The 121,392-nt window shown below is 34.5% G+C and overlaps 8 protein-coding genes and 2 long non-coding RNA genes across 19 annotated transcripts; 8 read left to right on the plus strand and 2 right to left on the minus strand.

The window, feature by feature from the left end:
* Positions 1–12,350: 12,350 nt before the first annotated feature.
* LOC146903704 (inositol transporter 1-like) lies at positions 12,351–17,187 on the plus strand. Its single transcript, XM_085724230.1, has 6 exons — positions 12,351–12,657; positions 12,768–12,838; positions 13,860–14,195; positions 14,639–14,746; positions 14,850–15,035; positions 16,353–17,187. Exons 1-6 carry the CDS (start codon positions 12,504–12,506, stop codon positions 16,998–17,000), a joined length of 1,503 nt encoding a protein of 500 aa, XP_085580356.1. The 5' UTR covers positions 12,351–12,503; the 3' UTR covers positions 17,001–17,187.
* Positions 17,188–20,975: 3,788 nt separating this feature from the next.
* Positions 20,976–24,490, plus strand: LOC146903705 (protein NRT1/ PTR FAMILY 7.1-like). Of its 2 annotated transcripts, XM_085724228.1 has the most exons (6): positions 20,976–21,307; positions 21,790–21,852; positions 21,981–22,062; positions 22,150–22,367; positions 22,610–23,169; positions 23,457–24,490. In XM_085724228.1, exons 2-6 carry the CDS (start codon positions 21,790–21,792, stop codon positions 24,295–24,297), a joined length of 1,764 nt encoding a protein of 587 aa, XP_085580354.1. In that variant the 5' UTR covers positions 20,976–21,307; the 3' UTR covers positions 24,298–24,490. The 2 variants fall into 2 exon arrangements, with proteins under 2 accessions (XP_085580354.1, XP_085580355.1); XM_085724229.1 differs by lacking the exon at positions 20,976–21,307 and having other exon boundaries at positions 21,771–21,852; positions 23,457–24,429.
* A 167-nt stretch (positions 24,491–24,657) lies between these two features.
* LOC146903706 (putative E3 ubiquitin-protein ligase LIN-1) lies at positions 24,658–30,504 on the minus strand. Of its 4 annotated transcripts, none has more exons than XM_085724226.1 (9): positions 30,331–30,504; positions 28,452–29,785; positions 27,970–28,257; positions 27,603–27,789; positions 26,889–27,504; positions 26,369–26,513; positions 25,810–26,076; positions 25,376–25,685; positions 24,658–24,952 (listed from the first exon to the last, which is right to left on the minus strand). In XM_085724226.1, the coding sequence occupies exons 2-9, from the start codon at positions 29,739–29,741 to the stop codon at positions 24,942–24,944; spliced, it is 3,114 nt and encodes a 1,037-aa protein (XP_085580352.1). In that variant the 5' UTR covers positions 29,742–29,785; positions 30,331–30,504; the 3' UTR covers positions 24,658–24,941. The 4 variants fall into 4 exon arrangements, with proteins under 4 accessions (XP_085580352.1, XP_085580350.1, XP_085580351.1 ...); XM_085724224.1 differs by having other exon boundaries at positions 24,658–24,959; XM_085724225.1 differs by having other exon boundaries at positions 27,967–28,257.
* A 1,983-nt stretch (positions 30,505–32,487) lies between these two features.
* LOC146903707 (callose synthase 3-like) lies at positions 32,488–53,692 on the minus strand. 4 transcript variants are annotated; one of them, XR_015017998.1, is made up of 44 exons: positions 53,592–53,645; positions 53,260–53,475; positions 53,068–53,168; positions 51,420–51,544; positions 51,244–51,337; positions 50,981–51,091; positions 50,767–50,883; positions 50,499–50,591; positions 49,487–49,578; positions 49,188–49,314; positions 47,911–48,048; positions 47,709–47,785; positions 47,536–47,629; positions 45,730–45,852; positions 45,503–45,620; positions 44,345–44,679; positions 44,173–44,225; positions 44,018–44,078; positions 43,487–43,568; positions 43,356–43,405; positions 43,192–43,278; positions 40,765–40,902; positions 40,575–40,669; positions 40,388–40,472; positions 40,140–40,300; positions 39,775–39,898; positions 39,580–39,683; positions 39,355–39,493; positions 39,121–39,272; positions 38,493–38,602; positions 38,261–38,392; positions 38,004–38,072; positions 37,688–37,874; positions 37,423–37,573; positions 36,176–36,295; positions 35,973–36,091; positions 35,812–35,895; positions 35,478–35,590; positions 35,161–35,390; positions 34,110–34,910; positions 33,970–34,020; positions 33,598–33,783; positions 32,713–33,014; positions 32,488–32,546 (listed from the first exon to the last, which is right to left on the minus strand). XR_015017998.1 is itself a non-coding variant. In XM_085724222.1 (43 exons), exons 2-43 carry the CDS (start codon positions 53,456–53,458, stop codon positions 32,766–32,768), a joined length of 5,877 nt encoding a protein of 1,958 aa, XP_085580348.1. In that variant the 5' UTR covers positions 53,459–53,475; positions 53,592–53,692; the 3' UTR covers positions 32,633–32,765. The 4 variants fall into 4 exon arrangements, 2 of the variants coding, with proteins under 2 accessions (XP_085580348.1, XP_085580347.1); XR_015017997.1 differs by lacking the exon at positions 53,592–53,645 and having other exon boundaries at positions 53,260–53,532; XM_085724222.1 differs by lacking the exon at positions 32,488–32,546 and having other exon boundaries at positions 32,633–33,014; positions 53,592–53,692.
* Positions 53,693–55,970: 2,278 nt separating this feature from the next.
* On the plus strand, positions 55,971–58,669 carry LOC146903708 (uncharacterized). Of its 2 annotated transcripts, none has more exons than XR_015019480.1 (2): positions 55,971–58,115; positions 58,499–58,669. It is a non-coding gene; the product is annotated as an uncharacterized LOC146903708 (long non-coding RNA). The 2 variants fall into 2 exon arrangements; XR_015019481.1 differs by having other exon boundaries at positions 55,971–56,552.
* A 5,485-nt stretch (positions 58,670–64,154) lies between these two features.
* LOC146903709 (high mobility group B protein 15-like) lies at positions 64,155–68,697 on the plus strand. The gene is made up of 7 exons (XM_085726712.1): positions 64,155–64,310; positions 64,644–64,833; positions 65,021–65,099; positions 66,064–66,226; positions 66,319–66,444; positions 67,180–67,544; positions 68,163–68,697. Exons 2-7 carry the CDS (start codon positions 64,661–64,663, stop codon positions 68,568–68,570), a joined length of 1,314 nt encoding a protein of 437 aa, XP_085582838.1. The 5' UTR covers positions 64,155–64,310; positions 64,644–64,660; the 3' UTR covers positions 68,571–68,697.
* Positions 68,698–73,849: 5,152 nt separating this feature from the next.
* On the plus strand, positions 73,850–75,046 carry LOC146903710 (uncharacterized). The gene is made up of 2 exons (XR_015019454.1): positions 73,850–73,947; positions 74,457–75,046. It is a non-coding gene; the product is annotated as an uncharacterized LOC146903710 (long non-coding RNA).
* Positions 75,047–77,729: 2,683 nt separating this feature from the next.
* On the plus strand, positions 77,730–84,914 carry LOC146903711 (Protein kinase family protein). The gene is made up of 16 exons (XM_085727694.1): positions 77,730–78,196; positions 78,777–78,905; positions 78,993–79,066; positions 79,204–79,273; positions 79,365–79,420; positions 80,087–80,158; positions 80,260–80,354; positions 80,437–80,503; positions 80,576–80,705; positions 80,800–81,018; positions 81,135–81,265; positions 82,161–82,335; positions 82,431–82,521; positions 83,218–83,375; positions 84,198–84,386; positions 84,470–84,914. The coding sequence occupies exons 1-16, from the start codon at positions 78,113–78,115 to the stop codon at positions 84,527–84,529; spliced, it is 1,800 nt and encodes a 599-aa protein (XP_085583820.1). The 5' UTR covers positions 77,730–78,112; the 3' UTR covers positions 84,530–84,914.
* Positions 84,915–86,812: 1,898 nt separating this feature from the next.
* On the plus strand, positions 86,813–104,734 carry LOC146903712 (shewanella-like protein phosphatase 2). 2 transcript variants are annotated; one of them, XR_015019822.1, is made up of 3 exons: positions 86,813–87,244; positions 87,432–88,382; positions 104,329–104,734. XR_015019822.1 is itself a non-coding variant. In XM_085727696.1 (2 exons), the coding sequence occupies exons 1-2, from the start codon at positions 86,824–86,826 to the stop codon at positions 88,193–88,195; spliced, it is 1,185 nt and encodes a 394-aa protein (XP_085583822.1). In that variant the 5' UTR covers positions 86,813–86,823; the 3' UTR covers positions 88,196–88,575. The 2 variants fall into 2 exon arrangements, 1 of the variants encoding a protein (XP_085583822.1); XM_085727696.1 differs by lacking the exon at positions 104,329–104,734 and having other exon boundaries at positions 87,432–88,575.
* A 5,744-nt stretch (positions 104,735–110,478) lies between these two features.
* Positions 110,479–112,991, plus strand: LOC146903713 (uncharacterized). Its single transcript, XM_085725257.1, has 7 exons — positions 110,479–110,561; positions 111,062–111,330; positions 111,415–111,511; positions 111,621–111,861; positions 111,976–112,128; positions 112,234–112,311; positions 112,425–112,991. The coding sequence occupies exons 1-7, from the start codon at positions 110,479–110,481 to the stop codon at positions 112,569–112,571; spliced, it is 1,068 nt and encodes a 355-aa protein (XP_085581383.1). The 3' UTR covers positions 112,572–112,991.
* Positions 112,992–121,392: the final 8,401 nt, after the last annotated feature.

The following is a 121,392-nucleotide window of genomic DNA, read 5'->3' on the forward strand; positions in this document are numbered from 1 at the left end:
ATTGTCGAGAATCGACCTGCTAGGTACGAATGCAGATTGACTTTCAGAGATGCACTTATGGAGAATCTTCTTCAATCGATTGGCAAGGACTTTAGCAACAAGTTTATACAGCACGTTACACAATGCAATCGGCCTCCAATCCTTCATGGACCTTTGTTGTTGTCCCTTCGGGATAAGTGCAATATTAGTTGAATTCAAAGATGGGGGAAATTGATTGCCATTTAACCAGCGACAACACTCCTGGAATATATCAGAACTGCATGTGTTCCAAAAGTGATGGTAAAATCCGGGGCTGAACCCATCAGGTCCCGGACACTTATCCGGATGCATCGCGAACATGGCTTCTTTGAATTCAGCAAGTTAAAATGGTTCAGTAAGTTCCAGATTATCAACATCAGTAACAATTGGTTGTAACGCACTAATGACAGGAGAGTAGATACTCTGTTGCCCTTGGAACAACTCCTCAAAATATTCCCGAGCCAACTGGCACATACCTGATTCATCCGTAACTCGGGTTGCATCTGATGCTTCCAAAGCAGTAATACGATTCACCTTTTTACGGCTGTTGCGGAAGCATGAAAGAACTTTGTATTAAGATCACCATCTTGATACCAATGAACATTTGCACGTTGTCTCCAATATTTATCATCTTGTAGCAGCAACTGGTTCATTTGCCTTCTTAACGACGCCAACTGTTCGGGGTCACAAGCTTGATCTTGATTACGACAGTCAGTCAGCGCCTTGCGACATATTGCAATTTCAGCCTTAATCCTGTTACAGTTGTTGCGGCTCCAAATGGTTAAGTCATCTGCACAAGCCTCCAGTCTAGGTATCACTTGAAAAGGAGCATTTTCGTGCCAACTTTTGATCACAACATCTTTGAACCCAGGTTCCATTTGCCAAGCATTTTCATATTTAAATGTCCGTCGCGCGCCACTTCTCACTTGCGGTGATAATCTGATTAAAATAGGATAATGGTCAGACGAAGGAGCCGCCAAATTTTCTAACACCGCCGTGGGGAACATTGTGTGCCACCCATCAGTCGCCAAAGCACGGTCTAATCTCTCCTCTACTGCTCGCGTAGTACCCAGACTTTTGAACCATGTGAAAGGGTGATAAGTGCCAGGAAGTAGTACTTTTAATGTTTATTTATGGCACGTTTGTTACTTGTTTCACAAGTTATCCAGGGAAAAGCCGAGAGAAAAGTGAAATTTTGACCTTTTACGCTTTAGTCATCTTACTCTACCCATTTGTGCAGGAATTGAGTGTCCAAACATCAAGCAAGTGCAAAAACAACAAATTTGGGCAAAGGCCAGCTCGCCATGGCGAGCCAAAGGCGAGCTAAATGGCGAGGACTTCCAGAGAGCACCAGGCCACTTCGCCACTGAGATGGCCATGGCGAGAAATTTCGCCAGGCGAAGTTCTGGCGAGGTAAAAGGCGAAGAAAGGCGGTTTGATCTGATTTTTGGTGACGTGGCAGAATCCCATTGGTGAAGAAAACTGAGCTCGCCATGGCGAGTAATATTCTGCCAGGCGAAATTGGTTTTTGCAGATTTGTATAAAAGCTCATTTTCTCTCATTTCTAATTATTAAGTTAGTTTTTATCTTAGTTTTTCTCATAGTTTTCAGAGGTAGATATTTCTTAGGGAGAAATAAGGTAGATCATATAGAGTGAGAGTGATTTTGGAAGTTGGATCTTTATTTCTTTGTTGAGACATCACAAGTGTAATGAATCCTTCCTTTTCAATCCATCCTTGCAAGGCTTCCATGATGATGTGTAGCTAAATACCCTTTGTTGGGATGTGAGGTACTTGATCTTGCTAAACATGTAATCTTTTGATCTTGCAATATATGATTCTAGCAATTTATATTCAATATTGTTGTTATTCTTGTGTTAATGCTTTCAATAAGATTCAAGATGATTTGGACACAAACTCTTGAATCTAGAGCTAGGGTAGCAACATATCTTAGGTTAACTTCTTTGACAACTTTGTTAATCTTGTGATAATCACCTTAATCAAGAGTTTAATGCTTTCGGATGCTTAATCAGGCTGGACACGGTCGATTAAGTTATCCGATCGACTTTGTTATCGTTTAAGGGATTTGGACACGAATGTTTAAACGATAACTTAGAAATAATTATATCACTTTGGACACGAAGGATAGTTTAGAATTGATTGTGATAATGTTGTTTATAAAGCTAGAATTCGTATGGATCATTAGGTTACGTGTGACGCTTGGTTAAGGAACGCTACTCCTAACAAGTTTCAATCCTTATTTATCTCAACTTTTACTTTTTGCAATTAGTTTAGCTAGTTACATTTCAATTCAAACAAACAAGTACTCTTAATACTTTGAATGATAATCGATGTTAAACTGTCATTGATAACGCACTATTCCCTGTGGAGACGATACACAAATACTTATCTTGTTTGATGCAAAATAAACAACTTCATCAAAATGGCGCCGTTGCCGGGGAATGGTGTTTAGTTATCATAGATAGTACTATTGATTTATCGCTTTAAGTATTTGTATATAATCCGTAAATAGTTTTCTTTATTTGATAGTTGTTTGTACTTACCCCTTGTTGATAAACATAGAAAAGTTTCTTGTTAGTTGTTTCCGTTTTAGGATCACCACCTAGCCAAAATCATGGCTGATCATGGTTACTTCAACTTCTATACTCCACCCGAGTATGAATCCTATCCACAGTATCAGCAACAGTCTTATGAAGATGAAAGATATTCGGTGATTGAAAATACTTTGAACATCTTCATGCAACAATCCATGATAAACATGCAAGATACCAACCAAAGATTGAAGACTTTATCACTTCAAATTGGGTTGATTCAAGCACAAATCATGGATAACCAAGCCAACAATCAATCCACTCTTGGAGAACAAGAAAATAATCCAAACATGTTTGAGAGAGTCGGAGAGATTGTTGAAGAAGTTGTTGTTCAAAATGAGGTAGTTACAATTGTTGATATTGAAGAAGCAACGGTGGTTGAGAAAAAGGAACGGTTACTAATCAAGGAAGATTTAATGGTAACAAGAGGGAAGAAGATGAACAAGGTAGAAATCGATCGAGTCATTGATGAAATTAACGCCTTGTTCAAACCAAAGCTAGGGAGGTCATGGACTCCAAATCTTTTGTTTCTAAAGTTCATGGAATTCCTCCCAAAGCGTAGGGTTTCAAAGCATGATGTGCTATCCGTTTCATTTTGGCCACCCTAACGAAAAAGGCGTCGAGCTAACGACGTTAAACAAGCGCTAGTTGGGAGGCAACCCAATTTTGTAAGTCCATTTATTGTTTTATTGCATAAATAAGTTTAGAGTCATATGCATAACAAAGCTAATCCAAAGCAGAAGCAACTTAAAAATTTTGGTCTAAAAATGTCATTTTCGCCAGGCCAAGAATATTTCGCCTGGCGAAATTTACAGGTCATTTGACCTGCTTACCAGAAATCTCGCCATGGCGAGATCATCCTCCGCCTGGCGAAATTGCCAAAATGGCAGTTACGTTTTCCCATGCCACTAACTCACCATAACTCCTCCCAACCACCCATTAACCCTCATTATCTCAAAAATTTCGGTTTCTTTTTCCTCTCTCTCCACTAACCCATTTTCCTCTCTTCCAAACCCTAAACTTACAAAGAAATTGTCCACACAAATTCCATTCAAGTAATATCAAGTCAAGCTTTCAATTTTGCATCAAATCTGCATTTGATTTACTCTGAACAACAGGTTTGTGATTCATTTGTTTCATTGCTTATTGTAAATTGCATGTTCTAGAACAAACCCTAGGTTAGAAGACAAGAACAATGTTGATTCTCTCTTATTGTAGTTTTTAATCCTTAAGTAACAGAGATGAACGAAAATCAAAGTAATATCTGTGTTCATTTCATACTCAAATCACAACTTTGAATCTTTAACCCTAGTGTTGTAAATTTTCGCATAAAAAGGGTTGTTGTGACAAAACTTTGATTTAATTCATCTCTTAGTCATGATTAGGGTCGAAAATTGTTGATTTAAGTTAGAACAATCATGCAATAGGAAGAAACAAGGGAGAGCTGTTGATTTTTTTTGAGAAATAGGTTGAATTTCAAAATCTGGGTACGCTCGCCATTCATCTCGCCATGGCGAGGTGTTCTTAAAAAACCCAGAAAATTTTAACCAATTTCGCCATGGCGAGCTCAGCCTTCGCCTGGCGAAATTCACTGGACCCAGAATTTTTTTTATTCTGCTTTGACTGTAATTCTTTCTAATCTTTTGTTCTGTGAATTGTATGGGTTTCCTGGTTGTGTTTTCTTACAGGTATGGCTCCTAAAAATTCTCAAAAGGCATCATCTTCCGCTAAGGGAAAAAGGAAACAATCTGAAACTGTTGAAGCTTCAAGGCCATATGATGAGCACAGGTTCTTTAGTGCTGACCATCAGGAAAGGTTTCAGGAACTCTGCAGCCGAAAGATTTGGCATGACAAGCAGTTCCAAATCTCAGCTCAAGGGAAATACAAAGTGTTGGCTGCCATCATTCAGAGGAGAAAATGGGAGAAACTGGTTGCCCCACACCCTCAACTCAACACTGACATTGTGCGTGAGTTCTATGCAAACGCCATGCCTCTAGAAGGAGAGGGTTTTAGCTTTACAACCATGGTAAGGGGCATGGTGATCACCTTTGATCGCGAAGGTATCAATGATTACCTTGGGAAACCGTACAAACTTAAGACCCCAGATGAACTGTGTCCCTTCCACCTCCAACAAAACAAAGGGGATTGGGATCACTCAGCCATTCAAGAAACAATTCTACAACCGGGGAAGGGGTATGAGAAGAGTGTGACTGGGAGGGATACCGTAAAGAAGTGTAACATGACCCCCATTGCTCAAACCCTCTTGAAACTGATCTTGTTCAATGTCAAACCCAAAAGTCACCTCTCTACTTGCACCATAGATATCCCACCCCTCTTGTACTACATTCTCACCGATCAACCGGTCGACATTGCCCGCATCATTGCTGAAGAACTTAAAGATGTTGCTTTAAGCAACAAGGATAGGGTCCCTTTAGCCTTTCCTGGATTGATAATGGGGTTGATCATTAGCCTCCGCATTAAAATCCCTAGCCATGTCCATGAGGAGCTGCAGAATCCAATCACTGATGCTATCATTGCAAGGCACAGTGACAAAGAGAAAAAGGGTAAGAAAGGTACCGGAGCTTCCTCATCGCACCAACCTCAAGCTCCAACTTCAGCTGATGATTTCTCACACATGGACCCAGCTCAGAGGCAGTGTTTTACTTACACTTGGGACTACCTGGATGCAAACAAGCGGGCTATGACATCATTGCATGACTCTATGTACCGGATGCAGCTACATACCGGTTACCCACAGGTAGCAGACCATCAGGTTCCTTTTCCAGAGGCTTTTCAGGCTTATTGTGCTTGGCCTGGGGACATGCCATTTGTCTATGGAGGGGGTGGTTCTTCAGATATGCATATTGATGATCCAGCTGATGATGATCAGGGTGGGGCAGATTTACATGATCCGGATGCGGTGGTGAGTGCAACAAATTCTAGTGAAGACACTCAGAGTTACGAAGAGGAGGAGTTTTAGGGAGCAGAACTTGAAAGCACATCTGAATTGAGAACATTTGAAGATGCTTTCAGTCAATTCCTTATTTCTAGAACTCATCTTTTATTGCTTTTTGTTAATTACTCTTTGAACTATTTGCTTCTGTTGATGTTTACTTTGTTATGTATGACTTTAGTACTTTGGGATATTTTGAATTATGTATTGTTCCATACTATGGGATTATGTATTGTGTTATTGTTTTAGACAATGTGTTTAATTACGGGTTGTTAGTATTGTTTTAGTAACGTATTGTGTTATTTTATTTTTGTGAATGTATTTCATTTTGAGCTATTTTTAACAATTTGTGGAAGTTTATTTTGGTTATTACTATTGCTTGTTTGAAAGAAATTGAAAAAATGCTCAAAACTTCAAATTGCAATGTGCTTGAAAGATAGCCAAAGTGAGCATATCTCAGATGATTGATAATGATTCATTGTTGTGATTAAAGCGCATAGCCAAGGTACAAGTTTCCGGTTTTTCTAGATTTTTACTTGAATGTGAAACAGGTACTTTGCACAAATTTCACGTAATTTAGTTCTTTACAATAATTTATTTGTTTGTGAACCATGTAGTACTAGCCTAAAGTGAGGAAACCTCAAATGTTTGTACATATGCAAGGAGACCGGTTTTCATTGTTTAACTCGGTTGTTTTATGTTAAATCCAATAATTGTTTTAAATTGTGTGAAGGCATGGAAGTGATCAAGGCACATTTTTGTTATTGAGTGAAACGTACTTGACCACAAATAGCCAACCTTGTGAGAAGAGCGAGTACTTGCTAACCCATTTGAGCCAAATGAATCAGAGTCATCAATTATGAACTGTCAATTCATAAGCACAATGCTTGATGAAGTTGCCTTTAAATTTTTCAAAATTCAGTTCATCTTTGACGCACTTTAGGACTCTGATATGTTTTTAATTGTTGAACCCTAAAATTTCAATGTTATTTGTCCCTTTTGCCTTAGAGTAGAGGAACATTCAATTAGGGTATTTGTTGATTCAAGTTGGGGAGAGAAGGTAGATGTAAATCTTATGTCAAGTACTATGGTGTAAATTTATCTTTGATCAAGACAACATGTTGTTGTAAATACAAAAAGGAAAGAAAAGCAATGTGTACATGAAAAGAAAAAGAGAAAGAGAAAAAGAAAGAAAAATCCAAAAAGAAAATAAGTTGTCAAGATCAAAGTGCTTCATGTTTAAGCACCAAGGGTTTGTAATGATTGGTAGGAAAGATTGTGAATTTTAATGGTTGATACAAGGAATGTTCCTCTTTGATAGGCTTTTTGATTTCAATTGCCCCACATATGACATTTCTTTTGTAGCCAAGCCAAGTTATAACCCTCAAAGACCTTTTGATCCATGTTTTTATGCCTTTTGAAACGATTTTTGGATGGACACATAACCTGATTGGAATGTTAGCTTGATTGCCGGATGTGTGTTCATAACCCTCATTCACTTGATTTCAATTGTTTATCTACTTTCATAGAAGTGTGTTAGGAGTGGTTCGTAAATAAATATATTATTGTTTTGAACTATTTGACATGTACTTTGTGTTTAGAACTCATTTCACATTTGCAGTGGATTGCCAGATAAGTCGGAAGCTTCAGACTTGCCCGCGCATATTTGTCAAATCATTCACCTGTAAAAGCTTTCAAAGTCTTTCTTACTTGTGTCTTGGCGTAGCTTGTTATGTTTTTGATATTTTGTTTGAGGACAAACAAAGAGTTAAGTTGGGGAGAGTTTGATAAGTGCCAGGAAGTAGTACTTTTAATGTTTATTTATGGCACGTTTGTTACTTGTTTCACAAGTTATCCAGGGAAAAGCCGAGAGAAAAGTGAAATTTTGACCTTTTACGCTTTAGTCATCTTACTCTACCCATTTGTGCAGGAATTGAGTGTCCAAACATCAAGCAAGTGCAAAAACAACAAATTTGGGCAAAGGCCAGCTCGCCATGGCAAGCCAAAGGCGAGCTAAATGGCGAGGACTTCCAGAGAGCACCAGGCCACTTCGCCACTGAGATGGCCATGGCGAGAAATTTCGCCAGGCGAAGTTCTGGCGAGGTAAAAGGCGAAGAAAGGCGGTTTGATCTGATTTTTGGTGACGTGGCAGAATCCCATTGGTGAAGAAAACTGAGCTCGCCATGGCGAGTAATATTCTGCCAGGCGAAATTGGTTTTTGCAGATTTGTATAAAAGCTCATTTTCTCTCATTTCTAATTATTAAGTTAGTTTTTATCTTAGTTTTTCTCATAGTTTTCAGAGGTAGATATTTCTTAGGGAGAAATAAGGTAGATCATATAGAGTGAGAGTGATTTTGGAAGTTGGATCTTTATTTCTTTGTTGAGACATCACAAGTGTAATGAATCCTTCCTTTTCAATCCATCCTTGCAAGGCTTCCATGATGATGTGTAGCTAAATACCCTTTGTTGGGATGTGAGGTACTTGATCTTGCTAAACATGTAATCTTTTGATCTTGCAATATATGATTCTAGCAATTTATATTCAATATTGTTGTTATTCTTGTGTTAATGCTTTCAATAAGATTCAAGATGATTTGGACACAAACTCTTGAATCTAGAGCTAGGGTAGCGACATATCTTAGGTTAACTTCTTTGACAACTTTGTTAATCTTGTGATAATCACCTTAATCAAGAGTTTAATGCTTTCGGATGCTTAATCAGGCTGGACACGGTCGATTAAGTTATCCGATCGACTTTGTTATCGTTTAAGGGATTTGGACACGAATGTTTAAACGATAACTTAGAAATAATTATATCACTTTGGACACGAAGGATAGTTTAGAATTGATTGTGATAATGTTGTTTATAAAGCTAGAATTTGTATGGATCATTAGGTTACGTGTGACGCTTGGTTAAGGAACGCTACTCCTAACAAGTTTCAATCCTTATTTATCTCAACTTTTACTTTTTGCAATTAGTTTAGCTAGTTACATTTCAATTCAAACAAACAAGTACTCTTAATACTTTGAATGATAATCGATGTTAAACTGTCATTGATAACGCACTATTCCCTGTGGAGACGATACACAAATACTTATCTTGTTTGATGCAAAATAAACAACTTCATCAAAGGGTAACCCACCAATGGCACATCAAACAACCCAGAGTCTGTCACCGCTTGTCTGAACCCATTAATTAACCAGGCTGCTCTATCTACCGAACCAGATTTCTCATGCTCAAACAAGATGTCATTAAAATCCCCCCCGATACACCACGGTAGACTTGTATCCATTGCTAAACCTCGCAGGAAATCCCATGCATTCTGTCTTCGTCCCCCTTCCGGGAACCCATAATACCATGTAAATTGCCAGGCACGCTTTGCAGGATCATCAATGCGCACAAATATATGGTTGGTTGAATAATTAATGACAGTACAATTGAAAGAAGAGTTCCAGTAGAGGGTTAAACCACCGCTCCGACCAGTACTATTAACAGCAAGACAAGAATCAAAACCAAGCATATAACGGAAATCTTCACTTTTATTAGCGGAGACAAGAGTCTCAGAAAGAAATAAAACATCAGGCTTAAAATAACGCACTAGGTACTTCAATTTTGGAACTACACGCAGGTTACCTAATCCTCGGCAGTTCCAGCATACTAGACTCTTTTCTCTCGGTAGGCCTGACCAACAGGACCCGCCGTTACATCATTGTCAGCAAAAACAGGATTACTAATCACAGACATATTCTGGTTTCCCCCACTAACATCAGTAGTGCCTAAAAGCCCTTCCCCAATAGTCAAATGATTTCCCCCACTAACAACAGCAGTACCTAAAATTCCCTCCCCAGTATCCTTTAGTTCAGCAGAAGGAGCATCAGCTTCAGCAGTTGGAGGGCCATCCTTCTTGTTGCGCTTTCTCTTCTTCAGTTCAGTTGCATTGTCCTCAATGGAGTAACCAGCAGCATAAGCACCTTCAAACGCATGTACCTCACTCCCCTGCGGAAGCAATCCCAACACAAGTTGCCTCCCAGCAGATGGTTCAACGCCAACAAGTAGAGGAGGTCCACTATGTGCGCTCTGTCCAGCTCCATCCTTGTTCATCTAGTTGGCCCAGCCTTCGGGATCAGCCGCCTTAAGATGATTCTGGAGAACCTTAATTTCAGAGCGAACGCCAGTGATTCGTCCACCAAGTAGTAGCATCTCAGAAGACTTCTCAGCATTACTTCCAGCCCCTTCATTGGAGTTAGCAGCAGCATTTGTGGCAGGAGCACTTTGTTGTTCTGTAGCCAGCGGTTCAGACTTCACAGGGTCACGCAACCACCTGTTGTTTGCAGCAGTTCCTAGCTTACGCGATACTGGTTTCAGACTTGCATCCCAGCCTCTCACACCATCATCAGAGTCCTGTTCAAACAGCTTTTCACACGTACGATCCGTATGTCCCAACACACCACAAGCAAAGCAAAAAGTTCCAAGCCTTTCATACTTAAACACAACCGAGACCCATTCACCATTGCGAGCCCTCACCTTCCAGTCCTGTTTGAGTGGTCTTGTGACATCAATTCGGACCTTCAGCTTCATAAAGGAACTATGCAGTGTGTTTCTCTCATCATACTCTTTGAATTCACCAAGATATGGCGTGTGCAACACGAGGTTGAATGAAACCAAACGGCAAATTTTGAACCTGCACCCAAATGTCCAAGTGATTCAGTGCAACTTCAGTCGGAACCATACCAGGAGAAATACGATCCACCACTAGGTTGCAGTTATCATAAAGCCATGGCCCATCCTTCAGAACGTTAGCAGCATCGAATTGATGGTTAAATTGGAAGAGAAAACGCCCTTCAGCTGCAGGCAGAATCGTAACCCCTCTCACTGGTTGCCAGAGGTTGGCCAACCTTTCACTCAGATAAGCAAAACGCACCTCCTTGTCAGTGAGGACGCGTCCAATCAAACAGTGCTCGAGGATTGTGACGGTAGCATCAGTGTTCTCCAAGTTGAGAGTCATACCCTCTTCTTCCAAGGTAAGACCTTCAATGTTGAGATTCATGGGTGATTTTGGGTCGGTAGACATAGTGTTGATTGAATTGAAGGGGGATTGGAAATTGACAGTGATTTGGGGGAATTTAGCAATAAGGGTTTTTGGGAAATCAGGTGAGAAGAAGGTGAAAATTGTGACGAACAAGTGAGTATCTGGTGCCATATATAGTGACCAATCGTAACAAATCTCATCTAGACTGGGGGAACCCTAGCCAGAAGCAACATAAACCTCCCACAAGGGCGGCGGCAACCCACAACGATAGCTTGGATAAGAACAGAGCGTGGTTCGCAATCGCAATCGTAACCCTATTGTATATTATTTTGACAAATTTCTCCTCGTGCATTGTACGGGTTAACACACTAGTATAAAATAATTTACACCATCTATGCATACAAATTAAATTCATTTCATAAAGTTCTACCAGAAACAAAAATAGAACACGATTCAATAGTAATTATTAATTCTCTCAAAAAAATAGTAATTATTAATCATTTTTTTTACCAAAAAATAATAATTTTATGTACCAAAAAAATTGTACCTTTTCTTTTTGTGATAAAAGGGGCCCATCTCACTACCAAAAAAAAAATAGGGGCCTACCTTTTCCTTAACCCATGTGGCATGTGCTGAGTAGTGTTATGGAAATAATTTGGTGCGAATATCCTGGTTTCAGTTAAATCTCAGCCATGCAGCTGTATATTTCAGATTCGCAAAGCAACCCCGCTAGGCCCCCCCTGTCTATCTGTCACTACTACCATGTAACACAAAACTCCAAATACATTTGTTTGGTCCAAACACGTCACAGTCCTATTCAATTTTGAATGATTTATGAACCTCCTCAATCAACACAATGTTGTTTCATTTCTTATTAAAATAATTAAATTAATAAAGACCAGTTTATAGATTCTTAATACTTATCTTATCTTGAGTCAAAATTAAGAAATACCACTACTTATCTTATGTGGGAAAAATGGTAGTGTTTTGTCTGTGTCAACAAAACATAAATCTACACTTGACAATTGAGATGGGGTGACCCAAAAAAGACAGAAAAAGGATAGAAATTCTATAACCATCTTAAAGGAAACAAAATTAAAATTATCACTTTTTAAATCACATTTTTATGTATGAATTGATTAAGGTGTGTGTGTAATAAAATGAGAAAATGAAGATATATTTTATAATAATTAATGAGCTAAAGAATTAATTCATATAGAGAATGCTACGAGTTTAGTCTCACATCACAATATCTCTATGTATGCTTTATTCTAAATCTAGCTTTCACCTCAAGTAGAAATTAAACTTCATCTGTTTGTAAGTTAGAATTTACTGTCAATATTTAAATCTCATGTGTACTAGAATAGTAATAGTAATACAGCCAATAGAAAGAATAGAATAGAATAGATGAGAAATTAAAAATTAACCCAGAAATGTTGAACAAGAGAAATCGGAATAGTGTTATGGAAAATAAAAGAAAAAAAAAAATATGAATGAGTCGGAGAGAGAAGGAAAAGAGAAAAACATGCACGAGGATGAAGACGTGAGAATGAAAAAAAAGAAAGAAAGAAAGTCGTGGTGATAAGATGAGATGATCCAGTAAGTAAGTACTCAATTTGAAGACACGTCGGTAAGTGGTTGGACAACTGACAGCTGTCTCGTCTCATAAGTCATATCACTCTCGTGCTCAAATCAAATTTTGGAATGGAAAATAAATCATTGCCTCCCATAACCAGCCAACCATTTTTATTATGATGTTAAATAAATAATTAATAATTGATTCATGTCTGCTCAGTTTGCCATTTATTCTGTTTCTGTTTCAGTTTCAGTTGTGTGCGTTCAACTATAATCAATCAATCAATCATTTTGATTTATTGAGAATCAGAAGAAGATGACGGTTCCGATAGCTATGCAGTCGACACCGGGAAGTTCAGGTTACTTAGATATGCATCCTGATCGTAAGATGTCATTCTTTAAGAATCCTTACATTCTCGGCCTCGCCGCTGTCGCTGGTATCGGTGGTCTTCTTTTCGGCTACGACACTGGTTAGTTGCTTAATTCACTCACTATTATATTATTCATCTCATTTTATTATTTCATCCTAATAAATAATTCAAACATAACTTCAATTCTTCTTCTTCTTCTTCACTCACAGGTGTGATATCAGGAGCTCTTTTGTACATTAAAGATGATTTTCCCCAAGTTAGAAACAGTAATTTTCTGCAGGTACCTACCTCCATACTATACTATGCTCTAACTAACTTCACCTTATTATTATTATGTATAAGCCATCGGCCTTTTTTTTTTATTTTAAATTATCTACTCACATAACTTATGAAAATAGCTTATGACATTGTTCATAACTTGTTTTCTGCATATTTTCATTACTTCTTTCTTATCAAAACACCTAATACCCTATACAACAACCAATTTAACTTACTATTATCTTATATACTACAAATACCTTATACATAATAACTACTTCTTCTATAAGCTGCAAATAAATTGTTTATCCAAACAGTGAAGTGATAATTACAAAATCAAACTCTTTTCATGTACTATGCTATAAGCTGTTTTATTTATAAGCTACCTTTGAAAACTTATGAAAATAAGATAAAACAACTTTACTTATGGACGGACGGACATGTTATAAGCTCTCAGAAATGGTCTTAAACGTATGTGCTTAGTAGACAAGCTTAAATAAACCAATCCATAAACAACTTTTAATTAATAACCTATAACACAAACACCAATCATATAATTGCTTATGTACAAGTTATTTACGTAAAAAAATAAAGTCAAACTATTTTCATATAAGTTATAACTTGTTTTTATAAGCTATTATGGGCCTGTTGAATTCACTTATTATTTGAGCTTATCTACTATCATAAATTTTGTTAAACTGTTTAGACAAATTTATGAAAACAACTTATGACATTCTTCATAACCTGTTTTCACCTTAATTTCATAACTTCTTTAAGATAGCTTATATGAAAACAATTTAACTTTATTTTATCTTCTGTTAGTACAAATAACTTATACATTGTGCGGAAATAAGCTGTTTATTCAAACAGGGCCTAGGTAGAGCTTATGCAAATAAGTGTTAAAAGAGTTTGTGGACATTCCATAAGCTCACCAACTAGTCTCACAAGTACTTATGGAAGTAGATAGGCTCCAATAAGCTAATATAAATAGCCTCTACATCATTCCTTTTTCTGACACTCACTTTTGTGTCTCTCAATTTCAGGAAACAATTGTTAGCATGGCAATTGCTGGGGCAATTGTTGGTGCGGCATTTGGTGGTTGGCTTAATGACGCATATGGAAGAAAGAAGGCCACACTCTTAGCTGATGTTATCTTTATTCTCGGAGCAATTCTCATGGCTGCTGCACCTGATCCTTATGTTCTCATAGTAGGACGTCTTCTCGTTGGTTTGGGTGTTGGCATAGCTTCTGTTACTGCTCCTGTCTATATTGCAGAAGTTGCACCCTCGGAAATCAGAGGTTCATTGGTCAGCACTAATGTCCTCATGATCACCGGTGGACAGTTCGTTTCCTATCTTGTTAACCTTGTTTTCACCCAGGTTAGTGTGTTAGTCTTTCATGCTTTTCTTGTGTGTGGGATGGATGGATATGTGTGCTTTTTCTATCAACGTGTTTAATTTTGGATTTTGTTGCTTTTTGGTTTTGTTTCACTGATTGCATTTCATATTCTTAGGGGTGGTTTACTTCTGCTCTTTCTACTTCTACCGATAAAATAAAACATTAGATAAGACATTATGAAAGTTTTTAATATAGATTAAATATTTTTGGAAATTTCTGAAAAATTTCAAAACATTGTGTTTGGTTTGGTGTATCAAGAAATGCATTCTCTCTAGTTAGCTTCCATCTTCTCTATATCACAATTTTAAAAAAAAAAAAAAAAAATCAATAACCAAATGTCTTTTGATTTCAACCATCCACACACAAAGTAAAAGTTGGAAATTGAAAATGTTGTTAAAAAGTAAACGGGTCTTTACTTGAGCAGGTTCCCGGGACATGGCGATGGATGCTTGGTGTTTCAGGTGTGCCTGCACTTATCCAGTTCGTTTGCATGCTCTTCCTCCCCGAATCTCCAAGATGGCTATTTATAAAGGTACAAATTTGCTCTTCTCAACAATTGTGTCCCAGATGTACATGTACTGCAGAAGTAACTTGTTTATAATGCCATTTTAAAATTTTACTATCTTGGTGTGCAGAATAGGAAAAATGAAGCGGTCGATGTAATTTCTAAGATCTATGACTTGTCTCGCTTAGAGGATGAAATTGATTTCCTAACTGCCCAATCTGAACAAGAGCGCCAAAGAAGGAGTACCATCAAATTCTGGCATGTTTTCAGATCAAAAGAAACCAGACTGGCGTTCCTTGTTGGAGGAGGACTTCTGGTAATAAAATAAAATGTTTACAAAGAAACTCTTTTTGCAGAACATAACTTGATCGCAATTAAAGGATCTTTATGAATGCTCTTTGCTGTCAATAGGCTAACTAGAATATTCTATTTTATTAAAACATATGTATATATGTGAGTCATGCTAACTAGAATATTCTACTTTATTAAAACATATGTATATATGTGAGTCATTGCAGAGTCCGTATTCTATATTCCACTGGTGAGAAATCATAGGCTTGTTCTAGACATGTTGGATTGCTCTAAAACAGAAGAGTACAATTGAAATCACCAAGCTAAAGAAGAACGGCTCGATTACATCATTATAAATGATTGCATATATAATAAGCTCTATAAAATATACTTTAGGGTCTGTTTTATGTTATTGAGAATTTAGCACCGAGTCTAATGGTTATAGCTTTAAAATTGAAACCACAATGCTGGAAATATTTCATTTTAGGAGCTGAAATTGTTTTGATAGAAAATGTAGCATTTATTATGAAAAATAAGATATATTGAAGAAACAAGTTTCATTCGAAGGCTAATATAATATATGTTACTCCTATGTATATTTATTACCGTGCAGTTGTAAGACCTTGAATGCTATACGAGACAAAATGTTGGAAAACAATAAGAAAGAATATTCATAGTCATAAAGATGAGAATGTTAAAATTCATAAGTGATCATACAAGGAAGATTAAGATTAGTAATAAAACTATTGAAGAGAAACTAAGGGTAACTCTGTTTAAAGAATAAGATGGTAGAATATCATTTTAAGTGGTTTGAATATTTCCGGAAAAGACTCGGAGAAGTATCAGTGAAGAGAATCGATCAGATGGAGTATAGTTTAATAGCTAAAGGTAGAAGGAGACCAAGAAAAGTTGTTGGTCAAATCATTAAGCGAGATTTATAGATAAATGGTTTATCTTTAAAGTTGATGAATAGTAGGACTTTATGACACAATTAGATTCATGTAAGCGACTTCACCTTGTGAGATAAGACTTGGTTGTTATTGTTTGTTTCTCAATACTTTCGTTGATCTTTGACTTGGTGAAAGTTTTCACTACTTTTCATTTATTTTCATTTTGTCCTGTATTAAATAAACACCGTTAAATTAAAAATGTCATATATGTTTATATTTTAATTTCAGTTTTGAGTCGAGCTTCCAGGCTGGCCATTAGCTTTCTTGTTTGACCATACTTTATTTGTTACTGGCAGTTGAATGCATGTTGGAATTAGGCTCTTTATTTGAATATAAATGACTTCGGTTTATGTATGTGAAATGCATTCTTATTGCATCCATTGGCTGTGCAGGCTTTTCAGCAGTTTACAGGTATAAACACGGTTATGTACTACAGTCCAACCATTGTTCAAATGGCTGGCTTCCATGCCAATCAGTTGGCTCTTCTTCTGTCCCTCATAGTTGCTGGCATGAATGCCATCGGAACAATTCTTGGCATTTACCTTATTGACAACACAGGGCGGAAAAAATTAGCCCTTTCTAGTTTGGCAGGAGTAATCGCGTCCTTGATAATGTTGGCCGTAGCATTTTACAAACAGTCATCGTCTACAAATGAAGTGTATGGATGGCTTGCAGTTATCGGGTTAGGCCTTTATATTGGTTTCTTCTCGCCAGGAATGGGGCCGGTTCCGTGGACTATAAACTCAGAGATATATCCTGAAGAATATCGAGGTATATGCGGTGGCATGGCAGCTACTGTATGTTGGATTTCAAATTTGATCGTGTCCGAGAGCTTTCTTTCGATTGCTGATGCTATCGGGATTGCTTCAACTTTCTTGATTATTGCTGTTATAGCTGTGGTGGCATTTCTCTTTGTACTTCTGTATGTTCCAGAGACTCAAGGATTGACGTTTGATGAAGTGGAGTTAATATGGAAGGAGAGAGCATGGGGCAAGAATCCAAACACACAGAACCTTCTTGAGCAGGGAAGTCAATCATAAGTAATGGCATTGATTAGATGTGTATTGTATCATTTATTTAAATACTCAGCTTCATTCCAGACACACATCTTGGTACTTTATACTGTTATATGGATGTATTCGCACGTCGGATTTCATAAATATACAGAGTGAAAGTAAAACCAATATTTCTCATTTGAAAATGAGAAATGATTTTCTGACATCAAAACTTTGATATCAAGCACAATGATGTCTTTAGGTGTTTGTGTATTTTTGAAATACGTTTTAAGTTAAGAGAAAATAAAAAGTGAAAGATAAAGACTATATTTGTATTTTGATGTTCAAATAACATAATTATTTGAAAATTGTGGTGAGGAAAATGCATTGGGCATCTGGAACACAACAACTGGTCCAGTGCAGGAGTTGGCTAAAGTTGCAAAACCTAGCTCTTATGGTTATAACTACTCTTTCTTTTTTGTTGAAAACATAACTACACTTTTTCCTCACCAAAAGTTTGGTTTTTGTTTTTGATAAATTGGAGGCCGTTAAACCAGATTACAATTGAACACAACGACTAAAATAAATACCCGCCACATTCTGCCAGAGGAGGTGAACACAACCTTGTGGAGAAGACTCAGAGAGGTGAATACCATAGGTAAATTAAAAACTGACCCTGCTAACTAGTCAAGTACTTGATTAACCTGCCTATGAGTTACCGCGACTTACCAATCCCACATTCTAAGACGATTGATGTGGGCGACAATAGGAACACAAGTGTGAGATGAAGGACACCCTTTTAAAATGAGCTCCACAGCTACTGCCGAGTCCGACTCCAATGCTCCGCCATTAAAATTGAGCAGGCACCCAAATTACGAGAGAATCCTATTTGCCAGCTACCTGAATCATCATGAATTACTTCACTAAACACAGCTTGATTATCCTTAAGCATGAAAGCTCCATCTGCATTGTACTTCATCCGCTCCAAATCCGGAGGATTCCATCTCACCATATCTGTCGTGCGAGGCCTACTCAAGCCTCACTAAAAGCTTTGTGCTGAAGTATCTACTACAAAAATACCAAATGAATGAAGGAATCAACTCTCCATATACCCTTATTTAAATTAAAAGCGGTGACAATCCTATCTATTTACCAAAAACCATATAATAAACGGTCCATTGCCTAGTATTGGACATGTAGGAAAGCACTTCCCACCCATAAAAAATATCTTAAGCTGTTAAATTTTAGATAGATATTATTAAAAAATAACAACACATTTTGTATGATTAGTTCCACCTCTAGAGTAGCCACCATTGATTCTCCTGGTGTATAGTTGATTCTGACACACTTACTTGTTTTTTAGTAGAATTGATTTTGCCTTCAGAATTGATTCTATTTGAAACTAAAATTTATAGCTTTTAATTTTAGAATTGACTTTTAAACATAAATGTATATTTCAACCCACTTTTACATGAATCCAAACACAAATCACTTTAGATTCAACTTCCTATATTTTCATGGAACAACTTCCTATATTTTCTCTACTAACTACTTACGTATATTTTTTTTTCCATGAAACTAACCATTTATATTATTCTCACATTTTTTTATGTGTTTTATTCATGTTGTAATATATTTTATTATTTCTTCCATAAAATAATTATTATTCTTTTATCTTCCATTCTTTTTCCCAACACTCTTCAACCATTTTATTTATTATGATGTTTTCCTACTTTACAATATTTATCTTGGACGATTCCCCTCTTAGTATAATTTTTCTTATGTTTATGTTATTTTTTCGTCATTATTCTTTATTTTTTTGTATGGATATTTCTTTTTTCTACTGAGAATAAAGAGTGAAAGGTACTCATTTATTTTTAAGTATGTTTTGATTTTATTTTACTATGTTTTGTGGCATATAAGAAAAAAAAGATGATGTTGAACATTTTTATTTGTCAAGCAACAACAGAAAAAACTAACTTTATCAATGTTTCTTTCATGTGTTCTTCTTTTCTTTCATGTGTTCTTCTTAGATCTTTCCTATAATAATGATCGTTTCATTAAAAAAAATAAAATTTAGATTATCATGGTTAGTTTGATTTTTTGTTTTTTAGTGTTTTTTTAACAAGTCAAAATGAATTATATTAACAACACCACAATAATCCCTTAAGCACAAGGTGTGCCAAAAAGACTATTAAAAATACAAGTTGTCCATAGAGTAACAAAAGAATAGTGCTAGCCAATACCCAAACACATTAGGGGATTCGACCACCACATTTGGGTACCGAAAACAAAAGTAACCTACTTTGTTTTCAGTCATCACAAAGAATAATACTTAACTTTTTCTACTAGCTGATAACTAGTACATTCCTGATTTTTAAACAACCGATTATTTCTTTCATTCCACAAAATCCAAGAGCACAAAAGTCATATGAGATGAAGAAAATTGCGTTGCGCTTTCAGACCAAAAAGAAAAAAGAAAGGAAAAGTCGAAATTAAGTTCCAAGCTTATCTCATGATGAGAGATTACATGTCGGTGTCGGAGGGCAGTTCGAATGAGCTTGGCACCTTGCATGTGATCCTTCCTTAGCCATAAAATTTGCACACATATTCTATTCGCTAAGAACATGCACCGATGTTGTTATGGTTATTTTGGTTTGTTATACTTTGAAAACATCAAACATTTATAATTAGTTTTATTCGAAATTAAAATTTCATAAAAAACCCTGATCATACTACTAAAAAGCAATGCATATGTTTGTATTTGGAAGAAGAAAAATATAAAAGGAACTAAAACATGTGTAATTTACTTTCAAATAGGTGACATGCTAAAAAATAGTAAGAGATGAATAGAGATATTTCCGTGACTTGAAAACTAACAAATATGCCTGATCACCTCCTCAAAAGAAAACAAATATGCCTAATCATGAATTAGAGGGAAAAATTTGTTAAAGCATAAGCATATGTAAAACAACACTAGTTTATTTACCCGACGTTACTCGGGTTAGACATATAATTAAGGATGAGTGAAAATCGCTATGTATAGTATCCGAAATTTTTGTTACAAAATTACTTTCATCTTTTGATACTTATTTTCTCCCCCTCCCATAAAAAACATAATCTTAATATCTTTTAATTTGAAATTGTTTTTAAATTTTTTTTTTAGATCCTGGTTTTAAAAAAAACAATAACAAAGAGAAATAATGCTCTTAAAAGTGATCTCTTTTGAAAGTTATAACGAACAACCCCATTGTTTGTAACAAATTTATATAAAAATGATTTTGACATTCAATAATTTAGAGATTTTTTTTACTATTAATTAACATTAAAAAATAATCAGAGCATGTTTGACATTCAAAAATCATACTGGTCACTAACTTTCAAAAATAGTGTTTGGTAGTATGATTTTTTTAGGGTTTGCTATATATAGTCGGGTTTGCATTAAAATTAGGGTAGCCGAGTTTGCATGGAAATTAGGGTATTCTGTTTGTAAATGTATTACATAAGTGTACTACAACTTGTAAAAAAAAATTTTACAGAAACAATAGATATATACAAACGATGACACAACATGATAGGAATAAAAAGTTAATCAGTGAGGAGAAATATTAGGGATTGCTGCATTTTAGAGGAAATTTGTTAGGTTAAATTGGTGCGCTACATTTTAGAGGGAAATTGTTAGGTTAAGTTGCTGGTAAAATTAATAAATAAGGATAAATAAGGATAATTATATAACAAATTAGCTATAAATATGCAAATTCCACAAAAATAAAAAAATTAAAACACAATATTTTCCCAACTTAATTCACCGTGAATCAAGCAAGAAACAAGACCACTTCAGCTTTCAAAAGTGTTCATGGTCCACTCAATTTGTTTTCTTCCATTTCTTTAACTAAATTTTCGAAAGTTTGTTACACTTACTACTAAATAGTCATTATGATCCGCATATATCGTTTACTATAACTATTTTATTTGTTATTTGTTTTGTTTATAAAGAGAGCTTTGCAAAGAGTGTTACTTAGTTCCCTTCAAAACAAGGAGTGTTATTAGTTTGTTACATGTTACAAACAAAGATATATAACATTAACATAAGCATTCATATTTCTCCATCTCTTCTCTAATTGTTTCAGAAAGACTAAGAAGAAGAAAAGTAGTGTTGTTGTTTAGAGTGAAGTGATAAACAATTTTGAACCATAAATGACAAAAAGTGTCAACACGAAGACTCGTGTATGCTGTTCTTATTGTGAAATAATTTTGGTGTTCTTGGTTGCTGCTTCTTTCTCTTCTCCATCACCAGAATCTGACACTATTCCGGAGGAGTTCACTTTATCTGTCACCAAATTTCGCAAAAGGTTCATTGGTTCACTTCTTTGTTTTTTATTGTTCTCGACAGCTCTCTAGTCGAATATGTGTCCGATACCACACAACACTGATATTAACGTTCAACTGATATATTTTTTCAAATTATGTATTATGTTTGTTTTGTAGGTCCTAACTAATGTATTATGGAAGTTTTTGAAAATATGTCACAATTGAAAAGAAAAATACATAATCACATGTCATTGTTTTTAGAAACGAAATTGCCCTAAAGTGTTTTAAGGCATCATATACTATTTGTTATATAGGAATTCACTAAAAATTTCATTAAATATTGAACAAAATACTCGAGTAAAGAATGTTTCTCTTGATTGACTTTAAATACATATGCACAACTATCTTGAGACTTCTATGACATAGTCACTACATGTATAGCAACAATAAGATACAAACAATCTTTGAATCTTGCATCTGTTGAATATGGATGGTTTTCATGTATGTATGCATGTGTATGCAGATGGAACCAGCAGGACCGGTCGCCCCCCACAATGTCAATCCCGACAATATTGAAGTAGTTGAGGTTAGTTAGTTAGTTAGTTATTCATGGTGAATGTTGTTAACATCGCCATTTGCCAACCAAAGTGAAGGATTCATCAATCATATACTGATAATATATGTTTGGTTTGTCAAAAAAATAAATTAAAATAGGCGACAGAAGGAAATCATGTCAATGGAGAAGTGGCAGATGGGAAGAGTAAAGGAGGATGGACAACTGCATACATCTTGCTAGGTACTATAAACTAATCATTCATTGTTTGATTCATCATTATCATTATACATACATGGTAATTGTAAATAAATGAATGAATGAATGCAGCTAATCAAGCACTAGCAACACTAGCATTCTTTGGAGTTGGAGTGAACTTGGTTCTGTTCCTAACAAGAGTCCTTCGTCAAGACAGTGCCGAGGCCGCTAATAATGTCAGCTTGTGGACTGGAACTGTTTACATCTTTTCACTCTTGGGAGCATTCCTTAGTGATTCTTATTGGGGAAGATACTTAACATGCGCTATCTTTCAGCTCTTCTTTGTTCTGGTATGTTACTATAATGTTTCTTTTTTGAAAATAACTTATCTGTAAACTGTTTGCAGATTATTTGTAGAAAATCTCCAGGATACTCTGAAAATACTTATTGCTTTATGAAAACAGTTTGACTTATTTTATCTTTGTTATAGATATCTTGCTACAATAGCTTAATTAAGTTTCTTATCCAAACATCATGAACTAAATACAAATGAATGAATGGAAATTGAAGATCTATGCATTGATTGATGCAGGGTTTGGGGCTGATGTCTTTGACATCATGGCTGTTTTTGATCAAACCATTAGGTTGCGGTAATGAACATAGTGTTTGCAATGAACCAACACCATTGGGAACTGGCCTATTCTATTTGTCAATATATTTGGTTGCATTTGGATATGGAGGGCATCAACCTACCTTAGCAACCTTTGGAGCTGATCAATTTGATGATAAGAGTATTCAAAACACCAACTCCAGAGAGGCTTTCTTTAGTTACTTTTACTTTGCACTCAATGTTGGATCACTCTTTTCCAACACCATTTTGGTTTATTATGAAGATACCGGTATGTGGACATTGGGTTTCGGTGTCTCCTTAGCCTCTGCTATCATAGCCTTGATTTCATTCTTAGCAGGATCTCGAAAATATCGATATGTTAAGGCGTATGGCAATCCTGTCATAAGAGTAATCCAGGTTTTCGTTGCTGCCACTAGGAAGTGGAATGTTGAACCCGCCAAGGAGGACCAACTTTACGAGGTTGACGGCCAGGTATCCGCCATCAAAGGAAGCAGAAAGATTCTTCACTCCCATGATATAAGGTACATATGTTGCTGCATTCGAAAACTAGCAAGTATAACATATATAATATACATCTGTATTACAAGATGAATTTAATTCTATGCATTTTCAGTGAAAGTTTAATACAGACATCTAATCATACAGATGATAGTTTACGTGTTACTATTATAAAGTATGATTAGATGTCTCATGTCTGGATACAGTCAGTGTATAGTTATTTAACTCTTATAAGATATCCGATTGTATGTTGAATTATTGAAATTTGAAACTCATTTTTTATCTTTTTTGTATATGTTGAGGTGAGCAGATTCATGGACAAGGCGGCAACACGGACAGTAAAAGATGGGAATGAATCTGGGAACCAATGGCGGCTTTGCACTGTAACTCAAGTTGAGGAAGCCAAATGTGTGTTGAGAATGATACCAGTTTGGCTGTGCACTATTATTTACTCTGTTGTATTCACACAAATGGCTTCTCTTTTTGTCGAACAAGGCGATGTAATGAACAACAAGGTAGGAAAATTTCACTTGCCAGCAGCAACCATGTCCGTGTTTGATATATGCAGTGTCCTTGTATGCACTGGACTTTATCGCCAAGTTCTCGTTCCCTTGGCCGGAAAATTAAGCGGTAATCCTAAGGGGTTAAGCGAACTTCAAAGAATGGGAGTTGGCCTAGTTATTGGAATGCTTGCGATGGTTGCAGCTGGTGTAACGGAGTTTGAAAGGCTTAAACAAGTTCAGCCTGGACAGAAACAAAGTAATTTGAGTATATTCTGTCAAATTCCACAGTATGTTCTTGTTGGTGCTTCAGAAGTTTTTATGTATGTGGGTCAGTTGGAGTTCTTCAATGGTCAAGCACCTGATGGCATAAAAAGTTTTGGAAGTTCACTTTGTATGGCATCAATTTCTCTTGGAAACTATGTTAGCAGCATGATGGTGAAAATTGTGATGATAATCACTGCTAGAGGCGAGGAACCTGGATGGATTCCGAATAACTTGAATGTTGGGCACATGGACAGGTTTTTCTACCTCATTGCAGCGCTAAGTGCTCTTGACCTTGTCATCTATGTGTTCTGTGCTCGGTGGTACAAGGGTGTCACGAACATTGAAGGTAGTGACAATGTCGGAAGCCAAGAGGACAATGTTTGATCGACTCAGAGAAGCTTGAGTTTTTATGCGTTTTCTTTCTATCTTGTCAAAGCATATGCTTTCTTGTTTTGCTTTGGACAATTTTCTTTTTCTTTGGATAAATTTCTAGTTTTGAGTAGCTAGGATGTTAAATTTTCTTTTCTCATTTAATTTATTGCGTATTTGTTAATGCGACCAAAAGGCTTTCATTGCACGTGTTTGCACTTTACGAGTTCTATGAATGAAAACACTAACCTTTTAAAAACTTAACGAGTTTACACTTTAATCATCATTTAACACTTTAATCGTTATTGTGTAACTAAAATCTACCGTGATTCCAAACATTTACTTAACGAGTTTGCACTTTAACAGTTCCATGCATGAACAAAGACACAGATTTTGCAGTTATTCATCCTGATGAAACTTAAGGAAGTTGATGAGTTCAATATACATTTTTATTTTTCTAGAATAGAATATACAGTGTTGAAACATTTACTTTATCCAACAGTCTATGTGTCATCAAAATTGGAACTCCGAAATGAGGAGGCAAAGATATATTCTGTACTACAGATTCTCCCTATACAAAATGGCATGCAGTTTCTTAGCAGTCCATAATACATCAACTAGTCCATGAAGAAGGGGAGCAATATCGTCTGCCATAATCTTCAAAAGTGTTCTGCATTCTACAAATAATTTGCAAGATATTATACAACCAAATATAAATTATGTCTTCTTAATGCAATTGCATGTTCATATCTATAAACTAGTATCGGCTTTTCATACACATCAACACCTTTTCTGTTTAATACTCCGATCATCGCATTGTCTCAACCTATTTGTCACTTTGGAATATCAATATACCACTTATTAACTTTTTTACGATGAAGTCCTTGTTTAATTAAACAGTCCACCACCCAATTAATTTGAATATTTTAGTCTTGAGCAACATAACTAATTTGAATGTTACTCTAAAAATCAACATAACTAATCATTTTCTTAAGAAATATAATGAGACGGGGGGAGTAACATTTAAAATTGCTTTCAATAGTTCCGAAATTAGCAATATTTTTATCACAAATAAATGGTGAAGGTGCCAAACCTGATATTTTACTGAAGTTGAACAAGGACATAGATGCAAGAGTCTTGAGCTCAAGTTCTCCATTTTCAAGGATTCCTTTCAGCTGAGAGATGATAGCTAAGAAGGCAGGAAGATGCAATCCTGCATTATACTGTTTAGAAAGCGAGGAACTCAACCATGTAACAGTTATTAAACAAGCCCTCATCAAATCTAAATGTCTAGAATCTAAACATTTAGATATGGTCTTCAAAAATAGACTTTCTCCATCACCAATCATTGATTCTAACAAGTTTGCCATGAACTCTTCATCCATTTCTTCTTCTTCATCTTCCTGTCATTTTTTAACTAAATGATTATCATCCTAGATACATTCATTAAGTGACTCATGCAAGAGTAAATATTAATCTAACAAACTAACATTTTCCATTAAAAAATAACAAAGAAAGAAAACTTACCGATGAAACGGTTACATTTAACCGTTGATCCTCTTCATCAAGGCTAGGAGATTTCAATTCTGAGCTACCATTGTTATAACCTGCTTGCTTTAAGATGGTAGTATTATTTGTTATCATTCCAGTGGAAGAAAAATGTCCACACAAGATTAAAATAGCTCTGCAACACTTCTTTTGAACCTTGTCATCATTTAAGCTGGCATCAAGCGCCTCTGCAATGGCATTCACAGCCATCTCTATGTATATGCTAAACTTTTGAGGCTGCTCAACCTGCAGTGCAAATATGTTCTAGTCAATAACTGAACAAAAGATAGAGATTGAATTTCATTCATTGTTTGGTTAAAGAAAATATCACATGAAAAATATTGAAAGTCTCTTGAACATTGAAGGGAACATGCCAGTCACTTGATCTTTAAATATTATATAGACTGTTCAATATTTAGAGGTTAATATTGCATGTTACCCTACTATAAAAACAACCTCAACATCATGCAAGGCTAAGAAGTTATGTAAATGCATTAAATACTAAATAAGATGTGCATAGATAATGCATTAAGCATACCAGTAGTTCAAAGTGTAATAAGAGGACAGCGATGAGGGGCTTTTCAATTGGAGAAGAATTCTTAAGATACATGAGCACAATATGCATTGTACTAACTACATCTCCACCCACCAAGCCACTTATGAAAGAAGTGACATCCTTTCTTCTACAAAATAAATAGTCCAGTAAATAATATTTCGAAAGAGTAGTAGATATACAGAATAGTGTTATCAATGACGGATCGCAGAGTATAGCGGTTTAATTCTGCTATATTACAGTGATATAGAGCCACTATTTGACAGCACTTTATGCTAAATAGCATATTGCATAGCAATAGCGATTTTTTCAAATTCCACTATGCTATAGCGCCGTTATAACCGCTATTTATAACCTCTATTTGACAACATTGATACATAATATGCAGATAAATAACTGAGCAAAATAATCTTTTAATTAAATTTTATCAGTGATGTACACTTGGCTGTATGATAATCAAAGTGACTCATATGAAAAAGAAACCAAAATTTGATAAAAATCTCACCTCTTCATTGACAAAAGTTCAGTAAGGAATAGTATTGCATTTTTTGTTGGGGTAACATCCTTACTGTGAAGAAGCTCAAGAAGAAATTTTCTGTTGACACCCCTTGCTATCTTATATATGCAACTACAATCTGATCGGATACAATTTAACAAGATCTCGATCACATGTGATTTTTCTTCCAAATTTCCTTGTTCAAACCTCCTACAGAGAAACGAAAGAACCCCTAAAGAGATTATATGCTTAGCATAAGTTGATTTTTCCTCTTCTTTCAAGGAAGATAATAGACCTTGTAACTTGAAAACGATAGCCTCATCGCGCTTTTTTAACTTAATTTCCTTCGAATTTCCCACAGTTTGAGAGGCAAAATCAAGAAGGCGATCAAAATCTTCTGACTTCCAGTTATCGATCAAACGCTTCAAAATAAGGTTGCTAAATGGTATGACTACACATTCTAAAGTATTTCCTGTTACCGGACATGTTCTGTTTCCCTTTTGAAACCATGCCTTGATGGCTTTTCTTTCAAAGGTTTGACCTGACTCTAAGGTAACTGGTTCCTCAAAGATATTTCTTGTCAGAGGACAAATAAATTCCTGTGGTATGCTTGGAGAATATGATCCTACACCAAAAATTTTATGTAAAATGAATTATCTATCTGCCAGAAAATCCATTTGTTATCTGAAGGAAGCTACATAGTCAACATATTATTTTTCTTACCATCAATAGTAGGGGTTATCTTATTTGGCTGCATCTTTTTGATAGAAATTTCATTTGCTTTTTCATGTGGTAGATCATTAGATATGTGACTGTTTAAATTAGTTTCTATGGAGAAATATTTTCTAGTGCCATTTCTGGAATTCTTCTCTTTCCATTCTTCTGCAGCTGTCCTTGATGTTCCTTTCCGCTGTCAAATATTATTGACAGTGTGAAATATGAGGACAGAACAGAAACAAATTTTAATGCTACATCAAGCATATGAGTGGCTCACTCATCAAACTATAAATAATTTTACTGTAGGAAGATTGTTATTTTTTAAAGATTTTTTCTATATAAAAAAAAGACAAAAAGGTGAAATTATTACCACAGGTATATAGAATTCATGAACTGGTACTCTTGGAGTGAACTCTTCAGTACTTTGATCGATATATTTAACAGTTTCTGATTCATATATTAATGTTTTTTTAACGATGGTCGAACCATAAGAACCTCTCTCACAGTTTTCAAAGCTATCTTCATCCTCATCAACTTCAACTTCATAGACTTGAGGTTTACTACCAAAGAAAGAATCATAAAGTTTTTTGCTGACCATTGCCTGTGGCGAGAATGGTTCGTTGGAGCTAGAAGACTCAAAAGAATGACCAAGTGAACTTCCCTGTCATTAGAGATAAAGTCAGTTAATGGTTGGTTAACAGTTAGTTAAGATAGTTATCTTTGTTATCTTCATTTTCTTATGGACTCTTGTATAAACAAGGTCCTTTGTATTCATTATCGATCAAGTTATCAATAAATGAGATATTTTAGCAATTATCGATCAAGTTATCAATAAATGAGATATTTTAGTAATACCTGTCGACTCGTAATGGATAATGATGGAATTCCGATGGAAGGAATAGTTGGAGTTTCTACTCCTTCACTGAGCCAATCTTTGTAATATAAAGCAAATAATTGAGTTCCTGAATCCAAACTTTCATTATACACTTTCTGGAGAATCTTTATCTTTCTTGCTTTGTTTTGTGTATCTAAAACAATTTCACTTTCCTTGTTGTCATACCATTTCTTCAAATCAGAAAGTTGCGAAGAAAATAGACGCTCCCAAAGTTCAGGCAACAATATCGTCCGCGCCTGAAAAGGAGAGTCGCAAAACACTTGCAAAAGATGCTTCGCCGAAACTTTCTTTTTTCTTTGGATCAAATATACAACACTGAGGTAAAGATGAGCACAAGCTGATAACTTGAAATTTTGAATCCCGCACGTAAAATCGTACTTGAGATCATTCAAACTCAAACCAGTAATAATGCTAAGCTGCATTGTTGCTCTTTTAAGATGTGTTGCAGATATAGTTTCCTCAGCAGCAGTTTTTTCTGTGCACTCAATTGCTTGCTCAAGACTTGTAATCACCTTGGTCTCAGAATTGCGCTCTTCCTCAAGTTGAATGAAATTCAAAGAGGAGAAACAATTGTGGCGCAATGCCGACCGAAAATCTTCATCCGTTAGAAAACTTTCTATGTATCCATTCAGAATGGAAACTAGTGCTTTCACGGCAATTTCATCAATAGCAAGACTAGAAGCATCTTGCAATTGCATAACATGATTGCTATTTTTGTTCTTGCTATCTTCATAGTTTTTGCTATTACTATTTGATCTAGAGTATGATTTCTCTTGATGTTTTATATTCTTTCTATTTCCACTCAATTGTCTAAGCATATATGAATCCTTCAATGGCTTTTCCCCCAATTGTTCCTTCTTTTCTTTGCCTCTTTTCACATTAGACACTTGGTTTGAATAAGCATCGTCAAATCCACTATCACTATCTGATGAATTGTAAGACTTGTTCTTCTCAGATTCACTGTTCTTCGACCCTTCGTTATTTAACTTGTTTCCTATAAAAACATTATTATCACTTGATCTCATGTTTTTATTGTCACTTGTATTGCTTATCTGATATCTTGAGGCTGTTTTAGACTTTGTTTTCTGTGTTTTAATTCTTTCACTTGATGATACACACAGTCTATCTTCCAAAGAGTGAAGAGGATCACTTGAATTACCATGATGGAAAGAAGATCTTGACCTTTGCACTTTTCTGCTGCTTGCTTTGAACCCTTCCTCTGCAAGAAGCTGCTCCAAAGATGAAGCCATTTATATTGAAGTCTCCTATAATCAAAACTGAATAGTAACTCTTCCTGCAGGCAAAGATCAGACAGTATGAAGCATAGACACCGAACATGATACTAATATGTAGACACTAGTAATAGGCAAAGATCAGACAGTATGAAGCATAGACACCGAACATGATACTAATATGTAGACACTAGTAATAATTTGAAAAAAATGAAGATTGAAGGTGTGTTAGGTGTCTGATAACTCGATAGAGTATAATTACACGCGTCGTTTACGTATTAGTATGAGACACTGACAAACCTTCAACTGAAGTGTCGTTCGTTGCACATAGTCAAATTACGTTAGAACAGGCTAATCATGTTCAAAAGAAAACAGAAACGTAAAAACGCCATTAAAGAACACAATATTTGATCACAAAGTTCGGCCAATTGTGCCTAGGTCGCAAGGTGGCTACAATATCTTTCTATTATTCAATCTTAACTAACATCACTTATAGTCTAGCTCTAAAATGAAAGAATAATTTTCAGGCAAATAAAAATAAATATGAGATTACCTTAATCATATTATTTGAGTGTATAAATGAAAAAGTGGGGATATGATACTATACCTGAGTTGTTATTGTTGTAACTTGTAAGCTTTAGTTTCAACACCAGAACTCAACAAACATCTCCAACTGAAAATGGTATGCATGCAAATCCAAACACCAAAAGTAAAAGGGAACTTTTATGGTTTATGTTTTGAAAGGAATATTAGGAAGACAGAACATAGGAGGGTTATTGGTGGAATGACATGATATGATATATGTTATATAATAAAGGAGTTGGTTGGTTATGATTATGAAAGAAAAGAAGAAAACAAAAGAAGAAACATAAAATAGAGTGAAGAAAAAAACAACAACTGGCAACAAGGGAATGAGGATGAGTTCATTTGACAAATGATAGAAAGAGAAGACTTTAGATATTGACACATATGAATGAATGTTTCAAAGACGGTTGACATTGTCTTTCCCTTTATCAATTTTCTTTCTATTCTTTATTAGTTTTGGTATTTGCAGGCCGTCTAGTTGCTTTGGAATATATATCAAAATCATACTCATAGTCATATTAAATTTAATACAATAGTACATGCTAAAACATTACTTAGCACTAACTATCATCAACCGTCACCTTTCTCTTTCTGGTCCTACCAAACTAGTTTTATAACCCAGTGCCAGTGGATCTATTCTTTGGGATGTTTCTAGGTGCCATGCCACATGGAAATATCAAAAAATTCGTACTAAAAAAACCATGTCAAATTACACAAAGTAAAATACAAAAACAAATGTTAGATGCATTCTTAATGCCTCACACTTGTTGGATTGTATGACACGATTAGAATGTATGCTTCTACTGTATTATAGTGTAATTAAACAATAGATAGTTATGAAACTGGAGAATTCTTATGTACTTGAAATTTTGTTGGGCATCAACATTTAATAGCAAAATTAATTCAAAATATGAATTTATTTTAAAATTATTAAATACAAAAAAAAATGATACAATATTAAATTATTGAATGTTGGGTAAGTGGTCGCCTTTAAAACTAAAGAAAAACAATTTAAAAAAGTAGAAGCTAATGAATATAAGTACATCTATCAATATTGCATCGGATACAATCTGAAGTGTTAATTCTACATTAGGTTTTGCATCAGTATGCATCTCAAAATATGTTTAATGTAATGGTACAATAATTTTGAGGAGAACGTGAGTCCAACCAGAATTAGCATATATAATAAAATATGTACGAATGTGAATATAGGTGACTAGGTCATATTTGATAAAAAAAAGATAAAATAATCTCTTACTAAAATGTTTTATATCATCAATGTAACTCGCCATCGATTGCTTGTCTTATCATTAGAAGATGACAATTGTTACAGATGGAATAGAGTACTGAGTGTTTATCCTTTTTTTGACTGGATCCAAGATTCTTATTATATCTTTTAAATTAAAAAAATAAAATAAAACCATCTTGAACTTTTATTCGACAGGCTATTTTATAACTCTTAATCGCATTCATTTAATAAATGGTGTATTGTTTGCTTAAAAACATAAAACACTGTACCAAAATAAAAAAAAAACTACAGTAGCACTGGTTAAATATACAATAACAGCTTGATTGAGAACCAATTTAAAAATATGAATCATGTTACACATGGGTGTGTGTGTATTAATTGCTTGAGCTATCTAAATTCAGATTACTGTTTTGTAGGATCACTGAGACAGTTTACACTGCACCCCTTCACCCTGAGACTTGCTTGAAATCAGTTTGATAGTTGTCATAGCTTGTTTTTTAGTACACGAGTATGAATAGTGCATACATAAGTTTTCTCCTTCTAGTTATCATTCCCACACTAGTGTGAAATTTAGTTATGAACGTAACCAGTAAAAAAGGAAGAACTTTTCAATCCCATGTATTCATTATAAATGTCATTCATATTACGACAAGATGCACATACAAAAATGTATTGAATTATTACTAGCACGAGCAAAAGTAGGAATCAAACTAACTTATAGGGATAAAAAAAAATGTAACATCAAAAGAATCTGAACACTCGACTAAATTTTAGTCCTCACCGCTTAATACTTATATTTTGGAAAACAATCTCCATAGCTACCTCCGCACTTCGAATGAATTTGAATTTTGATGAGCTCACATTATTTCGGGCAAGCAAGTTAATGAATCGATGCAAATAATGATGGCTCTTGTAACATAAGGATGAACATGAAGGTTAAAGGATCTCCAAATCCCTTTAATTAAAATGTGTATTGATATGGCAAGGTACTACATCATATTAAGAATTAAAAGTTCAGAACATTGCAAAGATATTAGTATGAGATAATCAAGGAACAGAAAAAGATTAAGCCAAATTTTTAAATTAAAGCAAATTTCATTAATAATCAAACGCTGAAGCCTAGAATTAGTCACATTCATAATTACAGCTACTTACAAATTGCAACAAAGGATGTCAGCCTCTTAATAATGAAGCCTTTTGTAGTCAAACTATTCTTTGCTGCGAGAAGCGCGCTCCTTCCTCTGTCCTCCAAGAATACGAGAAATTTGCAAACCTCTGCTGAACGCTTGGTTGAACAGCATTCGGGTTTGAAATTCTGAAACAAAAGGAAACCAAGCCAGAAAGGCAACAGGAGTGAACAGAAGCAAACCCATGACTATCTCATAACCACGAGCAAGAGTTTTCACAGATCCCCAAAATCCAGCACGACGTACTATAGGCTTTAATGCTTGCGCAATCTGAAGGAAAAAAAAAGTAGCAACAATGACAATGACAAAGAAAAACCGACACCACTACTAAATCAAAAGCTGTGAAGATAATGCAATTATCCAATAGATGTGCCCCACTATACTAGATAAGGAATATTGCTAACATCACAAGGCAAATCACAAAACCACTTTATAAAAATATGGGTTTAATAACAATGCACTAACGACGTCTCATCCAATTATATTTTCCTATCATGTCACTTTGTAACATTATTTTCTAAAATATCTGAACGTATAATAAAAAATTAAGATATGATTGGATGTCAGTTTTTATACTGCCTATACACAGTAATTAACTTCATAATAAAATTATACACAAATATTTTCATAATTTGATATGTAAGCGACACTTTCTAAAGTAAAGCTTATGTGTTTTTATGTCTAACATTTTCCCAATAGAAGAAATATATGAATATAATCCACCAATAGGGTTTTGTCTTTCCAAATGTTCACAAATATATAAAAATAAAATGAAAATAATTGAGCAATATACCAACCCCCCTCTGAAATGATGTTCATAGATTATGTAGGAAAAAGTGCAAAGAGACTTTACCTGTAAAATTCCCCAACCAGTTGGCATGAAGGCGAGAATGCAAACAATAATGTCTTGCGGTGTCATATGTGGAAGGGCGATTAAAATGACAAGAATCGCAACAAAAGTTACAAATATCATCCCCTTGATTAATCGGAAGACAAGTTGAAAATTTGCACTGAATTTACGCCTCCCAACAGATACAGTCTGACAACCAGAAAATAATTTTTTTTTTGTTAAACCAAAAGAAACTTAGTATTTACATTTCTTATGCAAGAGATGAACAAGGCCATCTGTATTTCAATAAGAACATAATGTGCAGACTAGGGAGGCATGCATGTACAAAATTATAGCACAACCCTAAAAGTTAGGAGGCACCAAGCAACTACTAACCTTCATCACAAATAATATTACAAAGATCACCAGCCACGAAATGCCATACACCTGTTAGCCAAGGAAAGCTTTCCATTATTCCATTCAACCAACAAATATATGGGTGGGTAAAAAGGAAGACAACATAGATCAAGACTTACCAAAAAACTTTTTGAGCCCTTCTTTGTAATATTCAAGTGATATACAAGACCATATTGGTAGATAAAAAATCGCAGTGACAACAATATCTCCACTATGATTCCCCGGATTCCTGAATACTGTAGATGATCTTGTTCTTCTTCCCACCAAGATTCCCAACTTTTTTCAGGCGGTACACCTATACCTCCTCGGTTACTAATCCATTTATTCCAATCAGTCCAATCATCAACAATTTTTTGCCATTCAAACCCAGAGGGGTTGAACAAGAAGGGAGCAAACAGCCAGGTTCCCACCATGAACCACATTGATACGGTAATCAATATATATGCAACAGCACTTCTGTATGAATGACTAAAAATTTCGTATACAACAAGTAATACCATGAGCTCAATACCCTTGACAAAGTGACTTCGCGAATAAAGTCTATAATTATCAGCAAACTTGGCATGGAAAACCACAAATCCTCTACCCGTGGGTCTATATTTTGCACCTCCATGAAGCAGTGTCCTTCCAAAATAGTGAGTCTTGGTCCCTAGGGAAAACGTGAAGAATACAGGAGCAAGCTGCAACTGCATCAGTATAAATTCACTAAGTGCAGTTCGGAAGCCCCTTTCCAAGCCAATTTCCATCAGCATGGGCAAGGCCATTAAAAACCCAATTTGAACGAATGACTGAGAAGCAAGAGCCACTTGAAGAGGCTTATTGTCTCGAATGGCTTTTTGTGCACTCAACCCTTCTTCAAGGCCACTGAGAACAAGATAGAGGCGACCATAGAGAAATATGTATACAGTGAGAACAGTTATCTGCACAAAATTGATGTGGAAGAGAGAGATTCAGAAGTCGAAGATATAAAACATATATGACCAGAGTCTGTAGCTCACATGGTACCTCCCATGGACTTCAGGATCAGGGGAAGCAGTCAGCTAGGGGGTAAAATTCCCCACCTGCCATTTCCCATTCCCCCATAAATCCAACTAGTAGACCTTATAGTTAAAAATAAGAAAAGAAAACATAAATTTTATGCAAGTAAAAGTTAACTCTGGGGATACATACAAGAGTGCTGAAATAAAATCCAACTGTAGTAAAATAACAGGACAGCATTCTGAAGAAGTCAAAACGGTGCCCAAGCCGGTACACGTCTCGACTTAGTGTCTGCTCTCCATTTCCATTAGCTATTTTTGCTTCAAACATCGAAATTTGGTTGAGACCAACATCTCTTCCCTTCCCAACTTGTATGTACTCATGATGAGTAACACTTCCTTCACGGAGTGTAGAGTTGAAGCCTGAAAATAACAGAAAAATTCCAATAAATATACAATCAAATACAAATAAAATAAAATAAAATAAAGAGGAATTAGACTATATTGTACCAGCAAAAATATCTTCACTTAGATTGATAACCTTGGAAGCTTTACTGACACCCCCTCTTGTCAGGTGAAAAAGCCTATCAAAGACATCAGGATGCCCATAGTGGAAACGAACCCTGCATAAGCAGAAAAATGGGAAGATCATACTTCAATTATTTATATCAAGATCCATCAACAAAATTCTAAGTTCTAAACAATTTAATATTCATTCTCAATATATTTTGAAGAACTCTCTGCAGATCAGTAGTTCTCTGACGTTTGAAAGCCATAGGTTTATTACAAATCCAATTTTGTCCATATTATTCTGCACATGGAAAGAAGAACCAGTAGAACTTACCTCAGGGGATTAGCCAACAATCTCTGACCAATTGTCACAAAACTTGTCTCTTGATTTGACATAAACCATGCAAGGGAAGAAACACTAAAACCACAGCAAGACAATAGTAAGAAACATAGAAAATATGACTAATAATCAGAAAGAAATTGATATGAATCTACCTTCCAGTAAATATATGCTCTCTTAGTCCAAGAATACTTGGGAACCTCACACCATCATGCTTCTTAAGAAATTCTTGCAACAGATTTCTCATTTTCAAAGCTTCTTCCATGTAGTTATCCTATAAAAGATTTAACTTAGAGTATATTACATGATAAGACTTTACAATGATAAGCTCCTCTCATATCACCAATCACCATCATACCTGGTTCATATCTATTGTTTGCAAACCTTCTCCACGTGTGAAAATTATGGCGTGATTTTGATTTTCGGGCTTACCCTCACCTAAAATCGCTGGACCAGGAAGCTTTATTTTATATATGACCTGATCAAGCAAATAAAATAGAGTATATTACGATGAAGAAGAAAAATGGCATTGCGGGTAACTGTTCATATCAAGAATTGCATTTAGTACTATAAAAATAGCATAAATCATTTTTCCCTGTCTTGAATTAAATAAACGAACATTGCTTCTTAATAATATTGGTGCTTCAATTTTATTTAAAAGTAAAAAAAAGGGCAACCCGGTGCACTAGAGCTCCCGCTATTTAAAAGTAAAAAAAAGGGCAACCCGGTGCACTAGAGCTCCCGCATATGCAGGGTCCGGGAAGGGGTCCCACCATTTGGTGTATTGTACGCAGCCTTACCCTGTTTTACACAAGAGGCTGTTTCCAGGACTTGAACCCGTGACCTTTCAGTCACATGACAACAACTTTACCAGTTGCGCCAAGGTTACCCCTCTTCAATTTTATTTAAAAATAAATAAATAAAATCAAAACAAAGCAGATTGAAGTTGTATGAATTAACTAAAACAGTCGGTGTTTCTCCAAAGAAAAGTTTATCTATGTTTAAATTAAAGAAAAGATTATCAACTTTTAAGTACCTAAGAAGTTAATTCATTCATAAAACGCTTAAGGAGAGGAGTCTTATTGTTTAAATTAAAGAAAAGTTTATCAATTTTTAATTATCTAAGAAGTTAATTCATTGATAAACGATTAAGGAGAGGAGTCCTATTGTTAATTCTTGTGATACTTAAATTGAGAACACTTCAATAATAACAGGCTGTGCAGGGTATGTATCTATGCTCCAGTTTGAGATGATGGAGTAAGAATGAGAGCATGAATTAAGAATATTTTTGTTCAGCTGAAAATTAGTTGATAAATAATATAAATGAAAATAGAGTATTTATATGCAGACACAACAAGCCCGATCAAATGAGGATTTCGTTCAAGGGTAGTTGAACGGAGCTGTATCTTTGATACAAAGAGACTGGTAAACCATTAATTGATCCATTTGTTACATATATTTCCTTGCTCTGGAGGATTTCCTACTGCTCATCTAGTCGAAATTGCCCTACTTATCTTCTAAGAAAATTTATTATCCAATCAAAACAACATTACCAGTAGCAAAAGAAAGTGAAATAGCATGCCTCAATAGTCAAAATCCAAATACCTGGTCCAGATTCTGCTCAGGCTCTGAAGAACTACTGGATTTCGGCATAGCCTTCACTAAGCAAGAGTAGTAAACCTTGTTGATCTTTTTCTTACTGTTTTTGATAGGTTCCTCCACCTCATCAATATAGGCAACCCTAAGTGAAGGGTATCTGCCAAATGAAAATATACAAGGCCATTATTATAATAGACAAAAACAATATTTTACAATATACAAAACAGATATAGTAAACACCAAGTCTAAAACTACTCAGTTCAATGCCTACCTAGTCATAAGCCTCAATATGTCCTGTGCCCGGGGAGAACCAGATCGCTTGTCAATGCCATATTGTTGGCATGATACAACATATGTGAATTTCATATCAGCTACCGCTTGGCACTGTGTCCATAATGACCTTTCCCCCCGCGAGTTATCATCTGAGTTTTCCATGGCTTTGTAGCCTTCCATCAAATCTGGCCATTCATAACGGTTAAGCAAAAAAAACCTTCAAGCTGTATGTTAAATTTAATAGTACATTGATAACGAAGGTAATGAAGCTAAAGAAATGCCATTCAATGATTCCTAAGAGAAGGAACAGTCACCTTCATCTTTGGCCATATCAAGGAAAGCCTGAAGCTCCAAAGCTTTTCTATAATACATCATACCCCTTACTGCACCAATAGTTATTAATGCAATAATAAGCTATATTATGGACTTCGAGGCTAGAATATAACTATCTGAAGTAAATAATAAATTTAAAATCACTTGATTATAAGCATGCACTTGTGTGTGTGTGTGTGTGTGTGTGTGTGTGTGTGTCCGCAAGTGTGTAGTGGGGAGGGAGGGAGAGAGAGAGAACCAGTTCTTGTCAAAGTCTGCCCTCTATATGATGCCCATAGACGAAGCTCTTCTTCTAACTCTTCAGATTCAATTCCTTTAAGTTCCTCCTCGCTAGAACACTTCACTCGCTCAAGAAAGTTGTTCCACTCATCTGTGCATCAATAACCAAAATGGAAATAATAAACGCTTTACATTTCTCATCTCACGAAGTTTTACATTTATGCAGCAGAGGTTTGGGGTTAATGATGAACCTGGAAATATCTTTTGCAAATAAAACAGAATCGAAACACCATCTTCATTTGGCGAATCCAGATCATGCAATGAGAAGAGAACCTCTTCTGTGTAGTATGGTGTTAAAACCCTACAAACAAAATCCACAATAACTAAAAAATATTAACAAAGATGTATACGAACTTATAACAAATAACAAATACCAACTCTCGGTGCATCAAAATACTACTATTTTTTATGGGTTACCACCATCTCAAGCTGAAAACTAAAATAGAAGTCTGCAGTTTTAAGTTAGACACGTCCATGGGTAACAGCTAATATTCTTCATTGACAATCCCCCAAGAAAATATCTAATTGTTGAGAACATTCTAGAAAACTAAATTAGACATTCAAGTGTAGCATGCCTTTCACAATGGTAAAATAGACCATTAAATTTATCGACTATAACTTGCTATCTTCACAGAATTCGCTTAAATGCCAAAACTGAAGAACTAATAATGCATGCTGTGAAAGACTGACAAAAATTTAATGCTTTTAATCTGTAATCAACGAGAATATTAGGGAAAGGAACTTGCACAACGCGTTCACCGATTCATAAATTTCAACAGGAAAACAAGGCATATGATTAGGGACTAAGAGATAGCTTACGAAAATGAAAGCATGTTGCGAACTTTTGGTGCCACAGGCATGTCCATAAACAGTGAATTTGAGAAGAAAGAAATACGCCTTCTTGCTTCTAAGTTAGAAGGTACATCCATGGCAGATTCTTTTGTTGTCAGTAGCAAGTAAAGTCGTTTAATCTTCCCAAAACAAATTGAAAATAAGTCAATAAAAATGCTTCACTAATTAAACTTAAAGCAAAATAGTTCAATAGTAACAAACCTTCTCTGTCCAAGCTGCTGTGACTGGTTCAATTGGAAAGCTGATTGCCCCTTCAGATGCAAATAGCTGGTGATGTGGCTCAGGCTCAAGGGGAAACATCCCCTCGTGTCCAACACCACCATGACTTGAATCTATCATACTATTTAAAAAAAATATGATTCAACCATGATCAGGAGAGGAAGGAAGAATATGCAGTGGAAACATAAGGATTTACATATGCACAACCTGAATATTTGTTCCTCGTCCATCATTATATCTCTTGTCACAACTTCCAGCATGTCCTGGAATAGAATTACAACCTGATCCCTATCTTTCTGATTATTATCCAACTGCATAAATTCCAATAATTGGGTAAGACTTTAAACCCCTCTGAAGAGAAACAAAATGCACTCTCAATTGCATAAAAGAGTTCAATATTACCAAATATTTGATTAGCTGAACAAACTGTCCATAGAGACTAGGAAGAGCACTCATTTTGAATTCCTTTATTAGTGTGCCTGCCTCTATATGACTGTCTACTTCACGGAACATGGACTCTATAAATCTGAAATAAAATATACAAACAAATTTAAAAAATGAATTAGGTAAAGAAGAATCTTTCAAAAGTCAGTTTGAACCTATATCATTGAATGCGAAAAAGCTAGCTGCAATATTTCATCAAGAAGCCCGAAGTCCCTTAACATTTGGAGCTATATAGGAATACTACACTAAACTGACACACAGTATATAAACAAGTTACAATTCCTTCTATAAAGAACTAAATCAAACAGATTCAAGCAACTTACGGTTTCTCCCGCTCTCCTCGAACCAAGTGCATAATAATGCTCTTAAATGAAGCATAGCACTCACGGACAGCACAAGACATGTAGTTGTCAGCCTCAATTCTTTTTGTCAGCTCTCGATCCTTTCCATTACTGTCCTTTGCCATATCTAATGCAATTGGGATCTAAAGTGTGTATACCACAGACAGAATTACTAAATGATTCAATAGAAACGGTGATAGCAAAGTTTCATAGAGAAGTATAAAACAAACCTTGCTAGCAAGTAGAAAGGGGGGCCATTGAATAAGGTCCAACTGAGTATCAGCCCAATAAGGTACAAGTAAAAGGTCCATTTCCCTGAAAAGTATAACAGCCTTACACACTAGCTTACAAAAGAACACAGTTCCACCGAGAGAGAAAGAGCGGATCATAAACCAGAAACATTATCCCCCACATTACCTATCACTAATAAGATCTTCCTCTCTGAAACTAGTAATTATTTGGTTCCACAATTGAGCAAACCTTGCAGCTTTCTTCCCTTTGTTAGAAGGGATCTGCATCAATCAGTCAAAGTAATGTAATCCACAAAGTAAAGATGCTTAAATTTTAGATTACTAGCTCAAGTAATGATAAAAGTGAAACAGTTAACCTCAGTAAATCTGCGAGATAAAGTAGCTTTTAATCCCTTTTTCCTTGGCTCATCTGTTGATTCCTCGGGAATCAAACTTGCATTGAAGGCACCAGGCAATGATTGAAACCGAGACCTAAGCATTCCTAGTGTACGTATCTGCAACCATGACAACCAGTGAAGACCAAAACTAACTTAGATAAGCGAAATAGATATTTTATGAGGATTTAGATTTAAATGGTCTACCTCTACTATTAAATATGAATTATGATAGAATATTGCTATGTATTTAGTTGTTTGTTCTACGTAACTGACCCCTACAAGTGGACAAAGGCTTTGACCATTGTTAAGGTGAAGGGATATTTTACTCGCAAGTCATAGTTCAATGCAGTGAAGTCTAAAACTATTCCATGGTTAGATATTCAAAAGTTGTTAAGCAAAAATAGAAATGTCCAATCTCATAATAAGGGGTCTAATGAATCAAAGGCCGGCTACACGTTAGTTAAAAATCTTATTTAGGCCACTTAAGGATCCGTTTATTTTGAGACATACATAATAGGTCTACAAAGAGATATTCTTTAGGAAATTTCAAACAGAGTTCAGAATAATACAGTGAAATATACAGAATGTATCATTTCACTATTTCTTTGGACATAGAATTAGAAATCTGATTATATAGATATATATATATACCTATTAAGAGTCGCACATTGATGAGATATGACTTGATAATGTGTTTTTAAGTGGTTGGAATTCCTCACCGGTTTTGTAAGGGTTGAGTTTAGATCAAACCCAGAGTCTAAGACTATCCAGAGAGCTAATCAGCTCCCAGATAAAACAATTGATCATGCACCTTTCATACCTAATGCCATAATTTCCCTTTTAATCCAACCCTAATACGGGAATCTAAACAAACTCCCAGGCTGCATTAAGCTAAAGTGAAGTATGTGATAACAAAGGTATGCAACACAAGATCTCATGTGCGAAAAAGATTGGCATAAGAGGTACCAATCTTAGAAACCCTAATAGTAAAAAAATAAACTTATTTAAGCGGATACCCAAGCGTGAGAAAATCGAACATAAAATATGACAACACAACCGCCAAGGAAAAAGATATCAACAAAGACTAAACCATTTAGTTCTAAAATTAGAAATTATAATAAACAAATCCTAATCCCACCATTTAAAATCCAAGTTATAATTTAATTCAGAAAAAGTAAGGCAATATCTAATTATAAATTAATGCAATAAGAAGTATTTCTTCTCGTACTGTAATTTGGCCCATAACAAATCGAACATAGAAGCAATCAAACAATATGCAACAACTTCAGATGTGGCAAAATATAACTAGCCATAAGGAAATCTCATTGATTGGTTCAATTTTAAGACAACATAAGGACATTTTAATAAACAGAAACCAGACAAAGGAAAAATGAACCGATGAACTATAACAAGAAAGCATTTCTAAGTAACTACCCAGCATGCGCATTTTGGCCAATAGAAATGTATGACAATGTAGATCAAACAGAACATAAGCCCAGGTCAGTTAATGCAGTATTATCATACTAATAAATGTGTAATGACGGAATGCTATGATAACACATGTTTCCAGCAGCAGAACTAATTTAAATCGGAATATCTATCAACACAAACTCAAGATTCCACCAGATTGGGCCTAAATACAAAACATTTGGAGATGCACATAAACCACTCGACAAACATCTTGATTGCAACACTAAAAAAGGGCCCTAAATAAACCTTAGGAGAAAAACTCAACCACATTTACGTCTTTTGACATATATGTAAAATGTAAACTGTTGAAATTTGGGGACTAACTCATCCTTACAAAACCGGCTTGTAAGGTGAGGAGTGCCTCCTCTTTATAAACTTTGATCAAGCTTCCAATCTAACCGATGTGGGACTAAATCCACCCCCTCAAAGACAAGCCACATAAGACAACTTGGGGAAGATCACATCGCAATTTTAAGGTGGAATTACCAAGCCACCCCCTCGCATTCAGGGCGGGATTTCCAACGCACCTGAGGTGGAATTACCAACCCACCCCCTCACATTCGGGGCGGGATTTCCAACATAAAGGGCAACCCGGTGCACTAGAGCTCCCGCATATGCAGGGTCCGGGAAGGGGTCCCACCATTTGGTGTATTGTACGCAGCCTTACCCTGTTTTACACAAGAGGCTGTTTCCAGGACTTAAACCCGTGACCTTTCAGTCACATGACAACAACTTTACCAGTTGCGCCAAGGTTTCCCCCTTCCCAACATAAACCCAGAAAAATATTTAGTTATAGACGGCAGACCAGAAATAATTGGTTATGCACAGAAATCTATTATACCAATAACACATTCAAAGTATATCCAAGGAAATAAAACCAAAGATCCAAAACATATTACTATACAAGTTCATCATAGCAGTGGACAATTTAATTACCTCCCCCAGGCGACGGAATGCACCATAAATCCCACCAAATAATGTTGAGAATATTGCATACCAAATTTGGGTATCCATAAAGTATACCTACAATGGAGGAGCTAAGTGATTATGCCACAGATACTAAAAGTTAGAGGTGAATCAGATACATCAAAAAACCATACCAGAATAATTGGAGCCCAAAGAACAACTACAACACCAATATTGTTCCTAGCTGCAGAGCAAAAAAACCAATTTTAAAATATTTTCTGAGAAAATGAAGTAATGTGAGAATCTGAACATTCAAGCTTATTACCATGGGGAAAGAATTCATGCCACTGGAAAGTTGATATTTTTACTCTCATAATAGCCTTTGTAGGTCCAACCAGAGGTTTTATCTATAGGAAGAATGACAAAAAAAAAAAAAAAATAGTTAAACAAACAAGTGAGAAAAATTGTTAAGAGAAGATTAAGAGACAGTGGAGAGCATGAGATCCCCTCCCAAAACAAGTAGAGCATGCATGCAAACGAACACATTCATTCATGCACACAAGGAATAAGAACAACTCCATTTATTACTCCAGAGCACGTTACTAAACTCCGGTCAAACTTAACACAATAGTTCTCACAATGCAAAATTATACTCAGGAAGGCTATGTTGTAACAATGCGATAAACGGTTTTTATAGCCATGTCCCAAAAAAATAAAAATGTCGAATATATTCATAACCAAAATTATGTGGAATTGTAGAAGGGAATATAAACAAGAAACCGACAAGCACAGACATGTGCAAGAAATGAAAAACTATACAGAATTTCAGAATGAATGAAAAGTGAAAATGCATCACCTCTATATAATAACTGAAAGCCAACTTTGTAAATAAAAGGAGGACCCAAAACACCGTGTACCTAACAAAATAAACAATGACAAGTTAAATATTAGACACCGTGGAATATTGTACCATATACCGGAAAGAGAAAATTTTCATCTTCATGTTCTTACTTGAAAAGGGAAAATGTACTCTCATGCATTCCCCTACCAACATAGAGGCGAGGCTGGCAGTCACAAGGCACCATAAACACCAAGTTAGAATTTAAACATCTAAGTTGTTACCGCAAAAAAAGTTGTAAGTGTACAAAAATAATAAGGGGAAAAAGGCTGAACTGTTGTGTACCTGCGACCACCACATCATTAGCATCACAATCCTATAGTTCGACCTCTCAAGATAGCGCCGAATGAAGGGGAACATAAAGAATATTGCAGCAAGCAAATTTGGTGACAGGTAAACAACAACAGCCACGATAAACAATGATGGCGCACTTGAATTGCTACCAAACCAACTTTTTATGGTTTCAGCAAACCCAGGAGGATTGTCCCAAGTATATGCATACGTAACTGACAGAAGAATCACCCATGCTGCAGCTGAAATAACTTTTAGAATATATCTTAATTTGACATACAGCGACATACTCCGCCGTGCTTTCCAACTTAGAATTACACCAAGAACAGCTGCTCAATGAGAAGGAAAATATCAACATGAGTATCCTCCACATTATGAACTAACAAAGTACTCTATTTTATAAAATATAAGTTTCCGGGAGGTGGGGGAGGAAATACATATTAACAAACTCATAATTTTCATATTTAAATCAAACTACATCTTAGGGATATATATTAAATAACTGATAACTTGAATATAGCACCTTCAATTTATATTAACAACCCCAAGTTGTTACATAAACTGAATACTCCATTTATAATCAGGAAGTTATATAGAAGCATAGTATACAACTGACAAGGATCTCTGGTACACTAAGCTTGCTCTCATTGTTGACATTTTTTACCTCCAAATTTTTAGTCCCATGCAACATGGTCTTACAGTTCTAAAATTAAATTCTCCCTTTCGCATGAGTGGTACATAGTTATCACATAAAACCCTCTAGGCTCTCCTCCATTTCACCCACCCAGCTTGAATCTGATGTTTACATCTCTCACTATTTATCCGCCATTTTGTACAATGGACTCAAGATATTTAAATTGTGACTTGTGGTATAGTGGGTGAAAGTTGTCTTCTAGCAATGAACCGAAATGACAGCTAAATAGTTATAACTGGAAAAAGGTTACTAATTTAGTTGTATTCCAGCAGTTACAACTTAAGTAAATGCAACAAATGTGAAAGTGGGGCAAAATACCAATAATAGGTTACAATTTTACAGATCACACAATTTACTTAATGCATATAGGATAAGACATGATCTCAGAGTAACAAGGTAAGCTGCAATCTCATAATAAATATCAAATATATGTGCGAATAAAGTTCGGTATTGTCTACCTTGACCAAATTTCAATATAGCTGCTGTAATAAATACACTCAACACCTTCTTGAAGACATCCCCATGAAAGATCACAGTTGGATCCCCAGATCCGTTCCAAGCAATAATAATCATGGCCTAAAAACAAATACGCAATTCTGAAATATATTTTATTTGGCAAAGTATTAAAAGGAAAAAAAATATTCACATGGAAGAAGTGAAACAAAATGCAAAAACGAGTTAATACCTGCAAACACAGAATGAAAAAACTCCACATGCGATCAAAACTTCTGAAAAGATGCCAAAATGACCTTATCTCAACAAAATTCACTTTCCCGAACCATCCATCTCGGTTAGGTGGCTTGTCATCCTATGCATTTAAGTTACAACAAGGCTTTTAGACTGAGTGGCATATACATGCTTATAAACATTTCACATTGATCATAACTAAACGCAGAAGATTTTATCCTTGATTCAAGCCAAAATTCCAGCATAGAGCATAGGAATATCTAGATTTTGTGTTTCAGAAAGAAAAAAGGACACATCTACAAATAACCATAATCTTTGTCCAAACAACAGCATACAACGAGCATCTTTTCCATCATTATTATATGCCATTGTTCAATTATGCATTAATGTCTATTTGTTTACATTTTTTCTCTTATGATGCCTGAGTATCATATACAATCGCAAAAAGAAAAATAATCTTATGAGTGAGGATAGGGGCAAAAAATGCATTCACCAAGAGGGATTATAAAACAATATGGTCATTGAAATATAAATTTCAACTATATGCTACATCATCCTCTGATGTGATCAATGGACTTCACAAGGGTTATGTTATGTGTGATTTAAATTGATCCTTCTATACACATTTTATATACCATAAATATGTATGGCAAAACGAAAGAGAGATAAGTTGAATATTGATGCACTCAAACATCCCATTGATAAAAAGTTGAGGAACCAAATTAGGACCTGTTTGGATAAACAGCTTATTTGCAGCTTATATCACAAGAATTTATGTATAAGCTTTGCATAAGCTATTTTTATAGCAAAAGATAAAATAATGTTCAATTGTTTTTGTATATGCTATAAGTTGTTTCCGTAAGCTATATTGGAGAACTTATGAAAATAAGTTGAAAAAGGCTTTAGAAAACTGTCATAAGTTGTTTTCATAAGTTCTCCCGAACAGTCTCACAAAGCTTATGCCAGTAGACAAGCTCAAATAAGCCAATCCAAACAGGTCCTTAGCCAAATATGAATCATTCAAGGACCAAAATGATAGCTTCACTTAGTCCATTGAATGTAAAAAGGTAGGGTTTCACCCCAAAAGCTCAAGTCCTTTAAAGATCTTAAGTCTTGTATGTCTACTGATTAATCAAACACCGTAAACAGATATAGCACCTCATTCAGTACAATCTACCCAAATATGGCAAACTCTTTTAGTTAGAAACAAAAAGCACAATTATCATATGATTAAATTGCAAAAATGAAAAGGAAAAAAAAAAAAACAATCTGAAGACTCAAAAGCAGCCAAGAGATAGTAGAAGCCCCACAGCCCGTTACAACACAGGAAATTGTTATCCAACCGGGCTCAGGAGCATAATTGACAACTGATTATTTACATAAATTGGGCTGTCTTTGTTCACTATTGCAACTTCAATTTTGTGTTCTGATTAGTTGGTTTTGTAGTTTTTTCCATCCATTTTCATTCTACTGGAGCAGGCCTTACTCTCCTTTTTATATCTACCTGCTCTACTAATGAGCTTTCCTTTCACACTCAAAAGTATAACTAGATAATAACTTAAATAAAATTCCAAACTTATATAAAAGTCCACCGGGAGCTGTACGCACACAACTTGAACCTTGCAGCATTCACAAAATTTAAGATGGTCATGAAAGAGGTGAATCCCCACCCCAAAAAACAAATGTAATTTCTCATTTTAATACTCATGAGGAAAAAAGAAAAATTGTTTTCAACTTGAGGAAAAAATAAAAAATTGTATTCAATGTATGGAGAGAAAATAAGAGATCAATAATCAATACTTACATTCGATTTGTCAAAAACCACCCGCTCAGATGGCAGGCAAAAGAAATCGGCATCAGCACGCATCGGCCAACCTAACCGAAAACAGTCAGCAGACCTACAATTATGTTATTAGAATTAACTTCTAGACTAACATTGAAAACGTATGGGAAACAAATTAGAACTATAAATTGTACCAGAAATATTCATTCAAATCATCATAGTTCCGCCATTGTGAATGCTTTGACCTTCCCCTTTTGCTTTTTTTAGCTTCCTTTTGAGCAAAAAATTTAACAAATTACTTTCACATTCATTACGATAAGCATTAACTTTGACTGGATGTAACAGCCACAAAAAAGAAAGGAAGAAAATAAAACTATAAAAAAGTAGGAGAAAAACCTCTGCAATCACGTTATAGATTGGAGTCACTACTTTCCTTAAGAAAGCCTCATCTTCACCTCCATACGCTGGCTTGATATTCTCACCGGTCATTGGACTGACATTACCCGCAAGCATACCATACAATTCAAAAGCCATCTATTATCACGATGAAAAATCTCAATGGGTGTCAATATCCAACAAAAGAAATTAGTTACTACCATCAAAATATTCATTTGACGCAAACATATAAATGTTTATAAATAAAAAGAGATGAGAGCAACTGCCAAAACCATTGTGAGAAAACGTGTACATGCACATTGCCAACCCAATTGCCATGCACACGATTATGAAATGAAGATATAACAAAGATACAAAACAACAATTAAAAGAAACATTGTATCTTTTTAAGTTCCTATGCATCCAAACTATAATGTCAGTAACTCGCACGGTAGAGAGATGGCGATGCTCTTAATATTGAACCAGCTCAGATTTAAACATCAATCAGGTACAAAAACAAGCTCTCGTTTTAAAAACCTTGTCCTTATAAAAGCATATATTTGCGTGTTTATCAAATACACGACGACCACACTTAATGGTAGAATCTCCTCAAAATGGTTCTAGAACACACTTTGTATTCCTTCTTGTTTCTCACAAATATTTTCCTTTTAAAATTTAAAATACTTTTTTTGCAGAAAAGAACTATTGGACAATGTTTGAGAGTGAAATTAGGTAGGAATAATAAAGCCGTTTGGTAAGGACATTAAAATGTTACGTATTGTTGAAATTTGGGGTTTAACTCATCCTTACAAAACTGGTTTATAAGGTGAGGAGTGCCTCCTCTTCATAAACTCTTCTCAAGAGTCCTACCTATGCGATGTGGGACTAAATCCACCCCCTCAAAGCCAACACAATGAAGGTGTTGGAAGCTGCAATGAAGGCAACCGAAATGCCGCAATTAGGCTGCTAGGGCGAGCCGCAATGAAGGCGGAATTTCCAGTGAAGGGGAATAAGAGGATTGAAGGAAACGGGAGTAAGGAGAATTAAAGAATTACCTAAGCAAAAGAGGCAAAGAAATGGCACCAAAATAAATGTTAGTTTTGTCGTAGGTAAAAATTGTGGGTAAGCAAGCTAATGTATGTGCAAACCCACAAAATAAGTAAGGATGTTTAACCAGGTATATGCACAGAATGCGGGGAAAACGTCCATAAAAATCCAAGTATTGGAGCAAACAGAGTTGACACTAGCATTTCTGAGAAATATAAACAAAATAGATTGGTTGAAGTGACGAAGCATACATGGTGATATATATAACAAAGGCATTCTGGCATGAATCTTAGGTTGGCGGCTTCACCCCATATTAGAAGATATAGACCCATATATAGTAGTTTGCGTTGCTGCACTTCTTGCTGTATGGTAGGTAACCTGCAGTGTGCATCCACTAGACATGTTACAAAGAAAACTCAAAAACACATGTTTCTTGACAAAGCCCAAATATGAAAGTTAAAAAATGCTACAAATAAGCCGTGTTGTCATGTAGACTTAAACAAACAACTCTACGTCAGCAATTCAACATTAGGAAAACAGAAAAACTCACCAAAGGCTACTTTTCCGATCCAAATATTTGCACCATTTTTTGTAGTTCTTGAACAGTTTCTTCATCACTTCTGTGAGAGCACACTCGTCCAACTAATCAAACAAATATACTAGTTACAGGCAGATCTGATCCAAATTGGTGCATGTATATTGTGTTAATGAAAACTGAAAGAAAATTATTACGTGTTGTTCGTTTATTTTATGTATTCACTTTCATTTAATATGTTTTCACTGCTAATTATAAAAATGCCACCTTGATTTCACTATGTTTCTTGTTTTCAAGAACTTGCATAAGAATTAATAAACGAATTGTAGCTCCTACGATTTCCTTCGCAATATCATGGAAAAAGTAAGCAGCATGACAAACAAGGTGAAAATTTTCAATTATAAACAAAGACATATCAATAAAAAAATGAAAACAAAAAAACAAACTAAATACCGCCCAAGTTCTTAAGCAAACGGTTCCCAAATGAAGATAAATTCTCAACAAAGATTCAGAATGGGATGCAGTGAATACATAAAGCGCAGATCTTTTGAGCTACATAAAATTGAAAAAGGCAGACATTTACAGTATCAAGAAAGAAATAGTTTGCAGCACAGCATTGGGCATCCTACCTTCAACACTACAACTTTAAAGCATGAGTACTAGAAGCCTCCCCCACCCAGCATGTAGGTAAGGTTTAAAGAAAAATCAACTTTTTGTATTGAATGAAACATGGCAAATGGAATCAGACTCTGAGATTAAACTGTAAACAAAATATTAAAACCCTCATATGATCCACATAGTATTGTAACAGTAGAAACGGTGGAGTATATTAAGAGAAGCAAATTCTACATAATAGCTTCTAGTTCTACCATAGGAAAATAGGATCTATCAACCAAACACACTCTTCATTCTTCGTTTGTATTTTTGACTTTTTTTTTACATTTTCTTTGTAGAAAGGTTAAATAAATAAATTGAAGCTTTCTACAGACTTTAAAATTGAAAAATGTACTTGAAATCAAAAACTGACCTTGGGCTGCTGATCGGGCTTTGGAAATTGTCTTATGTGAACATTAGCAAGTAATAAGATCAAATGCTCTCTCTGATTTGCAACATTGTGCTTCTGAATTATGTGCAAGAAAAAATATTAAAACCAAGAGGTGAAACAAATCCAATTCAATTAATTAGTGGTGAAGTAATTTTTCCAAAAAAAATTAAGATTATTCAAATAAACAAGTACCCTTGCAGTTCCTGATTTTTCTTGTTTACATATAAGAAAATGAAGATTTTTTGTTTACCTGAAATCCAAACATCGACCCAAGCCAATCCAAAATGTCTTCGTCTTTTTTTTTCTTGTAGTCATTAGGCCACGGAAGCCCCCTAGTGTTTCGAAGAGCATATACAGCTGCTTGGATCTATATAAAAACGTTATGAAGAAGTATTTTCATTGAAAATCAGATTGGGACAGAAGTACAAATGTATGAAATTAAAGATTAAAGATAAAGATTGTGCCTCGGGAAATTTCATTATCGCTTGATTTGCACTATCGGGGTCAAGAGGAAGAATATTGAAAGGAACTAAGATCTCCGTCTTCTCGGCAACTTTATCTTGTGTCTCCAAAATCTATTACAATGGCAACGCAAATCAATCAATAGTACAACAGCCAGTATACAGCCAACAAGCTGTTAAATATGGATAAACAATATAGGTTCAAAAAAAGGGAACACCAATAACAAAAAAAGAAAAAACTAATCTTCGGAGCCATAGAAAATAACCTCACGATCAACTTCCATAGATTGGGTCATGTTAACGGCCTTCAAAACCTCAAAAAGAACGTTAGCAGTCTGATATGCCTTGGTAAGTTGTGCGCTGAAAGAAGAGAAGAACTATCATCACTCATCATACAATTGCCAGTGAACATATCAAACTAAAAATTATCTAGGGAACCAACCGGTCAGCTTTATCAGCAGCATTTTGCAAAGCTTGGATATATTTTTTGTAGTAATGCTGATAAAAACTCTGCATCTCACGAGCATCACTCTTCTTTACCCTTCCCTTCAAAGTTGGATCATTTTCCTGGCAATTATGGAACAAAAAATAAAATACACAAACTTAGCATGAAATTATTTAAATTACTTTCAAGAACCATGCCCGTCAAATGTAATTAAACGCCGCCATACTACTGATTCTATAAAGCATCGCATCTTACTAGAGGCAACTTGAACTATCTATATTCCATATTCCAGCAAGGAGCATGCACTATATGTTCAAGAGTAGAACATTGCACCTTGAGCATGAGCAAGACGTAAGTGAACACGCTTGTGAACTTGTTCAATGATCATAATACATTGCATCTTAGAAAATATCAAGGCTTTGTTTGCGAGTTTGGAAGGGAAGGGAAGGGAGGGGAGGGCTTTGGAAAAAAGGAAGGAACAAGTGGAAGAAATAGAACAGTTTGGGAGGGGTTAATTTTTCTTCATAATACAAAACCCCCCTAATTTGGGGGAGCTCAAAAATTGTATTGGAAGAGGATTTTGAAGGGTTTTGGAGGGTTAATATGAATTCTTCAAGGATTTATCTATCTAAGACAACTAAAAATGGTAAATTTTTATTGAAAGCAACAATTATTTATTACAAAATTAAGTTTTTAATATAGAGTGCACAAGTTCCAAGATAAACAAACTACTTTTGACTTTTTAAACTATGCAAGTTTGCACATGATAGAAAAACCCATTCTTCAAACTTAATCTATGTTGTTATAATATTTTTAAAATTAAAAATATATTAATCATAAACATTAATTTATCATTCTCTAAAACAATACTATTTTAAAAAATGTAAAAAAAATCTCAATTTTTCCCTATATTTCACATCCCCCAAAGCCCTCCAAACTCTCGAACAAAGCCTAAGGATGACGATTGATGTTCAGTTTCAATTTTCAATTAGGACCTGTTTGGATTGGTTCATTTGAGCTTATCTACAAGGTTTTTGAGACTATTTGGGAGAACTTATGAAAGAAAACAGCTTATTTTCATAAACGAAAACAGATTATATGAAAACAATTTAACTTTTTACATTATCATTTGGTATAGAAATAGGTTATACATAGGCACTTATCATTATAAGCGCTTGTGCTATAAACTGCAAATATGTTGTTTATCCAAATAGGCCTTAGTACATTTCAATTTTCATAGTTACATAATTTGTGAAATGTGAGGGAGCACAATACTCACACACAACACAAGCATGAATCATTAAACGACAAATTGTGCAATGTAGATCAAGTTACATGTCTTCAACACAATGTTTCAGTAGCAGATCGCAAAAAATAGCGGTTTGTTCAAATTTTGCTACAAACAATGCTATATCACAATCATAGCCACATAGGGACAATATTTTGCACTAAATAGACTTGAAGCGCCGACACTGCTGATCGAAGGTGTGTCATGTCTCCGACAAGTGTCTGGTGTCGGCATGTCAGTGTCATTTTCTTACATTACTACCGGTTTTTGCATGTCAGTGTCCGGTGCAATTGCTTGATTCAATACAGGGAAAGCAAATATAGAAGCAAAATTAGAATGTGATTACTCATGACTCACTCTTTCAAGTCGTTGAAGAAGAGCAGTTTTGAATTGACGAACACCACGACCACTAGAAGTAGGATCCAACCTATGAGCTTTCTCAAAAGCATAAAATCGACCTATTCAAAACAACAACAACAACAAAATGAACATCACAGCATACATAACATTGCAACAAGTTGAATTGAGAGAAAAAGCACTTAGTATTACATAAATAAGCAACTCTAGGATGAGTCTTCTCAACTTCATTAGCAACACGAAGAATGGGAGCAATTTCAACAAGAGAAGAAGGAACAACTTCACTGTCGAAAATTGATTCTCCAAGATTCCCAGCGGTTTGAGTACGTACGAGCCGCCGTGGAGGTGGTTCCGACGGCGTCGGTCCCCGTGAAGAGGATGAGGAGGACATTGGAGAATGTAGAAACCCTAGCAGAGAGAGTAGTAGCGTGTAAACAAATAAAGAAAAGAAAGAACTGAAAAAGTGAGTGATAGCGAGTACTTCGAAGCTAAGGAAAGGAGAAAGAGAGTGATGACTCACTCACTCGGTAACTCAGTTACTATTGTCGGTTTACGACACCAGTCCGGTCACAATTCAAACACAAGTTTTTCTTTTCTTTTCTTTTCTTTTCTTTTCTTTTTTCCCTTATAATATAAAATAAACAATTTAGAGAAGGTGTGTTTTTCTAAAAATTCATGATTGATTTTTTTGTTGTCAATTTTAATCTGTAAAAAAAATAATTATAAATTATTTAAAGAAATATAAGATACTCTTTCAAAAAATTGAAATATATGATACAAATTTATTTCTAAATCTTTAAATTTGATTGAAATTTAAATTTTATATTACTTTGATCAAATTTGTTATAGAAATAGATCCCCTTAAAATTTTCTTAATAAAAAATCTATTAAATAAATATGGAAGTACGACTTACGCAATCTAGTAGTTTTTTTTTTTTGGACAAATAGTAGTCTTTTTTTATACTATAGTGTATGTATACATTAACATTTTTTTTTTCGACAGAAATACATTAACATTTATAAATAAATAAAAATGTGTTTGAAAATATTTGCATAAGAAATACTATGTTTAGATTAGATGTATTTAAGATACATTTAATGGCCCACACATACACTTTATTTTGGGATGTTCGGTTCGGTGGGGTTGAAATGAAAGGGACAATATTTAACGCCCATACCAAACTCGTATCATGCTTCACAGCTATGCTTTTTCACTTTTATTACATTTATTTACGGTGTTTATTTTGTTACGGCTAATCTATACATTTACTAATTCATGAGCTTGTTTTTTTTTTTTTTTTTTATAAAGATTTGTCCTAAAAAATAAGGATATGAATGAAGTATATAAGTTAAAACGTACAAAGATTCTGGAATAGTAATATAGTATTTTAATGGATCAATGATCTAACTTATATTCTTCGGTGGGTGAAATATTCTATCACATGATCTCACTACTTTATTAAAGATATTTTAATAGATCTTTCACACACAAAAATAAATTAAATATCTTACGTAGATCATTTTTTTTTTGAAGGAATCTTACGTAGATCATATTGCTTTTTTATGCGGCGGAAAGTCCGACTCTCGGTTGGTTTTTTCTTCTCACAATAAATGAAATAAATAAATCCTGTATAAATTCAATTCGTTTGAATTGTATAACAGGGTTAAAATCAGATCCCCTCAAAAACAAATAGGGATAAACAAACCAAATATAAGTTGTTTTTTATAATCCATTGTTTAAATGTGTGATATGTTGATCATCATCATCTCAGTGGATTGTTGGATATTTTGTTTTATTACGGTGTTTGTTTGATTCATATTAAAATATATATTTCAATATAAATTCAATCAAAGATTTATGGTTTGACGTTTGATTCGAAGGAATGGATATTTCACTCATTTTGATTTTTTTCACATATTTTTTATTAAGAGTCAATATGTTATTAATTAATTGATAGATTAGTTTTCCACCTTTAGAATTCTGAACTCGCACCTCCAATACCTTAACACTTAGCTTAAACCAGGTGTCGTGTGTTTGTTCACAAATTCATCGTTTTCACCCAATTTGTTTATTAGTCCTTCATTTTTTGTCACCTCATTCTAATTGTGTCCTCTCACTCTTATCTCATGCCTCTACTTCGCCACTATAAATTAGAGCTTTGGTGGTGTACACTATTTTTTTTCCTCCCACTTTTATCTCACATCTCTGCTCACAACCATACACCCATACATTGTGAAATCATATGAAGTTCAATTCACGATTGCAAATGAGTCATTAAAATGTTTTTTCTATCATCAATTGTTCTGTATTATCAAGAAAATAAAAATTTCTATCATTATGTCATCAAGTCTTTGTATTAGGAGGATATTAGTTTTTTTAGCTATTTGGTAAAACTTCTAGCATTTTAACATCATACCCTTATGTATTATGTTTATTTATGGCATAATTTTTTAGCAACCTATTAAATTATTTTTTTCAAGGTGTTCTCCTGTCATGGATTTGGGCAAATTGCGTTGTCGAAGACTCTAAAATTATCATGAGATCGTGTTTTTCAATCAGTTGTTGAACATAATATACATTTCAAGTTTGATGGTGAATAGAAAAAATTCTGCATTTGACGTAAAGTTAGTGCAGGGACACTAATACATTTGGGTGTACCTGCTGCTAGAAATAATCATGTCATCTACGTCTCAATAAGTGGGACTCAAATTTTTTAGATATTAATGTTTGAGATGTGTATCCATTTGTTTTTGTTTTTTCTTCTTCTTCTTTTCTTATATATGTAGTTTTGGATCAATTTGAGTGTAATGGAAATAATACAATATTTTTATTATTATGTAATAAAATTGATATTCTTTTATCTCATTATGTGATTCTTCGAGCTTTGTTTTTTCATACACTACAAAAAATCGCGTCCATTGCGGCGGTTTTATTATGGCGGTTTTTAAAACCGCCACTAAAAACGGTACATTGCGGCAGTTTTATGAGCTGCCACTATTCACGGTTAATTGCGGCGGTTTGAACCGCCAGTATTAACAACATCTTATTCGTGTAATATTATGGCATTTTGACCCGCCGATATTCACATTTTACTTATCCTCTTTTCCCCCTCTTTTTTTGGAAAAATCCCTCCAATTTTTCTTCATTAATTCTTTATCCTTTTATTACTTTTCTTTATACCTTTTTGTATTTCTTTTATTCTTATTTTTCCAAAACTCTTTCCTTCTGCTCCACAGATCTAGATATCAAACCCTTCTATACTATTTGTCTGCATCTCAAACCGTCGTACCCATTAATCGAACCACTTTTCCAGATCGAGCCCATTCCTTCTCAAACCCATTTTTCGGATCGAACTCATTAATCGACTGCAAACCCATCTATAACCAACGAATCTATTTTGAAGGTTTTTCTTCCTCTTTGTCAAATCTTCTCAAACACTCGATCTGGATAATCTATTTTGAAGGAGTTTTGCTTTTGTTGTCAGGTATTGCTGAAACCCTAGATTAATTTTTCACTAATAGCTAAATTTAACTAAATCTTTGTTTTTGAAGTTAAATTCAGGTTCTTGAAGAGACACATCATCGCTGCTTAAATATTTGGATCTTTGTTCTTTTCGATTTTTTGTTGGTGATTTATTCCCTCTCTCTTTCTGGGTTTTTTTTTGTTTGTTTTGGATTTGGAGAAAAAAATTGAAATTGATACTGATCTGGGTATTTTTTTTCTTTATTCTAGATTTGTTATCTCTTAAATAATAAAAAAAAAACGAGTTTCTCCATTTGTCTGTTTCTAACCGTATGTGCTGTCAGAGTTAGTTTGGATTGAAGCATGTTTTGAAGTTTTCAGTTGAAAAAATCGTTAGGTTTATGCAATATTAGATAAATGGGTTTTAATGAAATTATCATGTGAGATTAATGGGTAGTTACAGCCTACAAGGTTATAATGTTGTTGTGTGTTGCTGCTTTACATCTAATTGGAGATTAATCGTCAAAAAAAAAATTGTAGTTACAGCCTACAAGGTTATAATGTTGTTGTGTGTTGCTGCTTTACATCTAATTGACATGTATTTACTAGTTTGAACAAGGTGTACTTAAATAGACCCACTTGAGCTGAATATAGAACCAAACACAACATATAATTTTCTGGGTTCTCTCACAACTCATGTTACTTGGTGATATTTGTATTGATTTTGGCACTGATATATTTCAGAATGGTTTTTGTGAATGCTACATATTATGTTTCCTGTCCCCTTTCAGTTACTGATTTCGAATGCATCCTGCCTGATGATTATCTAATAGAACCTGTTCATACTGTTTTTACAAGGATTCTTTTGCTTCCTATTATGTTGAAACTTATTGTTTTTTCTTTTCACGTTTACACAAATGAATGTAGAAAAGTTGATTTATATGGTTGGTTTTGTTCGAATTGACCACAAGAAATGAAAGATTATTGGCAAGTTTTTCCTAGCCCTTTATGTTTTAATTGTCAAAGTAGTTAATGTTGTTTTTATATGATCTGTAATTGATTTTGCTTAGTTCAGTGAACACTGCAGATCTCTGAAATTGTTAGCTTTAGTGTTTGGATTTTGATTTTTTGTTCTGTTTGTATCAGTTATATTCTCCTGTGATGACTTTCTTGTCAGCTTGTAAATATATTAGCTCATGTTTTTACTAGTTAGCATTTATAACCACTAGTTTAGTGCTTTATTTTTCCTCACTTCATAGCTACTACTTTAGTTCATTCTATATTATACTTTTAATACTTTCCTTTATGCTCGTCCCATAGAAGTATAGAACTCCTTCAACTGTCAGCACCTCCAAAATTACCGTGAGAAATCACAGTGAAGACTGTGCAGTAGGCATGAAATGTGTTCCTGACACCTTTATGAATTCCCTATATTATTCTATACCTTTATAATTTCTATTTTTCCATCAACATTTTCACTTGTTTTTCTTGTGTTGAACTTATCTAGTAGATGACTATGTTTTATTATTTTGCCCATTGTTTCTAGGAGAGAGGGGGGGTCCATCAATTGGTAGTGATCGTTAAGGTATTGGTTATTTACCTCTTCTTGGAATTTGCTTTCTATTGGGTTTTGGATTTGCAATCTGAAGTGATTACAGTTAAAGTAATGTTTTGGCTATAACTAAAGTGATTATATTGTCATCATATTGATTATTTTAGAGTTTGTGTTCTATTTTGTTCCATACAACTTTAGTGTTTCTGTTCTATTAGTGTTGATGTTGTTTAGGTCAGCTGGTGCTAGAATTGATAACTTTATGTTCACCCCCCATTCATAGTACATCAATATTTTTTTTTTGGTTATACATTTTGAAGAATCAGCAGCTCTTAAAATATACTATGGTGATTGTACTAACTATGGTGACTAGTTTTAATGCTTAGTAGTTTTGTGATTGTCTCTTTAACTTGCAGGAGACTATTCCTTTATGAGGAATACAACTTTTTGCAAGAGGGGGAAGCAAGTATGAAGAGGTCGTTGGAAGTTCAACTATAGTGCATGTATACAATATAAATTCGGTTACAGATTTTCATTAGTTATGTAATATCACAATTTATGTATGAAAATAATTAATATTACTACTAGTAATTGTGTTATTTCGGTGCAATTTTCAGTTTTTTTTTTATTTAATGAAATGAACATTACGGCAGTTCAAACTGCCACTATGTGCTACTTTTTTCCTTTAAAAATCGTATATTACGGCAGTTCAAACTGCCACTAATTTCAATTTTTTTTGTTGAAATATTGTACATTACGGCGGCTGAAACCGCCGTTTTACTCGATAAATTAGCCGCCGTTATCACCATCGCGTATTATGGCAGTTCGCATGGCGGTTTGCACTAAACTGCCATTTTAAACTTTGTGGCAGCAAAAATTGCGGCAGTTTTGGGAACCGCCAGTTTCGTTAATAGCCGCGGCTAAAACCGCCACAATAAGCCAAATTTAGCCGCCGGAAATAACGTGTTTTTTTGTAGTGATATAAGCTATAAATTGTTTTCTTAAGCTATTATAGAGATTTTTTTTTTTTTTTAAGAAGCTAAACTAGCCCACCCAAATCAATATCACCAGGCCAACTCAACTTATAAATGTGTCATAAGTTGTTTTGATAAACTCTCTCAAACAATCCCACAAGTCTTAAAGTGATTATGGATGTGGATTATGCATGTACATTTGCCTAAGTCAATACAAACATACCTCTCTAATTAACCAGATTGACTATATAAATTTGTCATCATCTTCTAAATAAGAATTATATTATTTGAGATTATCCATTGACATAAACATTTACAAAGATTGTTTTAAAGAGTTTATAAAAGCACTTACGACATATACATATGATTTTTTTTTTGGCTTATTTTTAAAAGCTTTTATGGATAGCTTATGAAAACACTTATATGATAAGCGATTAATTCTGACCATAGAAGACTAAAAGTCGAGGCTAAAGATTCTTAAGACCATATACACTCCAATTTTCCTTTATTTTTATTTTTATTTGTGGTCAGGAAACAGTTTTATTTTGAGCTAAAGAAGTAACTTTCATGTAATTCACCTTCGAGTCAGACTCAAAGATAACTTCATACACCAAATTCAGTTCCACTTCTTTTTTTGTGAACAATTCCACATTCTATATTATGATGAAATATGTCTTATTTCAAGATTACTATTTTATATGTTGTTGTTTATTGTATAGTAGCTTGTTTTCACAATGCATTAATATGTAGCGGTAGACAGATACATTAGAGTATCTCCAATGGGAGGTCCTTACTTAACAAGGATCACTCCCCTTTAAGGACCCTCCATTGGATGAAGAAAAAATGAGTTCCCGTTAAGGAACAAACAACTATATAAGGACCCTCTCTCCTGGGTAACTAACAGATCCCACGTTTAAAAAAGTAATAAAATGTGTACTATTTGGTCCCATTTGCATAAAAGAGTAATAAAATGTATACTACTTGGTCCCACTTGTAAAAATGAGTAATAGATAAATTATTTTTGTTTAATATGTAAAGATAGTGGGACATTTAAGTACTTTTCATTGGAGTCCTTATTAGTGTATTGTCATTGGAGTCATTGAGTCCTTAATAGGTACTTTTATTAAAAAATTATAAATAAATGATGTGTCACGTGGAGTCCATTTAAGGAGTCCTTATTAGAGAACTACCATTGTGGATGCTCACATAGCACTATTGGGATAGCTAGTGTAGCTGTTTTCTTTTCGTTCAGTTGCTTAGAATTGTGCACAACGAAAATCAAGAATAACCACCATCCATGTTTTCCATCAAATAACTATCAATTTTTTTTATTTAAAAAAGAAATAAACTGTGATATTGACAGAGCAGTTTGTTGTGCCATCCCAATGCGGTAGGTCCGACTTCTAGTAAATGAGGGTTTGGTCCGATTTAACAATTTGATTCGGTCATTTTGAGTAGTCCTACTTTCACATAAACAATGATAATGATTTAAGAAAATGGAAGTGATTAAATGTAATCACATGCATTGGTGTTGCATTCCACACCAGCACGGGGTAGACACCAGACACATCTCCAATATTAAGTATATCATTGCTATAATGAAGTACACTCGAACAAGTAGTAGTATTTAAACAAATTACTTACTGTTTTTTTCAGACTCTTTCAAGTTGTTCTAGAGTTCACCAAGTAGTAATTTAAGTCTTGCATGTTGTTCAGCAAATAAGAAATTGTAACCACTTCTGTTGAGTTTTCGATTAGCAGGATCTCTCCTTAATATTTCCAACTTCTTCCTTCGACGACGGCAACAGCGTTAGCCACCCTATGCAGCTGATGCAATATTTATTTTTAACATCAATCGGAATGTTGCTTTCTGGTGACTCATAAAGTACACCTTTGAGTGTCTCTGAGACTCTGAAACTACTTAAACTGAAACTAAACAGCCACTTTCAAACTTTCTATCAATAACTCCAACAAGTGAAGATCCTGCAAAAGACATTGCAGAACAAATGCATTTACTTGTTAAGTAATCATTGATATGTATACTCACGGCTTGGTGTAGTAGCTTTATTACCACATGGAGATGTGACTTAAAATCTAAAGGCATATGCAAAATATACGACAGTAGCCCTAGGTCCTGTTTGGACAAACAACTTACCAAGTGTTTATCATAGAAGTGCTAATGTATGAGCTATTTATATTTTTTTTGGTGGTGGCCGGGGTTTGAACCTCAAACCTTACATATTTTATGCACTGTCCATACCAACTGAGTTAAGCTCAGAAGGACGTATGAGCTATTTATATAATAAAAGATAAAGTGCAGTCAAATTATCTTCATACAAGTTATTTCCTTAGGCTATTACGGAGAGCTTATAGAGAAAGCTGAAAATAAATCATGAATGTATCATAAGTTGTTTTGATAAGCTCTCCCAAACAGTCTCGCAAGTGGTCATGTCAGTAAGTAAGGTCAAATAAGCTAATCCAAACATACCCCTAATTTAACTAACCGCATTGTTTTTTTTTGTTTTGAAGAGTCTCGTTGTGTGTGTTTGTGTAATCGTATTCATACCATCTTCTAAGAGTATGTTGAGATTGACTTATTTGAAGCTATCTACTGACATAAACATTTGTGAGATTGATTGAAAGAGCGAGCTTATAGAAACAACATATGACATGAAAAATAACTTATACATCAACACTTATATGATAAGCGTTTATGTTATGTATAAGCCTGAAATAAAGCAATTTACTAAGACAGATCCTAAAGGGAAGTTTATTCCTAACGTCCAATATGATTAAGGATAAATGGCCGACGAGGCTAAAGATTATTATGATTATTTTCATTTTTTTTTTCTTTTATTTGTAGTCGACAAAGAATTTTATTTTAAGTTGAAGAAGTGACCTTCATGCAATTCATAAGCATTAATCCCTGACTTTTGGAAGAAATCTAGTTGAATTCCTGGAAGGCTGGAAAATTGTGTTATTGAAGTAGGAATTGACATTAGAGCATTATGGCCTAACAAATAATTCATGTTCAAATAACAAAATTTCATTTTTTAAATGCACAAACCAAAAGATACATTGACACCCCTTTCACACCATTATTAATAAACTTATCTTTTATGATATTTGTATTTGATATGGTTTTCTTTCCTGAAAAAGTTGTTGGAATGAATCGATAACTTAACTGTGATAAGTAATATTAGTTCTTTTTGTTAAATTTTATAAATTATTCAATAACACAATTTTCCAGCCTTCCAGGAATTCAACTTCAATAACACAATTTTCCAGCCTTCCAGGAATTCAAATTACCTTTGTCAAATATTTGTCACCATAGTGCAATGGAATAAGTTCCCTGTGAAGCAAGACAAGCAGAAAGCCATGACAAATTATTTTAGTACTTCAAATATAAAGATAGTAAATTTATGTACGACATAGATGTAAAAGATTAGTATTTTACTACTAGATAGACACAGATTATAGTTAATTAATCTTACAGACACATGAAGAACCATTGAAGAGTCACTCTATTTTCTGTCTTTAATATCCATAACAAAATAATGGAGATCTAATTCAATAGGGTGGTGGAAATTATGGGTTAAATTGTAGATATAAAACCCAATGTATGGCTAAAGCTCAAACAAGTGGGATGCACCCAATATTCTTGAATTGAATACAAAATTTCTTACAATATAAATTTAAAGTAGTCACTACGTTGTATATATCGCAACATACAAAGGTTAAATTAATTTTTGATTATTTTCTTTAATAAGATGTCCATCCAGATGCCTCTGAAGATCATTTAATGGCATACCATATGATCATCCAATGGGGGGTCGCAGTAGAACTACCGTTGGTTTCATTCTGATGGTAGTTGACTACCGTTTGCCTTAAATTTCAGCGGTAGTATACTACCGTTGCGATATTTCTCTAAATCCAGTACGGCCCTATATCCCTACCTCCTATTTATTCATTGCTTGTATAACGCTGTCTTAAACGATGTCTGAATATTCTTGAATTGTCCCATTTTTCAAAGATGTCAAGTAGTGATAAGGTGAACCGACTGTATAATGCTAGAATGTCAAGGATAAAAACTGTGCTATTTCTTTTTTATGAGTGTAAAGATTATTTTTCCAATGATATAATATTAAATATGTTTGGTACCGTCGATGAAACCAATTTTGTTCTTGATACCAAGTGCAAGAAACATATGAGGCATTATAACAAGACCTAGATGATCTAAATGATGTATTAAGTAAGGATTACGTTGTTGATTTTCCATAATCAAAATATACATTCAACAAATATCGCTTATTTTTAATAAAAAAATTAATAACATTATAATTTTAATATACCATCATATTTTTTTTTATCAATATGAGATGGCAGTTACTATTAAGGAGGGAACGCTACTAACATTGACCAATCTAATTGTAACACATAAGTCAATTCAACTATTCTTTCTCATTGTATCTTTTTATGTTTAAAAAAATTGTATTGTCACGTGTAACACTTAAATTAATCAATGTCATATGATATTATATCACGCAGTCGCAAATGCAATATGAGATGTCAAAATATATGAATGAGATCCTTAGAAAAAAATACTATATGAAAGAGAATAAAAAAAGAAAGGCGAGAAAAGGGTATGGTTTAGACTAATTCAAATAAAACTTAATACAATGCATATTGTTACGGCACCCAAATATATCTCTATCATCTATTTCTTGTTTCTTTTTTGCAACTTTTATTCTTATCCTTTTATTTTGATTTTGAATTTGATTAGTTTCATAACCATGCATTGGTCCGTTTCAAACGGAAAGTCAATAAGAAACGTTATTTTTGCTATTCCTAACTTCTTCATTTTACCCTCACATCCATATTTTCTTTTTCGTTAATGTTAATTTACTAATTACCTTTTATATATAGTGATAATGATAAAAAAAAATGTATATATCATAAATTATCAATTGAAACATCTTTGTGCCACTTTTGTCTCTCTTCTAATTAAGGTCAAGAATCATCATATTTCACACATCGAATTTCTAATTTAGTAAGGACAACAATGTCTTTATAAGAAAAATGCATATTATAAAACTATAATCCATTAGTTTACGTTTCTTCACCATTCATTCATTCCTAACCCTTATTAAGAAAATACAGAGAGAAAATAAGTTTATTCTTAAGCTTCTTCTTTATCTTAATAACATAACATTTGTATTATACATATCAATTCTCAATTCTCAGTTACTATTTGGTAAGTTTATTTTTTCATATTACTATTATATTATTCATTTAGGCTCATTCTAAAACAATAACCGTTTCTTTGACATTGCTGCTTCTTTATATTTCTCCAAATTTGTTCCTTTCTTGTATATGCATTATCTCTTTTTATCATCAATAATTAATCATTGGTACAAAAATAAATAACAAAGCATCATTTAAAAGAAAAATAATGAACATAGCAAATAATTTATATTTTCATTCACATCTCTTCTTTATTCATCACAAGTGCAACACTAATTATGATTTGAATTTTCATATGCCTATATTGTTTTTTGGTTTCTAAAACATCAAATTTGTTTGAAAGGTAGGAGGTTTTAATTGATGGCATCAACATCATGTTTTTTCAACAACAATGATTTCCCTATGAAAGTGGTAGCTCCTATGTCTCATTCATATCCTGAACCTCTTGCAAAATATGATGATGTTGTGGCAAATCCCAAGCTCTTTATGCTTACATTGGAGAAGCTTCATGCTTCTATGGGTACTAAGTTCATGTAAGTTCTTTATCTCTTTGCACTTCTTAGTTTATTTTCTGAATTTCACAATGATATAACTTCAATTGTAAGCCATGTATGGTGTTCGATACGTGTCAATGTCTTATGTAAGACACCGACACGACACTAACATATTGTTGTCATGGATTTGGAAAATACTTCATGTATAACTGAAATTTTGTTTCAGGGTTCCCATTATTGGAGGAAAAGAACTAGATTTGTGTCGACTCTTCATTGAAGTGACTTCTCGTGGAGGGATTGAGAAGGTAAGATGTCAACTATTTTTTTTTCTTTCTAGATAATTTTTGTGAATGTGTTTTGTCAAGATCAACATTTCTTCAATCTTCATGAAAAATAGAAGTTGAAATGTTGATCTTGAAATTCCATAGATTGTGTCCAAGTTTGAGCAGATAAATATGTTCATGAAAGAGGTTTTCCAGCCAAAAGCTTTAACTTGGGCATTTTGTTTACAAGTTTTTCTAAAACATAAATAATCTAAAAAACACACTAAATACACTCAACTCATTGGAAAGTTGCAATTTGTGAAAGACAACTAAGATATTCTGTTGTGTTTGTCTATAGCTTGCCACTATTTTAATGCTTGTGATTTTGCCAACTAGTATAAGAAATTTTCCTAATAAAAACATGTTCATTTTATTTCAAGGACATGGAGTATAATTTCCTATTTGATGTTTTTAATATTTAATCAGGCTGATAAAGTCCATAAATTGAATTGAGTCGTGAACAAAACTTTGTATGGGAGATAACTTATCAGTGAAGCAACATAGATATATAGAGCGATCAAATTACAACAGTGTAATACTTGAGTAGTATTACAACGCTCAATAATCTCATAGACGATATATATTTTACAAAATTCGCTGTTGGACTGAAAGATTATATCAGTCAACGAAGAATGGTCCAACTAGTAAGGAATTGAGTCATATGCCCCGCCAAGGCGTGAGTTCAACTCTCGTTGTTAGCGTAAAGACATCGTTGGTGAATAATATTTAAGTACCTTTTTCGGCGGTCAGTATTTCACTGAGCGTCAAGGCCTGCCCTAACCCTGATGAGTCTCTAGGATTCAGATCACCTAAACTTTTTTTCATAGATGAAAATTTATAACATACTAATCATCCCTATAGATTTGTACATAGATCTGAAAGTATTACATATATAATTTTTGGTGATTGCATAATATCCTTATCTTTATAGCAATTTGTGTTACAGCTTATGAAAGAGAGAAGATGGAAAGAAGTAACTGCAGCTTTCAGTTTTCCATCAACAGCAACAAATGCTTCCTTTGTGCTCAGAAAATACTATTCTTCATTGCTTTATCACTATGAGCAAATCTACTATTTTAGATCCAAACGGTGGACCCCTGCATCTTCTGGTTTGTGCATTTAAATGAAATTGTTTATTTGAACATGAATTTTTTGTTGGTTCATCATACTCTAATGTAGAATTGAAATTGCACTTTTTCAGATGCTTTGCAGAATCAATCAACCATGTCTGTTCCAGCTTCAATAACGCAATTTTTGCAGCCTTCTCCAGGAACACATCCAGTCAACTTTCAGAAGTCAGGGGTTAATGCTTCTGAATTGCCTCAAGGTCACTTCTTCAGCTCAAATAAAATTATTTTCTCACCAAAAAGAAAAGAAGAAAAAATAATTTGGAGTGTATATATGTATATGAGCTTAAGAACCTTAGGCTTCGGCTAAATCATGGCGGCATCATGACTTTGTTGTGGTGGCTCATCGAGATCCTGTCAATCCAAACATACACCTAGTCATATTGAACATTAAAAGTAGACATAGAAGTGCGGTAAACATGATGACACAAGCTGACACATAAATTAATGCTACCACCAAAGATTAAGTAGACAGTTACTTTGATCCTTGAATGTGTCAAGTGTTGTCTCTATTGTCCATGAATTTAACAAAACTACAAACAAAAACATCGCTGAAAGTACATTTTGTTAGTCACTTTGGTCCTAAAAAATATCTTTTGCTGCTTAATTTAGTTCTCAAACGTATCTTCTATTAGCCGCTTTGATTTAGGAAACTACTAACAGAAGATACAGTCAAAGATGATTTGTAATTTTCAATACATTTGGAGACTATTGTGAAATCGCCCCACACATTTAGGAACCAAAGTCACTGCTTACTCCAACAAAGTTATTTAATCAATCTGGTTAAATATATTTGGTCTAGTGTCATATAGTTTTCATGCCTTTAGTTTTTCAATCTCATTTCCTGTGGAAATAAATAAAGCTATTAAACCAAGTCATGCATATATAAATCATTGATTAGTTAACAATAACAAGTAGTGGTGTTTGTTCTACAGTGTCTTCTTCTGGATCTTCACTTGTTGGAGTTATTGATGGAAAGTTTGAAAGTGGATATCTAGTTTCAGTTTCAGTAGGTTCAGAGACACTCAAAGGTGTACTATATGAGTCTCCACAAAGCATTAAAATTAATAATAACAATATTGCATCTGCTGCATTGGGCGTCCAACGCCGCCGTCGGAGGAGGAAGAAGTCAGAAATAAAAAGGAGAGATCCTGCACATCCGAAACCTAACAGAAGTGGTTACAATTTCTTCTTTGCTGAACAACATGCAAGACTAAAGCTACTAAACCAAACCATGGACAAGGATATTAGTAGAATGATTGGCGAACTTTGGAACAACTTAAAAGAGTCTGAGAAAACAGTAAGTGATTAATTTGTTTAAATATTATTACTTGTTTGAGTGCAATATAGTATGTAACATTGACACTTTATATCGAAGACGTGTTCGATAGGACTTTTAAAAAAACCAAATACCAAAGCAAACCGTTAAATCAAACCGAACATTAACTGACAGTTCATGAACCGAACTAAACCAGTTTGGTTTAGTTTGTGAACTGTCTATCATAGTTTGGTTCGGTTTAACAATTCAAATTGGTTTTTGGTTATTTTTTAACGATTTGGTTAGTTATCTGGTTTCTTTTCAGCAGTACTAATTATCAACAGCCGGTGCATCGAACATTTATACAAGTTTGATTTTGAATCGGGCCAAACCATTGACGGTTTGGTTCAATTTTGTATAGCCAAATTGTTGTAACGGTTCAGCTTAGGTCCGAACCTTGAATAATCATAGTGTCTGACACAATACAAATACAAGTGGTTACATTTAATTACTTCAATTTTCTTAAATTATTATTGGTACGTATGTGTCAGTGTGAGTATTGTGTCAGGTATTTGTGTGCCTCATAGGTTCTACAAACAATCATGCCATACTTCAGTTCCTAGTCATGTTATTAATATGCTGAGTTTCACTGACATTAAGGTTTATCAAGAAAAGGCTGTTAAGGATAAAGAAAGGTACCAAGCAGAAATGGAGGATTATCGCGATAAAATGAAGACGAGCATTGTAACCGACAGCGTGGGGCCACTTCAACAACGGTTTCCGGAAGGAGATTCAGCTTTGGTGGACGTTGACATAAAAATGCATGATTCGTGTCAGACTCCCGAGGAGAGTAGTTCTGGTGAAAGTGACTATGTTGCAGATGATATCAACATAGATGCTTCTTCCGGTGGAGCAAGAGTGGATTCTGAAGCTTTTGTTGATTCAGACAAGGCAACTAAGGAGGGAGTTATTGAAGTTCTTAGCCATTGTGAGGGAGAAGTGAATGCTGGAGGAATTCAACAGACACAAAAGATGAATGAGAGCCAAAACATGTTATCCCTACTTTAGTGTAGACAATTTTTCTTTTTTGTTTTAGATGTCAATGTTGATGTAGCATATTTATTTTCAATGCTTAGGTCGCTCACATTGCAATTTGTCAATTTCAAGATTAATTCAGGCATTCAATTTTATTGCATATTTTTGTTATTTTAGCATAGATAAAAATGATATACTCTTCCAAATGTCTTGCAATTAATGAGGCCAAATATTTCTTTTGTGATCATTAGTAATGACCAGAGAACATATTTTAACATTCAATGAACTCAAACATTTTTTTTGGTTATTTTCTCATTTAAAGCTTCACATTTCTCTATACTACTACAAAAGAGAAGAATATAAAGTTGAGATACAATGAAGAAAGGCACAGAGCCGATTCTCCCGTCCCCTCTAAAGTCCCAAACAGAACCACCTGGAAATGTCGTCCACGTCACTAACTAATTGATTCTCATTCTGCCTGCTTCCTTCTAGAATAAACCTATCATACTGTTGGTTTTGAATGTAACTTCTGCTACTGTACTCGGTCCAGGTGTCCTATCACTGTACCCTTACTGATCCATTAAAAGTGTTAAATAAGGATCCAAAATTAAATAAGATTGCACTTACTACTTAACAGTAATAAGTGCAATCTTAAGTGTGCTTAAAGATAGTCAAGACTACCTTTCCAAAATAAAAATCTTGAGTGCAGCTGAAATGGGAGTATATAGCAGTCTAAGTGCAATCTTATATGTCCTTCACTTCAGTTTGGCTGTCTCAAACCAGTTTTCTCAGCATATCAGTGTTTGCTTCTCTAGCAAGTCTCACTCCAAGACCTCCATCCTTACTCTTAGATTGAGTAGCAGTGTTCCAAAAAACTAAGTGAATTCTATGATTAGAGTTACCTTGCCAAGTAAACTTTCTACTCATCACATCAATTTGAGAAGAATTTCCAAATCCATTCCTAGAAATCTGAACAGGTTTCTAATTTCAATTTTGAACAGATTCAGAAATGGCAAGGGACGATTTCTCCATACAAATAACAATAATGTTGTCACAAGTGTCCTTCCTAGGGACAATTTTGTAAGGACCTATGATGCTATCAAACAAAGATCTCATGTCATTCACACTAATTTCTCTCTTTTAGCTTCTCAAACCGATTCAATTAATAGATGGAAGGAAGAAAACTTCAATTCTGCACTAACAATATCAGGGCCATGTTATTAGTCATCAAAACCACTTAACAGATCACAAAGGGGAAAGTAACAGAAATATGATGCAGAAATCTAAAGACGTTTAAATTACTCACACCTCAAATCTTTTCAATCAGAAAAATACATCATAAAAAAAGTGCAAGTGTTTGAATTCTATTTTCATTAAAAAAAATATAGATTCCACAACTCAAAGCTCCAAAAAAAAATAGTTATAGCTCACATTGCTCAGTTTGGCTAGATACTAAGTCCACTATTCGCTCTTCAACCAAAGAATGTGAGTATGGTGAAAAAAGGAAGCTTTCTTCTGTGCAGAGTTTCACTCCACTAGAGAATAATTCTGCTATTGAACAACATAAACACAAGGATTGTTACAATCTACTTTATCAATTACCAAAATCATCCACTTAGCAGAAGTACTGCTAACAAGATGTGTATTGTCTATATTTCTGATATTAGCAAAAGCTTTATGTGGTTCATGATTCAAGTTCTTTATGGAGAGAAACTTGAGGTTCCAAAATTCTGTATCTGTTCTTAAATCTGCAATCTACTTTCTCCACTCAAGCTATTATTATGTTTTGAGCCAATAGCTAATTGATTCATGCAGAGGCATAACTAAAACTACATCTAAGTTCTCAAAAGACAACAACTTCAATAGACGCATAAGGCATATATTTAAAGCAAAAGAATGACACAAGAAATAAGCAATGAAAATAAGTGAAATAAAAAGATGGAGATTGAATATATGAAATATTATAACTAAAAAAATTCGTAATAAGGAAAATTACATGATTGCATCAAGGATATCCATCCCACACAAAAATCATAATATCATCCTTCATAAAAAAAGCTATAAAAAAAGATACTATTGGTTTCATCTTCAAAATCATCACTTGGAAGATCATTCATGACAACTCTTGACCCTAATTCAATTCGTCACAAAAAAAGCTATAAAAAAAGAGACACTAATTAGTTTCATCTTCAAAATCATCACTTGAAAGCTGCTCGTTCAAATCAAAATTCTTCACAACTTTTGACCCTAATTCAGTAACACCTTCATTAATCTTCTTCTCTTCAATAGCATGATTAGAGGTAGAAGGTTCCTTGCAATCTTGTGATGTTTGAAAAATCTTGCCTTTAGGAATCTTGAACCTCAACACCAACTTCTTTTCATTGTGGCTATTATCTTTCAATGTTTCATCAATATCGCCACTTGTTAGAAACACACCTTGTTCCTTCTTCTTCTTCTTCTTCTCATCATCATCCATCATATTGCAAGAAAGTTTTTCCCGTTTAGCGCCACGGTGATTCACATCGATATTGACAGATGATCCCTCATAACCTCCGCGAGATATATGCAACAAAGTTTCAGCAGCAATCACATCATCATCAATGTTCATATATCTTCTTCTTCTTCGACGCGGCCGCCGTTTCTTGGTGTTGTAGAATATTGGCGGCAAGTACTTTGAACAGTCAATATGGCTCTGTTCAAAGGAAGATGGTGGTGCAGTTTGTGGGTGAATAACACCCTTATGTCCATTCAATGCTTTGTTAGAAGTAAAAACCTTGTTGCAAACATCACATGAGTATGAGTATGAGTATGTATGTTTGTTCTGTTTTTCAACATCCTTATGATTACCAAGAACAGAATAAGAAAAAAACCATACGATCTTCTTCACGTGGTTCTGTTGTTTTCCAGCATCATTAGTTGTTGAAGATGGGTTTTTGAGTTCATTCTGAATAGGGTTTGAGTAATCAAGGAAACGGAAAGAAGGGTACCTGGAATTTTGAAGGGAGCGATGATAAACATCATTGGTTTTTGGTTCATGATCATGAGAAGGAGATGGAGATGAAGAAGAAGAAGAAGAAATTTTCTTGTGATGCAAGAAACAAAAGAAACAAGATTTGAATCGGTAGTCAATGGATTGAAGAGTGTTGAAAGAAAACAGAACACGATTGTGATACTAGGGTTTAATTAATGCTAGGTTTTTTTAGTAAATGGTTTCCTTATTCTTTTAAGTGTTTTTTTTTGAGGGGTTAAGCAAAATTATATAGAAAGTAGAGTACAATTTATATAAATTAAACTCTTCTCATAATCTATTTTTTATATCAAAAAATAAAATAATAATCTATTTTCACTTAATTTTTTATAAAAGAAATTTATCAATTACGATTAATAATGAAGAGACGTAGGACCATGATTGATTGGAACGAGCTTGACGGTCCTGATTGCTTTGCGTGTTATGATCTGGTGCACCTCTAGGAAGGTTGGATGGTAGGGTCGGCTTCACTAACGAGTTCAATTGGGGGGTACGACCCGAGTTCATATTGGGTCCAGTCTAGAACATATATCATATTTTTCCATCTCATTACTCTTTATTTTCTAAGTTGGGATTTCTCTTAATATATTTTTTAGAGGAACGATTGCTTTTAATCATTACTCTTTGACAAAATTTTTATATATAAAGAACTAATTTTTATGCTTACTTGTGCACATTCTATTCATTCTAAACATATATTATTGATTATTTTTTGTTAGAGTATACTTTGACGATCGAACTTCAAATTATCAAGGATCTTTCTTTGAAAACTGAAATGTTAACACAAAAAAAAACATATACAGTCGATTTCTATTTCAATTTAGATGATTAAACATACAATCTTGTTAACAAGTGCCTTAGAGTACTTGTTTAGGAAGCCAAAAATTGATATTTTGCATTGAAAACAACAATATTTAACTTTTAAAAAATATAATCTTTTTGAGATAATGTATTTTTTTGTTTATAAATATTATATTATGCCTAACTTGTGGGCCAAGGACCATTTTGCTAGATTTAGTTATTATATATACTTTTGGTTCTATCTAGGTTGCCGAAATGCATGCATTCATTTCTGCCCGACCTCATTTCGTGTTGCAGTTGCAGGTTCGTTTTCTTCTCATCGTTCTTCACCGTTCTGCGGTTGAATGCATTTTTATTTTATTTTCAGCTTTCTCTTTGTCTGTATCATTCTTGCTTTGCTCAATTAAGTTATTTTCAATTCTAGTTGATAATGCTCCTGCCTTTGAATTTGTTCTGTGATGGTTGGAAATATTCGGATCAAGCCTGTTAGGTGATTAGGGTTTAAACCTTTGAACTGAGGATTTCTTAGGATGTTAGAAGATATTTTGAGAAATTGACTGCATTGTGATGCAATATGGTTACTATGTGTCATGCATGTGTGTAGTGTTAGACATTAGAGCACGAATTTGTGACTATATAGAGCTCTTGTCACTTCATTCTAACTAGTCACATACTTCATTCTAAAGAGAAAGACTCACATTGGGATGTAAATATTTAGTGATACTAATAAATTTTAAGTTTTGTTCAAAAAAGATTAGTAAAAACAAAACTCTTACTCTTGAAAATTTATTGATAGCTTAATATACTTAATTAGGTAGTAGCAGTACCACGGACTGACGTGTACTGAAGCTCTATATGCCCATACGTATCAAACTCTTCTCATGTCGTGTACCGCGAACCAATACCGCTAACCAACATGGATTGCGAATTATGTGACTATTTCTAAATCATGTTTTTCATCTTTGTAAATTCCACTTCCTTGCTAAGTAAATAATGAATGACTTTCAAGTTATCTTTTTATTTTGGAGGATTTATAGTTGATTGGTTAACATCAATAAATAAGCAAACTGTCATCAGATTTGTAACTTATGGTTTCTTACATACATACATACATGTTCCTCATTTTAGTATTACTGAATTTGTCTTTCTATCGGTTTGCGGCTTTTAATAATTTTGTCCTTTCATATTAGTTGCGCTCTGTTGGAATTTAAAGGAACGTTGGCAGCAAGTAACTCTCCTCCTAATCGTCATCATCTCACAAGCGCAAATGCGTAACTCAAATCACTTCTCTTTAATTTTATCAATGATCACTATTTCTAGTTTCTGTTATAGCTATCTCACTTGAGAAAACATGTCTTTTTTCCTGTTTTGTTTGTCGTCTATTTAGTTTGTGGTTGATTTATGTATGCATAAACTCACGCTTTGGTTTCTTATTTGTAGCTAAGATATCGATACCCCCCCATATTTCAAAAAACAAAAAACAAAAAGTTGATAAAAAGCAAAATGTAGAGAGCACACAGGGAGAGCTTTACGTGGCGGTCAAGCGTTTTTTTGCTAAAAAAATAGTAGAAAGTCTAGAACGTAAGTTTTACTCAATGCTATAATGTTGTATTAACATGTTCTTTGCAGATGAATTAGTTTGGGTTAACATGCACTTCATCCATCTAATATGATTTAGATTTTGACTTTAGAACCATGTGAAGATTCAATTCTTTTTGCTCTCCCATCTAATGAAAAATGCAGTAACTTGCTTATGTTTATATATGCTGGAATTGTTGCTAGACTTGTGATTTCATCCAGCTGGAGTTTTACTCTACATTTAAAAAGTTTTGTAGTGTTGGATTTTGTTTATTATGAGTATGATTATGTCAGACAAGGAGTTATGATTTTGGCCTAGCAATGAACACTATTCCTAGTTTCTGTTACATCTATCTCACTTGGTCAAACAAGTCTTTTTTTTGCTCTTTTATCAGCTTCTATTTAGTTTTATGTATGCATTTGGTCGTTGTGCCTTGTATTTTTTTTTTTCCTTTCTTTTTTAACTTTCAGCCATATTAATATAAGCTCGCGCTTTGGTTTCTTAATTGTAGCTAAGAAGTGCCATTCAAAAAACAAAAAAGAAAAAGTTGCTAAGAAGGAGCGACCTGAATCGTGTTCACACAAAGATTGTTATATAAGGCTCGGGCTTAAGAAGCCTCCTCGGCCTCGTGGGCCTGTAAAGAGGGGGGCGGCGTGTTCATGCTACCTGGCAAGTTTTTATTTATTGGAATTTAGCAATGTTTTTTATACAAGTTTCACAAATTAATTTTGTGTCTGTATATTTGAATTCTTTAATATCAATCTTTAAACCTGCAGAGACATGCATCGAACCGAGGAGGCAAGGAAATGGATCGTGCATTCGAAAGACATCTATTGGACAAAGCAGAGAAGCAGGTATCTCTTATGACAGCGGAAGAAAGAGTTCAGACTGGTTTTCCCATTATGTGATGAAAAGAAGAGGGAAGAAGTCTGAGAGCAAGAGAAAGAAGTGGAGTAAAAGTAGTTACCTTATGCATGCATGTTTTTTATTGTTAGGCGCAAGAAATTCGAAACTTTGTGATGCCATCCATATTTACCCCTATGATCTGCAACTATGTGGACAGACTTAAATCTGTATTTGAATGTCATCAACTGTTCTCAACATTTTTAGCTAGGCTTGTTCATGCATGGTTCAGTTCGTAGTATAAACCGAACTGCAAAAAATTGAAATATATTTCAGAAAAACCAAACTGAACTGAACTTTGTTAATTCCAAACTGAACTGAACTGTTTCAGTGCATTCATATTTCAACTTCTAAACCAAACTTCTTTTGTAACCAAACTGATGCTTTGTTCCAAATTAGCTCAAGAACTTTTTATTTTGTAAATTGAGATCAAATTTGGATTGCACAATTGGAAAATATTAGAGTGTTTCACAACAATTTTTTAACATACACGCATAGTGCTTCTACTGCACCGATCGAATTAAGCTGCCACAATTGGCAAGTCTTTTTTTATTACATGCATGAATCCTAGACAGCACCTTTGTTAAGTCCCTCTACCATAAGTCATGTTGATGTTAATGATAACTACAATTTAAATAGTATTGGTCATGATTATTCCTACAAAGCGTTCAACAAGACAACAAGATTTATTAGCCAAGAAGATGCTCATTTGCTTCATCTAATACTTAAGGTTATTCTCATTCTAGTATCTTATTATGCATGTGTCCCTATATAGGTTGGAACACTAGAAAATTATTTGATGTTCAACTTTTTTATTGTTTATTTCATTTCAATTTCAACATAAAATATATTCCTCTATTAAGAAGTTTTATTTTTTTTTATTTTTTTATGAATGATTTTAGTTGGAAAAGGCTTTAGATGGTTCCAAAGATAAGTTAAGAGCTCAAGAAGAATTAAATATTGAAATTGCTCATAGAAAGCATGTGGACGAAAATATCCATTTCATACATAATCATTTTTTTTGGAGAAGAGACAAACTCCATTATGATGACACATATTCGATCAGACAGACAAGCTCTTGTTGATGATTGGGATTGTCTCAAAATATTTGTAAGCAAAATATCACTTAACTAGTATATTTGCATTTTCAGCATACATGGTGATTGTTATACTTATTTTTTAAGTCATTATCTTGCACATACTTTACACAGGTAAAAACTTATGAGCGTCATTGTGGTATCTTATCAACATATGGAATGAAATACTCAAGAGTCTTTGCTAACATGTGCAACGTTGGCATTTCTGAGAAGCAAATGATTGCAACAATATCTCAAGTTTTTTCCGAGAAAAAACATTTTTCATAAATTTCCTTCTCAAGGATGGAACAAAAAGTATATATTTATATTTCGATTCTACAAAAATGTAATATTCTTATTCTTTGTATTCAGTGGCAGAGCCACCTATAAGTTATGGTGGGCCACGGCCCACCCAAACCAAAAAAAAAAAGTCAATAGGTATACAAGCATACTAAAATTTAAAATTATATTATATATATATAATATGTTGCGTAAAAAATTTCAAATCATATGTGTGTCCTAGCGATTAACGCAAGATCTCATGTACCTTCTTGTTCATAGTTCAACTCCTGCATGAATCAAATATCGCTCAACAACTATTTATGTAAATAAAGCACAATTATTTTTCGATTAAAAGTATATGTGTAATAAAATAAAAATTATATAATATTTATGTTAAAATATTCTTAAAACATGTTCCATAGACAAAAAAAGCAATAGTCACTCAAATTAATTAATAAAAGAATATATGTTTACGCTTATTAAAATAATTTGCCCACCTCAAAATTATTTTCAGCTCCGTCACTGTTTGTATTAGGCACATATTATTAAAGTTATGATGTATTTTTTTTAGAGAAGATTGAATTACACTTTAATATAGTCCCCGCTCTCTCTCTCATTATGACATCGTTAAATTATGTCATTTATCACATCATTATTCTTCTCTCATACACAACATTTTCTGAACTAATTTAAACTAAAAATGCTATATGTAGCGAATTAATGCTTGTAAATTTTTCCCGAAGTGAAATTGGCGTGTTTTGATTGTATCTCAATTGTTGACTCCCATATTGTCCGCCATATCTCCGTTTATTTCGGTAAATAACAGATTTCGATTGGCCAAATTTTTTCTGCGAAGCCTTCGTCAACAATTCCTTCAATGTATACAGCAACGCTCAATTTAAAATAAGAAAAATGATATTTGTAAAATCATTTTGTGATAATTTTCTCTCTCCACTTACATTGCATACTTACACTTTCTCTTATTTTTCTCTCGCTATTGTTTTTGACTATAAGAAGAGAAAAAAATACAATTGTTATAAAAGTTGTCACAAAATAGTTGTAAAATATTGTTACTCTTAAAGTAAAGTGTCCATCTTTCATGAACCTAATGTTCGAATCCATCCATTTTTATGAGTTAATCCATATATAATTTAAATGTATCTTATGAATCACATGTGGTAATGTTAATTCCATTTTTGCTTGTTAAAACAAATAATTGTGTTATTTGAACAACCGTTTTGGTGACAATTTATGAGACAACTTTAGATTTACAAAGAAAAAGTAGGTATTGACACAAAAATCAAAGCAATAGAGAGATAAAGTAAATATTAATGTGAGTATGAGAGAGAAAGTTGTCACAAAAATCGTCGTGGTTGTACAAATATCATTTCTCTAAAACAAAAAGAACATTAGTCATGAGATTAGACCGGTCGTTGAACTAGCTATAACAATCTATTCTTTTCTTAATTTAAAAATATTTTTTTAAAATTTTATTTCAATATCTTATCTCAATCTATTATATCATCTTCATCCAATTCAAAATTCGTCGCATCCTGCATCAAACCCTAACCCTAATTCTCCAAATTCAACCTACCAATTATTTATTTTTTTCAATTTTTCCTTTCAATTTTTTCTTCTCTATACAATTTTTTCTCTAATTCAATCAACAATTTCATCGATGAATCAACGCACACGATGATCAGGAAAGTTATCATCACCGCCACAAATCTACTGCATGTGTTCAGAGAATGCCAGTACTTCGTCGTCCTGCTCCGGTAAGCTGTGAAAAATCCAAACTTGTGCCGCTATCACGGCGGCAAGAAAAAAAGAGCTGAAGAAACCGGTTATTGAGATATTTGAGCCTGATAACTTGGTAAGAGAAGAGGTAGAAGAAATTGAAGGGGTGATGGGTGATGAAAGTGGTGGTTTGAGTGCTAATAAAGGTGTTGCTCAAGAGGATGAGGGCAATACTACCCCTTTTCCTGAGAGGGTATGTGTCCTATGAGTTTGTTCAATTTTTCATGGCATGAAAATGCTTTAAAAATTTATTTATGTTGCAAAGATTGTTTCTGCAACCAATTTGATTGATAAACACCTAATTATGTTTGGTTAAGTTTATAAAAATATGTAATCAGTAGGTGCAATCATACAAGCACTAATGCATCGGATCCCATTAGAATTTCATAGTAAAGAGATGGCCTGAACAAGTGTTCATAAGTGGGGGCAATCCTCACCTCACAACCGGTTTTTTGGGGTTGTTTTAGGGGCGAAACTAGAACTAGGATGGGCGACCTCTTGGGTTGCACCTCATCCCAACACTTTTGGAACCCAAAAAATATGCAATGAATTATGACTTACTAATAAGCTCAAAAGGAGCTTAGTTTAAGAATATTTTTGTATATGCGATGGTTAATTAAGCTTTTATGAATTAAGCTGTTTGATTAAATGTGACTACAATGTCTCTCTTCATGAATTATTTTTATTTTTGAATGATGTAACCATGGTTAATATATATGTGCTTATTCGTTTCAATATTTTTTTCCTTTCCTTCAATTTGTTTTGACCCAAAGGTTCAAGTAGGAGGTTCGCCTATGTTCAAAGTGGAGAGGAAACTTGGCAAAGGTGGATTTGGACAGGTTTTTGTTGGTCGTCGAGTAACCGGTGGTAATGACCGTCTTAATGGCCCCGGTGCCACTGAGGTATGCTGAGGGTTGTAACTTGGAACTTTAATGTGGTTAAAGGATTTTCATTGGATTTAAGTTTATTGCTATCTTTTCATATTTCAGGTGGCTTTGAAATTTGAACATAGAAACAGTAAAGGTTGCAACTATGGCCCTCCTTACGAGTGGCAAGTGTACAAGTAGGTATCTTAATTGCAGTATATTGTATAGTCAAAAATCTTAACTGTAGTATATTGTAAATTGGTTTGCATTTATGTACAAGTTTCGTGAAGAGGTAAATTTGCCTGAGATTTGTTTTTTATATTTTGTTTTGAAGCACCCTTGGTGGAAGTCATGGAATACCTAAAGTACATTATAAAGGAAGACAAGGAGAATATTACGTGATGGTATGATCTACACAATAAGCATTGTATATTATCTCATTTCACCTTAGCCAATTAACTATTTTTTTAATGATTATCATTATATTATATGCAGGTTATGGACATGCTTGGTCCAAGCTTGTGGGATGTTTGGAATACCACAGGCCAGGCGTGAGTATAAGCCTTTTATGATTGCATCTGCTTCTTTGTTGCTCTTGTGTTTTACATAAATGACCGTTACATATTGATTGTATATTTTAAGCTTTCTTTGTTAAGATTATATTGGAGTGAGGTGTGACTCAGTTTTAGTTTAATTTCTTCCATCTAACCAAACTAAAACAAGATTAGTTATATTTTGTATAGGCGGTTTTTGGTTTGGCTATTGATATGATTTATGTAGAACATTATGGCGCTGTTTGATCCAAGTAGCGGATTCTACTTAGTGGGATAAGGCTTGGTTGTTTTTGTTGTAGGTGTAAATGGTTTATACTGAACTCTTTGTGATGTCAGTCTTCTGTTTTCATTTTTCGAAGAAAATTGATCTTACTTGACATTTGTAGAAATCTTGAATTCTACTTTATACGTAAATCACCATTCAAGTAAATTCTTTGAATACTGTAGCTTTGACGCGCTTTGTGCATTAATTACGTATTCTGCTTCACAAATGTTATATCTAAGCCTTCTATTCTGGCTGTGTCCTCTATATCTTATTTATCCATTTTCTTCTTTGTCAGTGAGCCAATAATTAATATGCTCCTTTTTTTTCCGTTTCTGGTTTGTGTTTGTCTTTTTTTTTTTAATGGAATTTATTGATTTGATTGTCTTTTGAATATGTAGGATGTCTGCCGAAATGGTGGCATGCATTGCTGTGGAGTCATTGTCGATCTTGGAGAAGATGCACTCAAGGGGGTATGTTATAGATCAAACACATGCTTGTATTCAGCCTTTTGTTTGGTATATTGATTTAGTTGAGTTTTCTGGTTTCTAAATATTGCTTTTGTTCATTATAGATATGTGCATGGGGATGTAAAACCAGAGAACTTTTTACTAGGTCAGCCAGGTACAGCACAAGAGAAGAAATTGTTTCTTGTTGATCTCGGATTAGGTGAGTAGTTTGAATTTGAAGTGTGAGAAATTTTGTTTTTGCCGGCCCCTTTTTTTTAATCTTACAAGGATTTTATTTTCAGCAACAAAGTGGAGAGACACCTCCACTGGTCAGCATGTTGAATATGACCAGCGCCCTGATATGTTCAGGTTTCTTTTTTCACTCTTTTATTAGCGTAAAAATATCCAACATCTTGAGGCTTATATTTTTAATTTTTGCAGAGGAACTGTTCGATATGCAAGTGTTCATGCTCATTTGGGAAGGACTGCTAGCAGAAGAGATGATCTTGAATCTCTTGCATATACTCTCATTTTTCTTCATAAAGGCCGGTTACCATGGCAAGGTTATCAGGTGCTTACACCTTTTTTATTCTCATCCAGTATTTACTGTGGCGATTGGATTCCATTACATGTTTGTTTTAATCCGTTTTTAATTTCTCTGACAGGGAGATAATAAGTCGTATCTTGTTTGCAAAAAGAAGATGGGAACATCTCCTGAGATGCTATGCTGCTTCTGCCCTACTCCTTTCAGACATTTCCTTGAGTTTGTAGTGAACATGAAATTCGATGAAGAGCCTAACTATTCGAAGCTAATATCCTTGTTTGATAGTGTGCTTGGACCAAATCCTGCACTGCGGCCAATTAATACTGAAGGTGCTCAAAAGGTAATGATGGTGTTGTTATATTAGAGATCTTCTATTTTATTATCACGCTTTTAAACCTTTGGGTGGCGTCATTGTATTTACCATGATCATCTGTTTCCCAAATTGAAATTTACCAGGTCGGGCAAAAGAGAGGTAGATTGAATATTGAGGAAGAAGATGATTCGCAGCCTAAAAAGAAGGTTCGTTTGGGGGTTCCTGCTACACAATGGATATCAATTTACAATGCAAGAATGCCAATGAAGCAAAGGTAGAGATGCAATCACTTTTTGCCGATGTTTCATTAATTTGACCAATTGAATATATATAAGAAGCCTCATCTGATTAGTGGATGCGGCTACATGGATCTCGAGATGCAAGAATCCCTATTATGATTTAACTTTAAAAGATAAATTATTTACCTCCGAATCTATGTTACATAAGTACGGGTACGGTACCCGGTACAATACGGGTACCGACTACCGGTACGAGAATATGGCAATTTTTTGAAAAAATTAAGGTACGGGTACATCCATAAAATCATGAATTTTGTTATATAATATATAACATGAGAGCTAAATTCTTCAATTTACAACAAAAGCATCACAATAAGAGTTTAAAAATTTGAAAATTAGTGTTGGTTACAACAACAAAAAAACTCATGCACACATAACACTATATATTAATATACAAGAGAAAGTCACAATTTTCATTCACAGTAGAATAATGAGCAAAATTGATGTACCACGAGTACCGTATGTGTACCCGGTACGGGTACTTCACCTTTTTACAAGCACTCATGCTTCAGAGCTCCAAATCTATCATAATGATGTCCAAACACGTGTCCGAACCACCTTATATGCTGTTTTACTATCTTTCCTATAATGTTAGTCTAATCTAACACATGTCGTATAGATATCGGTGTCTTGCTGTGATTTACTTGGTTAATATATGGGAAAATATATATAAAACAAATTTAACCATCTGATATGTCTGGGAGTGCATAACTTGTCATTCTTTATAAATTTGTATATTCCTTGTGTTTGTTTATCTGACTTGGGATCTTCACATATAAATGAGTTATAACTTGAAGTAAAACGTATCTACTGCTTGGGTGTTTTGTTATGATGATGTTATGGTTTACTGAAAAGTGGCTGTACTGTTAGGTATCATTACAATGTAGCGGATGGACGATTAGCGCAGCATGTAGAGCGAGGGATTGCGGACGGCCTTCTTATTAGTTGTGTGGCTTCTTGTTCCAATCTCTGGGCACTTATTATGGATGCTGGAACTGGATTTACAAATCAAGTTTACAAGTTGTCACCTTTTTTCTTACACAAGGTTGAATTAAATGTTGTACATCATTGCATGTGGAAAGCATTGTAACCTATTTTCAGTTTTTTGAAACTTACCCATCCAATTCTGCTTCTTTATAGGAATGGATCATGGAGCAATGGGAGAAGAACTATTACATTACTTCTATAGCTGGGGTTACTAATGGGAGCTCTCTTGTGGTGATGTCAAAAGGTTTGTTTGCTTTACTTACAAATGAAGAATGATATTTTTCTCCGTAAATGCATCAACATTGGATCCAATTTCGGGGGTCTTTAAGTTAGTTAGGTAATTAGGGTCTCTGTGTTCCCAAAAAATGGTTTTCTTTTTTTACCATTAGTATATTCAAAACGCCAGTAAACTATGATAAGGGCATGTGTATTAACAGTTCCCATATCTCTGAAATTTGAGCAGGGGTGGGGATAATGATGCACCTCTTGTTGCTAATTTCATGGTTCCCCTCTACACTAAATGGGAAATTAAGATAGATTACAAGTATTATTATACATTGTTTTTGAATACCCGGCTGTCTGTAGGATCCACATAAATGGGAGTGAGGGTGACTTGATTGTTGATTCAATAAGCTTGGTGAATTTTATATAATTAAGTTAATAAGTTGCATATTTTAATTTGGAGTAATTTGAAAGTCTATTCACATGGAATTCGCTTTTTACATGATTTGTCTTTTATATTCCCGCCTGTTCCAATTTCCTGTACAAGTATGGCAAAGAGGCTCTACTCAAATTTAGTGCCTGTGTGACTTTCAATTTTTTAGCAGATCTATCTGGATGTTGTTTGTTCACTTGCATGAGGGTTTCTTTCTCTGCTTTAATACTATAGAGGGAACAAGTGAGAAAAAAACTTCATTGTGATTTGTTCTGGTTTCCACAGGCACACAGTATACACAACAATCATACAAAGTAAGCGAGTCTTTCCCCTTCAAATGGATAAACAAGAAGTGGAGAGAAGGTTTTCACGTGACTTCAATGGCCACTGCTGGAAGTCGTTGGGGTGTTGTTATGTCACGGAATGCTGGATTCAGTGATCAGGTTTGCTGTTTATTTTGTATTCTAATCTGTGATATGATATAATGGAATAAAAGCTTTTGAGTATTTATTTTCCTGCCTTTATTCAAAATGTTTTGTACATTTGTATTTCATTGAGTATTACTATTACTACATGGCCTGGCTTTGGTCTCCGAGTAATATATCAAACTGGTGTGCTTGCAATCCTCTTTGGATTGGATCAGTAATTTAGTGGTACACCCTGCCAACAAAGTTTGATAGAATTTAGCCAAAATCCACCTATTTTCTAGCTTGGTTTGTTGAAATTGGGTCCAACTCATCCTTACAAAATCAGCTTGTAAGGTGAGGAGTACCTCCTTTTTCTAAACTCTTATCTAGAGTCCTATCTTTCCAACACGGGACTTGGTTTTTTCCCCCAATATGGTTATTGACTTGTTGGATAGATCATAGGGGTTGGTTCCTCTTATTGAACTCATTCTGGTTATTGTCAAAACAATTCTTGTTTGTTGGCCTTTTCCTTCACTTCACTAGTTCAAGGTTAACTTTATTAAGAAATTGCAACTGTAGGAAGCACTATTGGGTTGTTAAGCATTGTAAGGTCGCTTAATACTGTCCCATAATACTGTCCCATAGCACTATTGTTTATTGGCCTTTTCCTTCACTTCATTAGTTCCTTGGTTTAATTTATTTATTTATTTCTGAATTAAATAATTTAAATTTCTTGTTACTTTTAATAAAGCAACAGTTTTTTCCTTGCCTTCTCTGCACAAAGTTCGGTTGAAACTTTCTGTACTTAGATTATCGTCTCTTTTCCTTGCTTTCTCATCATCCACGTTTTATCTGTAGGTTGTTGAACTTGATTTCCTCTACCCTAGTGAGGGAATCCATAGACGATGGGATAATGGTTACAGGATCACAGCAACTGCAGCTACATGGGATCAATCTGCTCTTATATTAAGCAAACCAAGGCGAAGACCTGCTGACGAAACTCAGGAAACTCTTCGGACATCTCAATTTCCAAGCACACATGTTAAGGTTAGGGTTGATAAATCAATACTTGATTTTGTTAGCTACCTTCAAAAAGTGATTTTTCTCATTGATTCTGTTTATGTTTACAGGAAAAATGGTCAAAAAACCTTTACCTTGCTTGCTTGTGCTATGGGCGTACAGTATGTTGATTCCCTTTCAGTGTTGTCAAATAGCGGCTTGTTGTAGTGTAGCGGAATTTGAACAAACCGCTATTTTCCGCGATCCGCGATGGACAACATTGTTCCCTTTACAAATGAGGGAGGGTATTTTGTTTGTACACTATATATTTTTCTACTACTCAAGTCATAATGTATAAGTTTGTGTGTAAGGCTAGATGTGCAAGATGAGAAGTGTATGTTGTTTTTTATATAGTATTGCTCTCCGCACCCCCTCTTTGGGTGGTGGATGTGGCAGTTAGTAAATGTATACATGTTATATTTGCCTCCTAACTAAATGTAGGTCTAATTTTAAAATTGTTTCGGCTACACGTGTAATGCTAATAAATAAAAAAAGAGTATTTATTTTGTATGGATACATATTTCTTTATGTATACATTATTACAATGTCCAACATAATTTCATTGCATATGCCTAAAGAAAACATGATTTCATTGCCCTTTCCATTGCATGCATGGGACACAGCATGTAATTGGATATGAATTTCTTGCATGCTGTTATCTAGAAAGGGATTTGAAAGCTTTATTGGAAATTAATTGAATTGTTAATTTTACAAGGCAATGAAGTGTACATCTTTTAAGGCCATTCACCTACCAATGGGTGTGTTCATCCAAAAAAATTGCAAGTAGCACAAGATTCAAAGATTTTTTATTTACTTTTTAAATTTTTGGATATGATCAATTTTTGGACTATTTTACTAGAAATTGAATCAAATTGAACTCAATCGCATATCTAAATTTTAATGTTTGTATAGATCTCTTATTTTTATTACTTTCTCATCTCAATATCTCCTTTACTTTAGATAAGGGGGTTCTTTAAGGATTTCAACTAAAAAAGTTACTCCAATGCATTTTAAAAAGTTAAACATTTCAATTTTTAATGTATTAAATATACACATTTTCATAAAATTTGACTATTTTAAACTTTTAAAAAATCATTAAATTTTTTCATATTTTAATATGTCTAGTATTTTAGTTAACCACATAAGTCATCGATGTTATAAAGTCTCGATTCAAAACAAATACTCTAACAACCCTTCTTTCAAATTCTTCCTTTGCAACACCAGTACACCACATGGTAAAGTCAAACAAATACACATGATTGATGTACTGTGCTTGCCTACTTGGTAAGGCGGCTGATGTAAAAATCAGGAGAAATACTCGTGCAGTCACAACATTCAATCATTTTTAAGATACATACTCATAAAATAAAATTTATATCATTTAATTATTTCATAAGTACATGTTTTTCAATTATTTTTTCTTTTATATTTTTTTTACTTATATGTGTACATAAATAAATTTTATTTATGCTTAGTCATAAGTAAGCATATCTTAAAAGTTAGACAGTGTCTCTAAAAAAAAAATTAGATAGTGCATTAGTTAGCATCTATTTGTGATACACTTAATCTTTTGAATACTTAACTAATGTCACCGAGTACTTATTAGGATTAGGAATTCCCTTTTAAAATGTGAAAAATATTATGAATTTTTTAGCTCTTAAAATATTAGGAATTCCAAAATTTCCACTCTTAAAAAAATTTGAAAATTATTTTTTATTTATTTAAGTAAAGGTAGGTGAGTTGCTCTATGAAGGCTTATCAGGATCAGAACCGGTTTCACGGTTCAAAGAGTATTTACATATGTATTTATAAATCACCCACTAAAGATGTCCTTAAATTGGAAATGGAAATTGAATCCACAAGTCTTTCAATCAATAACTTGGACGTCAACGTTGCATATCAGATTTTGTCAACAAATTTTTTTTTTTTCATATTAGATGACATGTGTGTTTCGGTCTCTAATTTTATCATATCTAGCTCCAACGAGTCTTCAAACTCAAGACTGCACAATTTTGGGTAGCACTTAGGTGACATTTTTTTTTGAGAGAAAGTGACATTTTAGTTGATGACATTGACCAACTGCAATGTCACAAATGACTTTTTTTTATCTCTTTCATAAGTTTTTATTTTTTATTTTGTTATACAAGTGTGACATCGTGGTTGACCAAAGTCACCAATGAAAATGTCACTCAAATCTTATTCAAATTGGCTGATGCCTCAAGTATTTCATATTTTTTTTTTTTTGGTTATGTAATGTAACGGAAAATTGAGTTCAATGTATAATTTCCTGGAGATTCTCATATTGACTCAACTACACATTCTTTTCGTCTACAAAACCAAAATCCAAAATACTTATTCTTTTCAAACAAACCAAACAGCTTTTGATTTTTAAAAAGCGCGTTTGATTTGAGCTTATTCCATCAAAATGGAAATCGAAAAACAAAACTCAAACACATTCTGCGACCAAATTCCCAATCTCCTCTCTTCATTCATCGACACATTTGTCGACTTCTCCGTCAGCGGCGGCCTCTTCCTCCCACCTCCGCCATCATCACCACCGCCAATCCCCACTCGCCTCCCTTCTCCGTCACGCTTAATCGCCATCGGTGACCTTCATGGCGACCTTAAGAAATCCAAAGAAGCTCTTGGCATCGCCGGATTAATCGACTCCTCCGGTAATTACACCGGCGGTTCTGCCACCGTCGTTCAAGTCGGCGATGTCCTCGACCGCGGAGGCGATGAAATCAAAATCCTCTACTTATTGGAAAAGCTCAAACGCCAAGCTGCGATTCATGGTGGTAATTTCATCACCATGAATGGTAACCACGAGATCATGAACGCTGAAGGTGATTTTTTTGTTGTTTACACTAGGAGTGTGTGTGTGAAGTTTTTTACACATTCATCCAATCAAATTACTCAATACTAACATATATCTATATCTATACAAATACATCATGCTTTGATTGGATATACGTGTAGACAAGTTTTACACTGTTGGTACATAAAAATTAACTATTCTTTTCTCTGTTGAAGGTGATTTCCGTTTCGCTACAAAAAACGGTGTTGAAGAATTCAAAGTTTGGTTAGAATGGTTTCGTCAAGGTAACAAAATGAAAAATCTATGTAAAGGTTTGGAAGAAACGGTTGTAGATCCATTAGAAAATGTTCACGTGGCGTTTCGTGGTGTTAGGGAAGAGTTTCATGATGGGTTTAGGGCTAGGGTTGCGGCTTTAAGGCCGAATGGACCGATTTCAAAAAGGTTCTTTACACAAAATGTTACTGTTTTGGTAGTTGGTGATTCAATTTTTGTTCATGGTGGTTTGTTGAAAGAACATGTTGATTATGGGTTGGAGAAGATTAATGGTGAGGTTAGTGATTGGTATAAGGGTTTGTTTGGTAACCGGTTTTCGCCGCCTTATTGTCGGGGAAGGAATGCACTTGTTTGGCTTAGAAAATTTTCAGATGGGAGTTGTGATTGTTCGAGTCTTGAGCATGTTTTGTCGACGATTCCTGGTGTTAAGAGGATGATTATGGGGCATACGATTCAGAAGGAAGGGATTAATGGTGTCTGCGAAAATAAGGCGATTAGGATCGATGTTGGTATGTCGAAAGGATGCGGTGGTGGTTTGCCCGAGGTTTTGGAGATTGACCGTTATGGGGTGAGGATATTGACATCAAATCCTTTATATAATCAGATGAATAAGGAAAATGTGGATGTTGGGAAGGTGGAAGAAGGGTTTGGATTGTTGCTTAATAATCAAGATGGTAGACCTAGGCAAGTGGAAGTCAAGGCTTAGGCTTAATGGCTTTTTTGTTATCAATTGGAATCGAATTCGATACAATGGTATTTACAACATTCAGGCACATTGTGCAACAATCACTGCGGCTTTTAACTAATGTGTTAGAAGCAACTTTGAAATTGTTTAGATTATTAAGGCAGATGTTGCAATAAAGGTTTCTCATTCTTGTGCTTTGGAATTGGAGGTATTTGGTTCCTTTACTTAGGTTTTATAGTTCATTGTTTAGTGAGTAGAATCTGGAGCTGCTTATATGATTAGTTGATTATTAACATCATCATTGATCTTAGTACATGATTAATTCTTGGTCGAATTATTTGACATTGTAATTGAGCATGACAACATCGACTCATTTAATAATATAGATTGGCATTTTAAAACTGCAGAGTACAGAACCTATAATTGAATGCTTGACTTTTGTTTCCTTTAATTTTTTTAGAGGGTCTTTAAGGAAAATATAGAGTTTGTTTGGCCAAGGTGGGATATACAAAATATGCAGTCTCTTTTACTGTTGATATAGTTTGGGTTTATTCAGAATAATCTCTTTACTTTCATTGATGAAAAGATTATGTGTTACAATATAATGATCTGAATACAAATATATACTAGGAAGGAAAGGGGGGTTAACCAACTAACAAAGCTAAACTAACATAATTAACCAATTGAACAAAATTTAGTTACAAGTTTTTGAGTAAATTGTAGTTAATCTTAGCTTGGTTACAAAGTTGTGGAAAATATAAGGATCTAGGTTGTTGCATGAGTTGACTAAGTTGTTGAACCACATAGCAGGTTAGGTTTATTAATTTCCCAATGAGCCTGCGCTGTGCTTCAGGATCATGGAGAGAGTACCTCTGTTTTGGACAAGCTAGTCCCTTTTTTCATAGGTGTAGGAGCAAGCTTTGCAGTAAGTGAATTTTAAGACAGTTTTACAATGAAAATATTTCAAATAAGCCGGAGGATTTCTAGGTCTGGTGGATCTCCTTATAGATCGTTCTTCAACAAAGTTAGGAGATGAAGTAGCAGGTTGAGAGGAGAAAGTTGTTGATCAATATTACATTATTAGGAACAAGCTGACAGCGTGGAAGAGTAATCAATTATCTTTTGCAGGGAGAGTGACGCTTGCTAAATCCGTCATTGAAGCTATACCTATTTATCCAATGATGAATAGTGCTGTTCCTAAAGCCTGTGTGCAAGAGATTCAAAAAGTGCAGCGGGCTTTTATTTGGGGGGACAATGAGGTTAGGAAACATATTCATGCTGTTAAGTGGGATGATGTAGCAAAACCCAAGCATCTTGGGGGGCTCGGCATCAGAAGGTTAGAAGAAATGAATCAAGCTTGTTTGTTAAAGTTGGTTTGGAAATTAAAGAGTGGTGATAATGCTCTTTGGTGTAGTGTTCTCAAAGGAAAATATGACCGAGTTAATTTGTTGATGGATGAGGTGGTGTCTAAACCGAATGATTCCAGTTTGTGGAAGAATTTGGTTCAATTATGGCCTAAACTAGAGAGTTTGGTGTTATGGTCAGTAGGAAATGGTGATACAATCCATGCGTGGGATCAGTGTTGGATAGAGGCGGGGTTGAAAATTAGTGATTTGGATGTTGTCATTCCTCCATCTTTGATAAATGCCAAGGTTGGAGAGCTTGTTGATGATCGTGGAGAGTGGAATTTTTGTGATCTTCAAACGTGGATGCCAGTGGAAATTCTGCAAAAAATTCGTGCCATCCCTCCTCCTCGGGCTGAGCAAGGGGATGATATTGGTGCTTGTACAGGCGGGAATATAAGGGATTTTTCTGTTTCTCATGGTTATAAAGTGCTATGCAATTTTGACACGAATGACTCTGTAGATCGTTGGGATCGAGTGTGGAAGCTTCATGTTCCGGAAAGAGTTCGAAGTTTCGTTTGGCTTATCAAACATGATAGGCTAATGACTTACAGCAGGCTCAACCGTATGCACATAGGGAATCCTTACTGTCATCATTGTGGGGATGCCATCGAGACAACCTTGCACGTCCTAAGGGATTGTCCTTTAGCAGAGGCGGTGTGGTTAAATTCTGTTGAATTAAAATTCCGTACCAATTTCTATACGACAGATTTGAGAGATTGGATAGAGCAGAATCTAAACCGGAAGAGGTGGGCAGAATTTTGGGCGACGGCGTGTCACACTCTTTGGTATTGGAGGAACAAGCTAGTTCATGATGATGATTTTGTGATGCCTGCTTATCCTTGGCAGGTGATTAATCAAAGAGTCCTGAATTATGGTGCTCATTCTAGTATAAATGCTTCAATTTTAGCAGGTAGTAGAGAGTTGGAAGAAATTCGGTGGTGGCCTCCGAATTCTGGCTGGATTCGTCTTAATACAGATGGTGCTTCTAAAGGTGGCCAAAATGCTGGTTGTGGAGGGGTGTTCAGAGGTGAAAAGGGAGAATGGATTTCTGGTTTTTCAAAAGGGTTGGGCTCTTGTAGTGCTTATGTGGCAGAGTTGTGGGGTGTGTTTGAAGGTTTGAAGTTGGCTCGTTCTCATGGATACCGTAAAGTAGAGCTTCACATAGATTCTTCGAGTGTGGTCTCTTCCATATCCCGTGATCAAGGTGGTAATGTAGTTGGCCCGACTCTTCTGCATAATATTCGACGATTGATCGACCAAGATTGGGAAGTTCAAGTTCGTCACTCCTTTAGAGAAGCCAACGCTTGTGCAGATGCGCTGGCAAATATGGCTTGTGATAGTGGTTTTTCTTTGACTTTGTATGAGCAATGTCCTGCTCAGATTAGATCTCTTTATGTAGCAGACTTTGTTGGCATTTCAACTCCGCGTCTTGTGAAGCGGTAGTTGCTTTCTTTCGGGCTTCGGCCCTCTTGTAATCCAAAAAAAAAAATATTACATTATTAGAAGTTGCAAGAATTATATAGGAAGTATCAAATAATTTTTTTGGCGGGTCTTGTTGAAAAACAGAAACACCGTCGACATTAGATTCTTCGGAAGAAAAAATAAATTCAAAGAAGAAAACATGTCTAATAATAAAAGGGACCACGAGTGTATAGATCAAACAAGCTATATTCTAAAAATAAGCTATTTCTAGCTCTAGGAACTAACATAATTCAGTTTAATGTGCTAGATATATATGATATATATAGTTTCTGAATAATATTTTTACTTTCATTGATGAAATGATCAAGTGTTACAATAGAATGATCTGTCTGTGAATACAAACGTTTTATTACCTAAGTCATGAAGCATGGAAATAGTTTGGGTTAGTACCTATGTAATGAAGCATGGAAATAGTGCATAGATTAGAGCTACTTATTTGATTGTGAGTAGAATGCAAGAGAATTTTGCTCTTTCAATTTACTAAAGTTACTCATCAATTAAACAGAAAGATAATGAACATCAACTTAAACTATCAAGTTACTATTGATTCATATGTTGAAAATATGCATTTATCAGGATCCAACAAAGTAGTTAATGAGACTAATATCTTGCTATCATCACACTTTACATGAGAAATTTGGTTAAGTTTGAAGGTGAGAAAAACACAAGAAGGGGGGTTGAATTGTGTTTTGAAAAATTCTTCGTTTCTCTAAACAACTGAATACACTGATCAGAAGCTAAGTGAGACAGCTTCTGAAGTGATGATCAGAATCTAAATGCAGCGGAATAAAACAGAGAGAGAGAAGAAGAACGACACAAAGCAATTATACTGGTTCCTTCCACAATCCGGAAGTAGTCCAGTCCCCCTTGCACTTCCAAGGAGATTTCACTATGAGTAATATCTGATTACAAATGCTCAAGCACACAAGCAAGAGACTTCCAATGCTCAAGCACACAAGCAAGAGACTTCCTTTGCTCAAGAACACAATCAAGAGACTTCCTGCTCAAGCACAACTGCAAGAGACTTCCTAACTAAACAAAATTACACAGAAAATTGTTTAAGTTTGAACACTTGATATACAATCAGAGGTGCTCACAATACAAATCAGATACAGACTCAATGGACTTAAGAATTTCTAAGATATGACTTTGAGACACAGAAATTCTAAGTGAATGCAGAACAATTTCAGCAGAGGTTTGGTACTTGTGAAAATCTTGTGAGTCTTTCGTTCAGCGTTCTTGCATTACCAATTCTCTAGGTCTTCACTCCTTTATATAGAGGTGTGAAAGAGACGTTGTGAAATTGCCAGCACACCAAAGAGTCGTTGTTGAAACTTGATCTTTCACCAATGATCTTTTGCCTGATTTGGTTGTTGTCCTATGAAGAACAAATTTGAAATCCATTCCTTATCCAAAGGAACATCTATGCAGGCGAGACCGTATTCTGGAGCTGTTTTCTTGTCTTGAAGCGCAGACACAAAACAGAGTAGTGGAGACCGTGGTTGTACAATTCGTACAAAGTACAATGTCAACGCTTTCGTCCAAATTGCAAACACACGCCTTCAAACACCTTTGAAATGACCGTTGCAAATTCCACTAATCCTTTGTTTGTGTTTTCGAATCCAATAGACAGCTTTTGCATTGATAATTCTTCAATTCTTGAATCTTTGCAAATCCAGTTGATATTCAGCTTCTGGTGAAATGGCTTCTGATGAGGCAGCTTCTGATGATGCAGCTTCTGATGATGTGGCTTCTGATGATGCAGCTTCTGATGAGATGACTTCTGCAGCTTCTGATGATGTGGCTTCTGGACCTCTTGTCTTCAGGAGCACTATTCTTCAGGAGCAGCTTACTTCAGGAGCGCTATTTCTTCAGGAGCAGCTTGACTTCAGGAGCGCTTTTTCTTCAGGAGCAAGTTGCCTTCAGGAGCTTCCAAGCTTCAAATTTTTGTTGTTTCCATAGCTCTTTATTTGCTCATTTAGAACCAATGATGATGTAACTTTATAATTATGGTCCTGTACACTTGAACAAATATTAGCTAGTCCAATTTACAATTTTTAATACCTTGTTATCATCAAAACTCTTTAAGGTTCATTGTCAAACACATTTTGTTCCAACAATCTCCCCCTTTTTGATGATGACAAACAAAAGTATTTAAAATTGATCAATTGTTGTTAATCTAATTAACAAGTTGACTTTGGGGTTCTGAGGTTTGTAAGCTCAGAATCTGAGGTTTGTAAGCTCAAACTCCCCCTGAGTCTGATAGTCTTTAAGGTGAGGTTTGTAAGCTCCCCCTAAGTTCTATCCAGGTTAATTAAATTCATTTTGCGCGCAATAATTATTATCAGAGCTTAAAAGCAAAATTGAATCATTGAAAGAATTTACTTATAGATAAGAAGAATGGTTCAATTAACTTTACTTGAATTTTGATACTCCTTCGTTCATTCATAGCTTATACCAATAAGGTAAAAAGATAGAAGTTTTTCAAAAATTTCAAATGCCATTAATGGGGCTCAGAGCCTTTAAATACTTGTCACATATACTCCCCCTTTTGTCATTATCAAAAAAAATAAAATAAATCTAAGCACAAAAGACAAAAAGATATGAGAAAAACTCAAACGTGAGAGAGTATACTAAGCAATGAACTAAATAAATCAGAGCAAAAATCATGTATATTCAATTGTCAGAAGCAGCTAAACAGTCAGAATCAGTAAGCAATCAGAAGCAAAAGAAATAAGACAAGATGATTTCAGAAGCAAGGACTAAGAAAATAAAACAAACAACAAACAAAGAAAAACACAAGGGTGTGCAACTAAGGGTTGGTTTGTTGTTGTTTCTTCATCTCTTCCATTTCTTCAATCTTCTTCTTCAACAATTCTTCAAGTTGTTGTTGCCTCTGAAGAAGAGCTTGTTCCCTTTCTTTAGCTTCTTGCTGCTGCTGTGCCATCTGTTTCTTCAGAAGCTTACACAACCTTGCTTCTCTGGTCAAGTAATCTGTTTCAAAGAAGAAAGGCTGGTTTGCCAGGAGCAGTGTAGAGCTTCTTACTCTCAGACTCTGATTCACATGCTCCATTACCCTTCTGACTGAAGCTTGCTTGACTCTGATGCATTTGGCCCTTATGCTTTCAATTAGCTCAGTTGCCCGGTTCTGAAGAGATGCCCAGGAGTCTTCATATGCACCTGTGAGATCAATTGTCCTGCTTTGATCCACCAGATTGTGCATCTGACTCAAGATTGTCAGCAGCTCAGAATTGATATATCCAGATTCCAGGATGTTTGTGGGTGGATGTTCAAGGATTTCAAGATCAGAATCACTGATTTCTAAATCTTGAATAAGGTTAGGAACTGGAATGGTAAGGTGTGTTTGTGTGTTTGAAGATGAGGGCTGGTCAGAATCAATGTGTGTGGTGGAGGTTGAGGCTTGAACATTGACTAGAGAGATGTCAACATCCATGGGAGTTGGTTCAGGAGAGTGTTCAGGTAAAGATTGAAGTTCGGTTTCAGTTGATGGTTGATGTGGTGAAGTTGGTGTTTGATTTTTGAGTTGGGGGTCAGTGATGGCTATTGGTGATTGTAGGGGTGTTGTGGGTTTTTGTGGTTCAGGTGTTTGTTGATGAAGGTTTTCTGAAACAACGTTTTCAGAAGCAGCTGCTTCTGGAGTTGTTTCAGAGGCTTTTTCTGAGGTGGACTCAACATTTTCAGGAGGAATCATGTTGAGAGGTTGAATGCAAAGGGGTTGAGGGTTAAGGCGAAAGATAGAATCAATGACTCTTTCTCTCTGCTCAGCCAGTTCAGCTAACTTCTCATAAATTATGTGGCCAACTGGTTCATAAGAAGTTGACGAAGAGGGCTTATCGTTGGTTTTGGTTGATGTTGATTGGCTTTTTACTGGTTTTTGAAAAAGTTGAGCTAGGGGTACATCATCATCAGAATCATCAGAATCTGATAATGATGCGGATGCGGAATCTGAAGATATATTAATTACCTTTTCTGGTTCAGGATCAGAATCCTCTTTAGCAGATTCACTGGACACCTGCAACAGTTGCTTGGCTTCTGAAACTACAGACTCTCGTAGCTCAGCAGCAATTTCCAGAACTTTTTCAGCGGCTGCTTTCTTCTCTTGTAACTCTTTTAACTTCAAATCAGAAGCAGCTTGAGCTCTTAAGGTGATATGAGGAAAATCCTTGGTTCTCCTCAAGGCTGGCTTTCTCTTCCTCTTTGGTATAGCAGGTTGATCAAGAGAAATGTCAACACCCATGATCATCCTGGAGTTCATGTCTTCAATGGCTTCTTCAATAGAAGGTACTGATGAACTACCAATTTTGAGCTTGTCAGCAGCAACTTTTGTCTTTTTAGCAGGTTGTTCAACCTCTAGATATTCATCTGCAGTCATCTTCCTTTTTGACCTTCTGCCTTTGGCTCGTGGCAGAGCACCACCATACATTTCCTCTGGAATATCTTCCAATCTGATTCTCTCATTGGTTGCCTCAAAATGTTCCTTGATATAGTATAACTGCACTTCAATGGGATCCTTCTTGCAGATGGGTGGAAAGTCCTTCATAAGATCAGACTTAACAAGTGATTCACTTAAATCAGTTTGAAGTTTGGTGACTTCACTGATTAGCTTCATATTCAAAAGAGTATGAGCATTAATGAATTTTCCAGCTTTTGTGTCAAGTAGCTGATCTGTGAAGCCTTGTGATTGACTGAGACTGTCCAAGATACCTCCTTGATAGAATATCTCTGAGAGTAGTCTTCCATAAGGAACCCAGGGTTTATCCAGTAGCTGACTCTGTTTCAAACACTCTACCAAGTACTTGAACATGTATTTGGGCACATTCACCTTTTCCTTCTTGATGAAGTGCTGGAGAAGGACCTTCTGAGCTAGATTTGGTTTCACACAGTCACCACTTGGAAACAGGTTCTCATTCTGAATCTTCAGAAGCATCTTAATTTCCATGCTCAATTCAGCATATTTCTTCTCCTTCTCAGAATTGTATATCACCAAGTTGGCTTGCTTTTTCCAAATGCGTTTTTCAGCAGCATCTGAAAGATCAATTCCCGAGTAGTATCCAGAGGCTGCAGCCTTGAGAACATACTCTAAGTGCCATTGTGCAAGTCTTATTGGAATACCACAGATGCTGGACCTGATTTCATCTTCCACAAATGGCGCAAGACCCATTTCTTCTCTTGTTTTCCCTTCTAATTCAGGATACATTAGCACCATCTGACTTTCCTCAGCTAAGGATGCCGCTTTGTTGTAGAATTTTGCTCTTACCCAGAAGTGTCTAACCAGAGCTTCATATGTTGGTCCATTCAACATTTTGAAATAATCCATGAGTCCTTGCTCTTCATAGTAGCTTCTGATTGAACACCTATGAAAATTCAGAGAATCAAAGTCCACTGGATTCTCTATCTGAACCTGCAAATCCCATTCTTCCAATTTCATGCTTCTTCCTCTGTAGTCATATTCAGGGACCATTCGTGAAGTAGATACTGAATCTTCTCGTTGCGAGCTTGATGATGCCATTTGATGATTGACGAAGATTTGAAGAAGATGAAGATTTTAGGGTTCTAAGGTTGAGAGAATGCGCTTACTTCGCAAAAGGTTTGAGAGCAAATGTGTTTGTTGTGAGTGAGTAGTGTGTGAATTGACAAAGTGTTAAAAGTAAAACGATTGCAATTCAAAAGAGACAAACAAACATAACATTAATGACAAAATTGGGGGCGCGTGAAAAGTACTTTCAAAGCTATTAAATCATCATTGCCCTTTTAGTTATACACCAACACATACAGGCCACGTAAGAAGTTCACAGAGTAACTACCAAGTTAGTGGGCCAGAAGTTACTTTAAAAAGTAACTCCCAACGTTTCCACTAATTCAACTATTCAGAAGCAACAAATCCAGCTTCTGGACTTCAGATGCTGATGTCATCATCAGAAGCGAGTTTTCCTCAGAACCTCAATAAAGAGCTTCTGATGGACTACCGCTTCTGAACTAACTTCAGAACCTAAAATCCTATTCAGGAGCAAGCAAACATTTAATCAGACACGAAGTGCATGTTCAAACTTTTCTTTATAAAATCAAATCTTTCAACAGTTAAAGGCTTAGTAAATATATCAGCCCATTGATTTTCAGTATCAATGAATTGTATATCTAAAATTCCTTTTTGAACATAATCTCTGATAAAATGGTGTTTGATTTCAATGTGCTTAGCTCTTGAATGCAAAATTGGATTTTTAGACAAACAAATAGCAGCAGTATTATCACAATAAATGGGAATACTGTTAGTAGTTATCTGATAATCTTCCAACTGATGTTTCATCCAAAGTAGTTGTGTACAACAACTTGCAGCTGAAATGTATTCTGCTTCTGCTGTAGACATAGCAATAGTTGTTTGTCTTTTGCTAGCCCAGGATATAAGATTATCACCCAGAAATTGACAATTGCCACTGGTTGATTTTCTTTCAATCCTATCACCAGCATAATCAGCATCACAGAATCCAATTAGCTTATAATCTAAGGATTTCCTATAAAGGAGTCCAAGATTAGTTGTTCCCTTCAAATACCTGAAGATTCTCTTGACAGCAGTCATATGAGATTCTCTAGGATCTGATTGGAATCTTGCACACAAGCATACACTGAATAAAATATCTGGCCTAGATGCAGTGAGGTATAACAAAGAACCAATCATACCTCTATACAGCTTCTGATCTACCTTAGCTCCTTCATCTTCTTTGCTCAGGTTGCACGTAGGATGCATTGGAGTGTTCATCACTTTACAATCTTCAAGTTTGAACTTCTTCAGAAGCTCCTTTGTGTACTTTGATTGATGAACATAGACTCCATCTTTGCATTGATTGATTTGAATGCCAAGGAAGAACTTCAGCTCTCCCATCATGCTCATTTCAAATTCATCCTGCATTAACTCAGAAAATTCCTTGCAAAGAGATGCATTAGTAGAACCAAATATTATATCATCAACATATATTTGCACAACAAGAATATCTTTCCCAAGGGTCCTTCTGAAGAGTGTAGTGTCAACCTGTCCTCTCTTAAAATCATTTTTGATTAAGAAATTACTTAGTCTATCATACCAAGCTCTGGGAGCTTGTTTCAAGCCATATAGTGATTTCTTCAGTTTAAAAACATGGTCAGGATATTTAATATCCTCAAATCCAGGAGGTTGCTTAACATACACTTCTTCTTCTATGACACCATTGAGAAATGCACTCTTGACATCCATCTGATATAATATTATGCCATGATTAACTGCATAGGAAAGAAGTAACCTGATTGCTTCCAATCTTGCAACTGGAGCAAACGTTTCAGTGTAATCAATGCCTTCTTGTTGACTGTACCCTTGTGCAACAAGTCTGGCTTTGTTTCTTGTTACTTCACCTTGCTCATTCAGCTTGTTTCTGAATACCCATTTTGTTCCAATAATGTTCTTGTGCTGAGGTTTGGGTACCAGATCCCACACATCATTTCTTTGAAATTGATTCAACTCTTCTTGCATAGCTAGGATCCATCCATCATCTGAAAGTGCTTCATCAACTGTTGTAGGTTCAATCATTGAGATTAGTCCAATCATTGACTCTTCTTGTCTGAAATGTGATCTTGTTCTTCTTGGACTGTCTTTGTTTCCAATGATTAACTCCTCAGGATGTGAAGACTTATGTTTGAATGTGTTTCTGGGAGGATCTTCTTGATGTGAGCCATCTTGTGCTTCATCAGAAGCAGTTTCATCTTGCGCTTCTGATGTGGGTTCAGCTTCTGGACTATCTTCAGACTCAGCTATCTGATCAGGTTCTGGAGTAGCTTCAGGAACCTGTATCTCTGCAAAACTTTCACCTTGCTTTGAAGTTTTATCTTCAAGCTCCTTGTCATCAAATTTAACGTGCATAGATTCTTCAACACAGAGTGTTTCTGAATTATACACTCTGTATGCCTTTGACCTTTCAGAGTAACCTAAAAAGATTCCTCTTTGGGCCTTGGCATCAAATTTCTTTAGGTAGAGCTTGTTGTTCAGAATGTAACAAGTACATCCAAATTGATGAAAGTAAGAGATATTGGGTTTTCTTCCTTTAAAGAGTTCATATGCTGTTTTCTCCAAAATAGGTCTAATATAGATCCTGTTTTGAACATAGCATGCTGTATTCACTGCTTCTGCCCAAAAATGTTTTGGTAAATTGTTTTCATGAATCATGGTTCTGGCCATTTCTTGTAAAGTTCTATTCTTTCTCTCTACAACTCCATTTTGTTGTGGTGTTCTAGGAGAAGAGAATTCATGGAAAATTCCATGTTTTTCACAAAAAGCTTCAAATGGCTCATTTTCAAATTCTCCACCATGATCACTTCTGACTTTCAAAATTTTTGATTCTTTTTCAGATTGAATTTGAGTGCAGAAGCTACTGAATACATCACACGCAACATCTTTACTCTTTATGAATTTCACCCAAGTCCATCTGCTGTAATCATCAACAATGACTAATCCATATCTACTTCCATATAAGGATGCAGTACTCACTGGTCCAAATAAATCAATATGGAGTAATTCTAAAAGTCTTGAGGTTGAGACAATGTCTTTGGTTTTAAAAGATGATTTCACAATTTTCCCTCTCTGACATGCACCACAAAGTGCATCTGAATGATAGTCAATGTCTGGTAGCCCTTTCACAAGTTGTAACTTACTAAGCTTAGAGATTAACCTCCAGTTAGCATGTCCCAACCTTCTGTGCCACATCCATTTCTTATCATTCACTGATAGTAGGCAAACCACCTTCTGATCAGCCAGTTCAGAAAAATTGATTTTATAGACATTGTCAACTCTCTTTCCCTTGAACACAATGGATTTGTCTTCCTTGTTGATTACTGTACAGTTGGGTTTTTCAAAAAGCACATCATAACCATTATCACAAAATTGACTAATGCTCAAAAGGTTATGTTCAAGACCATCTACCAACCATACATTATTAATTGAGGTAGAGGAATTACCAATAGTTCCTGTACCTATGATCCTGCCTGACTGGTTGCCTCCAAATTTCACATTTCCTCCCTCTTTCATTGTTAGGCTGAGGAACATGGACTTGTCTCCTGTCATGTGTCTTGAGCAACCACTGTCTAGGTACCATGATCTTTGCTTTGGCACTGCTCTTAGACATACCTGCATCATTGACATTTTTAGATTTAGGTACCCATTGTTCTATGGGTCCTGGAAGGTTAGTACTTAAGGCTTTACTCTTCACTTCTTGTACCTTGTGCTGTGAGTTGGATTGCTTCTGATTAACCATCACCTTAGGTTTTGGTACTTCAGAAGCAGTAACTGTCTTCTTCTGAAACTTAGACTTCAGAACCCCAGATTTTGGTTTCACCAGACTCTGAGGAATAGGTTCTGATCTTTTCAGGATCCTAACCTTTGAAGTTTTGGAATCAGATTTGATCATAGCCTTTGACTTAGAGTTCTTTGGCTTTGAAGTAATCTTAGCCTTAGAACTAGAAGCTTCAGGTTCTGATTGAACAACAGTTTCCAACTCAGCCCCTTCTGGTACAAAGAATGTTTTCAGACCTTCCTTGATGCATTCACAACAAGACTTTAGATTGGTTTTCTCCAGTTTCACTTCTGGAAAGCCAATTCCTCTGCCATTGTTCTTGTAAATGCTATAAATCATAGAAGCCACTCTGCTTCTGTCAATGCCAGATATAATAAAATCTTCAAGAGCAATTTCATGGTTACTTAAAGGTTTTTCATTACACTTTTCTTGTAGCTTCTGACATAAGAACCTGAGCTGATCTTCATATGTTTTACACATGAAGTCAAAGCCCCTAAGTCCTTGTTCAGAAGCTTTCAGATCCAATAAAGTTGATTTTTGCTGTTGTACCAAATCAGCATATTTTTCTTTTAAATCCTTCAACTCATTGGTTCTTACTTCAAAATGTGTAAGAAGTTCTTTAAGTGACTCAACAAGTTCATCTCTGGGAATTTTGGAATATACCTCATTTTCATCTTCTGAGTCTGAATCTGACCCAGCCTCTGAAGTTGCTGTTGCTACCAACCCAACAGCTACCTTTGCATCTTCATCAGCTTCCTCTTTATCATATCCAGATTCACTACCCAAATCATCCCAGGTTGCCATTAAACTCTGCTTAATCTGCTTCTTGAATTTGCTTGGTTTGAATGTAGACCTCTTTGACTTATCCTTTGACTTTTCTCTTTGAAGATCAGGGCATTCAGCAATGAAGTGACCTGGCTTCTTACAGTTGAAGCATCCCTTCTGATCTTCTTTCCTTGAGCTTCTGGAGTTACCCCTTCTGGAGAGAAACTTTCTGTTCTTCTTGGCCAGATATTGAAGTCTGTTTGAGAGCATGGCCATTTCTGCAGCATCTGGTTCAGAATCTGAACTTGACTGTTCTTCCTCTTCAGATTCAACCACTTTGAGAGCTTTTGATGACTTGCCTTTGGATGGAAGAGCTATTGATTTACTCTTCTTAGTAGACTCATGTTCATTAAGACTTAACTCATGAACTTTGAGAGAACTAACAAGATCTTCGACACTTAAAGTGTTTAAATCTTTAGCTTCCTCAATGGCAGTCACCTTCGGTCTCCATCTGGCAGGTAAGCTTCTGAGAATCTTGCTTACATGATCAGAAGCAACATAGCTCTTCTTTAGAATCTGTAGACCAGAAACTAAGGTTTGAAACCTTGAGTACATCTCCTCAATAGTTTCATCATCCTTCATTTTGAATAACTCATACTGATGTACAAGCAGGAGAGCCTTTGCTTCTTTGACCTTCTTGCTCCCTTCATAATTTGAACAGAGAGAAGCAAACATAGCTTTAGCAGTGGATTTGTCACTCATCTTCATGTATTCTGCTTTGGGTATGGCAGTGACAAGAGCTCCTCTGATAATATGATGCTTCTTGTAAAGTTTCCTCAGTTCTGGAGTATGTTTCTTTCTATCCACAGCAGCTCCTTCTTCATCAAGGACTAAACCACCAACGCCGTCTTCCAGAATATCCCACAATTCTTCATCTAGGCTCATGATGTAACTGTAAAAATTGGTCTTCCACCAAGAGAACTCTTCAGCATCTCCATTGAACTTTGGAACTTTTCCAACACTGGTTTTCTTACTGTCACTATAATCATGTGAGACATTTTTATAGCTAGTATCACCATCAGGAGGAGGAGTAGTCATGTTTTTCTCAGATCTTTGACTGTTGCACGGTTAAGTGATACACAACAGACCAAGGCTCTAGATACCAATTGAAGGTGAGAAAAACACAAGAAGGGGGGTTGAATTGTGTTTTGAAAAATTCTTCGTTTCTCTAAACAACTGAATACACTGATCAGAAGCTAAGTGAGACAGCTTCTGAAGTGATGATCAGAATCTAAATGCAGCGGAATAAAACAGAGAGAGAGAAGAAGAACGACACAAAGCAATTATACTGGTTCCTTCCACAATCCGGAAGTAGTCCAGTCCCCCTTGCACTTCCAAGGAGATTTCACTATGAGTAATATCTGATTACAAATGCTCAAGCACACAAGCAAGAGACTTCCAATGCTCAAGCACACAAGCAAGAGACTTCCTTTGCTCAAGAACACAATCAAGAGACTTCCTGCTCAAGCACAACTGCAAGAGACTTCCTAACTAAACAAAATTACACAGAAAATTGTTTAAGTTTGAACACTTGATATACAATCAGAGGTGCTCACAATACAAATCAGATACAGACTCAATGGACTTAAGAATTTCTAAGATATGACTTTGAGACACAGAAATTCTAAGTGAATGCAGAACAATTTCAGCAGAGGTTTGGTACTTGTGAAAATCTTGTGAGTCTTTCGTTCAGCGTTCTTGCATTACCAATTCTCTAGGTCTTCACTCCTTTATATAGAGGTGTGAAAGAGACGTTGTGAAATTGCCAGCACACCAAAGAGTCGTTGTTGAAACTTGATCTTTCACCAATGATCTTTTGCCTGATTTGGTTGTTGTCCTATGAAGAACAAATTTGAAATCCATTCCTTATCCAAAGGAACATCTATGCAGGCGAGACCGTATTCTGGAGCTGTTTTCTTGTCTTGAAGCGCAGACACAAAACAGAGTAGTGGAGAACGTGGTTGTACAATTCGTACAAAGTACAATGTCAACGCTTTCGTCCAAATTGCAAACACACGCCTTCAAACACCTTTGAAATGACCGTTGCAAATTCCACTAATCCTTTGTTTGTGTTTTCGAATCCAATAGACAGCTTTTGCATTGATAATTCTTCAATTCTTGAATCTTTGCAAATCCAGTTGATATTCAGCTTCTGGTGAAATGGCTTCTGATGAGGCAGCTTCTGATGATGCAGCTTCTGATGATGTGGCTTCTGATGATGCAGCTTCTGATGAGATGACTTCTGCAGCTTCTGATGATGCAGCTTCTGATGATGTGGCTTCTGGACCTCTTGTCTTCAGGAGCACTATTCTTCAGGAGCAGCTTACTTCAGGAGCGCTATTTCTTCAGGAGCAGCTTGACTTCAGGAGCGCTTTTTCTTCAGGAGCAAGTTGCCTTCAGGAGCTTCCAAGCTTCAAATTTTTGTTGTTTCCATAGCTCTTTATTTGCTCATTTAGAACCAATGATGATGTAACTTTATAATTATGGTCCTGTACACTTGAACAAATATTAGCTAGTCCAATTTACAATTTTTAATACCTTGTTATCATCAAAACTCTTTAAGGTTCATTGTCAAACACATTTTGTTCCAACAAAGTTAACCAAATTTGAAAACACATTTCACATCGATATGAAGATCCATAGATCCAACAAGGGGTGATGAGATGTTGTTGAAAGAGGCTTATCAAGCTTAGCCTCTGGTAAATCCCAATTGTGCTATGGAAGAATTTCACTCTCAAGAAGCATGGGATAAGAACATCAAACCTTTTGCTAGTGGTGCCTACCCCTCCACATAGAATACAGTGACCAAGTTTCCTTTGAGTTCATTGAATTTGCCTCTTATGATCAAAGTAAAAGACACTTGTGCTATACTCAGGAAATGCATGATTTCACTACCAACCTTGTGAAAAGTTTGATTAGTAAACGCATACTACATAGGCAAATGCTAACAAGAGTTTTAAGACGGAACCAAACATAAAAATATTGCATTGAAAAAGTGATGTATTCAATTTCTTTAAGGTGGATGTACAAAATCTACATTGTCTTTTCCCTCAATTCCATTGCCTGCTTGATATGTTGGCAGCAACTGAGGCACTTTTGTTTATGGCAGATGATATGCTCTCTCAACTTTGCTGGGCATGCCAACTTTTTATAATGTGAATGTGGTTGATGGTGGCTGGCGGCCGCAGGTGGCCTAGTCGATATGGTGGCCGAAGGCAGCTTTGTGATTTGAGAGGTTAAAAAATATAGGGAGATCATTACAAGCACTGAGTCTTGGCTCATCTCATAAAGATTCTAATTTCAGAATCTACTCTATGTCCAAAGTATTTATGATTTAATGCAGGATTTTTTAATTCTTGATTTTGTCATATATCCAAACCTGGATCTATATCTCAGTCTACAGTGAGAAAGTGCCTCATATCTCTCACCGTGTGCAAATTTTTTTGTACCGTTCGATAAAGATGACTATATGACATTATCATGGACTATCTGTGTTAAATCATTTTTATTCACTATATCCTCTCTTTTACACTTCCAGTCTAACAAGATCATGTTCAGCATAGTTACAAAACCCCCCAAAAACACAATATTTAGAAACCAAACTCTCAGCAGCAAGCACATAATTATCAAATCTTTAAAATGTTTATAACAAGAACAATTACATTCAAAAGTCAAAAACATCACCATCTTCAATAAAAAATTACCACTAAAAAACTTTTAAAAATAATAGCGACATAGAAGTTCAATTTAATTCATTACATTCCCTCTTTAAAGATGTGCATATCAACCACGAGCTTGACATTCTTTCAAAAAAAAAAAACCACGAGCTTGACATATACTCCGGATTTAAACGAGGAAGATATATTACAAAATTGGAGATTTTTTTTTTTTTGTTTAAACCCTCTTATTTCATTTGTTTTTCAATTCGTTCTCCCACTACTCTTGCTTTCTCTGGTTCATGTTATGAAATAAATTTTACACTGTAAAACGATATCCGCCATTGATTTGAGATCAGACATCCAAGATTTGTTACAACGTCCTGTTGTAATAGCACCAAATCTAATTTGTAGAGGGGAGTTTGTTGATGGGATTGGTGAAAGGAATCGAGACTTTTGTGCCTTTGGGGACATACATAGTTGGTTTAAACATTTGTGTTAAAATATATGACACGACACATGTGATTGTGACATTTGTTTAATTTTGAATTCAGGATCTTCAACTTCTTAACCTTTAGCTCAAATTTGTTAAACTTTCCAATCCCCGTGTTAAACGTTAGTGTTCCTTTTTAGCTAGAAAATATAATAGAAAATGTAGATAGAATGGCGTGTTAGTGTTCCTTTTTCCGCTAGTATATACTATAGAGGTAGATATTAATAAGAAAAAGTGTTACCAACAATACTTCACACCACCGAAGTCCAAACCATGCTCATGTGTTACTTGTGCAGGTTTGTTTAACATGATATTTAAATAGATTATGTTCAAAAAACGAGTTGTTGCAAGTAGTATGATAGTTGAATCTATTCCGCTGATGGTTTAGTGTTTGATTTCTGAATGTTACATCCGGAGAAAATTAAGTTGAGATATGAGAACACACTTTATGTTGCTGACCACTTGAACAAACATTTTCTTTCAATTTTATAATTATATTAAATAAATTAGTTAATAGTTTGCATTTGCTATTATTTTTACTGATATAAGCAAAAAAGTATTGTTTCTTCTATTCTAAATTATAAGTTGTTTTGACAATTTTTTTAACAGTTAATAAAGAGAATTAATTTTGCACAAAAAAGAGACATTATGAAGTACTATTTTACAAAATTATATTTCATTAATGGCATTTAAAAAAGATAAATTAAAGAGTTGAAAAAAGAGTAATAAATAATTAATAATATAATAAAAAAATTACATTTAATTCTTTACTGTTAAAACGACTAATATTTTGTATAATAAAAAAAAAAAAAATCCCAAAACAACAGAGAGAACAGGTAAAAATTATACTGAACAAGAGTGGGAATCCTTATTATTTCGGGTCCCAAATCACAACAACAACCCTTCAAATTGCACCTACGGATACTATATTTAAAAAAAGTTGATGTAGTGATGCTGACACTCTAAATAATAGAATTCACACCAAAAAAACTTGAACTACAACAATGATGTATTATATGCTCAATGCGCTCTTAATTTATATAGTTCACCTTCCTCTCCATTTTCTTTAAACTTTTGATGTGGGACTATATAAATTAAACAAGAGCAATGCTAGGGACACTTGCTCATACACTCTCTCTCAAGCACTCTCTCAATGTATGGTGCCACATGTCCAAATTTTTAAGTCCTCACTTGTTTACCGGTTTTTAAAGTAATGTAAGGGAATTTATTATTTTTATTTTTATTTTTAATAATTACCATCTGAAAGGTCAGTTCGCAAACGGTTGCAATCTGACGCCGTCATGTACAATCACAATGGCTTCTGTGTATGGAAAAAGGATTACACAACCGCCATGTACAAATCTCACTTCCATAACTTTTTCCTTTTTGATTTTTTTTTTCAATATAAAAAGTATGCCTATCAATTTAGTACCATTTTCTTCACTCAAATCGGACTTGTCGTTTGTCATCATCGGTTAGTAAAAAAATTATAAAAAGCAAGGCAACTATTGTTAACGAAAAAGATGCCATAATCACACTTAAATCTTCTATCAATTTTGTTTTGAAATATCAGCATCACTCCAATTTTTTCTGGGCTGTACTGGTGGGAGGACGAGATCTACTATTGTAGTCAATCAAGCTCCGCCGCACACAAAGAATTTGGCCGGCGGAGAGGCCATTAAAGTAGATCGGGAACCACAACAATGGAGAAAGATGTTCACTTGTCTTCCATTATTAAATCCCACTTCAACTTCATCCCGTCGTCTTCTCTGCCGTCATCATTTTCCATGACTGTTCCGTCGTCTTTCTCCACTGCTCCTCCCTCCTCTCATCACTCTTGTCTTCTCCGGTGTGTTGGTCTTTGGAGCCGCCGTGGTTGTTTAGATGAAGTGTCATAAGAGGGGGAGAAAACGTGTAAAAAAGTAGAGAATAAAAAAAATGTTGAAAGTGTCTCAACCTGTTGAACCGGTTAGTAGGTAAGAAATTGAAAAAGAGGGAAACGTGGCACCATACATTGAGAGAGTGCTTAAAGAGATTGTATGAGCAAGTGTTCCTAGCATTGCTCATTAAACAATGATAAAATAGACTAAACTTCCTTTCTACTAACTACTACCTCCGTCCCTAATTATAGGACCCTTTTGCTAAAATCATGGGAATTAAGAAAGTGGATATTTGTATTAAAGTTGTTTGTAATCACTATTGTTTTTACAATTTTATCCTTAAGAGAGAGAGTTAATTTATGTTTTCCATATGCTATTTATTGCTGATTGAAGAAAAAGATGTATAATAAATAGAGGCATGTATGTAAAGAAATAATTAATGTAGTTGGAAATAGCAAAGGGGTCTTATAAAAAGGGACAAAAAAAATTCTCAAAAGGGTCTTATAATTAGGGACGGAGGTAGTACATCATTTAACATTCTGTTGAGAACACCTGTTCTCCCTCATATTGTCATTGCATCTCCAATCTTCCATATTGCCATTGGTTTCAACTTCTGATTGAGTAAACGCATACTACATAGGCAAATGCTAACAAGAGTTTTAAGACGGAACCAAACATAAAAAATTGCATCGAAAAGTGATGTATTCAATTTCTTTAAGGTGACGTACAAAATCTACGTTGTCTTTTCCCTCAATTCCATTGCCTGCTTGATATGTTGGCAGCAACCGAGGCACTTTAGTTTATGCAAGATGATATGTTCTCTTAACTTTGTTTGGGAGGCCAGCTTTTTATAATGTGAATGTGGTTGATGGTGGCTGGCGGCCGCAGGTGGCCTAGTCGATATGGTGGCCGAAGGTAGCTCCGTGATTTGAGAAGTTAAAAAATATAGGGAGATCATTACAAGCACTGAGTCTTGGTTCATCTCACAAAGATTCTAATTTCAGAATATACTCTTATGTCCAAAGGATTGATGGTTTAATGCAGGATTTTTTAATTCTTGATTTTGTCATACATCGATCCAAACCTGGATCTATAGGAGGTCTCGGTTACAGTGAGAAAGTGCCTCATAATATAACCATTCTCACCCCATGAGCTCCCCGGTATTCAGTGGCCGGGCTTGAAAAAAAAATTAGGGTGAGCCACTAAAATTAACCGTTAAAAAATTGTTTAAAGCCTCGCAAAATAGACCTATAATTGAATTATTTAAATTTTTCGGGTGGGCCACTACATCACTTTGCGAGAATTTGGATCAACCGAAACTTAAAACCGACATAAAATTGTATAAAATATCGCAAAATAGACATATAATTGAATTATTTAAATTTTTTGGGTGAACCACTACACCACTTTACTGGAATTTGAATCAACCGAAACCTAAAACCGACACAAAATTTTATAAAATCTCATAAAATAGACCTATAATCGTTGATTTTTTAATTTTTCCGGGTGGGCCGTGGCCCACCCCAGCCCATGAAGGGCTCCGCCACTGCCGGTATTCATTAATCGGTACCTTTCTCGGCTCCATATCCAACCACCACAACACGGTGGCAAATTCTGTTTCACAAATGTTGATGAAAACACAATGCATCAACCAAAATCTAAATTTGATACATCATTCACTCGAAGTCAAGTCAACAGTTTCACTTTCAACACATGATGATAATCACTTAGTCTTAATCTTCGAAAATTTTATCCTGCTTTACAAATAATTGGAACAATATTATTTATATGCCAACAAAATCTACCGATTGTGATATGACTTATTCTTGCATTAGATGAGTTAAAAACAATGAGAAGTATAGCCTTGGTTTTGTTCTGAAGGCTTTATTGGATCTTATAAAGGAGCTGCGTAATTTTGCAGGAGTTATTGTAGGGAGTTTGTGGAGAGAATTAAGCCTTGCTTTGAAGATAATTTTTGTTGATTTTGTTCTTGATTGTGAAATGCTTTAATAAATGTGTTTTGCTAAAAGAAAGTTTATAACAGTAAGGGAGAGCTTGATGTGCTAATGAAAGATAAATTTGGTTTGGAAATATAAATTAGTATTTCAAATCAATACAAGGATGCTTTGTCTGTTGAATTAGTAAACATTTGCCTGTTGAATTTGCCTATGTCTTGTGTAGAAATTGTGAGTCAAGACTTTGTAATTTCAAATTCTAAGTTGATGTATTGGGAAATATCCAGTGGACAGTGTTTTCAGTTTTACAATAATGGCATTTGGTGAATATGAGAAAACTGGAAAATGTATAGACCCAACCCATTGTGTCTCTAAAATTATTTCTAAAAATCTAATTTTATAATTTTTAAAACAATAATCTTAATCTTAATCTTAATATTAGACCTTTACTTCACACCTTTATAGCAACAAATTACAGGTGTTGGTTTCTAAGCAATGCCACCTATTAATCAGAAGTATTACAGAGTACAAGTTTTATCCTAATTTAGCTTTCGATTTCAAATTTCAAATTAGCTCTAAGACAAAAAAATGGAATCACCAACGTCGCTGGCTTCAAATAGCTTCATTTTAATTGGGCTGGGCTTCAAATAAGGCCCATTTGATTTCGTCGGCCTTTTAACTCACAAACAAAAACAAAATGACAAACAAAATTGGTCAACCGGAACACTGATTACCCACCCAACAGGGAAGCGATTCCCCGATACCAGGTTTTCATCTTCTTCCCACAACCCTTATTTCATGCAAGTTTTTCAAAAGTCTATTTCCCTCTCAATGATGCAGGCTAATAGTAGCACAGGAATCTTATCTAAACAAGGTTTCACAGTAAAACTTTATACCTTATGTCATTATCTAACCCTAATTTCCTCATATTTTAAACCTAAATACACATATCCCCAATTCACAAAAACCAACCCATTTCCTTTCTCAATCAGATTCCACTAATTCAATATTTTTCCACAAAGTTGACTCTAAAATCTACCCATTATCAGAAAATTAGGGCAGCTGTGGAGAGATTCCTTCTGCCTTGATAACAATGTAAGTTTAAATTTTTATTTTGTGTGTAATTTTTTTATGGTTTTTAATAGATGATGTGGTAGACTCGGGGTTCTATAAATTGGGGGAAATATTGAAAGTTTACTCACACCACAATCCCAACATTGTATTCTGAAACTCTCCCTCTTTTTTCTTTCAAAAGCTTTTGTTTTCAAAGTTGAAATGGCCAAGAGTTTTCACTCAATTTCTGAAATTAACACTTCTGAAACATGTTGGAATCTTAAGGCCAGAATCCTTAGGCTGTGGTTGGTCAACGATTTAAACAAAAATGCATTGCCTTTCTCTGTTGAACTGGTTCTTATGGATGCTGAGGTTAAAATTACTTTCAATTTTTTTTGTTTTATTGTTCTTATTTAGCTAATAATGTTACTTATTTTCTGTAAGAAGTTTTATAGTAGTTTTAGTGCTTAATAGTTATCATCACAACAATTTTTTACAACTGTGTATTTAATTAAGTACTGATTTTGTATTGATATTGTAGTTTTAAGTAATAAGTTTAAAGCTTTTACCTTTTATGTGGTTTTATTGTATATTTACTGGCTAACAGTTATTGTCAAAAACAGTTTTTTAGTTTTTAACTTTGATTTTAAGTATGTACTGATTTTATAACTTCGATTTTACATTAAAAAATCAGTACTTAAACTCTGTTTTAAATTTTGTGCTGATTGTCTAATGATACAACTTATATTAACATAAGTTTAAAGCTTTCAACTTTTAAGCACTAATTTTGATGTCCTATTTTCAGGGAGGTCGGATTCACGCCTCCATTAAGAGGACTCTACTTTACAAGTTCCAGAGCCAAATTGCTGAAGGCGGAGTATATGCTTTTTGAGAACTTGACTGTTGCCACTAATAATGGTAGCTACAAAACCACAACACATCCATTGAAGCTTAACTTCCAGATTTCTTCTAAAGTTATGCCTCTGTCTTCTGCCATTGTAACTGGCTCTCCCTTTAAGTTTGTTCCCATATCTGAAATATGTGGAGGCACTTGTGATGATGAAGTCTTAGTTGGTTAGTCTTTCATGAGCCACTTCTTAACTTTATATCATTTTTTTCCTTCTTGAATGCTTGCTTAATATTTATAAATTTCATTAGATGTGGTTGGAATGCTTACTGGAGTTGGCTTAGAACGTGAATACGATCGTCATGGAAAGACTACAAAGCTTAATGTGATTGCTCTCGAAGCAGATGGGTACTTCCTTATTTAATAGTCTATGTTAACATTTCAAAATATATTCTAAGATTCCCTATTAATCTGTAATTTTTGCATGTTAACTGTTGAGAATTTAAGAATGCTTTAGACTTATGTGCATAATATGTTCAAATTCTTCATTCTTAACACAGAATGCTGCTCCTGGAGTTCTTCCAGCCGAGATTTCTGCTTTGGTCAAGTCCACTTACCTGTTTAAGGTTGAATGCAAAGCGGATACAAGTCCTAGGTTTGAACAGTCCTTTCGCGTGCGTAAGATATGCACCGATGGAGTTATCATAAATCAATTTAAGACCAAGTGGGCGAAGGAGGAGGCAATCTTCTATAGGAATGTAAATATTTCTTTTGCTTTTCTATAATCATAAGTATTCATTTCAACTTATTTTTTTAATTAATGTATGAAATGGTATTTAATTAATGTTAGTTTTACAATTTCAATTTGATAGGAGTGGGGTTCTTTGAGTGGATTGGCAGGAGATAGTGATGATTCTCAGGCTGGTGCTTCAGCTCTTGTGCTGTCTCAGGCTGGTTCTTTGAGTGGATTGGCAGGAGATAGTGGTGATTCTCAGGCTGGTGCTTCAGCTCTTGTGCTGTCTGAGGTATAAGTTAATTGTTTACTCTATAATTCAACTATAATGTAATTTAACAACAAAATCCAACCTGTAACTTAATGTCTAATGTTTTTAATCACACATTAATTTAAGGGACTTGAGACTTTGACTGCATCTTCTTCCAAAGGGAAGGAACTTGTGATCGATTCTGCCAGCCTTGCTGTGAGCCAGGTACTTATAAACACTATCAGATGTACCTTACTTATCTCTCATTCTGTCAAACAAACATAACATTCAAAATTAATTAATGGCTGGACTTTAACAAACACAATGTATATTTACAGGATCTGCTGCCCAAGTTTTCATCTGCTGTTGTTGAACTAGATGAGGCTGTTACCAGATTGGGCATTGGTGGTACTTCTGATGTGGTGATTGAAAACAAGGGAGGTAAAAGGGTTTCACCCACACTGCTGAAGCAGATGAAGATCTGAACCTTCCTATCAAACTGTTGAAGCGGAGTATCAAAATTGAGAAGATCTAGCTAGGAAGTTGATGTCTTCTAAGTTTGTGATAATGGCTTGCAGCTCAATCATTATGTTTTTCCTTTTATCGTATCAGTCTTTATTTCAAGTATTGTTTTCTTAATCCGTACCACTCCCACATATGGAGGATCTTTTGTTAGAGTCGAGTGTGGCATCCCACCAAATAGGGAAACATGGATGACTTTTAGTTTATTATTATTATTAAGTATTTCGAATCTTTGTAAGACCCAGTTATATTGGGCATTTTGTTTGTGGTATGATTGATCCATCTAAGTCCCATAAGTTTGTTTTGGGCGTCTATGTTATTGTTGTAATGTTAACTTTGTAGACAATCAAATTTCAAAGCTGCAGTCGGGTTTTTAGAATTAATCCTCATTGTTATTGTGTTTTGTTCAGTTTTGCATTTTAGTTTTCTAACACTTTTCTTTAAAAAAAAAAAAGGTTTTTAACACTTTTTTATTAGTTCTAAATACTTTTTAAATAACATCACTTTATAATAGGATTTGCTAAATACATTAGTTAGGATGTACTTTATATAGCAATATTTAAGAATTGAATCTCAACGATAAGTTTTGTTAAGATTTAATTAGTAACTACAAGAATAACATGCATGATGAGACCTTAACAAGTTGAAAATAGTTGCAAATCTTATATACATATATAACTTATAACTTGAAGTATCCCGTGCGTTGCACGGGCGTTATTACTAGTATAAGACATTCATTCTCTTATCTATAAGAATATATAAAAGAAATACAAGACATTTTTAAGTTGAATTTTTCATTATTCCAATTATACCTTTAAATGAGTTAGTGATTTTGCAAAATATTTGATTTTTATCATGCTAAGAAGGTAAAAAAGTTAAGAAGGTTAAAAAGTTAAGAAACACAAGTTAAGAATGTTAAAAAGAAAATAATCAATAAATACACGCTTTTAAAATTAAAAAAAATACACAATTCTCAAGATTTTTTTTTTCTACTTTTAGTTTCAAGCATTTTTCTTTTTAAAACCAGCAATTTTTTTAATTAAAATCATAACATCATAAAATAAAATCACTTATAAATTACACAAGTTAAGAAACTAAAAAACCAACATAACATTGACACGGTAAAAAGGTCATATAACCAAAACAAACACAGAACACTCACAATTCTCTTGAACTGCATTGTAATTGTAAGAGCAAATATTTATTGTCTGATGGCCAAGTTGCTAAAACAACCCTTCTAATAACATCTAATGATGCTAAATTTTAAAAAGTTGTTGTAGAAACGAAGCACACGAGATAATAAAATAAAACTCAAACCAAAACTTGAACTGCCTTATCATATTCAATGGGCTCTTAATTTATAAAGTTAAAACTCCTTTCATTTTCTTCAATCTTCCGATGTGGGACAATCAGAAAATAGACTAACTATCACAAAATAGAGAAACTAAATTTTTTAACACCTTCACTTCAGCAGCATTTTCTTTCATTGCCATGGTTTCATCTTCTCGTTGGGTTGTCTGTTGTTTTAAACACTATCACCATCAACGACATATGTCACAACTTATTTTCTTTGTCTATGAACCAAAAAATGAAACCAAGACTCATAGAGTTGGGATTCAATGATTTTTGCAACGAATGAGGTGAGACTTGTGATTGGTGGTTGGAATATGATACCCCAAGCATGACTATGCTTAAATAGACTAAGCTTATTTTCAAAATTTAATGCCAAAGTCATAATTTAATTTAATGAAATTGAAATCATATAAAATTATTAATGGAACACTCCTCATGAATTAGTTTAATTGCATGTTTGTCCTCTCCCAACCTAATTTTATCCATACCCCCACCATCAATTTTAAGGTGTCTTAAATCGAACCATGGTTTGGACTTGGAATTAAGCTGAAAAGTTTGCTTTGATTTTACTCCCTTTGATCTTAAGAATTAAACTAGAGAGGGTGTGAATAGAGCTAGTCTTACTTAGACACAATCATAAATAAAATTATTTGAGCACACACACCACAATGAAAAAAATTAAAAAATAAAATAAATCAGTCACATCAATCAACATCATTAAACCATTTTCTTTTTAAAAAATTAACATTTTTGTGAGTATGCTCAAATCTTTTTGATTTGGGTTTGTTTTCAAGTAAGAATTTCTCGTGTGAATAACAAGCTTGTATTGAAGTTATATGCTCATTTTTGTTGCTATTGTCTAAAGTTTGTTACTTGTAGGCTAAACCATGGCCAAGAGTAGCATTCATGTCCTTATAATGTTCAATTGTATGTATGTACCTCTTTTCTTTTGTTATTCTTTTGGGTTTATTTATTCTGTGCAAGTGTGACAGAACTATGCCTTGGAATCTATCTAATTTAAATACCTCAATTCCGAGTCTGAGGAACATTTTAGAATTCTTTAAGTTGCATGAAAATATTGGATATTCATATATGTTATATGTTATTTGTTTCTTCATAATACAAAATCCTCGTCATTTTGGGGGAACTAAACGATTGTATTGGATGAGGGTTGTTTACATGAATTTTTCAAATTTAATTTATATACTCAAAATTTAAAATATACTAACTATAAACATTAATTTATCATTCTCTAAAAAATTACTCTTCAAAAAAATGTTAAAGATTTCTCTATTTTTCTGTTATTTCCAACACTTGAAAGCTCTCAGTGAATGTGTGTCTAAGGCACTTCGTAGGATAATACAACCATAAAATAGATATACTAATATTGGTGTGACTTGTGATTGGTGGGCTAAAACTCTAGCATACAACTTATTTTGTCTAGAATTGGATGTGATAGGTAAAGTAACTTATAATTTAGCAAAATTATTTTTATAATATATGGCGTATAATTTGGGACGTAAGGAATATTATAGAAACTTGTGTAATTTCCATGATCTCATAGAACTTTGAACCTTTCGCACAAGCATACACCACCTCCATAATATCAGGCCTAAATGACTTTACAAAAGTTTCGACATCAATTTGCATCTGTTATGTTTTTTTGGTAAGAAAATGAGATAAAATAAGAACTTGTTAGAGCATTTTTCAACTACAGAAGAATAAAAACTTTGACGAAGTAAAAGATAGCAAACAGGGAAGCTGAAAATGTTATGAGTCGGCCAAATCTACAGTATTCAACTTGAATTGATGTTGTGAAATGAAAAGTTAAAGACCTAACGCACAGTTAAGTGCATGAAAATGAATAATGATTCACTTCATGATATTCCATCCAGTAGTAGGATACATAGAATATTTGCTTTGGAAGAATGAAGTAATTTAGAATGATAATAAGGTTTGGTAAAAAATTGATCTTGTATGAATTTTTTTGAATGTTCAGCTAACACACTAATTTGACCGGATTTCGTTAAAAGGAAAACCTCGACACAATCTTCACATTTGCAGTTAAATGCAAGTAATGCGATGATTGGTATTCAGTAAGTAACTGTGAATAGAGCAGATGAAGTTCTTCGTGACCATTTGCAGCATCCTTTATTTTTTCTCGCCAGACAAAACAATACAGGAGATAACACAAACCTCTAAGCTGCACTACTAATCACCAAGTTTCACCAATGCACTTACTCATAAGTTTAATTCATCTGCACTACTAATTTCAATTGTGACATAATCTGAAAATGACTGGAATTTAGGTAAACAGTGCCTTGGAGATAACACAAACCTCTAAGCTGCTCCAGCAGATTGTAATAATCCTTTAAACTATCTTTTTCTTCAATAACAATTAATTGATTCCCTCTCTTCTTCAAAACCTTTTGTTTGGATACAAAATTATGAAGAAAAAGTTTGAAAACTAATCTTAGGGAAATATAGAGTTTGGCTAAGGTGGATGTACAAAATCATGTGCTAAGTAATATAAATAACTACTGAATACCAACTTTAAATTTGTATGAGTTTAAGTGTGTGTGGGTTGTGCCACATTGCCACTTCTCTTAAGGGTCCTCAACATTTTGTCCATTGTTGCTCCAGTCACTTCTCTCATATATCAAAGTGTCCTCAAATTATAATTTACAAGGCATTGAACAAACATTTATGGTTATGTTTCTTTAATCTATATGATGATACCACCTAGAATGAACACAACATATTCCATGGCGTTATAATATTATTGATCTATTTGATAGATGATACGATTTCATTTACATTGTTGGGTACGGTAACACAAGCCTAATCTGTTAGTAACATATTGTCTTGTTCCTTTTTCTAAAAGTTGCAGTGCATATGATTCATTTATACCAATATTTATATGTAATATTTCATTATTTTTCTATAATAATAACATGTTAGTTTCTAATTCAAGTTTTTAAGTCAGTTTTGATTAGTATTAATCTATGTTTGTTTAGGTTAACACATGTTTAGGATTTTGTTACAAGTTAGTTAGAAAAACTAACTTGGTTGGTTATGTTTGTTTAGATAGCTTACTAAGCAAGCAATATGAATAAGCCTCTTATATAAGGCATGTAGTAATCATTCTTCACTACTAATGAAACTCAATAGATTACAACAATAATCTTCTCCTTCTTCTCTCAATTCTCTCAATTTCTCAAACCCTAATTTCATAACAAAATCATTGCTTGCATTAGAAGCAAGCATAGCTACGCTATCAAATCGGTATCCAGAGCTTCTAGTTCTGATTCAAGGAAGCAACAAACTTCAATCACGCAAGTAATCAAGGTGTAGAAACGCTGGGAGTGAAGCCATGAATGGAAACAACACTTTCAATACCCATTTTCAACTCTTGAAAGTGGAAACTGGGAAAGATGGAGTGCAATGATGAAGAACTTGTTTGGGGCACAATATTTGTTGGAAATTGTGCAAAACAGTTATGATGAGGTGGGTGGAAATGCTACTGAGGTGCAGAGGTGTGCATACAAAGAATTAAAGAAGAAGGACTGCAACACACTTTTCTTCATTCAACAAAGTGTAGATTCAGGAAATTTTGAAAGAATCTCAAAATCCACAAAGTCTACAGAGGCTTGGGATATTCTTGAAATGAATCATGAAGGTGATGCTAAGCTAAAGCAGATAAAGCTTAAGTCTTTAAGAAGAAAGTTTGAATTGATGCACATGCAAGATGAGAAAAAGATTGTCGATTACATCTCCAAATTGATTAATGTTGTGAATCAAATGAAGGGTTGTTGGGAAACAATTTCTGATCAGCGAATTGTTGAAAAGATTATGAGAACTTTATCTTCAAGGTTTGATTTTATTGTGATGGCAGGGGGTAAAACCCTATTAACCCATAATTAAACTAGAGGTAAAAGATTGGTAATTAATTTTGCATGTTTTTTTTTTTACAAAGAATTATTTTTATATGAATTTACTTAAAGTGAAGATAAATATTTTTTGGGATTAAAAATTGATTTTTTTTTTTAGAAGAACTATAAAAAATTTGAAATATTTATAAGGACTAAAAATATATTTAACCCTATAAATTACAATGAGTTAACATACTAAAAAAGGCAGATAGCAAAAACAAACAAACTTATGACTTGAAAATGTTATGAGTTGGCTGTTGGCCAAATCTACAGTATTCAACTTGCATTGATGTTGTGAAATGAAAAGCTAAAGACCTAACGCACAATTAAGTGCACGAAAATGAATAATGTGTCACTTCATGATATTCCATTCAATAGTAGGATACATGGAAGATTTGTTTTGGAAAGAAGCAGTAATAAGAATGGTAATAAGGTTACTTAAAAATTGATCTTGCACAAGATTTTTTTAATGTTCAGATAACACACTAATTTGACTGGATTTCATTGAAAAAATAAAAAAAATAAAAAACTCGACACAATCCTCAAGAAGAAGGCTGCTCACTATTTTACCCCACGAAGTGTTGATGATGTATTTTCCCCAAGAAGGCTGCTCACTATTTTACCCCACGAAGATTGATTACTTTTTACCCTAAGGAGAAAATAAGTAGATTTAGTGAATAAGTTCAAACTTATCATATGAATTATTGTAATGTAATTTATGAATTATTAATAACTTATCATATGAATTATTGTAATGTAATTTATGAATTATTAATAAAATGAGAGATTATTTATGCCTCAATTTTGTTCCTTTGTTTTATATTTGTTTTATTTACCTTTATTTATATTTGTATTGTATTTACCTTTATTTATATTTATATTAATTTAAAGAATAATATCGAATCAATAATTTAGAATAAAATTAAGAAAATAATTTAGATTAATGTAAACAAAATAATTTCAAAATAAAGTTAATAAAATAATTTTGAATAAAGTTAATAAAATTAAGAAAATAACATAATTTGAATAAAGTTAATATAAACAAAATAATTTTGAATAAGTTAATAAAAATAATTTGAAAAAGTATCCTTGCGCCACTTAACTTGCGCCTCGTGACTTAACTTACGCAGTAACTTACACTTGCGCAAGTTAACTAACGCATGGGCATTTTCGGCATGGCTGCAGGGTGCGAGCAAAAGTTGGTGGATGGAGAGCAAAATTCTACTCACAAATCTTGAACTACATTGTAAGAGCAACTGCCGGCCCATGTTGCGATGACAACCCTTCAAATAATAGCACCTAATAATGCTAAATTTTAAAAAGTTGTTGCCGCAACAATAAAATAAAACTTAAACCAAAACATGAACTCCCTTGTCAAATTCAATGGGCTCTTAATTTATAAAGTTAAAATTCCTTCCATTTTCTTCAAACTTTCGATGTGGGACAATCAGAAAATAGACTAACTACATTTTTAACACCTTCACTTCAGCAGCATTTTCTTTTACTCTCTAACAGCTCTCACACATATTGTCAATTGTCATTGCATTTCCAATCTTTCATTGCCATGTGGTTTCATCTTCTCGCTGTGGAATTGTCCAACAAAGAACAAAAATAATTCTTTCTACTTTTAAGGTAAACCATGATGAACATGCTCATTTTTGTTGCTATTGTCTAAAGTTCGTTACTTGTAGGCTAAACCATGGCCAAGAGTAGCTTTCATGTCCTTTATGTTCAATTGTATGTACCTCTTTTCTATAAATCTAATAGCTAAATGTTCTTTTTATACTTTTGGGTTTATTTATTTTGTGTGAGTGTGACAAAACTATGCCTTGGAATTGGGATCTATCTAATTTAAATACCACAATTCCGAGTTTGAGGAACATTTTAGAATTCTTTAAGTTCCATGAAAATATTGGATATTCATATATGTTATATGTTTATTTGAATAAAAAAAATATAGAGATACAAGAGATTAGTTAGTATTTATCAATTTGTTTTTGTTTTGTTATGTTTTTATTCATAAGACGTCGATTCCTGTCTTTTGGCCTGAGTGCACTTGTTGTCTAGATTAAAAAAATAGTCTTTTGTACACCAAAAAACGTATCAAACCAAAAATTGTTCTGCCTTATGTTGTGTTGTTTCTGTTATGTGATGTTTTGTCTAATACTACTATTTAGCAGATCAAATGCACGACTTTGTGTGCGAGTTTGGAGGAGAGGAGTTTGGAAATAAAATAAAATAAAGGAGCAAGTAGAAGAAATGGATGACATTGAGAGGGAAAGACTTGTAGGGGTTTCTTTTTCTTCATAATACAAAATCCTCCTCATTTTGGGAACTAAAAAAATTGTATTGGATGAGAGTTTTAGAGGATTTACATGAATTCTTTAAATTTAATTTATGTACTCAAAATTTAAAATACATTAACTATAAACATTAATTTATCATTCTCTAAAAAATTACTCTTTCAAAAAATGTGAAAGATTTTTCTATTTTCCCCTTATTTCCAACTCTCCAAAGCTAGGCTTTCATAGTTTTGGTTTGTATATTTATAATGATACCGTGAGTGCTTTAGGCGCCCCTTCAAACTCCCAAACAAGCCTTATTGAATGTGTGTCTAAGGCACTTTGTAGGATAATACAACCATAAAAGAGATATACTAATATTGGTGTGACTGGTGGGCTAAAACTCTAGCATACAACTTATTTTTTCCAGAATTGGATGTGATATGTAAAATAACTTATAATTTATCCAAATTATTTTTACAAAATGGCGTATGATTTGAGACGTATGAAATATTATAGTAATTATTTCCACTTATATCAAATTTGATCCACCAATGCAAATTTAAGTGGGTTAGTCCATACAGAATTTGCTCCGTCTTTAAAACTCACAAGTGGATGGTGGGAATGGACCGCTCAGATTAATCGTCCTTAGATAGGATACCGAGTTTTAAAAAAATGTGGATTTTCCAACTGATTTTTCTCCATAAGAATCTCTAACCACCAACTTAAAAGGTTAAAATCTCATACTACTTAGTTCAAGTCATTGTTTAGTTTAGACTTTCGATTTTGTGTGAAGGTGATGTTGAGAACCTTTCGTCTTAATATATTTTCTTAATAATTATACCGGAGAGAGTGTGAATCCATATTATTTGAAGCGGAAGCCGTAAAAACAACCCTTCACATTGCACCTAGGATGCTAAAATTAGAAAACTTTGACTTTACACTTTCGGCCGACAAATAATAGAATTCAGACCAAGCTTGAAGGACAATGATAATTTCTTTGATGAATAGACTAAGCTTCCTCTCTACTAACTTCATTGTAAGACCCGTAATTTTACAAATAAATAAATATTAATAATATAATATACAAACACTCACCCTCCTTTCCTTTTCTCTTCCGTGAGCTCCCTTCTTTCTCTACTTCAATTTTTCTTATTTTCCTATAAGTAATTATGAAGAAAATTAAGTGGTGGTGTTTGGGAGTTAGAAACTATTTA

Source organism: Medicago sativa, chromosome 7 (genome assembly GCF_051527215.1).
Source record: "Medicago sativa cultivar Bolivia chromosome 7, Bolivia_mono, whole genome shotgun sequence".
Classification (NCBI taxonomy): domain Eukaryota; kingdom Viridiplantae; phylum Streptophyta; class Magnoliopsida; order Fabales; family Fabaceae; genus Medicago; species Medicago sativa.

Bases quoted from the DNA above. Each gene is read 5' to 3' on its own strand.
- LOC146903704 (XM_085724230.1), top strand. From the start codon at position 12,504: ATGACGGTTCCGATAGCTATGCAGTCGACACCGGGAAGTTCAGGTTAC. The intron at 14,747-14,849 runs GTACAAATTTGC...CTTGGTGTGCAG, and splicing joins CAAGATGGCTATTTATAAAG to AATAGGAAAAATGAAGCGGT. The intron at 15,036-16,352 runs GTAATAAAATAA...TTGGCTGTGCAG, and splicing joins TTGTTGGAGGAGGACTTCTG to GCTTTTCAGCAGTTTACAGG.
- LOC146903705 (XM_085724229.1), top strand. From the start codon at position 21,778: ATGTGTATGCAGATGGAACCAGCAGGACCGGTCGCCCCCCACAATGTC. The intron at 21,853-21,980 runs GTTAGTTAGTTA...AAATTAAAATAG, and splicing joins ACAATATTGAAGTAGTTGAG to GCGACAGAAGGAAATCATGT. The intron at 23,170-23,456 runs GTACATATGTTG...TGAGGTGAGCAG, and splicing joins CTTCACTCCCATGATATAAG to ATTCATGGACAAGGCGGCAA.
- LOC146903706 (XM_085724223.1), bottom strand. From the start codon at position 29,741: ATGGCTTCATCTTTGGAGCAGCTTCTTGCAGAGGAAGGGTTCAAAGCA. The intron at 27,790-27,966 runs GTAATAATTTCA...AATATTTGACAG, and splicing joins ATGAATTCTATATACCTGTG to CGGAAAGGAACATCAAGGAC. The intron at 26,514-26,888 runs GTGAGATTTTTA...TTTATTTTGTAG, and splicing joins GAACTTTTGTCAATGAAGAG to AAGAAAGGATGTCACTTCTT.
- LOC146903707 (XM_085724222.1), bottom strand. From the start codon at position 53,458: ATGTCCTCCTCATCCTCTTCACGGGGACCGACGCCGTCGGAACCACCT. The intron at 44,079-44,172 runs GTAAGAACATGA...TTATTTTGTTAG, and splicing joins AGTACATTTTCCCTTTTCAA to GTACACGGTGTTTTGGGTCC. The intron at 35,391-35,477 runs GTACAATATAGT...TGTTATTTTCAG, and splicing joins AAGTGAAGATATTTTTGCTG to GCTTCAACTCTACACTCCGT.
- LOC146903709 (XM_085726712.1), top strand. From the start codon at position 64,661: ATGGCATCAACATCATGTTTTTTCAACAACAATGATTTCCCTATGAAA. The intron at 66,227-66,318 runs GTTTGTGCATTT...GCACTTTTTCAG, and splicing joins GTGGACCCCTGCATCTTCTG to ATGCTTTGCAGAATCAATCA. The intron at 66,445-67,179 runs GTCACTTCTTCA...TTTGTTCTACAG, and splicing joins TGCTTCTGAATTGCCTCAAG to TGTCTTCTTCTGGATCTTCA.
- LOC146903711 (XM_085727694.1), top strand. From the start codon at position 78,113: ATGGGTGATGAAAGTGGTGGTTTGAGTGCTAATAAAGGTGTTGCTCAA. The intron at 79,421-80,086 runs GTGAGTATAAGC...TTGAATATGTAG, and splicing joins TGGAATACCACAGGCCAGGC to GATGTCTGCCGAAATGGTGG. The intron at 80,159-80,259 runs GTATGTTATAGA...TGTTCATTATAG, and splicing joins GAGAAGATGCACTCAAGGGG to ATATGTGCATGGGGATGTAA.
- LOC146903712 (XM_085727696.1), top strand. From the start codon at position 86,824: ATGGAAATCGAAAAACAAAACTCAAACACATTCTGCGACCAAATTCCC. The intron at 87,245-87,431 runs GTGATTTTTTTG...TCTCTGTTGAAG, and splicing joins CGAGATCATGAACGCTGAAG to GTGATTTCCGTTTCGCTACA.
- LOC146903713 (XM_085725257.1), top strand. From the start codon at position 110,479: ATGGCCAAGAGTTTTCACTCAATTTCTGAAATTAACACTTCTGAAACA. The intron at 111,331-111,414 runs GTTAGTCTTTCA...AAATTTCATTAG, and splicing joins TGATGATGAAGTCTTAGTTG to ATGTGGTTGGAATGCTTACT. The intron at 112,129-112,233 runs GTATAAGTTAAT...CATTAATTTAAG, and splicing joins CAGCTCTTGTGCTGTCTGAG to GGACTTGAGACTTTGACTGC.